Raw genomic sequence first — 142,753 nt, forward strand, 5'->3', positions numbered from 1 at the left:
GGAGGAAAGATCCCACCCAAAGAAGCGCTTGGTTAATACTGACAGTATATTCATGCAGGGGTAACAGGACACGCGTTGGTGGGTCAAGACCAAGAGGAAGCTCCTGCCAGTATGGAAGAAACACTTTGGCTTGTGTTGGCAGTGTAATGCTCCTGCTGGTGAAAAATAATACTTCGTGCAATTTGCTCTTAATGCAAGAGAAACTCCTCCCTGCTCTGCTCTATAGTGGCTTATGGCTCTAATTTTCACACCAGGCCCAAAATCATTTCAGCTCACCCGGTGTCAATGTTTATAAGAACTTACCCCTTGCATTTTTTTTTCTAATAGGAAGAAGAGAAATTGCTTTTTGCTACACATGAATAGAAAAAGGACAGATTTGATTCTCTGCCAGCAGCTAAAGAGAAGACATGTTTGTGTTAATGGAGCATGGAGTCCCACCTTTATGCTGACCAGAGACAGATTCTCAGCACTTCATGATCCACAGTAACGCAAACAACACTGTAACAGTTCTAACTTGCTAATGGATTTTACAGGCCTGGTATACTGTTCACTTTGGGTTAAGTGGTTTAAAACTAGGAGGGAAGGTGCAAAAAGACTGCCTTACACCATTTCCATTGGCAGTCTTATTCAAGGTGTCTGTGAGAACGAGGACAGCTTAAATCACCCCGCTCCAAGCAGGAAGTTCCTGCCCTAAGACCAACTTCAGAGCAGAGGCACAACCATCCTAGGCTGTCCAGTGTGAGCTCTTCTGGCAGCCTCACATCCACCATCTTGTCCTAAGACTGGAAGGAACTCTAACAGCAAAACCCATTAGAACCAACTTAAGGAAGTACTGGAAAGCTGTTTCAGCCTTCTTTGCTTTGCTCATCCACTTCAGTAAGAACCCATTGGCACAAATCAGCATTCAAAGAAAAAAAAAAAAAAAAAAAAGAGACAGAGAAAGAGAGAGAGAGAGAGAGAGAAGAGACAGAAAAAACACCCCAAGTCCTCAGCAAGACATACCTTCAGGTACTAAAATGTACTGGCCCTATAAATCAGCAGTACCTGTGGCTAACTCAAATGGCAGCCCTTATTCATTCAGTAGTGAATCAGGGACAGACACTCATCTGTCCCACATCTTTGAAACACTTCTGGGTTTGCATTTTTTTTTTCTTTTTGATCCAGAGAAGAGTTACAAAAGTGCTGCAGGTCCAAGTATTTTTATCACTTTACAAAGAAGACAATGATCAAAGCCAACAAAGTCAAGAAAAAAAAATTAAATCCATCTTTCTGGTCTCCCAATCCAATTCTGCATGTCAACAAAGCAGACGCTAAATGGGAGAGAGGGAAAAAAAAAAAAGCATTTGCCAATCTCAAGTGCCTGGCTATTTAGTGCATGGAAAAATCCTCGTTACACATGTGATGACATAAGCAGTTCACATGCAACTGTAGAATACAGATAGTTCCAGCCACAAGTCATCTTAACACCTTCATAAGTAGCTCTTCACATGGCAGTTCGATTGCCCACAGGGAGTGCAGAGTCCAGTCCAGTGAAGCCAAGATACACGTGCACACAGAAACACCCTCTCCCTCTGAACTGACCTGTTCAGGAACAGTTGGAGCCAGAGTGCGCCATATGCAGAGGGCTAGAACTGCCACTACCCAATTAAAAACAAAACAAGAAAGGAAAATTAAAAAATTAAAATGTGCTTTTGATACACGGAATGAAGTCAAATAAATACATTGATTTTTTTTTAAATGTCTAAATACATTTTTATATCCTACACCCAAAGCTCTGTACATTTGGTTTGGTTTTTCTGTTCTGAATCAAAAATGAATTTCTGGTCACGAGCAGAGGAGTAGAGTAGAAGAGACTCCCTCACTGACAAGACAGTGCAGATGCCCCACAGGAAAAGCACCCAGTGCCCACTCTGTTAAGAGTATGGTTCACACAGACAAAAGTCCTCATGTCTCAGAGTCCATATAGAAGACAGGGGGTGCTGCGCACTGACACTCTTCATCCAACCTTCAGCCACTTCCGAAGGAAAACGTGACTAACTTTTATCTAAAGGAGATAAAAAAAAAAAAACCAGAAAGAGAGGAAGAAGGTACATTGAGAGAAATAGTTAACATTTCTTAACACACAGTATTAACAGTATTAACAGAGAAAGTATGGTGCGTGGGGCAGCACACATTTAACCTGAACATCTCTGTTAATACTTCTAGAAATTACAACTCAAGGATACTCGAGGGCAATTTAAAGGCACCTGTGGCAACCACTTCATACAGCGTCAGAAACATTGCAGAGAAGACGACAGACTGGAATCATTTTACATATTCAACAATCAGCCTTGGGACTCAAAGTCAAATTGGTCTTCTTTGCAAGAGAAGTGGCACATCCCAAAATGTAGGGCTTTAGCAGGGAGGGGTGCATTAGCTTACAAACTGCTTTTTCACAGGAAGGACGAGCTCCTCCGCACATGCGTCTCCCTGGGTTTCACTGACTTTTCTCGGCAACAGGGTGGCTTCAACCCTGTGGGAGCTGCTGAAGTAGCTAAAACCTTTTTTCTGTGAAACATTAATAACTCTGTGCTTTTTGGTTAATGCCTGGAGCCAGTGTGGTATATGGTATTCATTTATAGAAATCCAACAAGCAAAGGTTTGTTGCATACCTGAGTGCTCTCCTGTGGAGGCTGATCCAGCCAGCCCTTGGCGACGGAGAATGGTGTAGTCTTCCTCAACCTCCTAAAATAAATAAATAAAGAGGGCTATGACGGATAGGAAATCCCCAACACAAGTGAAAAATCATTTTGAAGCAATACATTTGTAAATCTCATTACTACTGCAAATTCATACTTTCATTTGACATTAACAGCAACATGCAATTGTTAATAAGCTTTTTTATATCAGTTATTTAATTTCCTTAGGTCAGTGGTCCCTTCAAAACTCCACTGTGACAGATTTCCCTCAGGAAAAGCCTGAATCTCCAAACTAATATCAAAGTAATACCTCCTACTTCTAATCGCTTGCTTCCTGGAACCCAGAACTTAATGCAGGTGAAATGGCAGCAAATTGCTGCTTCAAATGCTTCCACAGATAACAGCCAAAGACAAAAGACGACAGTACTCCCTTTGTTAACAACAGGGAAGGAGTCCTTCTGTAGTTTGTTTATTTTTCAAGCTCTTTTCTAAAAGAGAGCCTAGTGAGTACAGAAATCCTGAAAACCGTAAACACATATACCTTTAATTTTTCAAGGTCATTCTCTATCTTCTGAATATACTGCATCATCTGCATCCGTGACTCTATAGAGAAGTGCGGGCTTGCTACAACTGAGCAGGGCTCTTCAACTGCCCCCCAGTGTGAGGCCATCATCTCCTCCGCAAACGGGGAGCTTCCTCCGTCCGACTGCGTGTCCCGTGGGGAAACCGTCTGTCTCCGTGCAGAGTCCAAAGAGGTGTGGGCACCTGCAGTGCACTGGAGAACCAGGGACGATACCTCCTCATCTGTGGAGCTCTCCTGCACTGTTCCATATCCATCAAGGATCAAATAATTTCCTGTTAAGAGAACAGCTTTTAGTAGCATCTCCAGTTCAATAATCACCAAGAACCACTGAACTGTAGACAGTTTAAGCAGACTTTAAGAAAGGTAAGTGGTGAAAGGCCCATCTCTTGAGACATTTTAAAATGGATATGAAAAAGCATTTGTGAATATTACATGGAATAGTGATTGCTTTAATAGTGATTATCTGAGACCATACTAGCTTGGTTCTGAACAGGACTTCAGAGATCATACATGGTTTCTGGATTGCAGTTTGAGAATTACCTAATCAGACGGACTAATCCTCTTTACTCTTTTCTTTTTCCCCCACCTCTAAACTCTGTTTTCACTTTATAACATCTGAAAACATCCTGCTTATATTAACAGTACCCAGCAAATCAAACTGCTAAATTTCTGAACTCCATTTACCAGTCATGGTCCTCAGGATGGTTTTTGATGGCAAGTCTTGCCTAATGATAAGTTTTAAAGCAATTATTAACGAAAAGCTTTTCACATCCTGCACCTAGCAACAGAATTGTTCCAAATGATTCCCCTACAGTATTAAAATAAAGCTAGTCTGTAGAAACAGAATTGACTAGAAACAGATCAATCTCATTTTAATGTCCCTGCACACTTCGGAAAGTTAACAGTGCAAGAGGTGACAAACAAATTATATGCTTCAAGATTTTGGCTCAATTTTAGTAATCTAAATGTCTTAGTAATTCAGAGAAAAACTATTTTCAATATAGAGTTGAATTGGCTAATTCACGCTGACAGAAACTATTTTTTAAATAAGTCTTATTTATGAACAAGTGATTCCAAGACTAATAGTTACACAAAATCTACCTACTAGTAGCTACTGCCACTGTAACACCTATGTGAACAACCTGTGTGTTTTATTTAGTGCAATGTCATCACTTCGGCTTATTAGAATCAAAGGACTCTGGAAACACAAAGCGTGCAAAGTTCCATGAAAGTGCTTACAGTTGCTGTCTCAGAGCCAGCTTTCTGCTGAGTTAACAGCTCTAAAACCTTCTTGATAGCTGGAAGAGATATGCTTTGAGAGATTGCCCAGGTAACCATCAAACATAGTGCATACAATAGCAATAGTAAAAATAAGTTTGTAAGAACTTCAGACTGTGAGGTCACAGGGCACAATTACAATGCAAAGCTAAACTGTGAGTTTATTTTTTAAAAAACAACCCCAAAAAATCAAAATAATAGCTACAAAATAGCCATCGTCACAGGGGTCTGCATGCACAGACTAAGGCAGCGCTTTGCCTTCATGGAAAATGCTTTCCTCAGAGGCCCCAAAACCGAGCTTAGAGATAATATGGTCCAGCAACCAAGAGCTTGCATTGCATTCATACCTTTGTAATTATGCTTTGTAACAGTGTATTAATCCCACAGTATTTCAGCTTCTTGTTTCATAGAATAGAGAATTCATTAGGTATGTATTTGTACAGCCCTATTCAGAGCTAAAATAACTTTCAAGGACTAGAGAGCTTCTAGTCCTTTTAAATGTCCTGTACCATACTAGCAAAAGAGGCTTCATCAGGAAAACATACTGTTATTATCTTTTAAGCATCTTCTATTTAATTCTGAGTTCAATCTCCAAAGTTAAATCAGGACAGACTGTCATTCAATGAATGAAAGAAATACACTCACCTGAGATCCGTAGCTGAACATCTTCGTCCTCCTTCCTTTCCATTAGTTCACTTTCAGATGGATTTTCGTCACTGTGAGCTTCTCGAGCGTCAAAAAAATGTTCCCCACTTTCATCAGCACCCACCCCTTCCAGCTCCGTGGTGGACGTCTCCAGATTCATACTTGTGTGTTCTATTGCCAAGTTGCCACTTGACATGGGGTCTCCTGCTACGAGCTGCATGGTATCCCCCGAAGCTGGTGATTCAGCTGAAGTCCGGAGGCCATAACTAGCCGTAGATTCATTAGTGCTGGTTCTTGGAAGCATCTGCTCTGCTGCAGGCGGGGGATATTTGTCACTGTCAGAGTGCCGTAGTCCAGGCTCACTTCCACTCTCAGCTTGGGCTTCTTGGGAAACAGTTCTAAACCTGGGGAAGCGCTGCCGGTCTTCAAGGGTCCCCTTTTCAGGAAAGCCAAACTGCTGGACCAACAGCTGCTTCAGCAAGTCCACTGCAAGTAGAGATAATATTCACAAAGGTTCATAGACCATATCTTCTCTAACATTGACTAAACTAACACATGGCCACTCTTTCAAAGAGAGAGACCTCATAGCTGCCAGCCTTGTCATTGCTCTTAGTAGGAAGGACAGGGGTATCAAGATATAGATGAATTCTGAAGGCCTGTACCAATGCTTTACTCCCTGTTTCATTTTCCAAGTGAGGACAACCCAGGGCAGTACATGTTGCATCTCACTAAGGGCATAAGAACATAAGGGCATAAGTGCATAATAACACCATTCATTCTCACCATATAATGTCTATGTAACACCTTAGAAAAGCTATGAGTTCTCTTCTCAAAATGTGTGTAACCCACTTGCATTTTGCTGCTGTTAGGTGGCTGCTTTTTTCGGTCTGAATAGTCATGAGATGTTAGGTCACATTATATTAACTTTATATATGCCACAGACTAAGATTCTCTTATTACTGGTCTCAGAGAACAAATGCTAAGAACACTTGTATAGCATTCAAAATTGGAAAAGAACTTTGAATGCTATCAGAAAGAAACTCAGAATGGATTAGAAGAATCAAGATAAACTATCAGATTGTTGAAAACTGTCACTTCTTGCAGAGAGAGATGGAAGAGGGAAGTTAGGCCAAGGATACCAATGCTCTGCATTCTGGCAAAAGCAGAGGACCTACAGAGAAGCAATAAGGACTATTCACTTCAAGTACAATTCAGAGACTTCTCCTCCATTTCAGAACTGCCAGGGAGAGATATCAGCATTAATGAATCTATTCAAATTTTAAAAGGTTATATTTAGGAACAAAAGGAATTGCAAGGCTGGATCTCATCAAATAGGTTACGTACTCCTGGCATCCTCCCTCTGAAAAAAGGGCTGCTACCAGAGAATAGGAAGCAAACAGATTTTTTCTAAAAACATTTTCATAGAATAATCTGCCCACCAGAGGAAATTATTTTCTACTTACTCAAGTGTTGATCTGTTTAGCTTAAAAAATCTGAACCTAAATGTTTGTCAAGTTTGCAATTATCCTATCTCTTTTGCATGATTTTGCGAAAAAAGTGTAAATTCATATTCACCAACTCATGCAGTCTCTCCCGTATTACTTGCCCAGAGTTGTGAAAAGAAGTCCGCAGGCTGTTTTTTAAAATCACTGCTGACTAGCAATGACCCTTCACAGCACTGCACAAAGCTCTGCTATGTCAATTTGTCACCAGTTTTTCAAAGACAGTTCAGTATTACCTTCACTTCACACATGGGAAAACCATAATAAAACAACGAGATGACTCCCTAAAGCCAAAGAAAGCACCAGTATATACATTTATATCTTAGAATTTCTTTATGTCAGATCCACTCTATTTTTCTGTGATTTGCAGCACAGAGACATATGGATTTTAATCAAAACGGACATGAGATATTATTTTAGCTCATTGACTCAGATAGTTGAGCTAATAATTCCCATATTCAAATTACATTCCACTAGATATTGCCCACAGATACTTACAATTCCTCAATGCATCCAGTGCCCATTGCCCTTCGGATACCGAAGGTGAATTGGTGGTTGTGTGTTCAAAGCACGCAGAAGAATCTTTAAGTGACACGTCTGCCTGATGCACTTTATCAAACTGTCTTTCTGTCACACGATGATTTCCTGCTTGGGACTTTTCAGACATGATGGGTGAAGAAGACTCAGCATTCGGTATCAAGGGAGGTTCGAGGCCCACATCTTTATCTTGTAAACAGAAAACACACACTCATGTTAAACAACTATTTAAAGTATGAGGTGAAGCTGCAGAAAATTCTGCTTCACATGGACACCTCTGAAAACACTGAAAAGCATATTTTTGTGCATGTTGTCTGGTTAAAGGATGACTTTTTTTTTCAGGGAGAAAATGTTTTCCAACAACTTATAAGTCAGATGGAAAAACTAAGAGGTATATATTATCCAACAGGTTGATTTTGATGTCCTTACAGGACTTGCAAAGAAGTCTTTCCAAAAAAACATCAATGCTGCCAGGCGACGTTGAAGACAAAAGGAGTAAGACTTGGCACATTTGCGCTCCTTGTAGCAAATTTAATGCTTCTGTTACCTGAGCTTTGAGGACTGCTGGCAGAAATGTCGTGCTGCTCTTGGAGCTTCTGCTGCTCCTCTTCTTCACGCTCTTCTCTGTGGGGAGAAAAGAACCAACACATTCATGTAGTCATACATATCTGAATCGCTGCATGCAAATCAGTACCTTGGCTGACAATTTTGAGCAGAAAAGTGGCTAGTGGAAAAAGACCAATCCTTCCTCCTTCAGCTACTTTCACTTACTCGCCAGGTCCTGAGCCAGGTCTTCTGGTTGACTCCACTTTTACAGTCCCTGCCATCTGAGCGATAAGGTCTTGCCATCTGCAGTAGAGACATCAAATAAATACATGTAAGATGTGAAGCATAACACCACTGCTGTATTGAACACTTTAAATCCAGATTATATAATTACTGCTTTTCTTAACTGTTTTTCTTATCAACAAAAATGTCTAATTCTTTTTTTAATCTATTACAGTCAATGACTCAGTAATATCTTGCAGTCACAAGTGAAGTGCCACAGTTTTAATGCTCACCTCATCTCATACTCTTTAGCACAAGAAAATGAATGATGGGATGATGGGACCTTAGCAGGAGCTCTTAGGTGACTCAGTTACTTTATGTACAAATATATATGAAGGCATTAACTAACACTTCACAGAATCACAGAATGGCTGAGGTTGGCAGGGACCTCTAGAGATCATCTAGTCCAACCCCCCTGCTCCAGCAGGGACACCCAGAGCACATGGCACAGGCTGGCATCCAGGCAGGTTTGAAGATCGCTGGAGAAGGAGACTCCACGGCCTCTCTGGGCAGCCTGTTCCAGTGCTCTGTCACCCGCACAGGAAAGAAGTTCTTCCTCTCACTTCCTGTGTATTACTGAATAGTTTCCCACATGATGCTCTTAAACAGTTGATATACATCACACAAACAAGTCTATGCCCTTCTTATGCTTTAGAAGACAAACATTTACACCAAAAAGGGCAGAAGAGCGTTATCTCCAGAACTGGAAATTCATGCACCAGGATGTTTATGATACCTGTGTAAAAGTCCTCAAATTAACTATTTCTGCATGAAGATGTGGGATGATTTCAATGATTTATCAGGTATCACTGAATCACAAAGTTGAAAAGAGCACCTTTGAGGTAAAAGTAAATAATAAAATATATATATACACACACCCATATGCACCCACACACTACAAAAATAACGTACACATACTTTATATAGTGTATATTCACTATAGTGTACAGTTTATATTCACTAATACACAAGTATGCAATGTTTTAAAAGCAGCAAGAGAACACACCTCCAGTACATCCCACCTTCCCAACATAGCTATGTTCTCACCTGAGCTTAGAGAAGGAACTCGGGTAATTCATCGACAGCTGCACATTACTACAGGCAAGCAGATGTAAAAGTTCTCTCAAGTACAACAAATCAAACAGCAGATGGAGCTGAACCAATTACTTACACATTCTTTTCTGAAACAGTCTGTGCCACCAGTTCATAAATATGAGCGCCATTTTCTGACATGGAGATGACGAAAAAAGCTTTGTTATCTGAAACGAAACAGGGAGGGAAGAATTGAATTAGATGCCTTGTCCTGCAGAGTTTTCTGAAAATTCCTAGAAACCAGGCATGATGCCGATCAGAAGCGATGAAACAAGAGTTTGTGAAATAACTCTCCAATGATACACAAAGGTAATTCTTTCTCTATCCAGGAAATTTGTTTATGAATCCTAAAAGAGAAGAGCTGTTACTCTGTGAATGACTTTGAAACAGATTTATTTCTCCTCTTTCTCCTCCTAACAGTTTCCATTCCTATGGTACCTTTCACCCAATAGGGTCAGAGTATTTTAACTTATACTTATTTAAAAAATCAAAACATAAGTAAAAGGATGGTACTATCTCTTTTTATTAGTAGTTAAGTGACACACATGTTAAACAACTCCTTCAGATTCACAAAGCAAGATATTGGACAGCCAAGAACTAAGGCTACACACATTTTGGTGTGTCCTGTTCTGGAATTCCAGACAAAAGCATCTTTCCTAAAGTTACTTAGTCATCATTTTCGGCTCCTTCTTTAGTCTTCCCTGTTTTTCACACTGACCTGTTGCCACCTGACGAACCAGAACAGTGTTCAGTTTGATGATAGGACTGAAGGTGTGCTTGCTGTCAGCTGTGGATGCCAAGATTTTACTGTGACACTTCAGAACCAGTTTATCATCTTGTTTCTGCAATAGCACCAGAATGTCCTCCAGAAGCAGGGTGTAGAGATCTGTAGAGCGCAAATGAACCCAGAATGAGTTAAAGATTCATAGTTTTCTATCACACCCCTGCAGAAAGAAAAGACTGCATTTTCGATTACTCATGCAGAGGCAGTAATCAGTGCTATGCCATTCTCGGCAAAGCTTGCAAATCTTCCTCATCAAAACTACATCAGAAAGCTGCAGATGGGATTGGATCATCTCATGACTGACTGCTGTGTCCCTGCATGTCCTTAATGATACTCCAGCCCATTTGAGAATTGACAAGAATAATTTAATCAGCTCCGAGAAACACATAAGCATTATTACAGACGGCAGTACGAATCGTAATTGGAAACTGCAGATATGTCTTCTTTCTCCCTCCTTCTCAGCACACACACACAAACCCAACTCTAGACAGAACGGGACTCACCAATAGTTTTGTCACGATTAACCTTCCAAGTTAGAGGTCCTTCGTGAAGCATTTTTCTCTTAGTCAGATCCAAGTTCTGTCAGCAGAGGAAGGAAAAAAAACCAATAAAACTTATATGGAAGCAAAATAGGATAGCACCGAATTTCGGAGGGAGGGATATGGATAGGCGTTCCACTTTGGAGACTAGCAGCTAAATGCAGTCTGGAAAAAAACGTGGAACAGGAGTGGAGTACGCTAGTAAAACTAAACTTATGAGCGATGTTTGTTATCACTCTTGCTCATTCATCTGATCTTATACTGCTGGGGATGAAGGAGTAAAAAATTTTCCTATTATGTCAAGTTCATAAGGCCATTTAATTCCATCTAGTTTCTAGGAGTTTTTTCAATACCCCTTCATATGAAGTTTCCAGTTCTAGTATTACAACCGGTTAATGCTTTGGGACCTGGTTTGCCTACAGATGACATATTGTAATCATATACATATCATTCCAATGATCTGATGGACTTTATAATGTCAATGGATTCTTCAATCATTTTACTGCTTGCGACATTTAGATCTGCAGGCAAATAGATGTGACAGTTTTCACAAGTCATTCCTTCCAAACCTCAAAGTCTAAAATCAGTGACAGTAAGATTTCATAACTGTAGTAAGAAAAGCTAAAAAAACTTAGCTGCAACATTGCAAATATGATTCACATAGCAATTGCTTCAAGGATGTCACTCACCCTGAACTCATCCATCATGGGATCCTCAGACTGCTTCAAGTAGGACAGGTCAAGACGACGCTGATAATCTTCCAAATGCTGGAAAAAAATGTAATGAAGTTGGTCACTGATTAGCAAAACGCATTAGAGCCAAAGGTCAAACAATCATGAGCACTTCCACGTGTTCAAATGCCTTGGATTCCTGCTCTCACAGGAACAAAGATGCCACAAAGCATCTCTAATCACAACAAGCATATACACAAGTACAGAGATTGCAGGTGTCTTCGACATATTGTTTCCTTTCATCACATTTTTCCCAGCCCCTGATGCTCACTTCACTCCCCTCCTACCTGCTTGTTCTCAGATTCTTTAACAGCCTGATTCACGTGATTAAGGACTTGACGACAATGATCTGCTGCTTTCTTCACTTTCTCCTTCTCTTCAGGCAGTTCTGCAAAAGACCAAGAAACTGTAAAAACACTCTGTAACGAAAGGTGAAAGAGCCAGCAAACTAGTGCAGTTTGCTGACCTTAAATCTGAGAAAGGGACGCACTGTTGAGTTCCAATGAAAACAGACAGTGACCCACAAAGTTGTAGTGTCCTCAACATATGCTGTGAAATCACATTTGCTCAGAAAACCTCCCGAGACACATGCAGTGGCTACCTAGGGAAAATACTTTACCTGTGTACTTGGCAATATTATCAAGCAGAAGGGGGTACTTAGTCAACCTTTGCATCTCAGTGGGAATGATATCCTTCAACTGCAACCGTCGACACAGTGGATTACTCTCAGCATCCTAAAATTAAACAGAACAATAACTACATTTGTCATTTTTATTAAGACTATAATTACCTGAACGTGTAGCATCTATTCATCACACAAAAGTCTATTACTTCACTTTCCGGTAATTAAATACAAGACAAGAAATGCCAAGATTTATCATTCAGACAACACATCCCCTTTCCACTTGCAATTAACGTATAGGAGATGCTCATCACAAAAGCAGCGTCTTCCTTCTCTCATTACTTCACGGAGGCCTCGTACCATCTCCAATCAATCTCAGTCACTGCCATACAGGCAAGACATCAGTTTAGTCTCTCACACGATAGCAAAACTATGGTACATTTTTCAAAATAACCTCAACTCTTGTAATACCAGCGTTCTCCCCAGCCTATGCTAACGAAGATAATGTTCTCCTATCCACGTGTCATATATACTCAGCCTCTATCCTGGTCGGGAGAATAGGTGTACCACATCTGTCTTTTGCCTACGGCATGCATTAAAACTGCAGTATTGCAAACAGTTTTCTCCACAGAAACACTCATTTCCCTTGGGAAACGACCACCTCTAGAGACGTGATCTCCTGCCTGGGACAGCATCTGTTTTCCCGCATTCTATCAGGACATCCTGCACTTCTCAGAATTAAAGGCTCCTCAACCAGAAGTGATTGGCAGAGATAAACACAGCACTGGAAATGATCCCAATCTGAAGGCAACATTAGACATAACCCCATTAATTATGACAGTTATCTATAGCCCTTCGTTATCCTACACTGGTCACAAGGTACACCCTCAGGCAGCTCATACCCCTGCATAAAAATCACCTGCACAAAAGTCTGGAAGCGAGAGTCTTTCTTCTGACGTGATTTGATGACCTCTAAAGCAAAGGGCTGGTTACTGCAGAAAGTGGCAGTTGCATTTTTCAACTTCTCCTCTGCTGATCCACTAAACTGTGTCAGAAAATCAAGAAAGTCACATTTAGACACAGTTAAGTTCAGCATGCGCCCGTGTCAACAAAAGTACAGCCATAGAGCAGCATTAGTCTCAAAAGGGAAGAAATAAGCGGGTTTGGCAACATATTAAAACTAATTTACATGAAAGGGAGCATTTTAAACAACTAACTTCCCTCTCCCCATTCTACTGAGGAACTCCTCACCTCAAACTCTCCAGATGTCTCTCTGCCCACAACAATTCCAACCATTTCGACTTCAAAATTTTGAAAAGAAGCCGGGCACTGTGTGTGTGTGTGTGTGTATATATATATATTTATACACACCCACACATTTACATATATATATATATGCATATAAATTATATATAAAGTGCTATGAATTTTAAGACTTTCAGCTATGTAAATTCTAACACACACAAGGAACGGAAACCAGTATTTTAAAGGACTTTTAGCAGCACAAGCAACACGACTAAAATTTTAGTGCTATTGAAATAAAATGCCCTACTCTTATTCTCAAAATCCTTCTCTCATCTTCATATCTTCACAATCACCTTTCTGCTTCACTTGCACATTATAAGGAAATCATTTTTTTTCTTTAAAATGATTCCTTTATGAAATGCAAATCCTATATTGGGTTCTTCCTGCTTTCTCTCAATGCACTGGCTCTAGCTCAAAGCCATCATAGAAACGATATTCCTCAGATATTCAATTCCTATTATCCCGAATTATATCTTGGTTAATCTCTGGCCCTATTTATCACTTTGGCAAATGTTTTTTAAAGAAATAGAAAGTAAAAAAAAAAAAAATGTAATTTACCCAGGAAAGCAAGTCCTCCCCAATCTGGTCAATAACAGAAGACTCGTTCCTTTTTCGGACAGCTTTCATTTGATCATTCAATGCAACTTAAAAAGAAAAATAAGAAGAAATATTATGATATAATTAATTAAATACTATATTTAAATTGTTTGCTTTAAGTTCAGCACTTATTTTAAAATAAAAACTTTTCTAGGAGAGATATTTGCAGTAACTTGTAATATATGTAACAGAATATTTAAGAAAATGTCAGACACAGCCTTTGCACTTCTTGTCTGCCTTCAGGTCACCCCAGGAACCATTCTGGCTTTATTTTTTCCAGAGGCTCAATAGCACAACCTTTTAAAAACCCAGAGATAGCATAACATACTTCAAGCCACTTTCCTAAAATTATACAGTTGATTACTCAGCGGCAGAGCTGAAATTCTGTTCCTGAACAATCCTTTCTCTAAACATTATGAAGGGCGATCCTTCAAAACCACCTCCAAGACATCAACCTTTCAGGGCTTTTTCTCTTCAACACAGTTGTAACTTCTTGAATGCTGCCCTGTGAAGATCATTCATCAAAGCATGCTTTTTATCAAAGCATGAATCAGCACAAAGAGTCTGGGTACACAGATAAGTCAAAGCAAGTATCCAAAACACTGACACAGTCATTTTTAAATGAAGTATCTTTGTAAATCAGTGTAGGCAAAAAGAAGACCTTCTGTAATGCACTATATGAGGTTGCCTCTCTTCTTTCAGGGTCACCTACACATTTTTTTTCCAGGTAACTGCAGACCCTGTTGAGAGTGCAAAACCGAAAGGCATCCCATATGTTCTTACCATGAAGCCCAAGGATATCCTCCAGATTTGAAAAGATTTTCCGTTTGTCACTGGAGTTCAGGATCCCTTCCCGGGTGACACGCTGGTAGAAGACATTATGCAGAACCTTCAGTGTGCGGACATGAGCTCTCTCTGTATAAAACAATTCTGAAGAGAAAGGAAGACACGATTATAACTACTGCCTTAAATAGGTGTGCGAATAGTTTTAAATTTCAAGAACTTCAGAGCCCCAAAGGACAAAGCTTGAACTTTGTGCTTAAAAAGCTTAAAAAGCTAGGAAAAATATCAGTCTCACCATTAATCACTTCTTGGCGCTTGATTTCATAGGGTTTCAGCCCCATCAACACATCCCGGCTCACAAGTTGCTGCCAGTTGGGAGGGTCCATGTCCATATCAAAATCATACAGCTCATCTTCACTCTGTACATCTGCAAAACCCACACTATCCACCCTAAGATAAAAAAACATATGTCAAATACCTCCCTTTTTGGCATGGACATAAGGAAAAGAGAACCTCGAAGCATTCATATTAGTTGTAAAGCATTATGAATATGCTCCCGCAGAAGGCTGATAGATGTTGGAAGCTATGCATATTTTATAATTTTGCCCTTTGCAGAACAACTAAGAATTAATACCTCTTCGCACAGCATTTTCATAACCCTACTTTTAATGGTACTGTAAAGTAATTAGCTTAAGGTCAAATATCAAGTCAGTGAAAGGGCAGGCTACAATTTCTTCCCTTTGCCTCTCTGCAGATGCAGAGCTATTAGCAACATACAGACTTGGAAAGAAAACAGAGAATCTCAGTTCCCCAAGCCATCCACTCCAATCAGTGCATACAACAAGCAGTGTATTTCACTCATTGATCAAAAGGCTTATCTACATATAATAAGCTCCACCTGCCCTATATCCAAATCCAGTGTCTCACTTCATATACAAATTATTTAAGGATAGGAAAGATCACCTAGGTGATTGCAGCCATTCAGAACCATGAACATCACTGCATTCTGCTTTAAACATGATTAAAATCTCCACGAATTCATTGAAGTTCAAGCAATTATAAGCATACTCACTTGCGAAAAGCCTTTGGTGTTCCCATGTCAACCATTCTACAAAGAAAGGAGTTGTTATAAGAATACTTACGCAAGCATTTTACCCCATTGAGCCATTCAGCAAAACTCCAGATTGAAATCCTACCTTTTAACTGAAATGTTCTGCCTATCTGTCAAACCCAGGCTCCCTGATCTACAGACAGCTTTCTAGTACTATCACAGCATAAACCAGCCTAGACTTATCATAGACATAAACCAGCATTTCCTACTTGTGCTAATGATGTTTAATACAAATCACGCCACTAGTAGTTATACAGACTTGGCTGCAGTGGCCTTTGTCACATCTACCCTCTTCTGATGCTCAAGCAACCAGGGGACCCACAATTACCTCTCCAATTCTCCCTCCTCCTCCTGCAAGTTTTCCAAAGGAGATGGGAATTCAAAAGTATTATTAGGTGTGCGGGGTGTGCCATCCACACAATCGCTAGAAGGTAGAGCTTCTACAGTCTGCTTCGAGCCTAAAAGAGGAGTAACAACTGTCAAGAACTGCACAAAAATCAAAGTACATGACAGAATTTCTGATTCACAGCCTCGTTTCAACGTAGAATGGGAGGAACTGAACTCATGTCTTGCTAAGAAAAATTTCCATGAGAAGCTTTCCCAGGTGACAGACTTGCGCTTACAACAGTAGACACCCAAGCCCTCAAACCAACAACCAAGTTTCTTGGGCTCGTCCCTCTTTAGTAATATCTTCCTACCTGCTTCACTGTCCTTGCTTCCCTCTGGAGAGGAAAAGGGACCTGCTGCCAAAGGAGACATTGGGTTGGCAGGCAGGTACACTGCCTCTTGCCCATCACTGGAAGACCCACTCTGGCGCATCTTGCTAGAATCTGGTGGCTCTGGGCTAACAGAAGAGGCTGAAGATAAGTGCTTTGGATGACGCTGCTTCTGCATTTCCATGGCTCTGCCAACTGAACAAAGACAGGGCTATTAGACTAGCAAAAGCACTTTTACCTGTTTTCACCAATCAAGAAAGGAATAATCTTATGGACGACTAATAAATTAGGCTTGTCTGTCTTTAAAAACATGTTTCAAACCCCTAAATCTTACCGAATATTCATAACAAGGATTTTTAAAGGACAGCAGAGACTTTAGCTGGCTTTCAGACTAGCAGTAAAGGAACATATATTTCATCGTCTGACATACTTGCACTACTATCATGTCGACTTGGTCTCCTTGGTGGTCCCAAAATATTTGGGAAGCCTCTTCTCTTCCCTTTTTCCTCTCCTTCCTTCTCTTTCTTGATACTCTGCTGCAGTTAATATACAACAACAAGAACACAAATAAGCAAACAGATATTTCATCAGATTAACTTATTTATTGAGGTATTGACCAACTCTTCTGAAATTCAGTACTTTGATATGAAAGAAGATTTTTGTATCAAGTCATCTAATTCAGGAGTCAACGTACTGCAACGAAAGAGACAAAGGCACCAAACAGACAGACTCAAAGTGGTGTACAACAGGGTTAGCAAGAGGGAGCCAGAGCATCTTAAGGGATGCATCTGTTAAAAGGAAAAAACGCACAGTCTGATTTTCAGCTCATGTGGAGCTAGAAAACACTTTCCTTCCTAGTGCGAGACACCAATTTCATGTGACCAGTAGCACTTTGTTTCTATAAGGGTCAATATCTTGTAACTCCAAAACTCCACAAGCATTAAGTTATGAGTTTCTGGGCACGTTACTCGGGAAGAAAACTAGCGAGGCCATAAGCCTAATTAGCCTAAACAAGACCCACAGGTGATTCAAGATTGTGTTATATGAATCACCTGTCAGTGACAGTCCATTTTTATAAGGCTTGAACTATGAAAAACAGTTAGAATTTAGGTAGATGAATCAAGAAAGTAAAAGGGCTACTATTCATTTTTAATGTAGACTTCTGCCTAAACATGCAGAAACTAATTTCAAATGTTAGGTTTTCTGTGCAGCTCTAAGATTGCAAAATCATACCAACTTCCAATGTATTAAAAGTGGATTTTGAAATCTAATCAAACACACATACTGGACACCTTAAAACAAAACAAAAACCACACACACACTGGACAACACACTTCTACCTTTATCTTTGGCAAGAAACCAATACGGCCACGCTTCTGCTCTAGATTCCGAGGCTCTTTAACTTTGACTCCCAGATGTTTCATGTAAGTAAGAATCACATACTGCATTGTGGAACTGCAGAACACATACAAAATGAATAATAATTAAAAAAAAAAGATGGATGATAAGAAAAAATAATTTCTCAAGTTAATGAAAAAAGTCAAATGCAAAGGTTACACTGAAGAGCTAAACGTAACCATTTTTAGACTCAAAGAAACTACAATCAAGTATTCTTTTTATGAAACAGACTCAGCCAATAACAGAATTTGTTCTCTTGTAAACAAAAATGAAGTATATAAAAAGTGTACCTGCCTGAAAGGTAAGATTAAAATTTGGAAAATTACACAGAAGATACAAAACTGATAAATTAAATATTTGAAAGTTGCATAATAGCTTAGAGTTACAGTAAAAAAAAAATCATTAACAGTAAAAGGTTGGTTACTGTATAGTGTAGCAAAAAATATCCATACAATACATGGTGCCAAACAAACTGAACAAGGCAAGGTGTTTGTATGGAGAATAAATTTCAGACCAAGCTGAAACAGCTGGAAAAATAACACTAAGAAGCCACATGAACTCTCCAAGCAGTAACTCTGTTTCAGATCTGAAACAAAAGCAACAAACTTTGGACTAAGCAGCAGCTCAGAAAAACCACTCTGAATTTAAGCTAATTATGGAAGATTTAGAAAATGAGAGTTTGTAAATACAGCCAGAAGAGGGCTGTCTTGTTCCACCCAGCAGAAAAGAGCCTACAAAACCGCGTCAGCAATGGAGTTCTTACTTAACAGCCTAAGCCTGCAAAGCTTAAATTACCTCTTGTCTTCTTCCAGGGGCTGAGATGTCATCCTAAAAAAAAAAAAACAAAAAATAAAAATAAAGTGTCAGAAGCTGTGTGCAAAATGTCCTTTGGAATTAAAAATCCTAAAGGCTTCAGCTAGGAAAATTTGGCTTTGCTCGCCTTAAAAGAAAAATGCTTCTGTAGCTATAGATTAACATATTTCAAGACATAAAATGAGATTTGGATCTAGTAACGCATCTAGCAACAAGAAAAGCTCTGCTCCTGGTAGTTCAACAGTCACCTCCTTGAAAAGATACATGGACTTTACTATTACTACTATTTATTTAACATACTATTAGCTTGCTTTTGACTATTACTAAAACACATGTTGGTAGCAAATTGGGGAACCGAAAGAAAGGTAGTGATGTCACACACTTTCTAGCTTCCAATTCCTTTGTTCAGCTCTTAGGCTCAGAATGGAATCTCTCTTACTCTCACAATTATACTCGCTGTTACTCACAAGACTTCCTCAATTTTGGCAATGATCTGTTCTGCGCATGCTCTTTCCTTCTCCACTGCATTCCGGTCACGAACTCTTTCTGCATCCAGTTTGGTGAGTTCACCTTCTGCCAGAGTCAATCCCATGCTACGCTTCTGCCTGAAATTCAGGGAGAGGGAATTATCATTTGAAATTGGATGCTGACCTATAATAAAGAAAATAAGGTGTTTGCAGAGTGCCGAACCCAGCATCAAAAATATTCAAGGATTGGTCACAGGGTGACCACAGAGGCCCGCTCCAGTGTTGTTTTCTTTTATTCATTCCAAGATGAATTTCTGTATTCCCTGAGTTTTGATTTTTCCTGGTATTGGAATATGCCCATTGACTGAGGGCACATATAAACTTCAACAAAAAGAAAACTGTTACCTGAAATCTTCCAGATGCTTTTGAACTTCTGGACAGACTTTGTCTTGCATAGTTTGTATGTAGTGACGATGAAGCTCTTCGGGAATGAGTTCTGGCCTTCTTTTGTCTGCAATTCAAGAGAAAAAGCAGACAGATTATCCTTTAGAGAAAAGGAGCCCACTCTACCTTAGGATAACATCACTCACAGACACACTTTAGCCCACTCAAAGTAGCCTTTTGCCTTAGACTTGCCGATAATATGCACTTAAGCACATTACACATAAGTGGCTTTGGTTTTTAGTATCATACTAAAAACACACATGCTGATGTAACCCAGTGCATCCCCCCATATATGCATGATAAGAACATGTATTAAGCCCTTCCCAAAATAACAGACTGAGCATCTACTCATTTTTCCCTGTGACGCACGACACTGTACATCACAAGCACTTCAGAAACTTGCTTGAACAGCCTCAGCCAGTAGAAGCTGATGAAGTAAAATATCCTAGGAAAGAGGCCTTACCTAGATCTACAGAAATTTCATCTGGAACTGGAACTTTCAGATTCTGCAAAAGAAATGGAAGACTGAGGGAACATACACAACAAACCATCCTATTAAGCATAAGCCATACAGCACAGTCCCTACAAAAGCTGAGATCATATAACCTAAACACTTGAAGGTATCACAGAGAAGATTCCTATTCTCAATACATATTAAACTACACAAGGATTCTTTCAAAGCATATGCTATTAGCCTCTGCTGCACTACCTCATAGTCTAATTTACGGTGGCAAGGAAGTTTTTCAGACTTTCTAACAGACATGCACAATTTTGCAACCCCTGCAACAGTCCCATCAACATATACAGTAGTTATTAATGAGAATATAACGTATAATAAGTAGTTAGCCTTACACATGACAAGATCATTTCTTGTGTCAAATAATGCTTTGCCAACAATTCATGGAGTTAACCAAACACCTGAAGCACTATACTATTCATTTTCTCATATTCACTGGAAATATTTTTAACAAAAGCTTTCGATTCTGGGGCACTCAAATCATTCCTTTTTTTTCCCCAGTCTGAGGGAGAAGAGGAACTTGCTCTCTCATGTCAACTTGCTAGATATGCTTGAACACAAGGAAACGATTGAAACCTACTGCAGCTCGGTCCAAGAAGAACTGGTAAAACTCAAGGAAGACACGTCGGGTCTCTTTGGAGTTGGTCTGCTTATACAAGTCTGTGTAAAGGTAGCATAACTGTGGGAAACAGGAAGGGAAAAAATGAATACCGTGATTACTCTACTAGCAACCCCTCTGAGTTTTCTTTCACTCTGCTCAAGGAACTCGGCATTGCCGAGCTGAAAGACTTCCTTCAGCCACCCAGACTGCATAGGAAACCTTGATTAGTCAGCTAGGCTATCCCTGTAGCCAGTAAAGCAAAAGCAGACTTTCCCTGCAGACAACTAATCCTATTTCTCTAACATGGAATAAAACATTTCAGGAGCTAAACACCAGATTTTCACATATCTGAATTCAAGAAAAACAGTTCTACCTGTGCTTCCCTTCATTTATCTTATACACCCTCATGCCTGCCCAAGATCTGCATTTCTCTCCTTGCTTATCCACCCATGAAACTGGTAATGTCACGCAAGAACAAGGAGACACTTGAAGAACACCATTAATATGAGAGATTTGGCTTGGCAGAAACAATTCCAGAATATCTTACTAATGCTGCAGGGTCAAACTGGGACACCACGTGATGCAGAAGAACAGCCAGGTGAGCTGGGCGAGATTTCAGGAGCTCAATGTTTTGAAAACAGCTGCATTGTCCATTAATCTGTAGAGACACATGGAAACTACTTCAATTAATCAAGAAAGCAACTGTGAAGAAGAAAAAAGAAAGTTCTGATGGCATAGCTACTCAGTTATTTAAAATAAAAACAGATCAACTCGAGAACCTGTGAGATTCTGTTGAAGTATCCCAAGAAGAAATCTACATAGTGAAACTTATTTTTAATACTCTCCGGCACACTGAGTATAATATAACGAAATTTCAAAACAAATATACTAAAAGCTACAACAGCTGTACTGTTGTAACATTAAGGGAGGTCTGTGAATAAAACAGAAATAAGCAACAAGAAATTACATAAGGCAAATAAATTTCTAGAAGCTTAAGGTTGTAAGAAAAAAAGAGAGGAACAGAACATCAAAGATTACGTATTAACAAAAACTGCTCAAGTATTATGATTTGGCAGCATTAACAGTAACAAGGAATCACATTCCGTAATTCTTAATTCACCATATGAAAACTATTCAATAAAAATACATCATGCAACACTTGAATCTTAGGCACAGAGGAAAACAATTTTTGTAAAAGAAGAAAAAGGGCAGCTGAAGTGAAAAAGGTGGGTTTTAAGTGTAAAAAATGTGATTCTCACCTGTTCCTGTTCAGTGTCAAAGTCGTCATCTTCTGCTCCAATGATCTGAGGTCCTATACGAGAAGAAGGACTTCCAACACTGGACTGAGAATCCTGGTGCAAGTTGGGATGGGAGGAAGGAAGGGAAGGGAAGGGAAGAAAAGTACAGTGCTATTACTCTTATGGGACAGTAAACCTTCTCTAACCAACTCGAATATATTAATTCTCCTCCAAAAACTTAAATGACACTCAAGTGCCTTTATTCAATCTTGTCCAAATTTTCAGTTGTGAGATCCTGTTTAGGATGCTTCTCCCAAGTTGCAAACGTTCAGAGAAGTCAAACCAGCAGATTCAAACCCTACTCCATGATTTGCAGACACTGCTCAGCAAGTCACATGCTTGCTGCTGTATTCTACGTTCATCCCATCTCAAGGCCATCCTTGATAATGCTAGTCTCATAATGACTGAATATCCTCAAGTAAAGACTGTTTTCCTTTTCAAGTTGGATTCAAGGAATAAACTTTGTACAACAGCCCTAGCTATTTTAGCTCCAGCTGCTTTACGGCTGATTATATATTTCTCATCTTTTAAATGGGCCTGTTCTTAAGTGCTATAAACATTTATTCAGCTAATTAACGTACCCTGCACAAATTTAATTGCATTTTATTATCTAAAGCAACAGTTATGCATGCTTCATCTAAAAAGTAGAGGAAAAAGAGCAAGATTTTAATAGGCCCATTACAGGAGAAGCTGTTATCATGCTCTATGTTTTGGACTTACGGTATCTTGAATCTCAGTCTTCTCTGGGCTCTCATCCAGATAAATCCGATCCTTCAGGCCACTCCGAGGACTCTGGGAAAGAAGTTCAGTTCTGCTGAGTACCAGTAAATCCAGGAAAGTAAGAACTGTATGCTTCAGCCACAACAGACAAAACTTCTCTTTTCTCACACAGTGGACTGTTGAACAGCTGAGGCACGAACAGCTGAACTCTACTGTATTACTCACACACAGTTTCAAAAAGGGAAGCCCAAATACTATAGCTCTAGAATGCACAGAAGCATTTTCAAAAATAAAGTTTCTAAGATTAAATAGCAGTGTGGCAAAATCTGCTCTTGCACCTCATCTTGGCCTTTTCCTTCTTTCCATGTATTCCCATAGTTTATGTACTATCCTTGTTGTTAGAGAGTCTCAATGCCTTCATGTTAATCAGCTACGATCTTAATCAAGGATTAGGTGTGAAGGTGCTCCAATAAGAAGTCTACCTGAGGACACTGATAACTGATGAGCAAACAGACTAAGCACTTACACTGTTGGCAATAATCGAAGTTCATTTGATGGAAGTAACGCTCTTCCTCACTTTTATGGCAAATTGCCCAGTGCCTAGCTCTGAGTCACAGTTACCACAAATGGAATATTAATGTGCTCTTAAAAGATGCTTTAATTTGCATCTCTCAGCTCTGAGAAAGATTTTGGCATCCATCCTTCTTTGCCTGATAACAGGGAGTATGCCAGGGAAAAAACATCTTGGAAAAAAAGCCCAAATGCACAGTATTTTTTTCCTAGTACCTAATAATCGAAGACCAATATAGCATGCTTCCTCAGTGTTGGTGTGTACTTGGAAGCTTTTTCTAGCAACACACAACACTACTGAGACACAGCATATATCAAAAATATTCAGGACAGCACAAACACAAAAAACTGCACAAGCAGAGAAAAAGTATAGAAGCAAGATGTGGAGATGTTCAATACTCACATCAGCAATGTCACTATTTGGTCGGGAGCTATCAGCACTGTAATCCAGTTTGCTCAGGACATCCCCACTTTCTGCCTCTACTTCACTGATCTGCAGAGATTCTGTTACAGATCTAGAGGACAAGACTCCGTCCTGAAAAGATAAAGCAAGTTGGGAGACAGCACAGAGCAAGTTGAATATTTCTATAGACATTAGCTCTTTCAAAAACTGCTCTTTGTGAAACTCATGTATTCAAAAGAGGCCGAAATGTTTTTCAAAGCAAAGGCAAGAGAAAGTTTCAGGGCTCAACCTCAAACACAGATGAAAAAGGGGGAAAATAATTTCATTTATATATTAAAAAATCTGTTTCAAGCCTCTAATTATACATTCTTCACAGTAAGAATGACTTCACAGGTTTCTTTTAAGCTGTATTGACTAACAGGCTAATAAACACATCAACATTTCCATGTACTGCTTTAAAATCAGTTTCTCAAGGAACATTCAGAAAACCCACTGTAACATCTACTTCAAATACTGACATTGCATTCTATTGTGTAACAGTTTCCACAAGCAGCCTAATGACAAGTCACAACTCTAGAGGGTGCAATCTGCCTGTGGAAACAGAGAAGAGCTTGGTAGGGAATTCCTGCTTGCCCAAAATACCATCATCCCCTAAGAATTTTCACCTGGAACATGCTGCAGAGAAGCCTGACACATTCTGTTACCTGAGTAGAGCCTGTGGCTTTGGACAACCGCTCTTGCAGCTGAGGAATGTGCTTCTTGGTTTCCTGTATCTCTTTGAGAAGTCGTGAGGTGGGTGAGCGGCTACACTCTTCTTGCAGAGACTGAAAAATAATTTTATGAATTTATATTCATTTAAATAGTTCCTCACTATCAAAACTTAGATCTACAACCTATTACTAATATTCATGAACACATCCAGTAAAGCTCACATTTGCACACCTCCTGCGGTATCAAGCAGGCACTGTTTATACAGCCCTTCTCCCTTTCCTGTACATTCTCCAGGTTTAATCAGGTTAAATCACAACCATGTTGAGCGTATGCTTGAAGGCACAAAAATGGAGTATCACCAAGAACTACCATGTAGATTGTAGCTCCTAGTGAAAATTGACTCTCAGTGAGACAGAAAGATGCTTATGTGACCTAGTATTAGACCAGAATGAGACACGTATACATTTAGGAAATCTTCCACGTGTCTTTCCTACCCTGTCAGGGACTAAAATACTCAGGAGATGATCAGTAAGATGATCGGACACCTCTGATGTTAGTCCAGCGCATAGCAAAGCTCAGCTGGAACATAAGCTATGCAAGGAAATGAGCATGCTAGTAACTAATGATTCAACAGCCCACATTTACATTAACAACATCTTTTTCTCTTTCCTCCACACCTCCTGAACATAAGCAACTCCAGTACCTGCAGCCGTTCCTGCTCTTTCTGTAGCATCTTTCTCAGAATCTCCACTTTCTGGTTGTGGACAACATTGTTCTCCTCCTAGGAGATAGGGAGAAATTAAAGAGCCACTGATTTTTTTGGTGGATCCGGAAATAGGGAAGGAAGATAGGGGAAAAACAGATATGCCCACTTCTCAGCTACTTCCTCAACATGGTCACTGAAAAGCCCTACAAGAAGTGATTCAAGTTTCTCATGCCCTATCTCATACAGGATATAACCACTCATTCCCACTTTTAAATATAGCTATCATAGCTATGACCTAAAAACCTCCTCTTTCTCCCCCCAAACTGATGAAAAGTGTTTGCTTATTTTACTTTCTTCTGTCTTCTTTGCCACATGTTTGTGTGCTTTACAGTCCAATTGCTAGCAGTTAGCAATGACTGGCCCAGACCAGACATGGTGAAAGACCACCTGATGCAAATTGCAGCAGTGTATGTCAAAGACAACCTGTGAACAAGCTTCAGCTGCCTTTGCCTTATATCAGATGGGGCAGGATATTTACTTGCAAGATGTTTTTTTCTCCAAGTGGCTAAATGCCCACTGGGTGGCAGGACAAAAATTCCAATTCCAATTTGTGATTTGTGCAAGAAGAACAAAACAATTCCTTTGAGGGAAAATACATGACTACATTTTTTCCACTGCTAAACTGGTTCTTTGGAAAGAACACTTACCCCCACGAGTACAGGGCTAGTAATCCTTTCTGCATTTCCTGATGTGCCAGGCGAATGAGGAGATGTCATGATTGGAGACATATGCCCAAATGCTGCCACATCCACTTCAGAATCGGCTAATGGAATCTGGGGGGACCCTGGTGGGCGCCCCTGAACAGTGAGAGCTACATAGGAACCCGCTGCAAGGGGAACAAGAACAATCCACCTTAAAACACTTGCAAATTTCTATGGTTAACATTTACTCCCTCCCAAAAGACAAGACTCGCAGACAGCTCTTCACCTCTATTTTTCACACCAGAGAACCTGGGAGCGCTGTCAACTCCACTCCAGATACCTCCATTTAAATTTCAAGTAAGTCAATGTCTTTCATCATGATCAGCCTTAATGAAAGCACCCAGTGCAATTTGTAACCCACCAAGTTAAACCATTAACCATATACATATATGAATTACCTCAAATTTAATTTTACTGCCTCTGTCTCATACACACCCAGCATCTCTCAGACTATGGCAGTCAACAACTTAAGGTACTTAGCCCTTGCCATTTGATAGCTGAATCAGTCATTGGTCTTGCAAAAAATAACCTTTTTCAGGCTTTAAAGGAGCACAGTGACAAAAAGAAATAGTAATCTGCCTTTACTTACACTTGATCAGCTTTACCACTTCCAAATGGTTTGAGTGCGTTACTAGAGTGCCATTCACCTGTGAGGGGTGGAAAACAATAGCAGGTTTTTGGTGGGATGTTTGAACCTCACTGCGTACTACACTCACCATTAGAGTTCTAAAACAGCCAGGTTCTCCACAACGAAACTAACACTCAGCAATGAGCTTCCAGTGGTTACTGCACATCCCCAAAACAGGAAAAATTAGACCACCTGCTATCCCGTGGAATAATGTAACCACCACTGCAGACATATCAGTTACATTCTTTCAATGAAAGAATTAACTTAATACAAAGAGTCAATTTTCTGAATGTTTTGAATGCCCTTACCTTGATAATTCTATCACCTGTCTGCACTCCAGCCCGCATGGCTGCTCCATCTAGAGGGCAAGAAACAGTTAAGTTCCAATTTTAATAGAGTCACTCAACACAAAAATGGTTTGAGCGCTTCTGTAGTTCTGTGCAAAATTACTTCCCATATTCACCCAAGCTTCCCCTTCCTCAGTCAGTGGGTATCTAGGCTGCGGCTATTCTGTTCTCATTTCGCAGCAGATACATCCAGCCACAATCCCACACGGTTACATGTGCTCATTTTACTTCCCCTTAAGTGCAGGCTCTTAAGTGCAAGGCAGGAGAGGGGATTCACTATGTTCCAGCAGTGCAAGGATGTCCTGGCAAACCTACTCCTATGTTTGTGATAGCTACAGCCATCCCACTCTTAAGGAAGGAATTTGCAGTCATCTTCTCCAGCTCACGCATGCGTTTCTTAGATTCACATGAAAACGCTGCTCTCTGACCAGCACGTTTAGCATGTCTGCTTACCTTCTTTGACTGACTGCACAAAGACTGGATTGTCTCCACTGACTGTCAGCCCAAATCCATTTTCATCCCGTTGGATAACGACACACCGTTGAACAAGACCTGCATAAAAAGGTGGGAAAAGGGCAGAAGAAAGAGGAGGAGAGAAATACAAAGAGACACAAGCTAGGCATCAGTCCAAAACCTTATCCTCTGAGATCATCACAGAGCACCGAAAGAAACTGGTACAAGACAACAGAAGGGGAAAATATATGAAAGACAGAAACAGGGCATCAGTCCAGAAACAGATAGGAATGTCAGGACAGGTCAAGCTTATTGCTTCAGTTACACAAAACAGAGATATACAACGGCAGAGATGCAGACAGCTCTGGCACATCAGACACAACTTGAGGTAAATGCAACTTTTTAAGAAGAACAGCTATGTACATGAACCAATTTCCCTCTGTCTATATCAATAACTCTTCCAAGCATGACATAGGGCTGTTAGAATATAACACGCTGTCAAAAACACCAAATACATTTTTGCAGACTACTTTTTAAAATTCAGTAGCATCTGAAACTAGCATTAAATGATATGATTAAAACAGATTTATCAAATCAGTTTTCCTGATTCTCAGCAAAAGCTTCCTTTCGGGACACCTTCCATTCCAAATGACAATATCCCATCAAAATAGAAGAGTAGCAGTGAAGAAGCATAAGCCACTTTCATTACACTTAACGAGCTTTCAGAAATCAGTATCATGCTTCCCAGCAAGCTCCAGGTGCTCCAAGTCCTGTTCTGTTCCTCCTTTAGCTTGCTGGGACATCAAAAACCAAATCATTTTGTTTCCTGGCGTTTGGAGTACTCAGAATACTGGGAATAGAAATACTGTTGCAGCAAAACGTATTTACTAGATGCAGCATTTTGAAAGGGTGGCTTGCTGTATTGGTATAATGTTCACCTGAAAATGAACTAAGAAAAACCAAAACCAACCAAACAAACAAACAAAAAACTAGAAGCCCCAGCATATTCTACCTATAGCCTACCACAATGGAGCCCTTATCTTGAAAAGTAACTCTATAAAATACTTCTAGGATATTTTCTTATTTGCATAACCAGAACCCACTAGCTGCTAAAGAGCTCCCCTATTTTTAACACCTTGCTTTGCTTCTTCATTTCCAAAGCCACATCAGGCAAAATTCCTACACTGGGATCTTGAGAACGAACATTTTTCTTTCAAAATCAGATACCGATTGTAGCAGTGTCACTTAATATGGAGGGGGCAAAGGGAATTGTGAAGATGTTGCCCCAGCAAGACTGTCCTTTCTGGAAGCATTTTTAAGGGACGAGAGCGGAGCCATATCCATGTGTTACACCCCTCCTGCAGCAATACTGCTCCCTTCACTTCTCTCAGGCAAGTCCTCATGGAAATGAGGAGCCTCCAGTGAAAGCGCTGCCTACCCAGCCAGCCCTGTTCTCCTCCAGCGCGACATGGGCGCAGATGCGGCACGGCGTGGGAGGGCTGCAAACGGCCCAATTCCAGCTCTGGAGCAGCACTCCGAGCACAGCGTCTTCTCCCAGCAACGCCCCTTCCCCTGGCTAAGGGCAAGCAATTCTGCTATAGTGATTGGCAATAAATTGGTAGAAGGTGAATGCAGATGGGGGGGTAAGACACCAACTTGAAAACCCTCTTCACATGTTTAAGTGAAGAAACATCCCTCTCCCTCTCGTGCCTCCCATTTTTCTATATGACCAAGCTTCTTTAAGGCTCACTTCATAAGAATGATGCCTCAGGGTGGGGTGTGGGAAAGAGAACATATGCTATTTCATAAAAACAGCTCGTTTTAAACTCCACTGCCAGACGTACAGGTTTTATGAGTAAGACGCTAACTAATCTTGCGACTCACAAAAACTTTCCTTGTTTAAAGGCACAGCGTAGTCCAGTGAATCTCTCCCTTTTCCATAACCAATAACCCTTGAGTCTAGTGCACTGGTAAGCGTTCCCCTCGAACGAACATGATGCCACAGCAGAGGCAAAGTATGAGGAGATGCAATATAAGCCATGCTTGGGGAGTATCATTTAAGTTGCAGGAATAATAACACTAAGTGTTTTCCCACCACCAGTCTAAATTTGACTCAAGGCCACCTTTTAATTTTATAGGACAAACAACCTCACCAGCAGAGAGAGAACTGATGTTAGGACTACGTGAACCCAAATTAGTCAGTCCTTGCCTTTTGCCTGTACTTGATCATTCCACAAAAGAAGCTGGCCCTTAACCCTTTCCCTAACACAATGCAGAAGGCTGGAATGAGGCCCAGGTAGCCAGCTGACACATAGGTGGAGATGCACAGCCACTTTGCAGCGATTTTAATGGAGTTATTGGAACATTTCTTCAGATAACACTATTCTCTGTGGAACCAGATCAGCTTCCATATCACTTCCCGTTGGCAGCAGACAGACTAAAAGGAATAAATCTTCCTGCCTACTGTTTCACTCTGCCGTGAGAAAAAAACCGCACAGGACTCCCCTAGGCTTGTCATTTGCTCACTTCTGTTCTTTAGGCAAGGTACGTTCAATTTGAAATCTGTCCAGCGTTTGAATTTTAAAACAAAAGCAGCAGCATTTTCATAACCTCTGTCTTGTACCTTGAAGAGCTCATTAGGCTCTGCAATGGCCTGAAAGGAAAGCAGCAAGCAGTGAGCGCCCAGCACTGACACGCAGCCTCAGTTTCCAAGAGCCCTTGCTGTCATGCCTTGAAATTGCAAGCACACACAGGAAAGCTAGCATTAGACTACAGAGCAAAACGTAGCAACTTCACCCGCTGCAGTTAAGTCTATGAATTTTGTGCAAGCCTAAAGACCACAAGTGACATCAGACTCGAGTCAGTAAGCAGCAATCAGCTTTTCATTCAGGTTTTTTTTTTGCTTTTGCATTCCAATCCTTAGACTTCCTTACAGGGAAACCATAAGCCAGTCACTTCAAAAGATCTTACCATAATATTCCATTTTTGCAGCTGAAGCTTAGTAAAAATTACAAGGTCTATTGAACTCATTATTGACAATACTGAGTATCGTATCAATACTGATCTTATTTCACATTTATTTCCATGTTAAAACATCCCAGTGGCAGGAAATCAGCAGACAGCACTGCAGTTACATTTTAGGTATGCCAAATCACGCTACATATTCATATTTCAAGTGGATATTTAAGATTCAGGGGGCAGGAGAGAAAAACTCAAAAATCCCCTTTCATCTTCATGCATATGAGAATTCCCCAAACTCATGGGTATTGCCTCAAGCCAAGAGCACAGGCAGACAAACAGCTGCGCGCCCTGGTTGAGCGAGTTTGAAACTGGAAAGGAAAGCAGGAAGAAACATAAGCAGTTAGGAAAGGAAAGAAAAAAAGGTATTACAAGAAAAGCTAAGACGACCAGCTTTTCAATAGGTGGCACTATTCCCTCTGGGACATGGTGGCCCCGTCCTCCACCCTGCTGCAAGTGTCTTTCAGACAGGAGGAAAGGGCAAAGTCCTAACTCCTCAAGGTCACAGAGATTGCAAGGCAAAAGCGATGATCTCGACCAGTTTTGACAGGCACATTTTGATTACCCAGAAGTTTCTCTAGTTACAGTATTTTCTCTGCTCTTCTACAGATCGTAAATATTTTGCAGCTCTCCAGTAAATACAAAGTTTTATTTCCGTAGCAGTGCACAGCAAGCAGTGCAAGAGTCCATCCTGAAAACCTGACTCACAAGAGGGGCTGTAAACATGAACTGCATCTTCCATAGCCTAACGCAGCTTTCACTCCGATCAGACTCCGTGGGACCCTGCATGGGAGGAGACTTCTGCACTATAACCTCCCTGAAGGCGTTAGGCCACAATGGGAAAATGCAATTTAATATAGAAGTGATCTGAAGTGAATCATTCAATAAACAAAAACATACTCTTTGGGGGTTTGAGAATGTCCACATAGTTCACGTCAGTCGGGAAGATTTAAAGTTTCTATAAAATATTTCAGAATACTTCCTCCATAAAATAAATAAAATGAAGCTACCAGCTTTCATAATGAAAGCTTCTCATAGGATGAAATTCTGAATTTCACTTAATTCTAGTTATTAACACCGTCTTCATACCAAATGCCATATTAGCAGCATTCTTCAGATTCCTCCACTAACCTGGTAACTGAAGTCATTTAAACTCAGAGGCGAACAGACACTATCTGAAATTAGTGCAGTACACAATGTTTTGATAAAATTGTTAATAACAATGGCACTGAAAACCATTCATAATGCAAAGCCTGGTAACCTTTCTGGAAACAAAGAACGATGTATTTTAACCATTACAAACAGGACTATCTGCTCCCATGGAAACGACACATTCAGTCCCTGTGGTCGAGTGCCCCTTGCACTCCAAGCTGTTTCTGGCTATTATAAGGGTAGTGATGAGGGGGTCCCAAGAGCCCTTTTAAAAGACTGCAAAGATGGTGGCCACGACACAAAGACACAAGGCTGGGAAGAACTGCAAGAAACAAAACAGGAAGAGTGAAGAAAGATCCTCCAGGATTCAAATGCAAAGCCAGCGAACAGGGACCAAATCCAGACTTTCAGCACAGAAAAGTTTGTCCCAAAAGCAGACAGAGCATGTACCAAGCCCAACCTAACTTGTGGGCCTGAAACAGGTCACAGTGCTAAACAGAGAAAGGTCTTTGGAGAGCAACTAAGTCATGGGGAATGGAGAAGGGAAACTGATAACCCACCTATCAACCCAAAAGCTAATTTCAGATTCAAATTTGTTTCACTGACATGAATTCTACTTTAAGAAAAAAAAAAAAAAAAAGCAGTATTTTGGAAGGTTGCGGCACTGATTAGTAAAACTACAGCAGTTTAAAATTACATTCAACTTCTCTCCTGAACATCTAGACTTTGCTGAATGCACATAAATGACCTGGTTAGGTTTATGAAAGAAAACTGATATTACTTTTGGTATCTCAACAAAACAAATCATAATGATTTTTCTACCTAACGACCCTCTTTTAAGCCACTCATGTACTTCAAGATATTCTGGCCTTAATGAAGAATTTCCAGTGGTAACAACACACACGCACATAAACGGCACACCTCATTTTCCTGATGCCATTCAAGAATTTTCTATTATCCACTATTATCTACTGGCAAGCCAAAGAAAGAGCCAGTTAACATCCAGTCACCAGCAAGAAAAGTATCTGTATGGTAGTGGTACATTTTTAAGTAGTTAGGCTCCATCCAGAGCAAACAGTTGATTTCCGTACGCATGTCACAGAACTTGGGAAAAATAGAGGGAAGAGACAGAAGGCAGAGCAAGGTCCAAGGTAGAAAAAGCCACTGAAAGAAACGAATAGTGGAAACTTTCCCATAGAACCTGGACATGGGCAGAGCATCTGCATGAAACTTCGAAGGAAGTAAAAGCTTAAAGTTAGGAAGTCATGTTGCTTTCCTCCACACCTGAAAATCCAGGACAGTGCACAGACTGAGGGAGACATATAAACATAGATACACTCCAGTAAGCATACCAAACGTTTCCCATAATTAACCTGCAACAGCTTGACAGCACCTCCAGCACACTATGGCTAAGTAGCATTAGGCAAAAATTACTGGAGGTTCAAAACACAGCGATCTAGTCCATCTGGCTGCGCTGTCACAAACCACCATTCACCCAGCGCGGGGAAGAACCGCTCACAACAGAAGCGTGGCTGAAGCTCCACCCCAAAACAGAGGCTTTTCAAGCAGGTCTTTTCCTTGCTCAGACTTTCTGAGCACGGGAGAAAGACACACAGGCTACAGCAGCACAGGTGACTTGAGCTGGAGCAAATCAACACACACTCAAAACCTGCTGACAGTCTCTGAGGAAGACTGTCTCGCACCTTAGGAACATGACTGTCATGCTATTACTTGATGTTCTTTAATTTTTTTTTTAATAAAAGAAATATTTGTGAATTGGAATTCCACTTCCATAGGAAAAACAGACTCTGTCTCTGCAAATTGCATCAACTAAAAATCTTTTGCTAACTTACACATCAGTGCAAGGGTTTGGAGGGTTTTGCTTTTTAATGTTCTTTATGAGAAGAGCTATGACAGAGTGCTTTTATACTATATGGATGTTTAAGTAGTTGGACCACAGCAATAAACACCTACTTGTTTCATTCTTGGGGAATACTGAAGTCGATACTGGAAGAGACATTGATTTTTATCACTCTGTCCAAAAGTCAGTAGGAAAATATGCAGCCAGAAAATTCTCAGCAGAGAATATCAGAGAGTATCACAGACTATTTTACATGTCAGGAAAGAAAGGCAAAGGAAGCCATCCCACTGACTGCAGCCTAAACACAGCTGGGCATGTATGTTTAGAAATGTGAAATATAGCAGTACTGCCCAGATTTAGACTACATCCAAGGGTCTTAAAAGCTGGTAGGAGTCTGAGGACCTCTTATCAACTTCTGAACAATTTGTGATCGCTGAAGAGATTGGCACACATATATTAGTCAACAGGTTACTAATATATGTGTGCCAATCTCTCCAGTGCTCACAAATTAAGCACGCTTGTGACATAACGGTGGGATGGCGGGAGTGTCACAGCCAAAGATGCACGTGACATGAGCTAGAGCAGGGCGGGTGAGCTAGCAGGCTACCTTGGGTAGACGTCCTTTCCTGCAGCACAGGTCCAGTGCACTGTGATAAGCAGCGGATATGCAGGTTGCTCCCATCCCAAACTGTAACATGCCAATTTGTTCCAGTCTGCAAGCTCAAAACACACTAATACCCAGCAAGGCAGGAACGCCAGGGAATCTACTCCCTTTTATGAAAAAACGGCAGTGAAGTACATACGCTTCCAGTTTTTTTGAAGTTATCTAGACATAGGGCTTTTCAGTTCCATGAAACATTCAAGGAAACTGAAGTAAGATTCTCTACAATAACACAGAGAGATGAATTTCTAGCTCCTCCAGATTAACCTCCACAGTTCAAGACAGATAGACACACAAGAACTCTTCTCGAGTCCAGTGTGAGTCGTGTCTTTGTACACGGCCAAGAATATTTGGTGGCAAAAGATGAGTAAGAGCAGTAGTCCCAGCAAGTTCCCTCCAACTAGAGGACAGCCTGTGCTTGTCACATGGGAGTTAGTTTCCAGGCACTACAAGCCAAGAACTACAAGCCGATACAAGTGAAGCAACATTTTGAGCCCAGTTCCCGCTCCCTGCTGCAGAGCCAACCATGCGGATCAGGTAAAGGGTAAAAGCCTTGGGCGCACAGACAGAAAGCATCGAGCAGACTGCAAAGGTGCAAGGCTGCAGCAGCTGCTTTAGCTTACCATACGTCTCGGATCTACTCTCCTCCGAACTAGACTTTGTCTTCTTGGAGGAGCTATCTGCACGAGAGCAGGAGAAAAGGAGAGAGAGATATAGAAAATATGGAGACCAAACATGAGAAAAAAAAATCATGAAACACAGACCGATTTATTAGGTTAAATCGTGCAAAACACAAATAAGATGTGAACAAAACATAGGTGAAACACTTGGAATAAGGTGTGAATAATTCAAGCATGAAGACACAGGCAACACCACAAAGTATCTACTACAGAATCTAAAAAAAAGTAAACCAAGTTTTCTGCTATGCCAAAAGTGAACTACAGAGAACACTCTGGAATAAAACATAAGTTCTGTGACATTTATCTCCAGAGTACATAGTAGACATATGCACAGTAGTTCAGCATTCTGAATTCACCCCTTGAAAAGAAAAGAAATTTATGAAGGGCTACCATGTAGAGGTCATCTCTCAGACCTGACAGCAAGCATCATAGCAGTTAACCATTCTCAGAACACAGTTACTTTCACCAAATGAAGATTAGAGAATTCCTAAATTTGCTTCTCAAAAAATAAAGCCAAATTCTCTCTGCGAGGCAGGGCCTTCTCCCACCTAAACCTATCTGAAATAATTCTACATTGCCTTTTGGCAAGGATAAGGGAAAAAACAACTAATTTACATTCTCCCCCCATAGGACTACTTTTTGTTGTTTTCATAAACAGATTTTAAAAGTCCATTTTAATTATTTTGTGCACAGTAGGAAGGAGTCATGCAGCTAGTGGCAGGAAACACTAACGAACAGGATGGTTTATAAACACAAGCTTGAACCACTTTGTGCACAAACACATTCTACAAGTTCTACAACCTTTAGATTCAACTCCCATCTCTTCCACAAGCCCCAGGGGAATGACTGGACTAAACAGCAGAATGCACAGACATGAAAAACACACATCGCATGGGGCCAGGAGGCTCAGACAAGAGCCTGTCATGCATTTCAGGAACATACACAGTAGTCACTGAGTTAGTGTTTCAGAGAGAGAAGGAAAAATCCCTGCATGCATGCTCATTTCCAAGACAACAGTGCACAGGCTGACCAAGTTGATCCAGACTTCACATAAGTTAAAAAAAAAAAAAAATCATATCCTTTAAAATAAACTAAATTGATTTTAAAATATACCGTGTTGGAAAGTACAGATCACCTTTAGAGATGACAAAGAGGATTCAAAATCTACTGAAGCTTAGCTCCTCCATCCCCAAAAGAATACGAGTCCCAGCTGACAGAGAACTCTGTCTCACACCTTTTCCCTACTAAATCATGCAAAAGAGCCAACTAACTGCAATATTTGCCAACTGAAATTTCAGAGCATCTTTTTTGAAATAGGAAGTAGCTACAACTGTTCACTGATAGCATTAATACAGATTTATTCTTGCACAGTTAACAGCCACTTTGTAGATAAGCTTGTTTAAAAGCAAGCCCTTACTCATTTCAATGCCTGGATGATTCAAAAAGGCTTTGCAATCACAGAGCACAACACAACTCTTGAAAACCACACTCATTAACACATCAGAACCCTTTTTATTCCAGGCACACTGAAGTCTAGATTCTCATCTGTGAAGTTTTAAGACTTTACCTGTAGGATCAAAGTCGTGTGTACTACTGCAGCGCTCAACCTTCTGCTTCTTGTCAGCTGGAGACTCTCTGCTCAGAATGCTGCCATGTCTGTGTCAAAGCAGAGAAGATGATCCTCACTACTGCACTGCAAATGCTCCTCTTAGCTAGCCGTTTCCTCGTAAATAAGCTTAAGTAGTTCCATTTGCTAACAAGGAACTTGGATTACAAAAATATATACATTAAAGCTTCAGCTAAAAATTTATTCCAGCTCAGACTTAATTTCAAGAGGAAAGATTATCTGCCTCACTACATTCAAAAGTATATCTCACTTCTAGGAACAGCTTCTTTAGTTTTTCAGAATTGTGGGAGCACAAATATTCCATTATTCAAAAGTTAGTGATATTTTACTTTAAAAGCAAAATAAATTTAAGTGACATAAGGCTGAAAAAAAGTGCTCAAATGTTCCTTAATTTCACCTCCTCTCTCGGCAGCTCTTAAATCTTTGTATGCAAAAATTGAAGTTTTAGATCAAAATCCCCCTTAAAGAAAGGGGCTGTACATCACGCACCAACCTAGGGTCACTTTCTCTGACCATCTCAAATTCCAGATTAAACCAGCTGGTGCAGATAGCTAATGCAAATGGTAACATTACACCATGCATTCAAGTCAGTCAACCAAGCATACTTTGGGCACCCACTCCTGACCAGATACTCAATTTCCACATGTCTGTAAGGGATCCTTTGAAGCTGTATTTTCCTTTTAAAGGTAGTCATTCCTCAAAGACACTGTATCATCATTTGCAATACAGATAAACTTTAAACTTCAGCAACTTACCTGGTAGGTTTTTTGAGAGGAAACCTGGAAAGAAGAAATAACATAAGTTTAATGAACTCTTCCTTTTGTTTTTCAACATTATACTTAATATTAGCATTTATGCTTACACACAAATAAACATTTTATACTTCTGTAATGCCCTAAAACAAGAACAAACGACTTTTTTGTTCTTATGCTCCTTTACAACTGATTCAAAGCAAAGAGTTACTGTGAATACGGTTAAGGCCTTCAACAGAAGTAAAAGCAAAAGCAGAACTGGAGCTCTCAAACCCTGCATCTAATAGGTCTGTCTTTTCCATTAGTTTAACAGCTCATGGATCATCTTCCTCTCATACCAAATAGTTCCACTTGCTAGGAATTAATAGAGTTTGATTGCTGTGTCCTGTTGATGGGTTAATAAGCTGGTAGGTGAACGCAAAGCGACAGTTCTCCCATAGCTGAGGCACCGCGATTCTCTCCCCCGACGCGGAGTCTCCGCTATCTACTAGCATCAGAGCTCGTGCTCCCGTCTCCTCCTCACAAGGCCTCTCCTTGGATGCGGGTGTAAAAACCCGCCACCCTGTAGAGCAGCACAAAGTGCTCAGCAGGCACACCTCCTCCTGGGCCGCCTGCTCCAAAGGGCAGCACCCAGCCCAGCGCTCTCTTTTCTACAACAACACACACGGGAGCCCCGGCAGGGGTGTCCAGCAGCCTTGCGATTACTTGAAAAGCACCAAGTGATTACAGAGGTGGTGCTCAGCTTAGTCCCTCCCTTGGAACACCAGCTATCTCCTGAAACACACATGCACAGATGATGTTGGCATATGCTGAGCCTCTGTGCAAGCACACGCTAGGGTCTGCAACCCCTGTCTGCCTCTGAAGGGAGCATCTCATGAGGTATTAAGCAAACAAAATGAAATTAAAATGACACTGGCAATATCACCTGTCTATTATCTGAAAATAACATTTGCCATCTTCGAGCTAACAGTATCAAATTAAGCTGAAATGCAGCAGTGCTTTCAAAATCAAGGGGATAGAGAGGTTCTCTGGTAGCCTAAGTCTCAGGAACCTATGGGTAAAGAACCACAGAAGTTAATTAATCACCAATAAAAGCAACAAAGTTGCACACAGACAAAAAAGAAATAAAATTACAGACAAAAAGAAACAAAATTACAGACAAAAATAAAAGAAACAAAGTTGCACAGGCTCAACAAGAAGTGATAGTCCTTTTCCTTTTCCCAAAAGCCTAAATATTATTTTCATCACAGAAGCCTGAGAAATCCACTCTGATTGCAAATGAAAAACGCCTCCCTAGTTCTGTCTCTCCTCACTGGGCTCTACCTGCAAAGCCAGATGTCTCTAACATTCGCTTGTAAATTCTGGTGAGTAAAGCACTATTTTGTGCAATGCAGACAGCCTGAATCCCAAAGCAAAGAAAACACAGAAGTCACCTCAGGCCAACCTCATGCGTCATTCAGAAAGCCAAAAGAGACTCCGAGGAATCAGGAAAAGAAGGCCCATCCTTCTAAAGCAGGGAAGTGTCTTTAGAAGACGAATTATACTTTTTTTTTTCTTTTTTCAGTCTAATGCACTTCAACTTTTAGATGCATGAAAAAGTACTAACTTTAGCAACAGAAACACCTTCAGGGAGCACTTCAGTGCCTCACTTGACCTCATAGTGTTCCTTCCCTAACAAGCCCCCCTGACTCCAGCTGCACTCCCCTGTAGCCAAAATAGAATTTACAAACAAAAATGAATTGAGTTGTCTGTTGTACTGTTCTGGGTAGTCTGGAATTCAAACGGGGGCAAACTTTAAATTTTAGTGCTTTAGAGGTTATGTAAAATCTTTTTTTTTTTTTTTTTTTTTTTTAGATATGTAAGCTGTTGACGTCATTTCGGAAGAAAAACCCAAAGCTTTTCATGCAGCAGCAGCATGGAGAGACATTAAAGCAAGGAGGAACTCTCTGCTCAGCAGTTCAGTGTGCGTGGAGGAGTGTCGCTGAGCGGGAGCCAAAGCCTCCCCGCTTCCTCCTGCGGGGTCCTAGCTCCGGAAGGCCGCTCCGCGCGGCCGCGACGCTCGGGAACGCGGCGGCGGGAGCCGCGAGGAGCCGGCGGCCTGCACGGAACGAGCAGCACCCGGGGGAGCCCGGGGAGAGGGCCCGGCGCGGCCGAACAATGCGGCCTGCGTCACAGGGCGCCGCAGCCGGGAATGCCGGGAGAGCAGCCGGAAGCGCCGCAGCCCCTTGGCCGCGGGCCAGCTTCCTGAGCGGCCTTCTCCTCCGGAGCGGAGCGGAGCGCAGGGAAGGGAAGGGAAGGGAAGCGCGGCCGGCGGCCACGCTGCCCAGGAGCCGGGAGGGCCGCACGGGGCAGCCCGGCTCCGCTGGACGGGAGGGGGAAGCGCTTCTCCCCCGCTCCTCCCACAGCCCTCCGAGCCCTGAACCGCTTCCAGACCACTGAATTATCAAATCCCAGAAACGAGAGAGGGAACGAGCTGCTGAGTTAAGGCCAGAACTATGTCCTTAACGTCCTCGCTAGCCAGACTGCGGGGAGCGCTCAGTACAAGCCGTTTCTCTTCTTTCCCCAAATTCCGAACCGAATCCTTCCAGGCGTTTCTGGGGGTGCTGAAGTGTCCCTCTGCTCCCCAGTACTATGTCACCACATGGGACTACAGCAAAAGGCAAGTGGATGAACGAGGCACAAAGAAAGAAAACAGAAGAGTTTCTGAGTTTATTCAACTACCACCTTTTTTTAGGGCAGTTTACCTTACTTCCAAATATTATTATGTTCAAAACATATGCAGCACACAAAATGTATTTCACCTACCACTGTAAACACCAGGCAAGCTGGAGGGTGCGGTTAACAGCTGGAGATTTAACTCCAAATCTGGCTGGCAAGTTTAGGCTACATGATAAAACCCTGTAGACATTTTGTCTGATAACTGATGAACATCAGCACATTTTCAAACAAGTTGTTCCACTCTCTCAACTCCCAAATACCAGGAACAATTAAAAGCCAAGTCTCATTTTGTTTTTCAAATACTGGCTCAAATTATTTAAGTAATTTAAATGCATCCAATTACTAAAAGTATGTCTTCTTAGTCATGCTGTGTTAGGAAAACCTATTTACCAAAAAGCAAAGCAAGAAAAACACACCTACAACCAGTAACACCGTGGATTAAAAATTGCAGCTCTCCAAGTCATCTCACCCATGCATACACCATTCAGTACTGGATCAGTGCCTAAAAAGTACCTAGAAGCCAAGACCAAAAAAACAAAAAAATACAGTTTTCAGATTTGATGTGCCCAAACCCAGCAGAGCGAGGAAGGATTCCCAGCTCGCAGCAGTACAAAGCATTCCATTCCAGCCCTGGAGGTTGAAAATATATCTGACCATAAATAGCACCGCATTCAGATAACCATGTTGGGTTTTTTTTCCTCCCTTACTAAAATATTGCTAGAATTCAAGTAACTGCTATCTTAAAAACTGATCAAAGAGGAAAAATATTTGGATTCTGAGAAGGGCCGCAACCTTGGAAATACTTATTCATGTGCCTAACTTTAGTCCCATTTACTTCAGCGGGACTACTCACATGCCTGAAATTAAGCTTGTGTGTTTGCATGATGGAAGTATAAATTACTACAACTTGTGCTGAGATGAGTAAGAATTATTGTGAAACCCATACAAAAGAGAACAGCCAAAAACTGCTTGCTTGACAGAACTAATCTTTAATTAGGAGATGAACAGTTGCACTAGAAGCTTCTTCATTGCTTTATTAGTTTCATTTAAATAAGAGGCTGCTTGTCGCACACAAACCCTCCTCTAGAAATCTGAATGTGACCCAAAACCCAAGAGGTATGAGAAACATTAGGTTCATTCCCTTTATTATTTTAATTCTTCTCCACATTTAGAAAGCGGAGGAATACCAAACATAACGAAGTTCTTCCTTACCCCTCACCATGGCCATTTGCAATGGCATTATCCCATTTCCGAAGGATCTCACCGGGAGACCAGTCAATGAGGGGCCTTTTGCCAGCACCACCTCGGTGCATTTTAGTGACAGAACGTGTTGCTGAAGCGGCAGCTACGCGTGCGGAGCTCGAGCTGGACCCGGCTCTCCTGCTCACACGCACCTGCTAACACGTAAACCCCCCAGGAGCCTGCACTACCCGATTCCTTGCGCCATCGGTACCTACTAGGATTTGGGTTTAAAACTCGGGCTGAACCCGCGCTCACACAAGGCAGAAAAGGTTGTATTTGCTCTGCCCATTCACCAGGCTGGATGAGTATCTCCATAGCACAGCAAACATGGATGCTACTTTGCAGTTATTTCCCAGAATTTTATCTTGAAAGCAACTGGGAGAAAGAGAAAAAGAAAGCCTGTTTATTTCCTCAGTTTGCAGCCACACATATCCACCCTGACACTCAGTTGCTGGGCTTAAAAGCCTCCAGAAAGGTATTATGGGCGAGTGCTGACATGATCTGATCCGAAGCGGTGCCAGTGTGGCCCTAGCGCGGAGCTGGGGGCAGTCTCCTGTCACAACAACAACCGTCCAGGACAGCGGGCAAGAGGGGCTGATGGAACAGCAAGTGACAGGTGGAGAGAGACAAACACACATGCAGCAAGTGGGCAACTACCCGCAACCAAAAAAAAGGGCAGAAGAATCTGCCATTTTACTACCCTGCCAAACAACAGCTGTGACCACATCAGCTATGCTTCTGATTCAACACATGGATCTCTCCACCTTCACGTTTCCCCACTTGAAGAGCAGCTTTATGCGTTGTCATCTTTTCCCACTATCAGAGGACACAGTTTTCTTCCTCAAACATATCTAACCGCAGAATGAGAACAGCAGGTTACAGTGCAGGACACAGTGAAAGAGCCAAGCTCAAGGCAGCAACCAAATGGCTTGGATGCCTGGGACCATTCGGAGTTGTACACATCCAATGCCCTTGTAACAAGGAAGAGGTAAAACTGAGCTGAGAAAAAAAAAAAAAAAAAAATCCTTGTTATTTTTGTAGGAGTCCAAGCAAGGCAGCACATAGCTGACACAATGACTCATGGAAGAATCGTTCGTGGCGTTATTAGCTTTAGATTACCGACTGCCTTGTGAACAGGCCTACGTTCTGCCTCCTGAGAAGGAACACAGGCAACTGAGTGAGGGAAGGGACTATACAGCCACTCTCTTGCTGTGCTGACTCCACCAAGTTCTCCATCTCCTCAAGCCTCACAGTAGCTGCAGTGTTGGATGAAGCCTGTTGAAGGACTAATGAGCACCCTCAGCTTGGGCAGTTTTAATAAAGGGAGACATAAGACTTTTTCATAAAATAGGTATTAAAAAACTCCTTGAGATTGTGCTTCCATACAAAGAGACACATGGAATTTCCTGATGATACAGGTGTTATGTCCATCCAAATGAATTTTGCTCCCTTTGGGAAACATCCTTTTGCAAACAGATGCGTTAAGCTTGGGAAGGAGCTTGCAATTGTATCTGTTAAACAGATACATAATGGAAAGAGGCAAGCACTGTACTTGGAAACGACTGTAGTCGACTATACTTCTGTCCTTAGCATCATTTCCATGTAAAGTTTTCAGACTGGGGGGTTTATATTTCTCTAAGAACAGTAACGTTTGGAAAGGGTGGAATAAAAGCATCTCCAGAGAAGTTTCATCCACAGTTCAGTCATTCAGTCCCAACCCAAGCAAGTGCCTCAGCTATTTTCCATGACACAAGCACTCGGATTTTTCCAAGAGCTGATGTCAGGGCTTTTCATGGAGAAAGAACTGCATTTACAGGGCAGGCGAGGAAGGAGGGCTTCCCCAGCAGCTCCTCTCAATGTGGCCTTTGTGCTGCTCTGCTGCTGAAGCCAGGACCCTGCGAGAACTCTTAGTCCCCACAGAAATGCTACAAAGAGGAGGGGACATTTTGCAGAGACATTTTCAGCAGCAAGGACTATTCTTCCACTCCTGACTGACTTCCAAGGCTCAGAACCATCAGCTTCCCATCTCCAGGGCCGAAGTTGCAGTGCCTTAGGACAAGGACACCTATTGTTCAGTAGCTCTACAACCGCCTAGGAGCGCGCAAACAAACTCCAACTGGCAAAGGGGGCAGTGGAAGAGGGCAGAAATAAAACAAATTGCTCGGGTTTCCCTGGCGCTGCCTTTAGGTACAGTCTACAGGCACGCTTCAAGCAGTAGGGATCTGGTTTGCCCACAAAATACCTATCAGAGCAGGAAGAAGCTCTGTCCTGTAACTGTTCAAGAGCTTCCCAAACCAGAACCAATTTCACACGAGTCTCCCAATCGCATTGGTTACAAGTTACTAAGTCACCCTGTTTCCATCTCCGCAAAAATAAAATTACCATCTTTGAAATGAAAAATGCACCAGTCAAACACCAACTGTATTGAAAAGGACCAAGTACTCTTTAGAAAAGGCTTCAGAAATTGTTATCATAACAACATCAAAGAACAATCTGGTGTGCCGTGAAACAGCGGAATTGTCCATGGTGTGTTTGGTTGCTGCACGTTTTTACTGAGTTACTCGCTTAAGAGAACTGAGCAAGCAGTATGAAAAGGTCAGGTCTTGTGATGTCAGAAGTTATGGCCAGGATTTTAAGTTTATTTATTTATTAAGTAGACTATGGACAAACATTTCCAGGCACAGAGACCTCAAGCCTCTCCTGAAACAAGGAAAGGTGTCTGAAATAAGGTGGGCTTGGCCAAAGCACAGGCACTCCAAAAGGGCCTCTTGCTCCCCATTTTTCGTATCATCTTGACAACCTGAGCTTCAGCTCTTTGCGAGAGGGGAAAAAAAAAAAGTGCATAGTAGGTGTGTTTTGATTCCTGAAAACCATTTCAGTTCCCTTACCCACCGACAGCTTTGCTATGAAAGAATCAAATAAAGCAATAAGGTTTCTTGAGCAGACAGGGCGCGGCAATCAAAATTAACCTGCCTCCCTAAACTGAAGCTAATTACGGGGAAATGAAATGTGTGCTTTGCTTGCCAACAATTGCAATACAGAGCTGGCTGGATGGAAGCAGCCCTACTCCCCGCCTCCCCACCAGCACCACTCCCACACCGAGCCTGGAAAAGCTTTCTAGCTAGATGCACACCAAAATCAAAGCGAGCGACAAAGGAACAAGAATGCTGTGCCAGACAATTTTATTTTGCTAAACCAACCATGGAAACATAAAGCTTTCAACTGCCATGGGATTTGCTTTCACCCAATGCACACACAGAAGGGCCTGGAGATCATTCATGTTGCCCCAGCCTGTCATGCAGTTTTTGCATTTCATTAGGCACACAGCCTAGTTCCTTATTAAGGCCATACCTAACCGGCGGCCGCTATGATCCAGCAACAACCTAGTGTGGAAACAGGCCTTAAAAACAGCAAAAGACAGCAATTAGAAAGGGAGGAGAAAGACACACTGCAACACAACTGGAAATGTAGCTTTCAAAATACCCTAACCCTAACTCCAATTACCCAGCTGTAAGTTTTGCAAATACATGTACAAGGTTCAGAGGCACATTTGACTATGTGGCCCACAGTTCACATTTCTGGTGGGTGAATACAGACAGTTACCACAGGAACGCCATGCACCCAAGTAATAAACGCGCGCGGGTTCTGGGTATCAAGCAAAGCAGAGCTTCTGTTAGAGAGAAAACATAATTAGAAGAACTAGTTTCTGATTGCAGCTGTAAAATAAAGAATTAGTTCCCCAACTGCTAATCTCAGCAAGCCCTAAAGCAAACCTCTTTACCTATATCTTAACTCTTCCTGGAGCGTGCCTTTCAAAAATTGTTTTAGAAAAGAATCAACATGCTATGAGGACATATTTGAGCTAACGCTATTTCACTGCACATTCACTTCAATACAGGTTTTGCTATAATTGGAAAATATAAAAAGAAACCTCATAATACCTTCACTGGTGGATTTATATTTGAAGTGTACTGTATAACACAAAGTTTCATTAAGTTATTTCCATAATAAGGTCAGTATGTCTGACACCTTTGCTCCAAAAAGACATCTTGTCTTAATCTATATTTTCCTTAAATTTCCTTGTTAGTTTGTATTAAAGGCTAATGTGCATTGCTTAACTAGAAATATAATGTCAACATTTCAAGCACCAGGCTGGTCTTTCATCAGGACCAGGAATTTATCAGCTCACAGCTAAGCAAAAAGCAGTTCCAGCCCTGCCTTTGCTGTCACACTCAGCCGTGAACCTTTAGTCCAACTACACCCAGGCCACATGGGATCTGCGGACAACTTCCACCCTTATGACCTTTGCAAAGCTTCTAAATATTTGCCAGCTGCAATAAACTAATTTACAGCTAGTATGTCTTAAACTACCCAACGGCAAAATGCTCTCAGTGGCCTAATTTACACTCAGGAAAGATTGGATATACCCACTATTTTACAAACAGAAGCTGCAGCACAGAGTGAACTAAGAAATCGCTACCACACTGTTGCTTAACCTGTATCGTACATTATAATACCTCACAGCTTCCAATGTGGACAGATTCTCCTGGGGAAAATTTGCTAACGTAGGTGCAAACACTAAGGGAATCAGCATTAGTGGGACACCAAGGGTATAAGTTATTTGGGACTAAACTAAATTAAAAACATGTTACTAACTTAACATTTCACCTCTCTTGCTTCAACACCTCCCAGGAGAGCTTCTATCATAGCATAAATGCTAAGTAACCATGGGAAATTTCTCAATTGTATATTTCTTCACTTGGCCAGAATTTAAAAAGTGTGCGATGGAAATTTATCTATAAAGACATTAGCAATACTATATACTAATGTTAAAGCCACCTTACATCATTCACATTGCTAAAGAAAAAGAGACCTCAGTGATATGCAAACATACTACTGTTCCTGCAACGAAATGCAGATCTTCCCTATAAAACATGAGCAAAAACTGCACACAGCCTGCACTGCATGATAGGTGAAAAATGCACCCAGGCGTTCGTGGCGGCTTTCTTCTCAATATTCACCAGCCCCTTGCGGGAAGCTGCAGGATGAATCCAGCAAGACCAACTGCAAAGAACTGGAGCAGAACACAGGATTAAGATTTCACAGTGACATCAAGCCCTGTTTCTTCTACTACAAAATGGAAGGGAAAAAACAGTAGTGAAGCTGTGGTACTTGTAAAATGGCTCAAGATCCTGAGAACAGCGCATGAGCCAAACACATTGCTAATAATAGAGTTCTGAATATGTTTGTATTACTATTTTCCTCTTGGTTCTCATAAAACAAATAAATCAAAATACAAGAAGAAAAAGAAAAAGAAGAAATGTTTACTCAGGAAACCTACCAGCTGCTAAGAGGTGATGGCAGCGAAATTCCTCAAGACATGTGGCAGCAGCACAGAGATAACCAAGCTATCTGAAACCTCAATATCAATTTTAAGCGCTTCCCCCAGCCCGCGTGCCCTTGCGCCAGCTCTCAGTACCGCCCCTTCACAACAGGCACAAAGCTGAGAACTGTCAGCTCTCATTGACCTGGGCGAGAACAGAGCTTGCTAAAACTTGCAGATTGTCACCCAGGATTTCAGAGAGTTGCCTCTTCATGTCCAAGCCACCTACAGCAGTGCCTTCCTGAGAAATGACTGTCTGCGCGCAGGGGAAAGCACCCACTTCATACAATATTTCCTCCAGAGGAAAAATAAAATAGAACTAAATACCAGAACAAAATACCCAGTAGAGATTAGCATTTAACAGCCCTTTCACATCAAATCCCAAGACCCAAAAAGGGGCAGAATCTACTGCAAATGGAGGGAAGTCTCTCAGCGAGCTCATTGCTGTCAGTGTACTACTGCTGCCTCCCTTGTGCACCACCTGCACTGCTCACAGCATTCACCTAAGTATCCTCCGCACATGCAATTTGAGCATCTTACAACAAGAAAAAAAGAAAGAAAAAAAAAAAAGAGAGAGGAAAACTACATTGGGGGGGATCTCAAAGACGGTTTCTTGAATATCAGCAGCTAATCTAAAAATCAATGCCCATGAACACTAGCTAATCCAAATCACATTAATTTAGACTGCAAACACTAACTGCTAGCAGGCAGAAGGGCTAGTATGGAATCCAGCCTGGGGAATTGTGAAGAGGGTAGTGCTGCCAGGAGCTCCTTGCAAGGCACCTCTCCTGGCTTTCAAAACCTTCATTGTTGAGCTGAGAAATGGCAGCACAGATTTTAAAAATAAGCATATGTAACCAGCTATTTTCACAATGGAAATAGCAAAAAAGAAACTACAGTTCTTTCACACAGCAGCTATTTAAGTAAAAAAGGCAAAACAAAACCCGATAAGGAAAAAAAAAAAGCCTCTCCCCATCCCCTTTGATTCCCCCATAGATACTACAAGAAAAATTCCTCCTCTCTCCTCCGCATTCAGGGAAGCTATTTATTCATCTCCAGCGTACTCGCACATCACCGAAGAGGGACAAAGCCCCAGATATTACCTGGTTCACACGAGCACGTCAGCTGAGCAGGGAGATGCCAAGGGCCCATTTCTGGGGGGGTACAGCGAGAGCACGTCCTCTCCGAGGAGCGCAGGCTGCCCCTCCGCAGCCGCTCCGCTTTCCTCGCGCTCGCGCGATCTCCTTGGAAAGGCATCTGTCGGCTTGTTTCGCTGACCACTTGAGGGATGGGAAGAAACTCCACCTCTTCTCTCCCACCTCCTCCCCGCCGGCATCGGCATCGGCTGCGGCCCAGCGCGGAGAACAGCGGCCGCACGCGCCCCGTGGACGCCGCGCGCCGGCACCGCGGCGCTGCCGTCTCCGCAGCCAGCTTTCCAAGGACCTCGAGGGACACAGCGTGGCATATGCACACACACACGGATGCTTTTTAAGCCGGATCGTGCTGGCCAAACAAGCTGCAGCACGAGGCACGCGAGTAAAGGATTGGCATGGACATTTTACCTTCAACCCATTTCTGGCCTTTGTCACAGGGTCACATTGTGCCTTGTAATTTTGTTTTTCCCTTCAGGCTTTTTTTCTTTTATCCCTCTATCGTGACGGCTGAAAAAGCACACAGCCCCTCTCCAAAAAGCAGAGCTCCCGCATTGCTTTAGAAGAGGGCAGGCAAGAGGATGAGAACACGAGTGTGCCCCTCTGCCATGCCACGAAGCAGAGGGGCACGAGCCTACTGCTCTTGTGGCCATATGACTGGCCAGGCCCTGGGGAGGAAGGATTGGAGGGAGCAGGGGCTGTTTTCGTTTTCTGCCCCAATAACCTAATTAGGTTTGTGAGCAGTGCTAGCGGGATAGAAATTTCTTCACGCTACACTGTCTGTTTGTGTTTGATTAATGTAAATCTTCGCAGGGCTCTAACCATGCCCCAGGCAGTGTGATGCCTGGCACTCCATTAACAAGCATCCAAGCCACCGCGTACAGCAGAACAAGCAGCAGAGAGTCCTGTTTTGGCCTTTTCCGTAAAACCATCCAATTCAACATTCAACTGAAGCAATTTCCTGTGATTTGATTTGAACTACCAATCCTAATTAAATTCCATATCTTCCGTGAATCATGGCAGCTATTAAAAATACAAGACTGCAGCAAACCACTTAATATATTAATAGTCATCTCTTTTGCATTCCACCAGTTCTCAAGTTTCTGCAGAGCAAACTCATCATAACTTCTGTGCTGCCCAGTCCAATGTGTGCTGGTACCAAATATAATCTGAAAGCCACGACTGCATCAAGGCTACAATTATGCAGCAGAGTGGAAGCCAAAGAAATCAACTCCTACCCCTATGTCTATCTGCTCCATGACTCGAAATATGCAACAGCTCCCCAGCCAGCGCATGTATTTTCCATGCCTCTCTCTTTTGCTGTGGTATGCATTATCATTTTCTAAATAGTAGTAAGCTGTATTTAGCTGGTTCTCATTTTGAAACATTTGCTCAGCTTCTCATTTTCTAGGAACTTCACAAATCAGAAAAGAACATTGCAGCTCTTAAAAAGAAAACATTAACAGAAGGCAGGCAGGAACAGCAGCACTAAATAGCTAGCAGTCCTGATAGGCACTGGCTTGCACCTCTTCTTCGAGCAGTCCTAGTACACAATCCAATGTAGTGAAAAATATATATACAGTAGTTCATCTTTTTTTTTTTTTTTTTTTAAAGAGAACACACATGAAGTCACAAAGAGTTAAGGAAGTGAGGGGAAAAACATCGTTGCAAATCCCAGTGCAGAGCTTCATATCCACTTTAATCATGCCTGAGCGAGAATCACGTGAACCAAGCAGCCACTGCTAAGACATAAAGACGGTGTCAAAACAGGGCTATTTTTAAACCTGGTTTACATTTTAAAAATCAAGAATTTCCTAATTCTTCTCCTGCATACTCCTCAACACATCAGTAAAATGCACACCAAACAACAAGAGCAGGCCAGCCTCACCAAAATATATTTTGCTTCAAACATCCTTGTTTCCTGTTTCTTTCACTTCCCTGTGTAGTTAACTCATTTGGCTGACTGCAGCAGTCAAAACAATGTACTCCACGAGCAGAGCCTGGAACGGCAAGTCAGAACCACACGCCTATTCCCACACTCCCCTCTGGAGAAACTCCTGTTTCATAGATGCATGCCTCAGTTTACCCTTCAATAAAACTGGGTATTACTGACCGCAGGGAAATACCTTAACATCTACAAGTCACTTTACAACTCTAAGCACAAAAATGCGTAGCAGAGCAGAGCATTATTTATTACATCCGTGCAAAACTCAAATTCCTCTGAGCAAAGAGTGCTCGCTTCTTTAAATCCGCATGTGAAATACCTAATTGGGTCAGTGAGCAAACAGAGTAATGCAACAGGAATATACTGCAACCCCATAGTGTGCCTTTACCTCAGAGGGGACATTTTCAGTCCCTCACAATAACAAATTCCCTTATTTGTCATCAACACGTTGGGGAATGTTATTTGTACCATGAATTTGTATCAGGAAGCTTAAAAGCTTCAGAAATAGATATTACAGCCTTTTCCCTCCATTTCTACATTCTTGGACAACAAAAAAACAAGACACAGCAAGAGATGCTACTTTGCATATCCCTGAAAAAGAAACATTCCAAAAACAGGGGAAGGATGCTGAAACGTTCCCCTCATTTTGGCAGATTCATCCTTTTTTTAAAAAAAAAATAAAGTGTAATAAGACAATTAAGTTACAATTGCAACGTCACAACTGCAAGCTACAAACCCTGGTATGCCAAGATAAACTTCCCAAAATCTCCATGTCTCTCTGTTCCATCATTCTGTGTCAGGTAACAACAGCTTTGGTGTCTATTCCTTCCCTTAGGGTCTCTATTAAGGAATGCATCCCTTCTTCGCCATACACAAACCACACACCCTGCAAGCAAAATAAGCACCATTTTTCTGGTTGTTAAATCACAGTATTAGCAGCTCTCAGCTGGTTAGGATAGAATACGGTAAATATTTATGCAGACTTCACAGACCTTTACCCCAATAAGGAGGCAGGCATGGGAAAAGAACAGCTTCCCAGCGCTCCACAGAGCGGAAGCGAAGCGGTCCCTGAGGGAAGGAGCCCCCAGCCCTGCAAGCAGAGCGCTGCGAGGCTGCAGGAAGGGCTCGGCTCGACGGCACTGCCGGCTTTCGGAGCAGAACGGCACCACGAGGCCCGCGCGCGCGGAGCACTCGGCGTCCCGCCTGCAGCTCAGCCGAACAGGCTCAGCCTCTCCCGCCATTTGTGGGAAGTTCAAAGAGACCAGGATGAAGGAGCCTGCACTCGAAAAGAATTTAGTGCAAATACTACCAGGAGATGCCATGATTAGATACATACATTTCCAAGCCCCAAGATTATAATGCACGACATCAATGCACAAAAAGCTTGCCTTTGCACTTCCACAGCCCCTAAGATCATTATACAACTTCACAGCCATACGTTGTAAACACTGACTCTTCACTTGATGGGCTTAGGACACAAACTTCGCCTACCTTTTATATACGGCAACAAATACAACCCCTCAGCTCAAATCAACAGGAACTTGCAAAAGACTGTATTTCTTTCTTTTTTTTTTTTTTTTGGGAGTAAATATAAGAATATAGCTAAGAGGATACATAAAAACTCTCACATACTTCGGCAAGACACAGCAAGAACACCAGAACAGCAAGTCCACTAGATCGATTGCAAGTTTTGGACACCTCTGAGAAACATCTGTGTGTTTCCAAGTATAAAAATAGCGAACCATTACTTTGCACGCAGATACCTACTGAAAAGTCTCTAACACATTAGAGACACTGAAATCACCTTAGCAGTGGTGAATATGAGAATTCTTCATATTCAGCACATGTGCACTGCATTAAAAGAAAGCCCCCCCCGCCCGCTTTTTTTCGTTTATTTCTTAGAGAAAAGGGTCCGAGCTCTCACAGCGCATTTACAGTAACACGTAGTTCTTGCAGCTGACGGGAAATGCAAACCACAGCTCGCTCTCCTGCCTGTGTGCCCTGCCTGCGGCTCGTGCACCTTTCATTTTTCCCTGGGCTGGACGCTGGGCTCGAGGCCCCGTCTCCCCGGGGCCGACACCGCTTGCGCACCCGCTGCAGCTGCTCCCCGCACGCTGCGCCGCCGCCTCGAGACGCCTCCTCCGCGCCACGTGCAGGGCTCTGCGCGCCGGACACCCGCCGCGCCAAGCCTGGCCCTTTCTGCCTTCGCAGCACAGGTCACGTTCCCTCAGAAACCTTTCCTGGCCTGCAGGATCAACAACTCGCAAGCAGCTTGTGACTAGGAAATCTTATGGCTAGCCGCTGTTGGCACGCTTCATGGAAATCAGAAGGTGCCTTGATGAACAAGCGAGTTCATATTTTATTTCAATATTGGAAACTTGTTTCATTATATGTCAGCAGAAGTCAAAGACACAGATGCTTCCTCTTCAGAATTTCTGCATGTCACAGCAGACTATTTAAGGAATATTATGTCAGATAAAATAATGACTTTACAATACCACTGCTTGACATAAAGAAACCTTTTATTATCCCACCTCCTTAGAAACACGCCTTAAAATTTCTATTCCTTATTTTACTGTTTTTTGAAGATGAGTTGCAATACAAGAAATTATCCTTTACTAAGGCAGCAGATCAACCACAAAATGGGGAACAATACCCAGATTATTCAACCTCACCTTCAGTACTTACCCATTCAATCCTATATTGGAACCCTAACCTTTCTCAGATTCTGAGAAATGCAGTACTGAGCAGAACAAGTCGCAGATATTTGCCATATACAACCTAACTGGGAAGGGAACCAACTCGGTACTATTAGGCCACATACAAGTGAGCAGAAAAACAAGTAAGCAGGATAAGCACCTCCCATAAATGTCCTTCAATTCTCTACGTATACTAGCAGACACAGTTCCAAGACTGTAGATGGAATCACATGGGGACAGATCTGAAGAACGACACGCAAAATTTAAAAGCAGAACCATGCAAGAGGAGATCAAACCAAACATAGGAGAATGCTACTTAGTGAGCAATAAGCAAGAACATTTCAGAAGTGAGAGATGTTGATAAGCTGAACAGGCTGGAAAACATAAAATCAAGGCTAGAGGAGAAGAAAATACAACAACTGTCCATTTATTACTTTAGGCGGGACCCTATTTCTTGTGCACCTCACTGAGTGATTCACCATAAAAATGCTCTAGCTTTGCTCTAAGCAAAACCCACCTTCTGGGCTCCAGCTAGCAGGCTAAAAAGCACATATCAGCACTGGGTAGGATTAAACTGGCAACCTACTTAAGAGAGTCAATCAGCAAAAAAAGACAGGACCACATCTGACTTTTTAATGCACAGCTGCTTTAACCCTGAGCAAAATGCAGTGCTCCAAAGTTATCTTCAAATATGAGAAACGGGAAGCCATTAAAACTGAAGCACCATTGTTGATTGCAAACTTGTATTAATAATAGATATTACTGAAGAAAAGAAGTAGCAACCTTTACCGCTATGGCTTAATGAGCTTCCAGACCTAATAGCACCAGACCTTTGTCACTTTATTTTTTGTCTGCAGAAACTTATCAAATATTATGCTTTCTGTTTCTCTACAGCTGTTGCTTCTGTGTTTTTGGTTTTTTTTTCTTTAATTAAAGGTTGCTAAATCTGTGACATAAACAGAAAAAAAAATCCTCTCTGTAAAATCTGTAAAAGCAAAAAGGTTTTTTTTTGTTTGTTTGTTTGTTTTTTTACATTTAAGAACCCTAATTCTTTCAAGTCTTTCATGATCTGGGCTGACTTCTGGCATCGGAAAATGGATATATGGAGCTTCATTCAAAAGGTCAGACTGTTTCCTTCCTTGATCTTTTACCGTGAATAATTTTAGAAGGCATTAAACATTTTAGAACAGTCTATATAAACAAATTTCTGCTTATCCTGTTCATTGAAGTAAGTTCAAGTGATTCCAGTAAGCCTGCTATGAAAAAAAAAAACTCCAAAATTTGAAATCCACGTTGCCAGTCACTAAATTCTAACTTGAATCAGCGCCAAAGAAGCCTACTAAACTGAAGAGGAGAAGAGCAGTTATTGTAGGGGTAACAGTTTCAAAGGAGAGGAATATCAAAACAGAAGTGTTGCATTTTCCAAGACAGAATCTTCTCCATCTATAACCAGCTGCTAAACACAGTTACTAAAACTGTAGCAATTCAGAGAGATCAAAAACCAAGATGACTAATATGGTTTTAGCATTCAATACCTTGTTATGGTACACTGCAAAGCTGGAAACTTTCAACAACAAATATTTTCTGACCTAATGAACTCTACCAACTGTTTGTTACATACCAAGAATGAGGAAAAAAAATAATTTGACAGTTCTGACTCTGTTATCACTGTATTCCACACTGGAAGCCCTACACTCCCAACCTTATAAAAGTAGGAAAAAGACCAAACAAACCTGTATTCACAGCCCCAGCCTCTGAAAACGCAGAGATCCATTCCCTTAAGGCACTAGCACCTACTTTCATTCTCCCATCCCTTCTGTGTGAGAAGACTAATACCGGCACTGATATTCCGAGTGTTGCCAGCTATTGTGTGATACGTGCCAAAGAGCAGCTTGTGTTATCTCCTCTAGAACTAATTTCATTTCGGAGACTGTCCTATTGACAATTGCTCTTTTGCCCTCCAGCCAATACATAATCAACAGTCTTTTCCAGGGCTCTCTGCTCCCCAAGCCCAGCAGATGAGCAGCATGAAGCCAGGCACACCACTGAAGGCAGACAAGGGCCCGGGACATGGGGAGGAAGAGAAAGAAGGTTTTAGCTTCGGCCTTCTACCTACAGCAGCGCATCTGCCTCTTACTTGGAAATTCCAGCACATAGCCAGTTTTACCAGCAAACATTATGATGCTACATTTCCTTGAATAGGCAGGGCTTCTATTTAATGATGGTTGGTAACTGATTCATCTGAATTTTTTAATCTTTGCTCACAGGCTGAGAACGTATGTCACCCTTCAAGAGAGACTTCCTGCTTTCAGCTCTGAACAAGAAAACTTGAACACAATAATTGCAACCACCTTTCACCTAACATGTGATCAGCACATTTATGAACTAATACAGGTATTTTTAAAGATTTCTCTTTTAATTGTAAATTTGATCTCATTTCCATTTACTCAGAGAATGCAATACTCTCTTACCTAGAGAAGCCCTTCTTACCACCCAAATCCAAGCGGCATCCATGCTTGCAAGAAACCACAACTCCCTCAATGTTTTATCAATGCATGCTCCGAATGCCAATATGCAAACATCTCTCTCCTGTTTCCACCAAACACATTCACTACCCATGAGCAGTTGTCCACAGACAAATATCCTCAAAGGATTAAAAAAATGCATATCACCATATCTAACAGCTGAGTTTAAGTAACTGAGATGGTTCAAGTTACCACATAGGCAAGAAAGTTGCGAACATAAAAAAAAAAGTACAAGCCACCGGCAAAACATATCAGCAGTTAATGCACTAAGTCAGCAACAAAAATAGTATTGGCTTTAAATGTACGAACAGCCTGCAGCAAGGCAATTTTGCCACTGCAGAAGCCTGGGCAAAAAAATGACAGGTATACAAGTATTGTGACCAACTGCAGCATGGAAACCATTGCATATCAACAGAAATGCTTTAATCTAAAGTAAACAACTCCACAGGATGGAGAAGGGAGAGATGAGAGCTAAAGTAGAGGCGGGGGAAACCTTACAAGACAGAAGTCATTTGCCACGGGGCACTTCTTCCTGCAACATTATCATTCTACTGAATTGAGTCGACTGCCATTGAGAAGCAGATCCCGGGGCAGCCAAAGTATTTGTTGCTGACACAGGACTGCCCCACGGATTCATTATTCCTGTGCCAGACTCACGCGGCCTGACATGTATATCCACTGCGTGCCCAGCTGGAGAGGTGAGACGCACACAAAGGAGGACGCCGTGCGCAGGGGCTTGCGGAGAGCACAGCCACCTCCGGGAATGCCAACAGCTTCGGCCTGACTGACAAACAACTGCTTAAAACGCCGCAGGAAACAAACTTGCCATCTTGGGGACACAGATATTTGAGCAGGCTTCTCAGTTCCATAATCGCTACATTTTAAATTTACTACAAATGCAAACCAATCCAGATAGGATTTTGACATGGAGATGAAGAGATTTCACACAATGATTTAAATAAACAAAGCAGTCACAGGACTGTGAGGATCAAAAATATTTTAAAAAAAGGTGTTGGGGGTGGAAGGAGTGGGACCTTTCTATCACGCTGAATTTCAGACAAGAGCGTTTAGATTTGCAGACTGGCTGAAACTCAAACCTGTTGCAAGGTTATTTCCTCTCCCTGCTTCCATCGCAGCTTAGTTACCCGCTCATGCCCCACGAGGGACCCAGGGACACTGCTGAGAGCAAGAGCTTCCTCCAGTGAGCCTGTCCCCTGCCAGACGCTCCTAGCGCAGCTCCACTGCACGGCACGTCTCACACCGCAAGCAAAGAAGGGGTTTTCTGGACCAAAGCAGGGTCTGCGAGTCCAGGCTGCTAAACCAAAACAGGGGCAGATTCTCTGTCTCCCAACTGAGATGGAAATGCACGGGTGGACAGGTGCAGATGCCAAAAACCAGAGCTTCTGTCTCAATGCTGAGCGCAAAACCTGGTAAGTCTACTAAAAGGAAGAGGGAGAGGTCAAGGTTTGCTGTGCAATACATCGGGCTGAAGTTGCACTGGTTAACATCCAAAGTAAACAAAGCGCTAGCATTTAAAGCTATCACCACATTCCTACAGCTCTCCATATCGGAAGGACGGAAAGGCATGCTTGCCTTGTTCTTTCTTAAGTACTCTGAGCTTTTATTCTCACAAAAAATTCCATAATGTGAATGGGTTAAATATTTTACATAACATCACAGACACGACATATTTGAGCATAAAACCTGAATTCCATTCAAACGGCTGCAGTGCTCAGCAACATTATACCTACCAACTGTTAAGCAAGAATTATTGAACTCGTACATGAAGGCACCTGCCACCGAAGGAACTACAGGGCTCCAAGATCCTACACCCACTTCTGGACTGCTGCTTGATAACGTCTTCTGCTGCTGAACATTCCGCAACTCAAGAGAGGTATGAATTTAACCAGTGCCCGACAGACCTTGACACATCCTACAGCATGCATCGATAAAAACAAAGAAAAGCCCACAACAATTGCAAACGGCTCGCTCTGCCGTATCCCCATACCACCTTCATCAGCCAAAATGATTGAACTTGCTGCTTAGCCAAGATCTGATCTGCGCCCACACGAACCACTTCCGCTGCTGAAACCACAGGGAATAACCTGTGGTTATTCCACCACAGCCTATCATTTTGTCTCTCAGACTGCAGGAACAAATTGCCAACTTGAGAGCTAGAGCTCATCCTTATGAGATCTCTAAGCTGTCCTAAAATTTCTGCTCTTGCCACAGAAGTATTTCAGATCCCATCTGCTCTCAAAATGGGGGAACCATCTCCCTTCCCCAACAATCACACATTTAGGGAGTTTATATAATATAGATTAACTCTCTCATCTCTTTCAGGGTTTCCTGTGACTATGCTTTACAAAATTATTAAGAAGCAGTCCATATAATTCAGGTTCAATGACAATACAATCTGCTGCAGAGGGAAAAAAAAATCCTTCTAAAACCTGAAAAATATCTGATAAGCACAGCTTACTTTTGGATGAAATTATGGCCTAATTTGGGATATTGCATAGCACAATAGTTTTTCAAGAGATAGTGGAAAAGGCTATGCTATCTATACAGATCAGAAACACACATTATTTTGCTACTTGAAAGCACCAACTTTGAAAGCAATTAGTAAAAGAACAGGGATTATCATCACTATGGACCAAATGCCTTTACATGTGAATGCTTCTATCTGTCACTCAGACAGAAGACAAGTTTTAGAAGGCAATATAACTGCGGAAAGATTTTTCTTGTCCTGAACAGTACCCACAGATCCTCCTCAAGGAAAAGACAGCTGCTGCTAAAAGACATGCATCTTTGGTCCTCTGTGGGACAACTCAACAGCATTGTGTCCTGGTACGGTCCATCAGGGTCCCTTGCCTTTATTAGAGAGTCCTTTTATAGCTGGTGTATGCCTCTAAAATGTACTGGCAGACAGGAAACCTCCCTCATATCTGGTAATTTCCACCACCTCTCTTATTTCTCTCCTGCTCACGCATTTCCTATTGATTTTATTCTATCTTGCTCTGCAGCTGTTTTTCCCCCTCTCCCCATCCTCCCTGCCCTGCCTTGTTCATTAGAGCTTCCCTCCCTCATTTCTCCTCTTCAGCTTTTTTCTTCTTTCTGATCTAATTCCCTACTCATCAGGACGTTGTTTTGCAGCCAGGCACAGCAGAAGCATCCAGTGGTGCCTCTGTGCCACAGGAGTACTGAGAGGAGACGCCTTGTCTGATGTGCTGCCAATAAGCTACACTAACAGCCACTATCGTAACAGGGCAAAAAGACTTTCAAGCAGCCATCAGATGCTTCAGGTAGACCTGCAAGTTGAAACTTGTATGTTTATGGGAGTGGTGGACTCAAAATCCTATGCCTGCCTTGGATCAGCCAAGTGCTTTATTTAATAAAGATGCACCTTTTCCTCCAGACTAGGAAATGCTGTCTCAGGTCAATTCAGGTCCCACCTAAGCTTTCCAAACCCCTTCCAGCAGGACAGGTCATAGAGGGCTCCAGAAATGCATATCTAACTCCTCAGAGGTTACTGCCTCACACTGGAAAGGCACTAAAGGAGATGACTGCCTGCAGTATCACAAACCAGGACTTGCAGTCTTCAAATAAATTCAAAAACAGCTTCTCACAAAGGCCAGAATTAGCTGCACTACTAATCAATTTCTAGCAACTGCAATACTTAGATTTTTAAAATAATCAGATTTCCAGCAAGATTTATGCAGGCCTCTAATATACATTTCAAGAGCCCAAGAGTAGATGAAAACAACTCGAGTCCTGCCCTTGTGTAAACTGCATCTGTCGTGCCAATAGAGCAACCAGGCACTCCCATAACCCTGCAGTCCTTTGGTTCCTAGCAGCAACACTGCGACGCCTCTATAAGCACCAGGAGACACCCTTTCGGTACAGTACAGACCATCTTCTGCATCTGCCTGTTCCCTCATTATGAAAGTTTTAATTTTTATGAGCTCCTTCAGCTGAAACCTAAGTGCCTCTTCCAAGGCGGCAGGCACTATTAGCTGCAGGGGACACTGCATACCTCAGCGGGACATCTGACAGCAGCCAAGCAACTAATATGATAATGATCCAAACAGATTAGAACCAAATTATTGGAAGTACAGGAGGTCCCTTACTACACTTAAGGCCTTTTTCATCTCACGTATTCCACCATTCATTTGCTTTTGCATGCCAGCCTGAATTAGTGCAGTATGTTACCAACTGACATCACAGAGCCCAGAAGTCCCAGCATTGTCAAAACAAAGCTTAAAATAGCTCTGTAGATAACTTTTAAGAGTTTGCCAACTAATGTAAACAGACGTTACTTACTTACCACCAGGCTTGGCTAAACGATGGAGCTATTCAAGAAAGGGTTCCTGCCCAAGTTGGTCTTGTAAGTCACACAGACATAACACAGAAAACAGTCAAGAAAAGGATGCAGAGTAATAACAAAGCATAAGAGATATTCAGCATATGTTTTGTGAACACCAGAGTCTGAGCACTGTTTGTTTTGTTTTTACTATTTATAAATATGCTTACATTTAAACATAAAATGAAGACAGTGCTTTTTCCTGTCATTTAAAAATGTATTTATTTTAAAATGTTTTCACATTTTATTTTAAAATATGAGTAAATTCTGTTGCTTCCTGCCTTTTCTAAACAAGTTTTTCCTATTTTGTACTTTGGTATCCTGCCTCATACTTTACTCTGTGTGCATTTTTCATCATAAGCTGTATGTTTTATATTCATTTTACAGATAACTTCACTACACCTTCCCCCATCTCCCTCCCAAGCCCCCTCTTCCTATGTTGAGACATTATCCAAACCTAAGCCCATTATCCTGACCCTTAGAGTTTAGTCAAGCTGAGACTTGAACTAACATTTATATTCTTTAAACCTAGTAATTATCCAGAACAGGGCCACAAAATGCAATGCAACATGGAATCGCTCAGCAGAAAGCAAGCATCCAAGTCTATTTTCTTTTAGCACTACTGACATTTCTTGCACGCACACAGAAAAGAGACAGTTCTCCCAAAGCAGATACAATATCAGGACTAGGGTGAAAGGAGGGAGAGTGCTCAGGCACAGACATAACTGCAGAGTCTTAAGGATGCTCAGTAGCTCCTCTACAAGAAGCATTTTCAGTAGCAATGTGGAAGGCCCACTCTAGAAGCTCAAAGGTAATACAAATGGGATGCATTAATAAATCTCTTGCTGATAATCTTCAGAGGGGAAGAAAAGGTATTAAATTAGTAACCCTACAGGATAAAGCTCTGAAAGGAAGAGCCCAAGCCTATCTTTCAGGCAGCACTGCCAACATACTTACCCTGTGTCCCAGTGTACCATCCAGAGGGGTAAGTGGAGAAGCTAGGTCTCCAGAATGTTCCTCTTTGGGAACACTTTTCACAGCACAGACCAACTAATGCTCTAATGCTAGCAGATGCTCTGCGGAATAGGCTATTGCAGGCTGGAAAAGTCAGTTCCCTGCATCTCGCAGCAGGATTTGCGCTATCACAATCACCCTGGCCCCTACTGATATCTTTCTGAGCAGAACGGTATCTGAGGAGCTCAGATTATCACCAGACGATTTCCCTAGGCTGTGTGTGCAAACCATTGCACCTTCTGAGTTCTTCATAATTATCTCTGGAGAGTTCTTGACTGGTAAACATATCACACCCTAATTCCTGTGGATCTGGGCAAGTTTTTAAAAACACCGAAAGTGAAAAGTCTACTCAACCCCGTGCCATTCCTGAATTAGCCATTCTACCATCAGAAACACTAATAAATGCCATAATAGGAGTTGTGTGCACAGACAGGATTATACAATTGGGCTACCAGATGAAATATCATTCCTGCCTCCACCCAAATAACCGTGACGCCCACAGCTCTATTCAAAACTAGAAAATCAAGCTCACCTCAACTTCTGTCTCTAGTAAAAAATCTTAATAAACTATGCAGCCTGAACTAGTGGCATTTGCTTCTTTTCCTAGCCAAGAGTAAACGCTGCAGATGGTGCTCTCCTTTGACAGCTTCAATAAAGGTAAATTACAGAATGAGTTTATACACATCCTATGTCAACATCTAATTTGTTGACCCAGCAATGGCACAACAATGCAAAGCAAAAGAAAACTTGCCGTGATGCCTGTACTCATTTGATCACTAGCAAGAAACTTGCCAGTGCAGCCTATGTCCAGTAAATACTTTAACTTACAAATTTCACGAACCAAATACACGCGGTATTCGCAAGGTAATCACATTTAACTCTTCAGCAAGATTAAGGAATTACTTCCTTTGAACCTTTTTACTCTTACCCTGCAGAAAAATGTAGCAGCTTTTTCCCTATGACCCTGTTAAAGGAGAAGTCTCAGTTATCATGGGGACTTATAAACAGCAAAAGACAGTGAAAGTGGATCTAAGCAGATTAGAAACAATTAGGTTCTATTTTTGAACCAAGTGAGGGGCAAATCAGCAATTAAAAGCCTCTCAAAGGTAATTATGTGTAAATTCTACCTCTCCTATTTTCCAATCATAGCAACAGAAACTACAGCACTGTTATAAATAAATTGCATTTGACAGCAACTGCATAGGAAGAGTAATCTGTGTCTCAATGAGATACTCCAAAGGAAGCGAGAGCATCCATACTTTTATGGTGCTTTAATAGTCAGAAAGAAACACAGAGCAGATTCCTTAACTGTGCAAGTGCTTAACTCTACAGTGTGTTTGGAAGGGTTGCAGGAAGAAAAATATAGTTAACTACAAGAAAAAAAAATGCATTCAAATATTTCTTTAGTGTCATAACAGGATACAGCAGTGTTCTGATGATCTTTCAGTGGCCAACCCCAGCCTACAAACGGCCAAATTTCAGCGCAGCCCCAGCACGTCTCTGCAAAGAATAAAACCCTTATCTTGCTCAGCCATGTGTCGCCTGCCACAAACTGCAAAACAGAGCAACGCCCAAAGCCAGACAGCCGGCCTGCTGCGTCTGGGACAGACCTCTGAAGCGAGCGAATGGGGACACACTCACATGTGATCCTATAGGAATAACAGGAAAACCCCTCCTCCGGCACACATGCCCTACCCGGACGTGCACTGCGCAGAATAAGGTCCTAAAGTTAGTCTTAAATGACCCCTGGAGCCCAAGCTCCCCCCAAAACCCCAGCACCTGACACACGGCCCAAAACAGCATCCAGCAACAAAAAAACCCAGTGCACCATTAATAATTAGAAGGGAATTTAGGGAAGAACAAAAAGAGAAATTCTCAAACAAAAACAGTACAGTAGGTCTCACTTACACCTCGAGCTGGGTACACAGAAGCAGGCACTTTGTCATTCACCTGACAATTTTAACTTGTCCCCTTCATAGGCCTATTTTTTTCCACTGGGCTATGAAGGCATTTGAGACAAACCCCTCTGGGATGGACATCTGCAAGTTATGCAAGGCAAACACCACCTCAGGAGGCCTACGTAAATGCAGGATAGTTGCAAGAGGATTAAATTAAGAGGGTGTAAATATTTACAAATATAAAGTGGCATAGCAATAAAGGTGAAAATGAGTTGTTTGATATGGTCCAGTGGGCAACAGGATTATAAAAAGCAGAAGCTGACACAGTAGAAGGACATCCTGAGAGAAAGAGAGGGGAGTAAACATCACTGAATTGCTGGTGCCATCAGAAGTCACATGGGACATCACAGCTATCCCGAACTACCTGTTGTTTGTGCATGTACTTCTAAATCTCAAGTATTATAAAACAGCACTAAAAACGGCAATTCATGCATCCCTGATCTACAAATACTTAAACATCATAATGACAATCACGAAGCTTGGAGAAGACAAAACATGGAAGAGATGGCACAAATGCAACCTGGACAAGCAGAATGTCAAACAGCTATCAAAATACATGGCATCATTGCCATTTTAAGCTAAAGGGATATCAAAGAAAGCGTATGCTGTCCGTGACAGGGATTTAAGCAGCTATACACGTGCAAAATGCAAGTATATAAAAGTAACATGGAGAAAAATGGAGGCTCATGTTGCCCTATTTATAATATCATTTGGCACAGATACAACCTGTTTTTTGCATTTGTTTATAAGGCAGTTCCCAACTCAATCAACTCCATCAGGCAGTTCCCAACTCAGTGAAGGTCATTGATAAATAATGAGAAAATTCAACACATAATCTGCAGCGTGCAAGTCTAATGACACTACAAGCAGAGTTATATTGCATCTACTTTCTATTCCAAGCCTGAAAGCTTGGAATAGGAGAACACACACACTGTCGCATTTGGCACTTTGTGGAAAGTCTCAGACAAGGAATGAATGGGCCACAAGGAGTGACTTACCCTGGCTCAGGTCAGGGGTGAAGCACAGAGACAAGAACTGACTTCTCTCCACCTCCCCAGCCAGCACACAACCCTGACATTAGAAAGCTCTGATTGCTAAGGCTGGGGAGACAGCCACTCTCCGTGACATTTAAAGTCTTCTGAATCAAAACCTTAATGAAACTCCAAAAAGAAACATACACATGATATGACTGAAAGCAACAGGAAATGGAGACATGTTTTGTCTCCACTACGTTTTCAATTTGGCTGCTCCAACTCCATAATGGAAAGTATTTTGTTTTCACTAACAAACAAATTCCTGGTCCTCATGCTCTTCTTTCCCATGCATCTACCTAACTACTTCTTGGTGTAAAACCCTTCTTTTTGATGTCTTGCAAGCTGCCTTAAGACCCACACTTCTAAATTTTCACAAGGCCACTGAAACACCAGCTTCTTTTACCATCACTGTCTTACAGAGTACACAAGTAAAATGTGCTGGAACTCAAGAACATCTGCTAGTGTTCACACACGTGCATGCAAAAGAGAAACAAGCTGGCATTTTCTTCTGTCACGTACACAGAGTACTTCACAATTCATTTTGAAGCCCTAGTACTCTAAAGACAGCACCATCATGCACGCAGAAGAGACATGATACCTGCACTAGAGCCATTTTACACTGCTCAGGTACCCTCCTGTCTACAGAGACCTAATGTTATGACAAAGAAACAAAACTCAGCGCTAACGAGAATTAAGCTCGGTCTCTTTCTTTGCTCGTACAGGGAACCTAATAGGCTCTTGTGCACCAAAGCACCATCCTGCTGTCTCAGCACAGACACCTCCTGCACCAGACATTTAAGGCCTAAGCAGGCCTTTGTCTCATGCACCTTCACACCATTGCCACCAAACGTGTACCTTAAAGCAAAGTCCCTTGTGCTTAAAAGCATCAAAAAGGTATCTTTTTGGCTAGCCAGAATGATTAGAATCAGACACACACCTCATCCTTCTGTCTCAAAAGCACATTTCTGACAGAGAAAGGAAAAACCCTACATTTTTCCCCTTTCTCTGAAGCACCCCAACGCTAGTGAGGGAATCCCTGCCAGAGAAACGCACAAGGCAGCGCCTGCAGAGAAGCCCAGAGGCCTGAGCAGGTCTCCAAAGCAAGTAGTAGGTCACTGCTAACTTACTGCAGACACCGGTAAACATTCCTGCTCATCAAGTATCCTTCCTGCCCTCACCTGAAGTGACCTCTTCAAAGGGCTACAACAGACACACGGACCTGCAGAAACGCAAGGAAATCTTCCACCAAGATTTTGAGTTCCACACTCAAACTGTGCTCTCAACCCTATCACTATTCCCGCTTCCATTTCACACAGAAATAGCTCCTGGTGGTTTTCCCACCAGCATTAATCTGCCCCGAACACTGAATTAGAGAATCTCAGATTCCTTCAAGGAACTGCAAGGCCCAAAAACAGCCTGACTTGAAATACATCAGGTTCAAACTCATCCCCAGCACCTTGACAGCCACCTCGGTGGGTATCCAGACTCCAAACTCCATTTAACCCCACTTTCCCCATCTCCTCTGACCAGTAATCTTTGAAACCGTCCCTGAAATCACAAGGCAAAGCGCACGAGCCCCGAGCGGCGCCCAGGCTTCATAAAACCATTTCGTACTGACCTGTCCGTGATTGTGGACTGTGTGCCACTCATTGGAGCCTTTGGCAAGAAGTCGTATTATCCAATCTGCATTTTACTCTTACTGCCGGAATATCAGCAGGGCTTTGCAGCCTGCACGCGCTGAGCTTCGGGATCCAGCCTTGCTCCAGAAGAGACAAATTCAGTTCAAGGGTAAGGGTGGGGAAAAAGAAAAACACAACTCCAAAACTCTTCTTGAACACCCAAGGAAGGGAAGGGAGAAGGGAAGCGTTGCAAAAAACTCCAGCGAAAAAACAAGGCCTCCGTCACCCCGAAGGAAAGGGGGGGCAAGGGCGCGCAGCGGGGAGCAAAGTCTTCGGGAGCAGAAAGTCCTCGGCGGAGCGGCGCGGAGCTGCCAGGAGGGCGCGCGGCGGGATCCCCGCGGGCGGCGGGATCCCCGCGGGCGGCAGGCCGGGAGCGCCGGGAAGGCGCCCGAACGGGCTCGGCGGGAGCGGGGCGCCCCGGTGCCCGCCGCCGCTCAGCGCCCCTGGCCCGCGGCGGGCGGGCGGCGCGGCCCGCCGGGGCCCATGTCCCGCAGCCGGCCCCGCCGCGGCGGGGGCGCGCAGGGCCGGGCCGCCGCCGCCGCCTCTAGGCCCGCGGGCGCATATGCCCGGCCGCGCCGGTGCCTCCCGCTCGGACCCGGCAGCCGGGGGGTTTCCGGCCCGCGGAACGGAAAAATAGAGACCCGAGAGCGCGGCGGGGCAAAGTCCTGCTGCGAGGCCGCCGGGCGCCCGCTGCTCGGCGGCCGGTTCCGGCCCAGCTGCGCCGCGGCGAGGCGCGAGCGGCGCGTCCCGGCGGAGCCTGCGCGGGTCGCGCCGGGCCGGGCCGGGCCGCGTCCGCCCTCCCCGCGCTCGCCCCGCCCCGGCGCAGGGGGCGCCCGCCCCGGCGCTTCCGCCGCCGCCTCCCCGCGCGCGCGGGGCCTTCGGGCCGCTCTGGAGACGCCCCGGGGCTTCCCCCGTCCCCGGTCGTGGCCTCGAGCGTGTCTCCCCTCCCACGCGGCCCGCGGAGGCGGCGCGTTTCCCCTCGCGGCGGGCGGCCTCGCGCGCGCACGGCGGCGCTTGTCCCCTTCCTGGCCCGCCGGGACGGGCGCCACGGGCTGCCCAGAGCCGGCCCTGAGCATCGCCCGGCACAGGGCAGACTGGCTGCCCAGGGCGCAGTTTCTCGCGGCTCTCCCTGCTTTGGCCTCTCTCCTCATCTCTCTTGGTTGAGATCCACCTCGGCGACATCGCTGCCCCGCGCTCCCCACCACTGCTTCCTTGCTTGCTGTCCGCGCAGATCCCATGCTCTGAGGAGCAGGGAGCGTTTTGGGGCTCCGTACGCGCACAGAAAGCACCGCGCTGGGGAGGCTCCTCGCACTAAGTATATTCGCAGCAAATTAAACCACCGGTATGAAAAGGCAAGCAGCAGGCTGCATATCACCTGCTAAATAGAGGCTGTTTCGCATCAGAAATGCACCGTAAATGGATTTCCCTCTCTTCATCAGCCAGTCTCCGTTCAACAGAAACACGTCCTTGCTGATGTCTCACTAGGAGCCCCACCACCTTTCCCATGTACAACAGCGTTTAGAGGGAGGCATCTGCCTCAGTCCTCCATGTATTTGAACACCCACCAGCTCACATCAGGCTTTCTTACCAAATACCAACAGACCAACTGAGGAATCCTTTTAGCTAGCCCTTGGTCATCTTGCACATGATTCCTCTTTACTGTGAGCAAATCTTACCTTGATCAGCTTCTCCAAACTCAGGGCACTGGGTTTGGAAACAGACTGAAAAACAAGCCCCTGGAAAGTCAGGCCCAGCTACAACATGGTTAAGCATACAGGACATACCTTGCTGTAGGTTATAGCCAGGAGCTCGTCACTCCACAATGTAGAGCTTTTCCCTCCTGGGAACGGAGCGAATGTGAATCAGGAAGTCAGGAGACTGACAGTCTGATGAGTTTGTTTCGAGCAAGTACAATGGGAGCAGGGGAAGTGTGAGATGAAATCATTTTCTGGATGATACTTCGCACAGACATAAAGCACACACTTCCTCTTTTGGTTTCCTTTTGGGGAAGGCTTAAAAGAGAAAGAGAGGGGGTTGCCAGACACGCAACCAGGCCGCAGTACACTACACGCTGGTTAGTGTTAAGGGGGTGAATAAACAACCTCCTAGCATCTTCCTTCAATACATCCCCTTTTTAGTTACTGATTTTCAAATACAGTGCCTTGAAAGAGGAAGGTCCCTGGGAGGCTTTCTGTTTCATGATGTGCCCAGCATTTGCATATTAGGCCTTGATGCTTTTCTATTATATCAAGTATATTTTATTGTGCCTAAATAATGACAATTAGCCACAAGAAAACCTTGAAACCATCCCCCACATATTTATTTATATATATATATAGTCCAAGAAAGTAACTGACCTCTCCTGCAGTAAATTGACAGCAAAGTCAGTGGAACAAGACTGTTCACCATTTGCCCAAGAATTTGCTCGGTATTGGCAAAAGAAGCATCACAATAAACTACATCAGTGATAACGTGACAACATAAAACACATATACCATACTGCTCAGTAGATTAACTCTTGCTCATAATGAGCTGCATTCACATTTCACTGTTTAGTGCAACAATTAAAAAGAAAAAGCACTAATAAAACAATTGAGAAGTAGACTCTGGTACCATAAGCACCATAAGTCTCTTCTTTGCAAATGCTGGTTTTAATCAGGAGCCGATTGCATACTTACGTTAATAGGTATGAGTATTTATGAGACCTCTGCAGCCTGGGCAGTTTCACAATGTGAAATCCAGTGTGTGTAGGGGTGGCAGCGGGAGGAGAGCTGTAGTAATAAGCAATCACACTGTGCAATATCAATTAAAATAGATATTTCCCTTTGGTAGCTATGAAGCCCTAAACCTTGATTTATAGTTATTACTATCAAACAAATGTAGCATGTTTGGAGCGGAAAATGCACATTAAACTGCTCGGCCTACATCTCCAGGGCAAGGCAGCACTGTTCCCACAGCATGTACCCCACTGCCCAGAACAAAGTGGCTCAAATAAGATGGACCCTTAATTGAAAAATGTTCAGTCCTATAACAACAACCTCTTTCTTTGCTCTTAAGAAAATGATGGCACACAAAAGCCGAGATCATTAGAGGTGCTTTCTATGGATCTTCTGAAAGAGCATGCTTACAGAAAAGATTTTCCTGAGATTGTTTTGGGAAGATGTAAGTTTTCCAGCTTCCCACCAGCAGCTCATCCGAGGACCTGTTGCCATCTGCTGGAACATCCTTGCATGACAACTCTTCTACAGCTTGTCCTGGGGACATTTTGACGAAGACCTGCCCTATCCTCACACATCCCCTTTTTGAAAGAAGCGTTTCAAACCAGGGTCAGACTCTGCAGCTTTGGGATGCTCTGGTTGGTTCAGTCTGACCGGGATTTGCCCCACTACTGGCTCAGAGCAATTAGGAGGAGGGATAAGCAAAGGCTCATCATGCCCTGATGCCAGCTGCCTGTCATGCTGCCTTGCCTCAGAACTAGGATACTTCAAATTTCAGCCTAAGCATGAACTAACAGGGAATGTAACCAAACATACTTTTGTATTATGAAAAAGTCACATCAGAACATTTTTAACAGAATACTCAGCCAACAGAACTTACCTGCAAGTGCAATGAATCCTCTGCAGACCTTGCCAAGACTAGACAGCTTCATAAAACTGTGTGCTGTAGCTCAGATATGATTTAGCTGAGTGTCGCTTTGACCTCCATGATATAAATTAAATGGATTAAGAGTTTTCTAACCTTATCTGTACTACTAGTTATGTGATTTGTGATTTGAAAAGTTATAGACTTGGAATTGAAAATCTCCAGTGTTTTGCCCCTTACAGGTGATCCATTAGCTGGTGACAGACTGTACCAGTATCCTGTTCCGTTCTTTAGACATACCATAAATCGCCATGCAAAAACCACACAGCTACTTTTGGAAGGCAATAGCCACCACCACGAGCCTTGCACAACTGAAGAGGAAATGCAGGAAAGGTGATTCCGAAGGGTAGCTAAGAGACAGCTGATTTCCCAAATGCACATGCAAATTTGCACCTCTGGAGGACAGACAGGACATTGGCTGACATCAGCCTGGTTTTCAATGAAAGAAATCCCAGCCCATGTTACCATGCATGAATGCATGCACTGGTTTGCAAGTTCAGAGTCTCCAGCAGGATGCACTCATTATACCATGCTGTGAGCATTTGTCTGCACATCTCCAGATCAGCGAGTAGAGCATACACTGCAAACCCGAGTGCATCCTTGGTGCCCACAACTTTTGCTGCTACTAAGTTGAGAACAGTGCAGATAGGCCGAGAAATGAGAAGAGATGGGGTAGGGCTGTTGTCATGGGAAGCCAAATAAATCCAGTAAGATGCTTAGACCAACTCCCCATCCATCTGGCCCCCAGCCAGGCACTCCAGAAACCAAAGAGCTGGGATGCTCTGAAGTTGAGCAGCTGGAAAATGAAGTGAATCCATTTGTTTCAACCAGCAGCTTGTCAGCTGTTTTTACTTTGTAATGGAGGAATTCATCATAGTTAAACCACAGGCTGTCAAGCCAAAAGCCTACCTCCCCTTCCCCCAAAATTACAGCACCAAGTCTTACTAACCCATACATTTCTCACGTTTAATGACATGGACAGCAGTCCCTCACCAAAAAAAGGGGCTCTTGCTACCATTTGGCTTTGCAGGATAAAGCAGCAGCTGCTGACGTCCCTCCATGCGCTTTCTCAGCCCCTGAAGTGCAGTTGCCCACATTTATTTCCCATGTAGATTTTCGCCCGGCTTAGGTCTCAAGCTTAGCACAACTTAAACTTGCCTGCTTTATTGATTTTTGTAATGACCTGCAAGTCAATCACATCAAACTCACCTGAAATCTAAAGGCCGATGTTTATTTTGGCACCACTGGGAACTGCTGTGGAGTGAGATTCTTTGAGCCAGCTGATAATGCGTGTGATGTTTTGCTACTTGTTGAGATTCTACCTTTGATACAATTTTGGAAGACAGTAATATACCCTGGACCAAACCCAGCTCTATCTGCCTCCCCTGCCATCCACAGAATAGGGAGATTTTTCTGGCCAGATGTTGGTCTGACACTAACCAGTCTCGCTGCAATCTGGAAGGAACCTGCTTCAGAAACCAATACAATGATGCATCAAAAGGCCACTTTCTCTTGATGCAATTCTAACCTGAAAAGGCATGAATTTGTGCAGAAGTTCACAATACTACGCAACTTTAGAGGCCTTTTAGCATTTCATACCTTCAAACAGGCACATGATTTGCTGTCTGCAGAGACAAGCAGCTTACATGGCATCCAGTTAATTGTAAATGCTGGAAGCCCAACACAGTGCTGGTCTATGCTTTTACATTATTTGTATAGGAATGCAATACTTCGCTGACTGTTACACTGGTAAAAACACTAGTAGAGACACAGAGAGCCTAATCTAAAACATGGTTCTGCTATGACAGCTTCTTACAGTTCCTAAACCTGGATAAGCCACATCACTGTAAGCATTTTATAGCACTAAGCTTTCTTTCCATATGAGCATACTTAAAGCAGCAACATTTGTAAGGGCAGACAAAGCTACCATACATTCTGTCACGGAGGCTTGCTTCTTGCTTTCTGCTAGAATCACTGTCCCCCCTTACTGGAAAGAAAAAAAAGTGTTTTTTATTACTATAAAATCCAAAGAGATGGAAAAATGACTTTTTTTTCCTCATCACATTTGAAGATTGTCAGTTATGCTGAACAGATCTAAACCTATTGACATGATGTACCATTTGCATAACATTATACAACCTTTCCTGAAAACCTGTACCTCGTTACATTTAAAAAGCTATAAAAACTGTCACTTTCTCATTTTATACATAAAATTAATGACCAGTAAATGACTCTTACTTTACAAAAGCTTTTGCATGCACCTTCTACATCTTCATGGTTGCTTCTTTAAGTGATTTTCTAAAGATTCCTTCTGTTGTCAAACAGATGCAAAACTCTCCTGGGAATTTCAGAGAAGCAAGACCAAACTGACGAAAACTAAACACGTTCTTTTATGCTGATTTACCAGAGCAAATGCTTAACATGACTGAAAGCACTGGTACAGTCGGATAACCAAAAAAGAATTGCTCCTTGCCCAGAAATTGCTCATGCAACACAAGGCTAATGCTGACCAATTCTCTCCCCACCTCTGAAACTTGATTTCTTTGGAAATAGCAGCAGACTTGCTATTTTACTTCTAGCCAAGTTACACAAAGTCTGCAAGTATCAGAAACATACCACAACTTCCATGAAGCTTAAAACATTCTCTCATCTTTTATATCCAAGAAACAGACCTGCTGACAGCAGTGGTATTAGTCTAGACTACAGAGACTTAAAATGCTGTGCTTTTTCATCAGTGCTTGGGCCACTGTAGCAAGGGATAAAGCCCTGAATATCATAAAATAGCTGTCTTTTCAAACACAGATAAGGAGTTCAGTTAGAAAAAGAGGGCAGAGGATTAAAAAGGAAAGGTTAGTTTTACAGAGCTTCACTAAAGCAATAGGAGGGAAAGGTAGGCAGCAGGAAAGGAATGGATTTTAAAGAAATAATGGGAAGATGTAAAATGTAATATATTGGTGTGCTTGCAGGGCAAGATTTCACTTTTCACAGTGAAGCACATTTGCTCATCAACTGAAGACTGGATTCTGGTGTGGTGTTCTTAAAGACATGACGTACCCTGAAGGTTTGCAGCTCCAAGGCAAACCTTTTGAATGCTGCTTTACTCTTTTCTCTGCTTATGGACTACCTTAGAGGTTAAACAACACACTGGGATAAAGCTAGTGCAGTCCCCAAGACAGGGACTTCCCCGGGCACGTAAAATAAGCCAGCATCTCTGGAGGGCTCAGTGCTACACAGCTCCCCAGTGCTCGAGGAGCCGGAGGCAGATTTAAGGGTTACATCCAAACAACCAAATTGGCTTAACTATTTATGGAAACAGACTTTTGGCAGGCTAGCCGTCTGGCAAAATGCTGCGACCACGAGCAAGGCAGCTTAGCTCTTCTTTACCAACACAGCACAGAACACTACCAATCTTTCCTGAGTGAGACTTGGCTACATGTATTTTCAGAACTGCTGATTTGGTCTTGGGCCTTTCTTTGCTTCTGGGTTTGCACAGTAATTGGTCCACAGAAATTCTTGTCAGTGTCTGGATCTCTTATTTTGCCCACTGAAAAGAAGCATTGCTCTGGAAGAAATGCTTCCTTTTTTATTATTATTATTTTTAGTATACCCTTTCAAAGAAGTGCTTTTAAAAGGAGTGCAAGAACTTTCTAAATCACTTCTTACTCGTAAGTGTCCTGTGTGTATTGGTAGCTATCCCAGTGCTAAGTCATTCCACATATGACTTATACAAGAACACCATCAAAAGAAGAAAATCCAGTTTTTCATTACCATTGAAGAAATTTTATTTTATAAAACATAATACAAAGCATCTACACCATTCACTGGTGGAACATTAGTTTCTATTACACAGTAATTCAAACACAAGTTAGCATTTCACACTAGCTCTGCAGTTTACTTCCACAACTGGCTCTAATCAGTAGCCTGAAGACAGGGCCCCTACACTGCTCCACTCAGCTTGCAAGTTTTTTTTGCTACCCCCAGGTTTCTGTACTCGATCCCACTTCTCAAACTACCAAGCCTTGCTCTGAGGCGCTGTTGCTTCCTCCCCCTCAGAGCCCTTCTTTTCTGCCCTTTTGCTTTCTGGTATCCTTGTTTAGAATCTGAAGCCTGAGCATTGATCAGAGCGCTCTGCTTCTTCCAACCAAGTTCCCTCCAGTTTGAAGAAAGGAACCACTCCACTGTTAAGTGTAATATCTTCTAATACGCTCTCACACAAGGTGTGTGTTTCACACACACCTGAAGTCACCTTAACTGTTGTAAGTTACTGTCCCTGCATAGAAGAGCAGTAACTACACACTCAGCTGCACATTGACTGCACCAGAGGTCAGAGTCCAAATTTTCCAAGAAGTCCTGCAGTGCTTAGTTGAGAAAACCCACCGGACCCCCTGTCTTTAACTTGGAAGTCCACCTGAACACCAGGCAGCAGGGCTGACCCTCAGACACACATCTAGCTTGCTCTTTTGACTCCTGCCTGTTAAGCACCATTGCAAAGCCTCTCGGACTCATGCTCTTGTGAGGCAAATCAGGTGCTGGCAAGCGCCAAGTTCAGGTTGGAAAGTAATGATCACAGGTTATAATGAGAAGTCCTTTGCTCAAAGCAAAGCACAGCCTGACAGAGACAACCAAGCATATATCAAAAATGGCTTAGTGTTAACAAATGAAAACACCCCACGAGGTAGGCAAATACTGCACCCATTAAGGTGGGTAAGCTGAGGCAGAAAGGTTCCTTGACACAGCCCACAGCGGAGCTGGGGAAGAACCAGCAAGTCTCAGCTAGCCCTTCTCGTCTCCCCTCAAGGCTCAACAGTTCCATCACAGCACTGTGCAAAATGAGTCAAGTTCCCTTTTAAGGATCAGCTCACCTGTCGGTTGGCTCTGAGTCTGCAGCCCTTTGGGCTCGTCAGGTCTTTGGTTGCAACAGGCCAGGCCCACAGCAGAACTGCAATCTGAGCTGCACTGGAACCCGTGTGCTGAAGCTCAGAGTTATCATTAAATAACAACAGCAAAGTAAAAGTGCTTAAGAACATACAGTGAAATAAATAACAGTAGCTGCAAATTGGGGGGCAGTTTTTCTCTGCTAAGGTGACCAGATAAGTAATACTCATCTGTTTCCCTAGTTAGGTTCACTTCTTTACTCACCAGGCTGAAAAATAATTCTCTCTTACCCCATATGTCTTCACTTTTTTGAAATGACTCAGATCCAGTTTGGGAGAGGGGGATGTCAAGTCATCATTTCCGATGCAGGAAAGTCAAGATGAGGTCTCTGGCTTTAACAGGGCAGAGGAAGGACCTTGAAGGAGGGTAGCCCTTCCACCTTAACACCATGTTTTGAAGATGTACACTTGCTGCTTTTCGACCAGAAATCCCAACTTGGATTTGAAGAAACTTTCTTGTTGAAAGTGGTATCTACAGTTCTGGGAAAAACAACAATGCTATATTCAAACAAGCCTTTTTTTTTTTCCCCCCCCCATCTCTCCAATCCTTTTCCCACACAGATCCCAGGTTTCACGGACAGTTACCACTATTCCCAGCAAACAGCAAGTACAGGTTGTTTCCAGATTGCTGCAGTAAAGCACTCGCTGCAGTAATATCCTTCACTATTCTCATTTTAAAAAGCAACTTGCAGCTTGAAGAAAGTATTTCCCTGCAATCTCCCTTCGGTCACAAGTTTGCTCCACACTCTGCCTGCATTTGGGTCGATAAACACAGCAGAGGGGAAATTCAGCATTCTGCAAGAGAATCAGTGCTTGGCCCATGTTTGAGGCCTACAAGCCAGAGAACCATTTACTGGCAAATGCTGACGGGACTTCTCCTAAGGGAGAGTGCTGGTCCCTCAAGGGGCTCAGGGCAGTATGTCGAAGGGCTAGATAAGATTTTAATAGTTCTTAATGAAGCAAGGGGAAAGTCACAAAAGCATTTCACGTCAGCAGCTGTCTCTTTGGGTGTATTCATAAAGCACCTAGTCCTGCAAGGTGCCAATGTTGATTAGAGCGTCTGGGCGCTACCAAAAAAAAATTGTAAGTTATTTAATAAGTTATTAAAAGCAATTATAAAAGGTTGCAAATAAAGGCCTACCTAAAACACTGTCCCTGCTAAAGTCACCTGCTAGCTCAACCACCAAAATTATTTCTCCCAGAGGAAACGTAGGGATAATGAACAAAGTGCAGGTAACCACCATCACTTTGCATTAATACAGCACCTCTCAAGTAAAGGTCTGAAAGTGCATAGCACAGATGGGTCAGGTCCATCACCCCAAATTCAAATATGGGGAAATTAGGCACAGAGTTAGAGTGACTTGCCCAAGGTCACAGAACAAATTGGTGGAAGAGCCAGGAACCCCAATTGCTACTTCTGCCCAAATCGCACGAAACACTAGAACATGTTTCTTCCTAAGAGCATAAACACAGTCACCCTAGACTGTACCAAACACTGAACATCAAGACTTAGTGTTATTTCCTCATATCCTTCAAAACTGTACCAGTGCTGAAGGAGTTAGCTACTAACACTGCTATTTACACCTGCACTGCTGACCTAGTAATGTTTAGTCTGTAAAATTAGCCCTTATTTCACTAATATCATTTAGTTTATACTTATATACACATGGAGCCAGCCCCTGCCAGGCCAAACAGTGCAGATCCCATGAATCCATGGCATAGCTCCATAGATTTCAATGGAGTTATGCCAGAGAGAAATTTGGCTCCAGAACTGCTAACGTGCATTGGCTCCTTTCCCGACAGTGGCATTTCAGGCATGATTCCCTCCTTGCCAGATTATGAACTCGAGGAAGGTTGTGCTCGGCATCCACTCAGTGATTTTTCAAATGTCCATTTGTTCTGAAGTACAACTCTTCACTCCTGCGACTCCTCCAAGCGTGGTACTTCTTCATGCTCTTCCTCCTCGCGAAGCGACAGATGCTGACCATGAAAACCCAGGAGACAGCATACATGATCACGCCACCCAACTTAATGTACCACCTGGGTTTGGGAGAGGCAAGTTCACAGTACATCAGCCAGGCCCCCACTCCAATCCGCACCCCCGTGAAGAGAACCACGAAGAAGAAATCCACGAGGTCGCCTGTGAGGCTGTGGTAACAGCCCATCTCCCTCAGGAACCAGCGGGCCTGCAACAGCGGGTTAGTGATCTCGCTGCCAAAGATGACGGCGTTGACCTCAGCGGCCGATTCACCGAGTGCCAAGGACGCTGTGATGCCCAAGATGCTCACCAGATGGTGGGCCAGCATCAGGGCACCCTCCGTCTGGAAGTACACACACCAAAAGAGGTCGAAGAGGAAGTAGCCCAAGCTAAGGCACAGCCCATGCACTTGAAGAATTGTGTTTGGCGAACCTGAAACAGAAAGACATCAGCCAGAGCTTTAAAGCACAGAGGTAACAAGCAGGCAGGATGTGGGGCAGAAAAAGGGCACTCACTTCCAGCATTGACAGGCAGAAATTATCCTGCACTGACCACTGCTCAGCTGCACAAGTCAGAGAAGTCATAATACTGTATCTGTAAGCCTAACAGCTGCACACACGTAGTGCCCACACAGCGTGATGACACCCTTGGCTGGACTGTGGGTGAGGAGGGCCATCATGCAAGCAAAACGCGAAACCAGCTTCTTCATTGCTCTATTGCTTTCCATCACAAAGAATCCCACAGACTATTACAGTCAATGTTTCTCAAGGATGTGGGCTACAGGGTGATAGGAAAAATCCCAGTTTGTGCCATCAGTGGACTTGGGACCACGACTTTTATTACATACCTGCATGAGTTAAAGGCCAGGGACCATCGATAAAGCCAATATAAGCAGAGAGACAGGTAGCGAGGATGCCATGGGTCAGGGTGACCAGCCTGCAGCTCCATTCATAATCCCGGTGCTTGTAGCGATGGCAGAACCAAGCGTAGAGACACAGCCAAGCAAGCAGGCTGCAGGCTACCCGCAGAGGCAGAGGAAACAGCATCCTGACCCAGGAATGAAAGGAAGAAATGGATCAGAAAGTCTGGGTGCCTGGCATTGTTAGTGCAACCCAGTAGAGCATTTCACCAGGAATGATCCCAGGACAGTGGTCAGCACTATTTCTTGTGTTCCTTGCTCCTGACAATTTTATTCAAAGGCACTCACTATTGTAACACAGGAATAGGTGAAAAACTGTTTCCAGAGGCCCCCAACCTCTCCTCCAAACTCCTAGATACTACACCAATCCAAACGAAGACTTTACAATACAAATTTTAACTCCTAAGCAGCCCTTGGGATTCTCAAAGGAGAACCAACATCAGCAGTTTCTCATGGGGACACTGTGGCACAAGACAACAACATGACTGTTTTGGGTCACGTAATGACTCAGTGGAAAAGCTTATGGTAGCTTCTGGGAGTCTCCATTTTGTCACCTATGCCAGGATAAATGGTGTTGGAAAAATACAATTCCTCTGAGAATTAGGGCAGGTTCAATAGCAGCCACCAACATGCAGACCGGTGCCGCCTGTACTATGGGAAGACGTATTGAAAGCAATGATCTTTTAAGACAATGAGTTCTTCTTGAACAGAAAACAAACCAGGACTTGGGAAAGCACCTCTGAGGACTTCTCCAACCACTCTATAATGCAAAGACTGGTCAGGATCTGTTAGTGTTCATCTGCCCTGCCTAAGTGACAGGATGATACCCTTCACAGCTGCCAACAAGCCTTTGATCCACAGTTACTCCTGCCCCTTGATCTTTCTTCCCTGTCCACACACCCTGCATTGCAATGGTCTGCTTGCGCCACCCACCTGACCTGCTCCTCCTGCCGTGCTGCTTGCTGGCTTGGCTCTTCCTCTGCCCCCAAAACTGCCACAGTTTTCTTTCTACGTTCACTGGTAACACACACTCCCAGTGTTGCAACACCACTTGCAAAAGAGTGACAAGAAACAAAAGCATGGCTACCTCCCCCAAATATATAACCACGTTATACCTACCACTCGCTTGTATTTATAGCACCTCTCTGTAAGATGTGTCTCCTAAGCATGCGGGGACCTCGGTGTTCTGGGAGAAGCTGCATCATGCTGCAGGGTGACAGCTTCCCGCTGGGCACCGCTGACCACCCCCGGACTCCTGCCCGGGCTGGGGAACGCGGCAGGGCCACGCGCCATGAGGCGCCAGCCTCCAATTCCCACCCTTCCCGTTTGTCCTGTTTCCCGCAGCACGCGGCACGGCAGAGGCGGCTGGAAAAACAAGACCATTACGCTTTAATGGGCCCAGGGAACACGGGAAGATGACACACGGATGTGATTAACTGTTCCAACGCACTGTGCCCATTGGCACAGGCAGCACTCAGGGCCCTGCCTCATGCGGAAGGGCAGTGGGTAAGGCAGCAGGATTCAGATGAGACAAGAGGGACTGGAGATGCTGGGCAGAGGGATGCCTGACCGCTAATGGAGCCGGGAAGATCCTCTCCGCATTGCAAGGCGCGTTCCCAACCTATCCGCACAGGCCGTTTCTCCCTGTCCCTTGGAATACATCAGTTGCACAACGCAGCCCGCCGCTTGCTATTAACACACCCGTAGACACTGCATCCCCGCATCGCGCCGCCCCGGGCAATACCCTCCGAAGCAGCAGCAGCTGCTGCAGCAGCATCACCCGCGCAGGCCCGGGAACAGCCGCTCGCCTCCACGGGCCAGACCCAGCCCGGCCAGCAGAGCTGGGAGAAAGGATGCGCGGCCGCAGCACGGGCTGCGGCTGCTCCCTGCGCGCAGGGAAAAGGGAGGCTGGAAAGAGCCTAGAGGGGCCAGGAATCCCGCGGGCGCCGGCTCGACCCCCGCGTCCGCGCACCCACCTGCGGGCGGAGCGGAGCCGCGCGGAGCCGAGCGCGGCCCTGCGCGCGCCGCCGGCCTGGGGGCACCTACCGGCCGGGAGGAGGGAAGGCAACGGCGGCAACGGCGGCAACGGCGGCAACGGCGGCAACGGCGGCAACGGCGGCAACGGCGGCAACGGCGGCAACGGCGGCAACGGCGGCAACGGCGGCAACGGCGGCAACGGCGGCAACGGCGGCAGCCATAAAAAGGCACTCGCTTCTCTGCGGGATCTTGGGGCTTCCCTGCATTGTTTTTCCAGATCATACAACGTGCACAATTCGCACGCAGTGAAGCACAGGCTCAAGCTAAATCACCTGCCGGTGGATTGTGCCAGAAGTTAGGTGCAGCTTATACACTAATTTTCGTGTTTGCTCTGTGCCAAGTCAGCCCTTTCAGTAGGCAGGCTGAGCTGCGCCGGCTCGTTTTGCCGGCAGAGGAATAGTGTTCAGCACAACAGCTAGGGACAGGAGCCTCTCCAAACAGTTATTTGCTCACTTCCAGCCTGCATAGTACAGCCATGCCCTTGCACATCAGTCAATTAGTTGTTCTTGTCTTATTTCCATGCTAGAGTTCACAACACAGATGATACAGAGTTTATCATCATTTGGAAATGCCTTGTCCAAAAATAAACTGGAAAGGTGGAGTCTCTCAGTTATGAGTCAATACTCCTGTTCACTTTTTTTTTGCAGAAGAGCCCTCATTAGGCCTGGCAAAAATCAGACAGCTATAGCAAGCATTAAAAAAATTGCTTCCTCTCAAGCATTAGCAAAAGAGGAAAAAAAAATCCCATGGGATGCTTTTCTGCTATCAAATATACACTAAATAAATCACGTGTAACCTGAGCCTCCAAAACAGTCACCTCTATAATAAGATGCTACTACAAAGAAGGAAAAAAAGGCTGGGATGTAGGCCATAACCAGAACAGATTTTACAGCTCCCATGCAACCTTGTGTCCATCAAGAGCCAACACAACCTCAGTTCCCTGCCACTTTCCCAGGATCCTACAGCACTGGCAGTGACTCATTGGCAAAGCAGGTTAAAGGGAACTTCAGTCCTAAGCGAGCTCCAGTTGACGCTCATCCATCCTTTCTCCCTCAAGCCTGCGTGCAGGGCACGTGGCTCCGCGTTTGCTTTACGGTCACCCCGCTCCTTCCCAGCGGTGTGTAGGCCTTGGCCAGAGCTTTGCTCAAGGCTGCTAGCCTTGGCGTGCTTGCCCGACCTGCCAGCCCTTCCTTTCTGCAGTGCTGGCTTCACACTCCTCCTGAAGATCCAGGACAAAAGAACACTACAGCAAGTGTTTCTTTTAAAAAGAGAACATAACTTTATTAGAAATCTCAGATAGGAGTTCTCAGAAGGACAAGTGACTTTGGCATGACTTCACACCTCACCAATAATCCCCATAGTCCCCAGAGCTACGGTGGCAGTGCAAGGCTCCTGTTTTCTCCCTTTTTAATCTCTCCAGCCACCTTACTCTAACCCCAGCCAAGGCAGGCATCAGCACTGAGCAGTCGGGTGATAAGGGGCCTGGAGTTGCTCCCAAGGCCCCGTCACCACAGTAGGTTTATTCCCATCACTCCTCTCTTATACATCAGAGAGGAGACAGTATGCTTGGGCAAGAGACACACAGACAATTTCAGGGAGTCTTTAATTCCTCCTTGTATTATGAGCAGCATGTCAACTTCCTCAAGATATTTAATCCTTCATTAAGGATATTTAAACAAGGTCTTTGGAAAACAGAAAGGAGGGAAAGGCAACCAGCCCTGCTAAGCCAGAGGGAAACACAGGGATATTTGTTTCTTGGGTGTGAGGCCTTTAGAGAAATGACATCTCGACTTCAGCCTCAAGTGCAGAGAAATTCACATTAAAACCGCTGGGGGAAAGTCAGAATACAACTCCTGCAACAAGTTAAGCACCCTGAGAACTGGTCTATACTCTGAGACCTGCTGGTGTGGAACAGATGGCACACTGAGATCCATATCACCATCACTCCTAAAAATATCATCATTTATTTGGCTCTTGTTAACCTTGAATTAAGCTTAAGTGATCTGTAAGTGAGGCAGTCCCAGTAGCAATACAGCATCCAGGCAGGCCTATCCTCTATTGTCTCTCAACCACAAGATACCTTCATTTTTGAAAGCTCTCCAAAGCTAGATGAAAATCTGCTTATGGAGTTTATTGGCACAAGCCTCATTCTTGATGGTGTTCACAACAGCACCAGAATTAATTCCAGAGAAGCATTAAAAACAGCATCTGCTTGAATGCAAGCATTTAAAAAAGGGAAATGTCATTAAAAACATTGAGGTAAAACACTGTCTTAGCTGGAATACCATCACTAGAAACTGAGTACTCAGAGGACAGCTTACACAGTAAGGTACTACTGCCTCCAAGGAAATGACTAAAGAACATAGACACTATGCACTTACAGTTTGCAGACCAAAAGGCTCTGGCACTACCTCCCTGTTACAAACTCTACTATTGCTGGACAAGTCTAGGAATCAATACAGGTCTGTTACCTTGCCAAGTCCCTCAGTTTTTTGCTTAAAACTCTCTTCAGTTCGTTTTACTGCATTCCTAAAGCCAATTCATGTCCTCCAGGGGTAGCAGAGCAGTGCCAGAAAGTGCATTTCACATCATCTCTAGGTATTCTTTTCACAGCAATGAGCTTCAATAGGCAGGACCCTCTCCCAAAGGATGGTCTTCCACAAACACAGTTAATGAGTTGCCAAGTGCCCATTAGTTCTCTCGGGTGCATCCATACTCCTCCTGCTTTTCCAGGAATTGCATTTTTTCAGTATTTTCCTCCTAACAAAGCTGCAGATTTCAAACATGAATCCCAAAGACACGATGTACATAGCCAGGCCTCCAGCCTTGAGGAGCCAGATGGGATGAGGAGAAGTCACCATCGCGTACATGATCACAGCTCCTCCCACGATTCGCAGTACCAGGAAGAGGAAGACAAAGACAAAATCCACCACCTCTCCCAGAATACTGTGGTAACGTCCCATTTCCCGCAGAAACCACCGGGTCTGCAGCAGCGGGTTGGTGATCTCGCTAACAAATACAACAGCATTGACTTCTGTAGCAGACTTGCCAAGCCCCAGCACCATGATCATGCCACAGATGCTCAGCGTGTGATGGAGCAGCATCAGGTCCCCCTCTGTCTGGAAATACAGGCACCAGCCCAGGTCAAAGATAAAGTAACCCAAAGTCAGGGACAGCACATGAGTCTGAAGAGATGTGTTTGGTGAACCTGAAATGAAAGATGTACATAAGGCTGAGGTCTTTAAAAAAAATAATAAATTTTTTTTAAAAAAAAAAGGAAAGGAAATGCGTATATGCCTCTCTCCTCGTCTTGTCCTATAGGCCAAGTGTGGTGCCTGGTTCTGTTCGGTTTTCAGACTTGTCTCTGCTTATCAGACCCCAAAGTCCTTCCCTGCTCTGTCCCTCCTCTTCTCTCCATCCTTTTAGAAAGCAGGAATGAGTAGCCTGGCCCCATCAGCAGAACAATTTGAGATTGAATGATGGAAACAGCAAACACAAACACCAACGCTAGGAGTTATTACAGCCTCAGAAGAGCTAAAAGCATTTAGTCTAGTCCACACTGCCACACCTAACTCTGATACTGTGATAAACTCAAACTGCCAACCTAAAAGCTCTCAAAGAGTATTTGGATAAAAAACAAAATACAAGTGAGACGATGAATAATAAATAGTAAGGGTGGAAGAGAAGCAGGAGAGTTCAGCCTCACATACGTACATGGAAAAACGTAGACAGCAAGAAAGATCAGACCCTCACTCTGCTTCCAATAGAAACAGAGACAGCATTACTACTCCCACTGGGTGACACGCTGTTCTGAGCTAGGACTCCAAACATACCTGCATGGGTTAGAGGCCAGGGGCCATCAAAGAGAGCGCTGTAACCCGAGAGGCAGGTGACGATCACGCCATGCAACAGGGTGACCAAACGGCAGCTCCACTCGTAGGAACGCTGCTTGTTCCAGGAGCGGAGGGCAGCATACAGGGAGAGCCAGGCAAGGAGGCTGCAGCTCACCTCAAGAATGGTGGAAACCATCCTGCTGGATAAGAAGCATGGGGAAGTTGTGAGCAGAGCCCTATCAAGGGTGTTCATGCAGTCCACAGGCCTCCTTATCAGCCCCTGCTCATAAACAGGAGCCCCAGGGGAGGAAAACAACCCAACAAAAATCAAAACAAGCTCTGTATCTGTCCCATAAACCGGAGGATGTCCCCTCCTCCCCTTGCACCTGCCTCCAGCTTCCCTGCAAGCCCTTCCCTCCACCGCAGACCTGCAGGCAAACCCCAGAGCCAGCAGCACCCTTGCCCTGGGGTTTCCCTCGCCGGGGCCGGGACAGCCGGGCAGGGACCCCGCGCAGCCGCCCCCGCGGGGACACGGAGCATCCCGGCCCCGGGGCCGCCCCCGCCGCCCCTTACCCGCTCCGGCCGCTCCTCTGCTGGCCCGGCCCGGCCCGGCCCGGCCCGGCCCGGCCCGGCTCCGCTCGCCGGCACCGCCCGCGCGGGCTGCGGGACCGCCCGGCCAAGGAGGCGGCGCCGCCGGCCCGGGCGCTTTTATCCGAGCCGGCCCGGCCGGGCCCCTGCCCGCCCCTCAGCCCCGCGCGGAGCGGCCGCGGCTGCGCCGCGTGTTTTCCCCGTGCTGATGGGGAATGAAGCGGAGAATGAAGCTGAGTCAGGCGGGAGGGGAGGTGCTTTTGTCCTCGTTAAGAAAAAAAAAAAAAAAAAGAGAGAGAGAGCGAGAGAAACAATTAAACAAAACCCCTTTTGGAGTCCTCTTCTCTCACGTTTTTGCTCAGTTTTGAACAAAATAGCAGCCCTCCCGGTGACCCCTTGTGCACTGCCCTGTGCTGACTGCAAAGAGGGAAGGAGGTTGAGATAAGAGTGTGTGAGTTTGGGACTGTCTGGGCACTGGGAGTGGTGAGGGATGTGCTGGGGAACACGCCGAACAGGAAGGGCTGTGCTGAAGCGGAGAGCCAGGCCCGCAGAGGCAGCCATGAGTAACCAGGAAAGGGCTCCGCTCCCTCCGAGCGCGGGGTGACCGGCTGCACGGCGTGTGGGAGCCCTTCGCGTGCTGCTCGTGGGCTCTGTAGATGAACACAAGAGCAGGCCTAAAGCTTGGGGTCCACGCAGTGAACTCGCTGTCAGTACCATGTAAGCTGTGTTTATTCAGCTTGCTCAAAAAAGTAAAATAAAAAGACCTAAAGGAAATTCTGTGTTCCAAACAAGCTCAGATCTCCCTTGCAGTCAAAGAACTCTACACAGAGAGTAAAACCAATCACTCAGCACCTAAGAAAGTCCTGATCTAAGGCCAGTTTGGTCTGCTCTGCACTTCATAGTGTATTTTGTGCGCTATGAAAGCTCTGCTGACTGATTAAAATGTGCTTCTTGTGAGACTACAGATCATTTGTTGGACTCCAGTGAAAGCTGCCTGATTTCCCAGCACCAGCATTTGGCCCCCACTTTGGAATAAGCCCCCAGGTTGGGCAGGCAAAGAGACACGGGCACAGAGAAAGAGAGTCCCTGCTCAGCTCTAGCAGGAGTCTTTACTGGCTTAAGACATCGGGATCAACAAAAGCGAGTCTAAATCTAAGCTCTGCTACCAAAGACGTCGTGTAGGAGCATTAGGATCTGTGCCAGCTCTGCCAGGAAGACAAGCCCCAGGGCTGTGCACTTCAGGAATGGGGAGGGCGCTTGATAAGAGCGTTTAAACACTAGGAAATGCTGGCAGACTTCCTTCAGGTCACCGAGAAGGCTGAGATCGGTGAGGAGCGGAACCTCAGGCTCCTGAACCCCAGTTGGTTTCCCACAGATAGAAAAAAATGAGGAAAAAGAGGAATAAACAATAAATGAAATAAAATACAGCAAATTGTTCTGAGTTTCTCAGGCGCCGTTAAACATCCTGGAATTATCAGGGCACTACCTTCTTGTTCCTGGTAATCCCCCTTCTGCCTCTATCACAAGCTCGCTCAGAGCTTTGGGACTGCTACAGCAGTTATGTGGAAAAGTTGCCTTGGTTTTAGTCATTCAGATCTGGTTTTAGCATTTCCTACACATGTTCTAACACCTGCAAACAGGGACAAACGCTCCTGGCTGTCCTCTCTCTTACAGTCTGAGGAAATCAGCTTAGTTGCCTCTGGCTGAGATGAACAGGAATAATGTGAATTTTACTGATAGCTCATTACTTTCAAAAGCATATTGTGTCCTTAACTTCACTTTGGAGCTAAATGGCCATTAGGTCAGCAGAGAGCTTGCAAAAGAGCAGAGCATAGATGAAAACAGGAGGTGACAGCAGCTGCACCCTTATACTCACAGGCAACAGGGATGGTACCCAAAGAGATATTTTGTACAGGGAGACCTGCGTCTTCACCCACTCCTGGGGCTCACGTCAGTGATGCTCAAGTCGCAGAAGGTAGAGGTCTTCTTGAAGGAAACAGTTGGGACAGAGAGCAGGAGGCTGGTTTTGGGCACATGGGCTTCTTCAGTAGCAGATGAGGCAGCTCAGGAGATTGTGTTCATAAAGCCACCGTGACCACATCTGTCTGTGAGCAATAGCTCCCTGCATTGCTTCTCTGTGCTGTGGGAGATGACGCTAAGTCTTGGAAAGCTGGAATTTCCTGCCCGGGATTTTTTTTGATCCCTTGCCACTGCTGCTGTGAGACAGGACTCATTCCTAGAAACAGGGCAACGTGGACCTTTTCCCTGCAACCGCGGCTTTGTTTTGTTTGCGAAACAGGTGCATGGCCAGTTGCTTACGTAGCTTTTCCTGTTTAGGATCATTTATCACTAAACTTAAGAGCTACTTTACTGTGTTTGTAAACTTTTCAGTGGGTATCTATCCTCATGGCGTGTTTGCATAGCACCTGGCATAGCTTGGCTTTGATCTCAGCTGCTGCACTAACACGCAGACGCTGCTGCCCAGCGTCTAATACGTCTGTAATTCCCCTCCCTGGCTTTGAGAAATCATCTGCCCAAATGTACTCAGGGCTGCTTTGGTGAGCAAATTAATGAGAGGAAGTTCTGGAAATGGCGTGAGATGCTACGCAGTAGTTTGGAGGCAAACTATGATCTTGCTATTTTTTTTCCATATTATAAAAATATGTATATTTACAGCACTCAGAAATTGTTACTGTAACCAGTACCTGGCCTTTCACAATTTTAATTTTCACAGGCTTTTTTACTAACAGACTCACAAACCTTTGTGATCATGTACCAAGAGTTTTAGCAAACTGTCTCTGAAATCAGTAGCTGAGTTACAGATCAGATAATTTCTGTATGAATCCTATATCTGTTATCAGGTAAATTTTGCATGCTGGGAATATAAAGGGAATCAACACAGCTTTTAAAACAATAGTTTTAGTCTATGAAATAGTTTGCGATTTTTCCTTAACATACGTGACTTGGAAACTAAGGCTTTGCCTACAAGTAAGTGTTACAGTAGCATCAATCACTGTCATCACGTGAACTATACTGCTGTGCATGAGCTGAGGACTGGGAGACGGGAAGGATTATCATTGCTATTGTGGGATGGGGATTAAACTACCTGCCCAAGGTCACGCAGGAAGTGGGGGAATAAACTATAAAATAAAGCCAGGTGTCCCAAGGTGCAAATTTATGGTTTAAGTTCATTCTTCCTATCTATTAGCTTTTAAATACTCATAATAGTGATAATAACATGTATTTTAAATGTCTTAGCTGTATGCCGTCATGTGATGTGTTCATTTCTATTATGTAGCAGAACACTAATTTTAAGAAAGAGGGAAGAGGCTGGTGCAAGTCTTCATATTAAGCTGTTTTTGAATGAAGATTGCGTACAAGCACCACAAAATTATGGCTGACTCATGGAGCTCATTGCAGAGGTAGCAAGGGAGGTGCTTTCCAGTTACAGAGGCAGAGGCTTCTCCTTTTGGGATGGGTTGTGAATTTGCCATTTACAACCAATGCCCCTCATTTATGACCCACTGGATGTAGCCTGAGCCAGCATGATCATCAATCCTTGTTGGCTTGTCTTGGGAGCCTGGGTGGTTCACCCCATCACAAACAAGGGATCGGAGTAGAAACCTCTCCTTTCTGGTACCAGGACAGCTCAGTGCTTTGGTTTCCTGATGTTTGTTTTTTCTTAACTGAGAATTTAAGTTTTCATGCAGAAAATCTGCTTTCAGACCAAGTAAGAGAGAAACACACCTCTGTGAAGGTTTGCTTGTTCCAACAAAGCCCCAGTGCATTAGTATGTTTTCGTTGAAAGGAAACCTTTCTGAAGAGTTGTTGCTTGCTGTTGCTCCTCCTTGCCTGCACCCTGTCAGCGCAGGGCCCGCCGGAGCTCCTGTGGAACCCACCACTGTAACAAATGCCATGGGGCAAGTCCCCACATCTCCTCCGCGCCAGCCCTGCCAAAGCCCAGCTTGAGCACAACCATGTGCAGGGCTTGTGGCACCTTGTGAACCTAAGCAGAAAGCAATGGCAAACACGGCCATCAAGGACTCTGCCTTTAAGGACCTAAGAAAAATTAATTAACAGCTGAGAGAATGGTCATGGCAATCAGAAAACTTACTTGAACGCTTATCTACATTTCTTACTCTGCAAACTGATTTTTTTTTTAATCACAACAGATTTTGTTGGGGAAAAAAGGGTTCATATAGCTTTAGTGTTTCTGCTAAAAAAAATTACGGTGCAAGTATTTTAGTTAAATGGTGGTACTATCTGGGAAATCTCAAGAAACAAAACTGTTTGTCCCTTTTTTGCACTATACATTCTAAATGATTTAATATTAAAAAAAGAAAATATTTTTCTTGATTTCCATTTGTAAAGAAATGTTACCTTAACTTTCTCAGTCTCCCTCATTATTAGTGTCTGATTTTATAAAGAAACTTCACTTGAAGCAATACATTTGTCTCTATATACTATGTGTTCCCAGTTGTAAAGGTAGCTGCAAAACTTCTGATGTGCACAGAATCACTATGACAATAATTTCACAACTGGTTAAGTAGATAAGAAACAATGGAACCGAATACATTTCTACCCTAGAAAAGTGACAAAGAATAATTTTTACTTTAAGAAAAAAGGTTAAAAAAAAAGCTCACATTTACCTAAAAAAAGCCCCATCACAAAATAAGAATACTACTTAAAAAATGTCTGTTTACATTCTATGAACCAGGCAGTCATTTACTCTAGTTCCGCAGAATTAATTACTTGTACCCACTGATAACCTGACCAGGCATTACCCAAGTCTATTTTAACAAAATTAAATATCTACCTCTTTCTTGGAGGAGAACTGCAAAATAACCACAACTTCCCTGGTGATATACTATGAAAGTTGGAGTTTCATATACTTTGGTGTCTCATGAAATTAAGATGCACTTGCATACGCTTTCACCAAGACTCACACGCAAGCAATACAAAGCATCCTCCTAGGACCAGAAGAGTATGCTGCAGAGCATAGGCAAGCTACATTACTGACATATCATTAAAATAAAAAGTCAGAAAAAGTATCAGAAAAAGCCCATGGATAAGTAAAAGGGGGAGAGTCAAGACTATTCTGAGGCCCATCAAATCAACAGAGACTACTTCTGTGTTCAGTGGAGTTAGAAGTTCATCCAGGGGTTTCTAACAGTGGCATCCTCCAGTGGAACAGCGAGGTTAGCTGCGAACAATAACAAGACCTGGACACCGATTTTGCAAAAAGAGGCAATCTTTTTTTTTTTTTAAAGGGAAAAATTAGAAGGCTCTAAAATACTTTAAAAAAGAAATAAAAAGAAAACAAAACCTTTAGAAACAGGGCAGAAGGACACAAAGCAAAGCAAGGTTGGTGGTGGATAAAGCACAGTGCCATTAACCTTGGCAATCTATTGGATACCAAGGCTCACATCTAGACGCAGGTCTCTGGTGAAATGAATTGGGTAACCTCGGCTCAGTTTGGGGGTTTATAGTATGTGTGCGTGATAGTAACATCATGATAGACCCTTCTTATGGGAAGCTCTGAAATGAGTGAGGGGAAAAGATGGTCATGACAGAGAAATCCTTCCAGATTGGAGATTGCCAAGCAATCCAGTGTGAATGCAGAGATTTGAAAGCAGAGGGCAGTGTTTCATGCTAATAGTGCTAAGCAGGGGATCATTCTTGAAGAGGATGCTTGGAAGATTATTAAAATGTCACTGTTGGCATTGAGAATCCTTGGGGAAGGTCAGTTGCAATTTGAGTCCCTGGAGAGGTCTGCTGCTCTGGGTTCCCCTAAACAAGACCTTCATTTGGCTGCGTTTTGAAGGCACTGGGATGCCAGACGTTGCCCCAAGCATTGTTCCTAGAGAAGCTGGTCCATAGCTAGAAGTCACAGCTCCTTTTACACATGATGGAGAAGTCATCTCAGTGGAGGTAGGTAGGTTGATTCCATCGGTACCAGGATCTGTTTGCGACACAGGGAATAAAAACTACAGTTGCCATATTGTTAACCTTTTCCCTCGAAAAAATCATCCCTGCTATTATGTTCAGAGCCTTGGGCTGGGCACTCAGCAAACCCACTGCTCCCATAAGGAGCGTGCAGCAAGCGTGTCTTTCCAAGTGACACCTTCCAGCGTGCTCATGACTGCATACATTACGTGCCTGCTGGACTTCCTCTGCGTAAGAGGAGGTCTGATTCATGGTGCAGGATCACCCTCGACTCTGAGTCATCTGTGACTCAGAAAGCCCAGCAGCTACAGAGCTACAACCTCTACTTTTGGTTGGTTTTCCACTAACATAGCACCCCTAACATTTAAAAAAGATGCTTCTTCTCCTCTAAAGAAAATCATTATCCACATTTGATCTGCCACTGTGAAATCATTATTCTGTGACAGCTCTGTGGATGGCACTGCAGGAGTGAAAGCTTGCTGCAGAGAAGGTTGTCTAAAAAGAAACAGCAAAATAAAGCTTCCTCTGCATCTTCCACACAAATAATTAGTTTAGACCAGTCCTTATAAGTTTCTATCCTTTTTGTTTTTGGAACAAGATCAATATTGCAAGCACAACTGGATTTTCTATTTATCTTGAAGAAGAAAAATAGTCATTTCTCAAGAAGCTTCAGGTTAGAGGAGAAGCTTCATGTAATAGCACGGCATCATGTAGCTCCCTAGATGTCCTTCTCTGAGGGCCCCTTGCTTTTCTCCCCAGCCCTCCAATGCCCTTGGCAAGGAGTAGACTAGAGACCTTACCCTGAAGAGTTGAAGCCGGATGAGTTCATTGCAGCTTTGGAGTTGCTCTGTGCTGCGCTGGGGCTGCTGGCATGGAGCGCACTGCCAGGGGACGAGGGCCTGCTGGAGTTCCCAGGGGAACACGAGGACGTTACTGTGTAGTAGGAGAAAGGAGAATGAGGCTGGGCTCTCCTTTCCTGCCAAAGGCCAAGCACTGCCACCATCCTTCATTCATCCCATTGCTCTCCTGATTCACTGCCTGCCCTGCAGCAGCAAGGATGCTGAATCTGCGAGGAGTGCCCTCTCCATCCCAAATAATTTCTGTGAGAATGAATTGTTCCTCGAGGAGATTCTGCCAGTGCTCAGCTCAAAAAATGCAGTAGCTTACTCTGTAGCACTCCTTTTATTTGGAGTCTGGGTTTCCCTGGCTCCCAAATATGAATACCGCAGTAAAATTCACCTAGCATTATCCTGGGGACAAAATTGTCTCCAGAAGCTTTCCACATCTTCTTTCTAGAAAAGAGAAAGCCTTGCTGGCTCATACCCCTTGCATAGCAGTTATGTGGGACTATTTTCTCTGGCTAAACCCAAGGGACGATTAAGAGTAGCCTGTAATCACGGCTTAGAAACTGACCAGTCACAGAGCAAGAACAAAGAAAGGAGGGAAGAAAATGGGACATGACACTGGCTTGGCATGGCTTACCAGTCCCGGGCATGGTGCTATGCACTGGATTGACGGAGAGGGGCCCCAAGGACCCTGAGGTAGAGACCTGGAGAGGAACAGAAACAGCAGTGAGTGGTTGGTAGGAGGCACTGCGTTTTGGGCGTTTCAGAGTGGATACCCTTAGCCAGGTTGTGGCCACCGGTTGTTGCTTCTCATTTGTTCCTTTGAGGAGTCCTTGCTGGGTGAGAAATCTCAGCTGACAATTAGTAACTGAGTGCCTGTAATCAAAGCAAGCCTGGGGCATCTGCTGATCAACTGTGGTACTCTACATACGATGCGTTGTTTGGAATGACTGATGAGCAAGCACATACTTCATATGGCACAGTCACAGAAAAACTATTCATTTAAGCTACTGCTTTAAGAATTCATGGCTTGCCAGCAGCATTTTAGTTTTGCAACTCTAAACCAAATGTGTTATGCAATGTGACCCAACTTCTTGTGATATTTGCCTGCCTTCTGATGGACCACTTGTCACTTGTTGCACAGAAGATTTCAAGACAAAATATTGCTTGCAAATATGTCCTCTCCCTACCATTCACACGTGCTTCAGCACCATTAATACTGCAGGGAGGTTTCTGTCACTTTTATACGTAGAAAAAACCTACTAACTAGCAGAAACACAATAGTATCTTGATTATGGCACGCCCAGCTGCATCTCTACCCACTACTGCAGATGTATTTGCCCACTGGGCTGTGGGATGGGCCTGCATGAACTCAGGGTCCTGTGCCCACAAGGAAATATCTTGTCCTGTTCCTTCTGAAACAAGCCCTGATATCTCTCCCTCTACCTTTTCCCCTCCTTGCCTGTAATAGCCTGTAGATCCCCTTAATCCAATGTCTCTCACCAGCCTGGAATTGTAGATGGGTGATTTAATGGGAGATGGCATTGGACAGCTGATCCGTTTTTCTTTCTGGCGCCGATTGCAGAACCAGACCCGAACCACCTCCTTTTCCATGGAGAGCTGCTCTGCTATTAAGGAGATCTCCTCTGAGCTGGGTTTGGGGTTCTGCTAAGAAAATGCAGGAGGTTAAAGAAAGGTCTGAGGAGTTCTACCAGATGCTTCTGCTGCTTGAAAGGCAGGAGAACAAGATCAGGGCTGGCTGCAAACTGGTGAAGGAAGAAAATTTGCTTTTAAGGCAAAGAGTAAATATTTGGATGGGAGATTATGTTTTGTGAACCAGAAAGTACCTCTTATTCAGCATAAAGTTTCACGAAATCAGTGGTGATGAATCACTACACTTGGGCCTGTTATTGCATAAAGCACCAAGCTCTTTGATCTTAACAGCACCCTCAATCATTGCTTGAGGGAAAACTAATGACTGGTAGTCTTGTTATGACTATATAGGACACGTGAACTCTGGGCACTGTTTGTACACTTACCTGAATCATCTCAGAAGAGATATTTCTGTTTTTTTTTTTTTTTTTTTTTTTTTTTTTTTTTTTTTAAACCACCTATTTTGTGGTGTGTTTAATAGTATTTAGCTCTATGGATTTTGATCTGTGTTGGAGACTTGAAAGGAGAAAAACATTTATTGCTGAGGTGCCAAGACATTTTCCCATACACAGAACATCTCATAGTAGCTAAAAATGAAATATCTATAATAATCTGAGAAAGATTGTCTTTAGCTCTCATTAAAAGCTTTCAGAGGAAAGCTTGACCTGAACAGATCTGATGGAGAAATCAAGGGCTGTTCAAAATTAATTATGATGAAATTTTTTCCATGGGTGACTTAGTTCTGCTGAGAGTTCAGGCTCAGTTCCCTCTTTGTTTTCTGTTGCAAATCCCACTCAAAAACTGAATGCTTGAAAAGTAAGAAGCTCCCCTTCTTGAGTGATTCAGTAACACCACCCAGAGTAATAGCTCTGGCCCTTCCTGCTTTCACCCTTTCTGCTGGCACAAGACCTGCTTAATGGAGCCTCCACTCCCTGTGATGCACCAAGTTCCATGACCCTCAACCTTAACTCGTGAAGAAAAGAGGCTGGTGCATGCTAGAAGATCAGCTTGGATCTGGGGCAGTGATTAGTGGAAGAGAACAAGAAAGTGTGGCAATGAAACTGCAATTTCTTCAAAGAAACGTTCACCAAGAAATAACTCTGTCCGATTTCTTGGCTTTGACTTTTCCCGTTAATGCTTTCAAGCATTTTCTAACAAGCTATCACAATGAGCAAAAAAGAAATCTATGATTGAGACTTGGTAAATGCCAGACTCTGAGGGAAAGCACATTGAAAGATTTTCCTCTCACATCTTGAAATCTTTTTTCCAGCGTGGAACGAATGTTGGTCTCAATGCTGGTTCGCTTCTTTCTTTTCCGTCCAAACATCTCATTAACGGAGGGGTAGGAATTGGGAGTGCTCATGGAAGAATCCAGAGGAGCAGATTCTGGAGAGAGAAAGATGAGAAAAGAGATTTTGAAGACCATCACTTGTTTTCATTCCTAGATTCTTTCCGGAGACTGTGGCTATTCCTAAAATAAGCAACAAGTTCTCAGATTGTAGACTCCTTCTCCAAGGGAGAATATTATTAAAATTGCTTCAAAAGTCTCAGATCTCTCAGTGACCTTGTCCACATATGGAAAGAAAGCTAGTGATAAAACTTTCATCTAGCCATCTCTGTAGAGTGCTGTATATTTTCAAATGATATAGTTTCACGTCGTTAAAGGTTTTGACTTACATCACTGGGATAAAGCCTCATGTGGCTGAGACTCCTCCTGAGATGATAAATTGGTTGAACATGTAATTCCTAAAGGAAGGGTAAGGGCTGGGTCAAGCATACCAGACAACTGGCACTCCTACACGGATTTGCAGCCCATGGGATACCAAGCCAATGCTCTTGCTACTGGGGATTCCCCTTGCAGTAATATCTTCCTTTTCTAATTACTGCTCATGAGCTGATCTAAGTGCTTTGAAAGGAGTCCCTTCCTACTCTTTCCAGTTTACACAGGGAGGGACTGAATGAACTAGCCCAGTGATTTGCCCGAGGCCATCTAACAGAGCAACAGCCAGTGCAGGAAAGGACTGCCCTGGACAAATTGCAATGTGAGGCTTAGATTACTAGAGTGAAAGGACACATGTGGTTTGATATCTAGATTCTTATGCAACCCACTGTGTGATACACAGAGGAGAGTAGTCTGTTACCAGCTCAGCCAGAGAACTAGAAGGCCATAACTCCATACCCCTGTTTTTTTATGAGATTCTTGGATGGGTCCTCTTAGGTACTTGCCAAAACCAACACCATTTCTGTACATAGCAATGTCACCTACCTGCATCACTCAGCCACTTCTCCAGCAGTGGTTTGAGCTTGCACATGTTCTTAAAGCTCAGGTTGAGGGCCTCAAAGCGGGAAATGGTGGTCTGGCTGAAATCATTGCCATAGAGCTTCCCCATGGCAAGCCCAACATCGCCCTGCGGAGGGGATCCGAATCATGACATGAGCCAAGAACCCCTCGCCCCAACAGCCTTCCCCTGTCAGACCACATTTCAGATCACTTCCCAAATAGATGCACTCTACTCTCCATGACCTGCCTTTGCGAAAGAGTGATTTTTCTTCCTTGTGGAGTCTGCCCTACAGTCCCCAGCATCCATATATTACAAGTTGTTGCAGATAATGATGTAATGGCAATGAAATATCAGAGAAGGCTGGTCTCTTCTTGTGTTTACATGAGGATGCTCCAAGGAAAACAAATCTGTATCTAATCCATCCCCTTCCTCTATCCACTCCTTCGCCACAAACTCCTCCATGCTACATGTCCATGTCATGTAATATCAACATTCCCATTCCCAAAGCTGCTCACCTGTGTAAACCCTAATTTGATTCGCCTCTGTTTGAATGTCTTAGCAAATTTTTCCAGCTCCTCTAGGTCACTGGGTTCTTCTGATGCTCCTGAGGGAGTTAGGTGCTTTGCCACTTGCAAATGCTGGGGTACATCCAAGTGGGGTTCGACTGATGAGCCAGGGAGTCCTGAACGGCCCACAGCCTGATAAAAACAAACCAAAGAGCATAGAAAGTCATAAGAGCAGCAGCAGAAAAAAAAAAAAAAAAAAAAAAAAAGCCAATGTGATGAACAGCTTTTTAATTTTAATGAGGAATAAGCATACCATAGATAAAAGAATGGAAATGGAGAGGAGTACTGTGATGGAAAAGGAGAGATAGAACAGCCTATCTACCATTCAGTTATCAACGTTCAAGTAGTCTGACTGTTCGGCCTTTCTAGAGCAGCCTCAGGAGAGGCAGGAAAGAGCCATGTAAAGGGACAACCTCTTTCACTACCAGGATGTGAACAAGGCATATTAAACCCATGAACTTGGACTGTATTGGTAGGTGGGGACAAGGAAGAGAGGGAAAAAGAATGCCAATTACCACAGAATTAGAAGAATTTTGCTTTGCATGTATTTGCCATTGACCTGGGGCCCGTTTCATGAACAGTTAACATGCTGCCCAGGTCTCCTTCAGTCCACCTGTGCCCCAGAAAGGCTGTGTGCAAGTTACCTGTGATGCTAAGCTGGGTCCCGGCTGGGAGAGGAGAAGGCTGCCCTGTTGCTGAGGGAATGAAAGGAGATTTGGCTGCAAAGCTGAGGAGGGAAAAAGAGACATTCGATCAGACCAGCTGCTTGGTCAGCATGAGAACAGCTGTACGTACTGTGCTCTGCACAGGAAAGGCTCAGGGAGTTCTGAAGGCAAAATCTCAATCAGCTCTCACTCAAAATAACAGACTTGCAACAAGTACAAATGCAGATGGGTCTGATTTGGGTTATGAGAAAGGAAAGGACCTGTTCATGGCTTTTTAGCCTGAAAGTTATTATTATAATAATGATACAGGTAAAACATTTCACACACGCATGCACCTAGCTTATTAACCTGGGGTTGAATTAGGACACAGGTATTTTACATAGATGTGTAACTTAGCTTTTAGAAAAATGCCAGATAGCAGAGAATTTACTGTAGCCTTGATGATGATTTTTTCTCAGTACTTAAATCACTGCAGCTATTAAAAATGTGCATCTTTCAGCTCCTTGATTTTATTAAAAATATCCTGATCTTACTGTTAATCTCATGAGCCTATCCACTCTACTTTGTATTACAGAATTCACTTTGAAGTGACATTTTGAAGCCATCTGACCCTTTCTTTTCTACCTTACTATATTTCAAATAAATTGGATTTCTTTTGGAATATATAAACTGACACAAAATGATGAAAGGAAAAAAGAGAAGAAATCTATAAAACTAACAAAAAATATTTATGGAGACTGTGTAAATGTTTAGCTGACAAATTGCCATGTACAAGCCTATATGTCTTCCAGGGAAATACTTACTTAGAGACTGAAGCACTATAGCTCCACAGAAATCTAGTTAGGTTTTGCAAGTCTATTGAAGTTGAAGCCCAGAGAATTTAGTGAGGATTTATAATCATTCTTCAAACCGTCAATATTTTCTACTGATTCTAGTTGGCAATAATAGGAGAATTTGTAGAAATGTATGGACTTCTAAAAAAAGGGCAGAGAGGAAAAAGATGATCTCCAGAATTTCTCCCATCCTCTCTCCCCTCAATTCTTTTTTAGCTTAGATATGAATGTGCAGAATCCCATTTATTTATTTAGATCAGTGTCTCAGTGAGCCTTCTCTAATGCTGGCACAACTTTGAATTTCAAATGCAGGCTGGTAATGAGGTGCACATTTTTAACAGTGAAGGTAATTAATCACTGGAATGGCTTGCCTAGGGACACGGTGGATGCTCTGTCATTTGCAGTTTTTAAAATCATGATTGAACACCTTTACAAAAGCGAAGCTCTAGCTCGACTTAAAACTATGGATGGGATTCAGGAATCACTGGTTAGACAGCTGATGAGATCGAGGCTGTGTTTTTGAAATGAAATCTTCAGCAGCGATAGTATGGTTGAAAGGATTCCCAGCATCAACCTGGTTGCCTGTTTCAACCTTTACACCACAGCTTCTCAGTTTAGTCTCGTTCTAAAGTACTTAGATCAACTCAACCACTCCTTAGGTTTCTGCAGTAACTGAACATAGTGTTAAGCCAATGAGGCTGAACACCTGGGCAGGCATCACCAAGAAAGCTCCATGCTGGTTTGCTGAAACCCAACTGGATCTTGTCTTGAATTCCAGAGATGGGAGCACCAGCAGGCCTGCAAAGGCTGGCCCCAAGGTGGCACTCTCGATGCGCACAAGCTGTAGGTGCTAGGAGCATCTCTGGAGCCCAATCTGTTCCACAGCACCTATACGTGCAAGAGCTCGTCCCAGGTGTGGGAACCAACACCAGGAGAAAACTGGGGAGGAACGGGGAAAATGTATCTGGTAACATAACAGGAGAACAGACAGTCATGCTGGGAAAGTTGTAGCAGAAGAGATTCAAAGCACAGCCATGAGAAGGGAGGTTCTTGCTAGATATGTATCTGCTTATAATGATACCCTCTTTCAGCTTTTACTGCTCTTACCTTGTTGTCCTGCCTGGGACTGAGAGAGAAGAAACTGGGGGACTGACTGCATGTGACCAGGAAGCAATACAAGCTGCTGCAGGGTATGAAGAGAGCTCATATCCTATATGGAAAAGCACGAGGGAAAAAAGATCAAAAAACATCTGTTCTTTGTACAGCAATACCACTCCAATTAAGCTCCGCAACTCCCTGCTCCTTTATACAACACCACCATTTGGACTCTCTTTATTCCAGATAGACTTCTTTTAGAGGACAGTCTCTCTGAAATGACACAGAAAAGATGTGCCTGACCCATCTCAGAAGCACTGAATGAATACTTTCTGCAAAATACTGATTTTCCAGCCAGGATGTGCTGAGATGGCTATAAAGCAAGGCCCATCAGCACCTGACTCTGCACCACCAACAACTTCTCAAGCTGATTCGGATCAAGAGTCGATTTAGCCAAGGACTCTATCTTTGGCATTAATCACACATCCTGGAAATAGGAAGACCATGGCGAACATATCCAACATCTCCATTTTGTGTTCTCAGCCTCCACAGTTATTTTTGGCACAAGGGATTTCCTGATGATTGGTGTGGTTTGCCACTTAGTAACCCTCAAATGAAATCTCTTACAAGATTGTGTCCAGTCTGTTTTTGAACCCATGTAAAGCTTTCTTCATCCTTTGGCAGAGCATTACGCAACAGCTACTGGCTGCTGTGAAAGAGGCTAAGAATTCTGATTTTGTCAATAGAGATTCACCGTTTCCAAATTCGGGAAAAAATGATATCCATCATATCCTCAAGTCTCCTTTGCTACTGTCAAAAAGTGTATCTAATTTGGCAAGTCTCTCTCAACAAATGCCTTTTCTCTGGAGATTCCTTGACCAGTCCCATTTAGGGCTTCTGTATTCCTGGATCTGCACAATCACTTACCCCTGCTATTTGGCTTCCAGGCATCATTGATGATCCCTGTACAAGGTGACCTGACCTGGGGGGGATTGCAGGTTGCAAGGTGTCGCTGAGGTCTTCAGTTTTAATCTGGAAAAGAGCACAGTAATTGTAGTGTTAGGGAACTGTCAGAGAGGTAGGGGAAGTCTGGACAGTTAGGGGTCTGAGATCAGTAACTCCTTTTAGAGAAAAGCAAGAGAGAGAGGCTGATTCCATCTCTGGCTTTGCAGAAAGGCATGGGTCATTTTGCATTTTTGTTTCCCAGTCTGCAACCTGGGCATAATTTTTCTGTGCTCCCAAACCAAGAGAGGGTCTGCAGTTTGCTCAATTCAAACACATTAATTAAAGAATTTTAGAGAATACCCAACTTAAGAACTTTTAAAGCACATGTGTGAGTGCTTTCCTCAGACAAGGCACTGATATTTCCACATTTTGTAAAATTATTAAAGTCAGAAGGCAATTCTCCTTTATAGATCACTATTTACTATCCTGTTGTGGCATTAGCTATAGATGACTTCTCATTTTGTCATATAGGTTTTTGCCCAAGGGCCCTCCAAGCCTTTGTCCAAGGGCCACTTTGGTCAACTTAAATGTTCAAGAAAGACTTTCGTCTACAAAAATCAGGATTGATTAGTCTACATTCTAAAGAGCAACATTTGCCCAGAGACCAGAACTGAATCTTTGAATCTGGTTATTTCATGCTCTCAGTGTTCATTTTTAACATTGCTGCTGTATAAGAAACTTGTCACATCACTTTTTCTGAGCTAGTCTCCTGTTCAAACCAACTGGGCCAGGAGAGAGGGGTCAGGAAACCTCTCTAGGAGATTTTAAAACTTTTTTTTTCCAAGAGTTTTGAGAAAGCTCTCTGAAGAGTTTCTGCTCTCAGATGACACTCAAGAGGAAAAAAAAGCTCTTATAGATCTATTCTAAGATGTCTTTCCTGAGAACGGTTTAAAAAAAAAATAAAATCCAGTCTTAGACTCAAGGTGTTCTCAAGCCTGAGAATGCTTGGAACAAGGTTCAAATCAGTGGTCCCATTCCTAATGCAAGCCTTTCCAGCATGAGAAGATGCTTCAGCTTCCACAATCTGGAATACCCGCAAAGCACCGGGATGGACAGGTTTGGAAACTGCAGTCCATGGGTTCAGCACCACACGCGCACATTCTTGCTACCTGGACTAAACCTCAGCAGCTCCCATGAAATAACTCCCGAGTCCAGCATCCCCGAAGAGACCAGTGGCTCCATTTGCCCGCGTTTTGCAGCACTGATTTGGACTTTAGTTTATACAGCCTCCTACCAGCAGAGGGGGACAAGAAATGCACCTTTTGGAAGTAATCGACCAACTAAACATTTTGTCCAAGGGAGCGTTTATTCCAGTTTGCGTAAAGCAAACAAATACAGAAGGCTCCACAAGAGAGAGAGCGAAGGATAAAACGTGAGCACGAGAGGCTCACAGCTGACATGCAAGGAACTGGCCCTCTAAACATGAATCTCTGCGTTGCAGCAGGAGCTGTGCAGAGGGAAGAGAATTACAACATCTCCTTTCATTACAGCTATAGTTCTGGACACTGCCAAAACTAGTTTTGCAATAATACTAGTTCCTTGCAACAAGACTTATACATGGTATGAATTCCAGTTCTTTCCTACCTTTCATGTTGGCATGGTCGTGCTCCTAGCTTGACGAAAAAAATCAGATGGAGAGAACTTCTTGATCGCTATCAAAGCGGATAGCATTTAAGTTACTAAATGTTAGATGAAAGGCTTGGGAAAATACACCGTTACCCCTGAGCCATCCACTCACCCCAGGCAAATGGTATGATGTGCGCTTTTCTTTCCCAGGGTGCATCGAAGAAAAAAAATAGAAAAAGAAAGAAAGAAAGAAGGAAAGAAAGAAAGAGGCATCCAAACCAAAAGTAAAAATAAATAAATAAATATGTATATATTACCCCTGCTTGCAATTCATGTGTGTCGGCCTCATATAATGCAGTCATCCAAGTCTGAACAGTCCCCAAAAGAAAAGATATTAGCGTCTTAGACAACCAGGCACTTGATCCCGTCTAAGTTAAGATTCCAATAGCAGTGGAGTGCTGAAGAAGAACGAGCCATTTCCAAACTGAAATCAATTTTTACAGCTGCCAAACGGAAAGATTTGGAGGCATTCCAGGCTGAAAGGGGTGTGTAGCTGCATCCCGGCATCGCACAACATGAGAACGGGAGGTGGGTTTGGCAAAGGACTGGTTCCCAATTTAAAAACAACAACATCTCCCACTGCTCCTTCCCCCGTCCCTGGAATTCTCTGGCTTTCACTTCTGCAGTAGGCGGGAACCTGGGTGTTCCCAACAAATCCTTCTCCTCTGCACCTTTTTTCATTGGTTTTATACTCAAATTTACTTCTCCCTCCTCTTCCTCTCCCCAACAGGCCTGCAGCTGGCTAATTGTTCATTAGTGCGAGTTCGGAATATATCCCAAACCCAACGTTTGGGATGGTTTATGCAAATCCTACACTTTCATTTTTTTCCCTGGCTAGACCAGCCTTATTACCAACTGTATGTTAAAAAAACAAAACCCCAAACCCCAAAAAACCACACACATTGTGGGCGAGGCCGCTCACTATCATGAGACTCCCTTAAAATAATGTAAATTCATATTAATAAAACAAGAGGAGAAGTTGCCTTCTTCTTTCTCAGTGCATCTGAATCATGTTTGCAGGCAATTTTTACAAATGTGAAAGAAAATTTTCATGATACTAACCAAGAAAGTTGAAATTGTCACAAAATCACCTGACTTAGCTATATCATGAGACTCATGATAAAAAGTGAGCAGTAATGATTTCATTAATTAAATTTGACCAAATCTTACTGCCCAGGACCTTGGTTTTACCAGGCAGTCAAGGCAGATGTAGGAACAGGGAACAAGTCACTGAAAACAAACATAGGTTTCTTGCCGCTGCATTTGATTTGGGGAAATTATGCAATCTAAGGGAAAACGCGCTTGTAAAACAGTGGGTGAAATGATGCACGGCAAAGATATCATGCTCCCAGCTGAAGAGAGGGGCAGAGCCTGTATTATCTGCTGCAGATCTGCAAGCTGGTGCCCCTTGGCGTGCGGGGACTCTGCGGCCAGCGCTCCTCGTGAGGAGGCAACGGCAGGCGGCGGCACCCGTGCGCAGAGCTAGCAGGGCTTCTCCGGGACACGAAGGGAATCGCGCTTGCCAATCTCAAGGGGATGTTTTCACGGCCTTAAAATAGGGTCAGCTGCCCCCGAGCAAAGCAAGAGGAAAACACACGGAGAGTGACTGGATGGAAATAGCGTCCTTTCCTCGGTTGGCGAGAGCGTCTGCTGGGCCTGGCCAACGATGGATTGTTTCTTACCTATCTCTGTCCTAAACACAAAAACAAAAAGCAAAACAAACTAAGAAGCATATTGAGGGCGATGGAAAATGATCAAAGCTCTTCAGCTTCTTGCGTAACCGATTTGTGGAAGGTGTTTCATAAACATTTCATAAGAAGCAGAATTATGAAGAAAACATCTCCCAACCTGCCTGCAATTACTGCACAGACTCTTCCTTACCAGTAGGAAGAAGGGGAGAGAAAAAAAAAATACATCTGTTTTGTAACAGATCTGTGAACTTCTGGCAAACATTAGGCTCGTGAAAACATCCTGAAGATACACTGCAAAGCTGTAAAAAAAAAAACAGCCTTGCATGAGGAAGTTGCAAAGATTCATATTAGCAGCTCCGATCTCACCACGTGGAAGGCCATACCCTTGTGAGACAGACAGGCCGACCGACTGACCCACATTTCATCCAATGAACTGGCACCTGGATGCCATTGGTTGGACAAGACGTCGGCTGCAGCCCTCTCTGTATCAACCCAGCTCTGCTACCCTGGTTGGCTTCAGGTACTTTACAAGCTGCCCGTGTTTGACAGCAATTCAACAAGTAAACCAACAGCAATGGCTGAATGGGTCACTGCTCGCTGGCAATCTGAATCACTCTTCATCGCCTATCAGGCCCCAAAAGTGTCAGCCTGGATACAGCCCCAAGCCAAGCCGCCTCTTTTTGATGAACGCTTCTGATGTCATGGTTGCTCCAAACTGTCAACCTCATGGCAAAGGTGGGATGACCAAGTGGTTCAGCATGCAGCTTGGGAGCTTTCCCCAAAGCCAGATAACAGTTCCCCCTACCCTGACAGATTGAGGCCATTTAAGTCACCACTGCCTTCTCCATTACCACTTATTAGGCAGGAGCTGTGACTACGACTCTAAGGATGAACTCTGGGCACAAAGACAATCATGCTTGTTGTGTAGTTTCTATTTAGATGGTAACCTCTTTGAAACAGATATTTATCTACCTTCACATTTGGCTTATCTCACAGTCAGCAACTCACAATTGTTTAAGAATCCAACTTACTCATTTCTCTCCCTGCCCCCATCCCGAATCTGTATGACTCTCTCACTGGATAGAAGGGAAGCCAGTGCGCAGAAAATTAAGAGGGTCTGAATTAATTTCCCTCTCCTGGAAACACCAGCGGGGTTCTCACTTGGCTGAAAATTTTCCCGAAGTGCTTTTTAACAGAACAAGGTTGTCTGAAATTGCCCCGAAGTGATCTGCCTGAAGTCAAGGGATGAAGTTTTACAATAGAAACAAGCATCCAAATCAGATCCATGGCTACTGCAGTTACCTAAGCCTTCCCACCTCCAATGGCGTAAGTGCACTTCTCTGAATTACCTGCACACGTGGGCACCATAAAATAAAAAACACACTAATAATAAATTATAGCAATAATAATAATGGGCTTGCAATTACTATTTCCACATGTACTATCCTGCACGTACAGCAAGGCTTAATAGCCACCCAGGAAAAAGGTAGAAAACCTTTATGTCAATGCAACAATGTTCACCTATATATTCTGATACCCTTTCACACTGAGGGGTGTGTGTATCCTTTCACACCGAGGGTTTTTTTTTTTTTTTTCAGAAACCGCCAGGATGACAGAAGCAGGAGCAATCCCACACTGAATGCCAAACAGACTACATCCTAAAGCTCAGCAATGACAGCACACCAAAAAATTAAAATGTAATCCCTAACCTCAACACACCTGCATTGCGGCTTTACAAGCCCTTTGAGTTTATTAATTGAGGCCTGATCTGATATGCCTTATCCTCCGAGCTCCAGCCGGGATGTTAACAGTTGTGCCTTAGCTGCAGTAAGAGTGGGAGTGGAAAATCAAAACTTTAAATGCAACTGAGCCACATACTTCACAAAGGAAAACAAACAGCACCACGCTTGGCTTTGCGATCGCAAGCATTCTGATATGGCATTCCCCTAGTGTTTTTCCTTGGAAAAATAGAACAGGAAAAGAAAGATGACACCCCTCTCTCCATTGTGCTGAAGAACAAACCTCAAAATAATCATGTGCAGCCCCACATATTTCAGAAGAAGGAGCTGGTCAAGAGAGAGGAGAACCGAAAATGGAGATGGGGAGAAGATGTGCTCGGCATGGCTGTGCTCCTGGGAGCGCTTGCTCGCACGGACACATTCTGACCACGTGCAGCTCTGCATCGAAGGCTGCCATCTCTGCCAGGTCCTCAGAAGCACAGAAGCTAGAGAGTGCAATCCCTGTTCAGAGAGCACAGGACTGCTGAACAGATATTGAAAAACAACAGTTTTCAACATCTTCAGTATTAGTACTCAAGCGTGTGGTGCCTTGGCTGCCAAGGCCTGTGGACATGCCAAGTTGGAAGGAGGAGAGGATGCCATTTTCTTGGTCAGAATGGTGAGAGCCTCCAAAAAAAAAGCACAGAAAACAATTTCACCACTGCGAAGCCTCTGATTTCTCCCACAGGTCTATTCCAGGACTCTCCCTTCCCTGGCCATCCCAAGCGTTCTCCTACATTGCAGCACTGCTCCCTGCATCTCTCAATTTCACTTGCCCAACTTCCAAAGCTCTCCAGAACTCCACCTCTGCCTACACCTTTGCGCTTATCTCCTCTGCTCCCACCCTGGGCTGCATCCCTGCCCCTTTCCTTATCAATCCGATTTCACACACAGTAGGCCTCATGGCTTCTCCCAGGCCCTCTTGCATGCTCACACAGGTTCCTTGGAGCCTAATCATGTTCCCGTTGGAATCAGCAGCAAAGTTGCTGCACTGGGCTTCTCTGGGGCCAGGATCAGTCCCTTAAATGTTCTCAAATTCCCTGCATGAAGATTTCCCTCTCCGTGGATCCCCAGGTAGCGGGAGCAGGCCGGGCCTGCCCTATGCTCTCTGTGCTGTTGGCCAGCAAGAAACCGTCTAAATACCTGGCACTGCCTCCTTGCTGCACAGCACCGCTGTCCCTGGGTCACTCATCCGCGAGGAGGGCAGAGGCACACGCTCACGGCGCAGGTACCCTTCGAGAGCAAGGCGCTTTCCGCCACATCCCGCATTCGAAAGGAATTAACTCGGAGTCAGCCAGCTCCCGTGACTGGGGCTGGCTTTCTCCCAGCTCCGCAGGTTTCTCTGATTGGTTCAGGGTAGTTTTGGCACCCACTGCTGTGCCCCAGGGGACTGGGACACAAGAGAAGCAGCTAGAGGGATTGCATTAAGCACACACAAGTAACATAATTAAAAAAGAGAGAGTGAGAAAGATCAACTTTGTTGGAGAATATCACATAGACTCTCTTTTCAAGTGGAGGGAATAAAGTGTAGTGATTGAGGGGGAGAGGGAGCTCAGAACAACCAGTTCTCAGCTCCATTTCTGGCTCTGGGCAACTTGCATGTGCAGGAGAGGCAGGCGAGAGAGTTTCTCGCTAAGGAAAGCCCAATGTCTTCTTCCTAAGGGACTGGGCAGCGCTGGTTCAGCCCACTGATTTCACATGGAGCGCTAGTAGATTAGCACCTCTGGGAAGAGAGAAAGTGCACGCTGATGTCAGGCTTCCAAAATTAGAGGCCTTGCTTGAAATCCCATCGTCTTCACCTTTTTATGCTATGACTTGTCCTTCTACAAAATGGGTGCAGGGCCCCACCCTTGCTGGGTGGTGCAGGCTTTTGATTGAATTCTTGGAGCTCACCAGATGAAAGGCCTTCAAGAAGTCAGAGTCCTCTCCTTATTACCGATGAGCCATTCTCCACTAGGCAGAGGAGTCATATCCATGCACTGCAGTTCATGAAACTCAACACACAAAAAAGTGCCGCGCAACCTAAATAGTGGCTTGACAGTGACAACCATGCCTTAAGCTTAGTTTCTATCAGGAAATAATTGTTATGTCCCCAGAGACAGCTCCACAAAGCCAAGGCTTGTCCCCTGCAAGCTCAGAAAACATTTACCAGAACAAATTACCTTGAAGAGGAGGTTCTTCTACATATCTGTCTTAGGCAAAACAGTGCCATATATAGCAACAGAGGACTCTCCCTCAAGCCAGGTAAATGATGATAGGAGCCTAATGGAGCAAGGAATTTGCATGAAGTCCACAAATTCATCCTGTCTGTCTCTCCCTCAACAATAAGACAGCTGACTCCTGCACAGGATATATTGCCACTGGACCAAGGCAGCAAGGGTAGGAAGTAACTTACAAAAACAGTTTGCTCTTTAGAAGCCTGGAGGAGGAGAACAGGATTTTTATTTATTTATTTATTTGGATCTCAGGGAGTAGGGGGATTCCAGCCACCTCAGAAGCGATGCTGGCTGTTCGTTGACTGTTACTGGCTAATACAAAAATAGTTTAGTCCACCACTTAGAGAAAAAAAACCCTCAAATCCTTCTGCCTCCTTTCCCCCCACCTCCCCCATTAACTTCCCGAGAGACTCCCTAGCATGTTTTGGAATTTGTTCCCAGCAGTCTCATGTGAGGCCCTCTGTAAGGCACCAGAACAAAACTAGCTTGAAGAAGAGGTTTCTCCACATATCTGTCCTAAGCAAAACAGTGCCATATATAGAAACACAGGACTTTCCCTCAAGCGAGGGCTTTCTCTGATGCTTTCCCAAAGGGCTGCATTTCAATGAAGAACCAACACACAAATACAAATTTATGCAATCAGTCTATCCCTGGGATGGAGCAAGGAAACTTCAAAAGGGACAGGCCAGGGAGGTATTCTGCTTAGATCCAGAGTCAGTCAAGGCAGATATGGACAGCTGGGCTGATTTTCACTCAGTGAAGGCTCAAGAGATGAAAAGCAGATGCAAGACTTAGGCTGATACCCTGGGGCAATGCAGAGAAGAAGGGAGAGTGAGATCCGAATTGATCCCCAGAGGGAAGAAGGAAGCAGGATGTGAACCTTTCCTTGAAAGGAGGGCAAAACAGGACTGGGATGGAAATCGAGGGGCAGACTGAAACCTGAACTACCCACAGGGCAAAGCCAAGCAGGAACAGAAATGACATATGTGGAACACATGAGATTAGGGGGAGGTGGGAACACAAAGTGGAATGAAAAGCAGTGAGAAGAGAACCCTGCGGGGAGGGAAGCCCTGATGGAGCAAAATTAAATCTGCAGGGAGTTTTGCATCCCAGATATTAATAATAAACTACTGAGCAAGTTAGGCCCTTCTTTTCACCTTCAAAAGGATGGAGGGGAGGAAGAACTTGTCTGTGGTTGAGCACAAGACTATGAATCAGAGAATCTGAGTCCATATCCCAGCTCTACCAGGGAGCAAGGCCCTGGATTACAATAAGCCTTGATGTCCACAGGCAACTGTCCTATAAAGCATCCACTGATTTCAACTGCAATCACAGTACTCAGCAGCTTTGGAAAAAGCCAGGCAGTCCGTCTCTACCTGCTGGGTCTGTAAGACAGGGTTAAACACCTCCCTACCTTCCGGAGGCACTGGGATGCTAAATTCATTAGCAAAGTACCTTCAGACGTGTGGGCGGAAAGTACCAAACAAGGTTGAAGTGCTATTAATGACACTGAAAAAGGGCCACGAGTGATTTTAGATCTCAAATGCAGTTTGCCCACTTTCCTTTCTCACATCCTTTATCTACAGAGTTGAGCTGTGAAGGCCTGAGCCAATTTTCATTGAAAAGCACCATTACAAACCCTAAGTAAGACAAGAAAAAAGTAAGCTTCCTTGGACAATGAGTCTGCCAGACATGAACAGGGCTGGAAAGTGACCTGGGCGCTAACGGGCTCCAATGGGGGTTCCCCTTGGGCACCACGTGCAGGAGGCAGGTGATGCTAACAGGACCCTTCACTCGCTTTTGGAACGGAGGAATTTTTCAGAGGCCATTGCCCTAACTGCTCTTTTGGTAAGCACTAACTAGCAGACACAAATTTAAGTGCTGAGTTCATGTACCAGGCCACTTCGAACACAAGCTGTGTTTCTGTTTTACTCTGTATGCTTTCCTGCATTTTCTGAGCATCTCCTGCACCAGCTATACACCTCCAAGCCACCTCCTTTTCCCAGGTAAAGCCTTCCCAAAACCCAATTTCTAGAAGTCTTGTAGGAAAAAGATGTATCCTTATTACATCCCCACATGTGTGTAAAACAAAGAAATCAAAGTGAGAGGAGTAAAGCGCCAACAAGAGAATTCAAGCTGTGCTAAGTCTGGGCTGCTCAAGCACACCACTGCCTGCTTGTCTGTCTTAAATAATGCAAGGTCTCATGGCAGGATCACGTTTATATTGGTACAAATACCTAACCTGTCATTATCATTAAACAAATGACAACCTGTCTGCAGGGATTTACCTTCTGCTGGAGCAAAACTGGATGTCATACTTGGATACAGAGCACACGCAGATACTTTCAAGCTTTTCCTGCGCTGCTCGTGCATCACCCTTCAGCCTTATATCCAAGGGGGCTTATTCTCTCCTAGCAATAAAGTGCTAATAAAGTTCTCAAGAGCACGAAGTGCTGGGAAGATCTCCCATTCCCTTCTCTGGAAAGACAACCTTCCTTCTGCCGTAGCACCCAGAGATTGCCTTGCTCTAAGGAAACAGATGATAATCCTATCCCTCATTTTCCTCGTGAAAAATAAATCAGTAGTTCACAAATTGAGTCTTTCCTACTTTGACTGTGGATGAAATGAATCACTGTATGCTGGACTGTGCTCACACCATGCACATGACCACTGTCATCTCCCCAAGCCTTCAGCCCTAACTCTGTGTGCGTTTTTCAGAAAGCAGCACTATCTCAAGGATTGACTCCAAAGGGCAAATTACCTGGCTCTCAAGAACTGCTTTCTTCAGGGCGATCTCTGAAAGCAAACAATGCAATATCTTCTGAAAGGCTGCACACAACATATACCCATGGGGAAATAAAACAAACAAGACCTCATAAGACCGCAGCAGCCTCACCTGGTGAGCATCACTGCATGATACCAAGGAAAAGTCCTGATTCAACACTTTCAGTGAGACCTTTTTTCAGGTCTCACTTGATGCCCTTCTGTTGCAAAGTTCTGAAGCTACATTTGCTGAGTTACTCACTTCTCTACCTGACACTGTCTGGACAGGATCCCAAACCATCTAGAAGCAGATGTCCCTATCCAGGTTGCCAGCGGTGAAGGTGAAAGTTTATTGCTGTCTCTTTGCATTTCCCTTGATATAAACAGGAAACAACTGGCATTAGACTCACTAAATAAAAAGCCAAACCAGATAGGCAAGGCAGAAGATGCTTCTTTTTCTATACACACCCTTTCCCCTCTCATTCACATACAAATTATTGTTGCATCCAGGTGGGAGGAGAGTTTGAAGAGGGGAGGGGGTAAGAAGTGTTTGCCAAATAGGCTGAGGGATCAGAAGGCAGCTTTCTCATAAAGAGCAGGGCTGACCCAATAACGGCGAGAAAACCTCAAACTCCACAAGAGTTTCCCTCCTCCCCGTTTGCAGGGTGAGAGCAGCCGCAGCAGGGAATGGGTAAGCAAGGGGTCTAACCAGGTCACTCCACCCTTCTCTTCCCGCCTGGAGCGCAACATGGGAGGGAAGCAGACCTGAAATGTAGGCCATCTACAAAGACTGGGGGAGAGGCTTAAATGATGTGAGATTTATGATCTTCAAAGTGATTAGCACCCAGCACTCCAAATAAAGTCAAAGAGAGCTCAGCAGCTCTTACACTCAGTCCCTAGTTCGGTTTCAAACCATGCTTCTCTGGCTTTGGTTTGAAAACTTGAACGGCAAGGTAACAAAAAACCCCAAACCCCAAACCAAAATTAAAAACCCCATCAACCTCCACCCTGAATGATTTTACATGAAAACACTTTGATATTTCCATATCCCTGCTCTCTCTTCTTCTCATTATTTCAAACGTATTTGCCGAACCAAAGATAAATTCACCAATGGCTCAGGTCAGCTTGAAACCCAAGTGTATCGCCTGCATGCATTTGGGCTCATTCTCATTTAAAATAATAATAATAGCAATAATAATAATGGCTCAAGTAAACACAAGGACTATCCAAGAGAGGGAGACAAAGAGCCACGCTGCCTTCAGGCCTGTTTACACATACCTATGTCCACTCACCTGCAGTTGCTACAACCCCATCACAGACATCACCCCAAGGCCCCTTCTGTGGGCACTACTGATGTCCTGGGGAATCAACACAACTCGCCAGGAAAGCTATTAGGATGTGCTTGTTCCCAAACTTTTGCTTTTTAAATCCTGATCAGCCCCCAGACAGGTTTGTTATTCAGGTACGTGCACAGATGTGTGGACATGAACAAAAGGGACCCTGGGGTATCACAGTGGAAGCTGAAAAGGAAAAGGAGGGAAAGAATGTGGCAAAAGATTGCCGTAAAACCTCAGCCTCTGTGGGAAGAGGACATCTCTGTCCAGTAAACTGATCCAAATCCTATAGAATCCGAGGCTATCTGATCCCAAGAGTTTATCAGCATCCTCTCATTTAGCGGCACGCAGAGGACTAGGACCTTAGAGATAATGGGTCACATCATCAGGCAGTGTAAAGCAGCACTGCTTCACCAGTCAATAATGTTTCCTTGATTGACCCCAGATGAGGATCTAGTTCTAACATCTTTGTGGTGTTGCCATAGGAAAAGTTTGCAACATGTAACGATCTTGTACTTTCATAGCTTATTTCTATCTGGAGGGAATTTTCTTTTATCGCTAGTTATGAGCAGATTGGATTCTTCTCCTGGCGTGTAGAAAGCCTGTGCTTTGGGCTCTGCAATCCACAGAGCTGGAGACATAAGACTTTTTGTTTTCGGCTGGGTTTTCCAAAAACCTGGAAGATGGCTGAACGTGTTAGGACATCTTTGATAGGAAGTTACGACCCACCCAAAAGCGGAGCAGCCAAACCAAATAAACAAACAGCAGCCTGCTGACATCTGTCAGACAAAGAGCCACCAAGGCAAACTCGGAGGGCAGAGAAGTGATGGGGAAAGGTTCCAGCTGCCCACCTGCTGTCACCAGGAAGCCTTTGCAAAGGATCACAACCCTTGAACCGGAGAAACGTGAAGTTGGAGGCAGGAGGGCTGCTCAGCTGTTAAAGTGCCAACATCTGCTTTAAACACTCATGCTTGCCCGTGGAGGTGCAGCGCCGTCTGCTTTCCTCACTCCAGCTCCCTGGCTACCCCCAGAGCCCCGTGGCGGGTGACTAGTGCTCTGGACACCCCCCTTCTGCTCACTAGATCTCAGTCCAACACCACTGATGGCCACAACAGTCCCTGCTTTTGGACTCAGAACATTTCTGCAGGCCTCTGCACACACTAAAGATCAATACTCTCCAGAGGGCAGACACCTGCCTCCTCCTGCAATTCTGCTTTAAAGCTCAGGGATTTCCTTAGAGCCACCTCTGCAAACCTCCAGGCAGTCTGTGAGACAGGAGCTGCTTTTAGCTGCGAGCAGCAGAGAACAGAGACCAGTGAACACAGCAAAGACAGCAGTTCTGTTGATTCTCGCGTTCGTTTGTAACCAGCACCCTGCTCCTGTGGTTTTTAGAAACACTTGCATTTATCTGCTGTCCCTTTCCCCACTGTCTTGCAAAGAGGAATCTGCCGTTGCAGGCAGGCCTGGTCTTGACCTAGGCACTCCAAGACCTCAAACCACCTCATCTTCAGTCCTTGCTGATACTCCTGTGAGTCAGATCCATGCTCTCAATCTTGCATACCACAGTGCTTTCAGCGTCGGTGTCACATGCAGTACAAATGCATGGAGCTTTGGGGTGGGATTTGCATGTTCCCCAGTGCAACTGAGGTCCCTTTTGTTTCTAAATGACAGCGGAAAAAAATAAGAAGCCAGAAAAAGCCTCCAGCAAATGATGATTTAAAGAAGCTCTGTAATCAGCCAACTTCAAGGAAATAGGAAAGCTTGGAAACCCGAAGTACCATGTGTGATTTTGTCCCACAGGGGGAATTGGGAAGGACTTTTGTGGTCTGTTTAACGGTAGCTTATTACCTAATAGTATATCTCTTAGCATTAGCTCCTTGGGACCCAGCAAGACAAGCAATTAAAACACTGTAACTCAAGAAAGTAGGAGAATACCTGGTAACCCAGGGAGAATCTTACCTGCCTGTTAAATTCCAGCCCATTCTGCTCACTTCCTACAATGAAACAAACAGAAAAAGGTCTCAGTATTAATAACAGTCAGCATCGATCTGGGCTTCGCAGACCTCAGGACAAACAGCTGAAGATGTGCTGCTTGCCCAGCTAAGGGGGAGGAGCAGGAAAGCGAAGGCAGCAAGGGATACACGAAGGCAGCTTTTGCAATGTTTGGAGATACCAGCTTTCTGCAGAAATAAACAGAGCTTCTGCTTCCAGATACCCGGCCAGGCAGAAGGGTGGGGGAGAGCTTACTGATTAAAAGGGAGATTCCAGCCGAGGTGAGCTGGAGGACATTACAAATCTCCAAGGAAATCCAGGAGCAAGGTGTTATGCATAAAGCAAAAGCTAACAGCGCGAGAGGCTGGCAAGCAGGTGGCCGCGGCTGCTAACCAGAGAGCTTCAGGAACCCATGTGGCATCAAGTAATTACGGGATATCTGAAGGAACAGAGGGTGCCGTGGGGTTGTGCTAAAGAGGCGTCTCCCTGATTCCAAAAGAGATTGGCAGGCACAGGGGGAAAAAATCAGACAGGTTTCAGCCTGAAGGTACCGCACAGGCCCTCACTCATTCCCCTTTGATGATAAACATTCTTCCCCCCCCCATCACACCTGCCAAATTCATCAAGAACATCACAGAGGAAAGGCTATGTCGTACAGATATGAATGCTTTAAGGGATTCCACGAAGCCTCTTTAGTTGCAAAGGCAACCCCAAGAAACACCTTCCCTTCCCTTTGCAATCCATTCCCCAATCATTCTCTTCCACTCCAACCAAGTTTGTGATAAATAGTCTCAAATCGTTTCTATCTCTCTGGCACAAGCCCTCAAGGCCTCCTGCTTCTGTTTCTTCCAGCATAACGTTCCCCCTAAAGCAGAGCCCATGCCTTGTGATCTGATCAAGCTTCAACGCATCATGTTTCTTTGGAGTTCACGTCTGCCTCTTGCAAAAAGTTGGGAAGGGGGGGAGGCTGTGCAGGGAGAAGTACAGATCCAGCTCTTCTACTGACTTGCTTCTAACTGAACAAGCTTCTGCCCCAATCCAGTGCACAGTTTCTCTGCTCTTACCATACACATAATATTCCCAAGTGAATCATCATCTTTCTTTGAGATGTTCAGCAGGAGTGTGCTTGGTACAATTATTCATAGATAGCAAAATAGCTTTAGAATCAGTATAAAAACCCCATAACAATTTCATGGCTCCCTCTGCTATCTAGAAACGGTTCTGGAGATTTTATCTGCCGCACATGAAGAGCATTGACAATGAAAATTAAGGTGTCTTTGTTGCTCTCCTTCTGCAGAGGTCTTTGTTATGGGACAGTATCAGGGTGCTACTTCTTGCTGCTGATGGCTTCATCAGGCTTCCTCTCTATGCCTTGCAATATCCCCCTTTTTCCTCTGTCTCTTGCAACTCAGCCCATTTCCAACCTTGGATCTTCTCCCCCGGCTTGCCTGCATTTCTGCTGTGCTAGAACCTGCCCTCTCTTCCTGTCTTCCTCCTGACCTGCTTTTCAAAGCTTTTTTCTCTTCCCAATCTCAGGTCTTTATCTTCTCCCGTGTAATTCCCTGCTCCTGCTACAGACTCCAACTTGCCACGTGCTCCCGTGCTCCCCATTCGTCTTGCTGTAACCGTCCCTGACCACCTCTCTCCAGCTGCTCCTGCCTGAGGAGCCTGTTCATTCATTGCGTTCCAGCTCTAAGCCCCAAGAGCCAACGACTGCACGTATAAATGATGGGAATGCTGATAGTGTTAATAGATGATCGCAATCTGTATCCACACACCTGAGCAGGGCTTTGTGATGATCTTCAAGGCCTGCAGTTTCTGCCTTTGAAACTCACAGGGAGAGGGGGGATGATGTGATCTAAGGCAGTAGCTAAAGGGAAGAAAGGCAAAGAGGAGAAAAGAAGGAAATAAATTTCCTGGTTGCTAAAATAGAACAGGAAGTAAAAGGTAATCTGCTTTCTTGGAGGAGTTTTGCTCACATTCGAAAGCAACATGTTGGTGAGGCAGGATGCAAAGACCTTGAGGGAAATCCCTAGGTTCCAGTGATGATGGGTCTGAGTCACCCATCATACACCCCAACACTTGGAACTCAATCCACAGCTGGAGCAGCGTTTTGCTCCATGTCTCTACTACAGCTGGAGCCAAACTCTCCAAACAGAACTGCCAAAAACGCAGTGGTTCAAAACACCCAGGTCTGAATCCTTCAGCACGTTTTTTCTTCTGGTTCTCAGCTCCCCGTCTTTTAATTTTCCCTTCCTGCATAATCCAATGCCACTGATATACTCCTAGCCTTCTTTTTCATTACTGCTTCCCATACAAGGCTAGAAAAAGCCTCCAAGTCCTAAACACTGTTCTCTTGCATCAACCACCTCAAATCAGGGGGTGAGAGCATCTCAGTAGGATATTTTGTGCCAATGGAACATGCTGGAAATACACGAGAGATTGACATTAAATCAGCCGTATCTGGGGCGTCTAGGTCTGAGCGAACAGCCCCAGGTCATCTTGGTAGACAACGAAGGCAATAGGCACTTCCAGAGGCCATTCACCTGACCTATCTCAGACGCCTATCTTAGGCTGAGATGAATGGCCCTCTGGAGATGACTATTTCTCTTTATTGCCTGCAAAGGGACCCAGGGGCAACTAGTTAAAGCTTAGATGTCCAATAGTGAGATATTTAAAAGTTGGGTGAGGTGATTTCTTCTTCCAGTGGTTATGTAAATGGAGACTGGATACACAAATCTCTTCAACTTTTCAGCAGGACTGGTGAGATTGATTTGCAAACAATTCGCATCCTTTTCTATTTCAGTAAAAGCTTGTAAGTCAAGTAGAATTAAGATAATTTCAGCTGCAAGGCACGGTTTGGGTGCAATAAGGACAACAACTCTCTTCTCTCAGTTAAATCACTAACTTTCCTACTTACGTTTTAAAAATAGACCCAATTTCCTCCCTGTTTCAGGGGACCTGCATTAGACCCACAATGAAGTATTCACTTTTCTCCTTAAATACAATGGTTGCTCAAACAGCAAGGATCTGCACTTTAGATTTAATCTTTTTTAGCTCCGGGAGATAAAAAGAAAGGAAAGTGTAAGTGGCAGCAGATTCTCAGCCAGAACTGCCAGAACTCCACTAATTTTGGTGGAGCCTCATGCCAGCCAATGACTTGCCTCTTGCTACACTAGTCAGACACAATGGGATCCAGCATCTCCAGAGTCTGCTAAACACCGTCCTCCCCTCCTTAAATTGCATCAAATGGGGGAAGCCCTGGGATTTAAAGGAAGAAAGACTGCTTTGAGCCCCTTGCTCTGCACTTCCAGGGAGCTTCCCCGTAGCACAGGATTTAATTGCCCACATTATGGCAGTCCTGGACAGAGGGAATAAAGCAGCGATAAGCTCAGCTGGCTCCCGGCAGCGCAGCAGACGGGGACTACGCTCCTCTCCTTGGTTCACCTGGCAGCTGCTTTGCATAGCACTGGCATCAGATCTGGTGCGAGTTTGCCTGGGGAGGTTTCTCTGGGGATGGGAGCAGCAGAGCAGTTCCGGATGGATTTCCCCCCACCCGCTCTTATTCCCCCCGCCTGGAATGCTTTGTTTACTATTAAAACCAAATACGAACGCTCTATCAGAGCTGACACGATTCCCACTGAAAGCCGCTGAGCCAGTCCGGCACATGAGGATAAAAGCACCATAATGGGAGAAAATAAAATCAAGATTGTGGCGCACCTTCATCTTAGCAAGGCAAACACATGCACTGACATGCAGTTGTCACCTATGGGGAGTGACAGCCGCCCATGGCTTCCCACCTGATGACAAAACCAGAGCCGCAGCCAGAATGCCCCTTTTATTCCCCTTTCCACCCAACTACGCACTTAATTCGACTCACAGTTTGATCTCGGCTGTGCAGAAAGGACAGGGAATTAGAAAATGATTTCAATCTTGAACAGGTGCTGGGGAATTCCCACAGGGAATCAGTTTTTACAGTATGCATTTGGGAGGGAAATTCAGAACAGCTAAATGATGGTGGAGGAAGAGTGCCAGGTAGACACCAGACAAGGGATTCAGCTGCTTGGGCTTAGATGTCTAACTTTTAGGTGTCTAATTCTGAGCCAATTGCTTTAGGCTCCCTTTACAGCCAAGGAAAGGAAGCAGGCGCTTCCAGAGGGCAATGCAACTCACCCCAAGATAGGCAGAGGAGACATGAATCACCTTCGGAGATACCAATTTTCATCATTGCATTTACACATTTACAAGGTGCCCGGGGTGAGCAGGTCAGACTTGGGCATCAAAGTATTCTGTGTCTAAAATTAAGATTAATCTCACCTATCCCAAAGTATGTTAGCACTTCAGCTGATAAAGTACAATGTCATTAGAGACTGACAAAGCAGGCTAGCTGCAGGATACCTCCCAGCGTACATTTTCTACAAGCTGAGAAATTAACTTGTTAGCACTATCTAATACAGGAACCAACTCTCTCATCTCAAATGACACAGAAAGTTGAAAAATCATCCGAGTAAAGAAAAAAGGCAACAATTAATCATAACTACAAATATTTGATCCACAGCTGTAAATGACACAAAATGTTAACCTGCACTGAAATGGATGTGGTCCTAATAAGTTGAAGACATATTAAAACTCCTCAGTATTTCAGGAGACCCAAGTGAATATCAACTCGTGGATATCACTTAGAGCAGCAACTTTGGCAGAACTTGCAGTCAAAGCTGCAGAGCAGAGCAGGCACCAGTACAGCACCCAGGTGCCATGCTGTGATGCTCACTGGTGTCCAGGCTTACTATAAAAATGTTTTTTGAAGGAAGCAATGGAAAAAGTGAAGCAGACGGGGAGTTTTCAAGGCAGCCAGGTAGGGCTGCAGTTTTGCATCAACTGTTTGCGCTGAAAGCACAGCCAAAGTGCGGGCATCCGAGCATCACCATGGGAAAGCTGTGGCAGGTTAGCAAAGAAAGTGAATGTGTGCTGACTCAGATGGCTGCAAAGACTCCAGGGGAAGCTCTCGCCCAAGGCTCAAAGTGTTTCATTTGGGTGGCAACCCCTGGGTTAAAAAAACGCCTCTCCTTTGTCAGCAAGGCCTCAAAGAAATCCCATCTTCTTGTCCCACCACCGCTCCGAGCGCGATATACCCTTCACGTGGGGCGGGGGGAGAACCAGGACTGCGAGTGTGGGAGACTCGGGCAGTTTCCAGAAGGAAACCTGAGGGCACCAGTTGTTCCCACGGAAAACATTTCACCTGCAGGTGTTGGGAGAGGGCAAGTCTCTTCTCTTAGACCAGAGGCAAGAGGCAGATCAGACCAGCTCTTCCTTTGCCCCTCTAATTCAAGTCAAACCAGCCTTTTGTTCCCCTTTCCCCTCCCCATCCTTTTTTATCCTCTTCCATAATGGGATGTTTAAGAAAAAAAATAAAATAACCCAACCTCAAACCCTAATCACCTTCATTTGAATTTCAAATATCCCCCTCTTGGCCTCCCCCACGCCCCAACTGACTTGGAGCTGGGAATATGGAAATTTCTCCCGCTTGCCTTAAATGTGGCTGTGCTATGAAAATCATCAGCCTTATGCAAATCCTGAGCAGGCCCCATTGCCATGGCAACCAGCTGTTTCCAGCCCGGCTGCTGCTGCTTGCATCTATTTGGGACTTGTCCTGGGGCTGAGCCTGGCCGGAGGGGAAAAAGACAGGAGAAATCATGGGAGCTTGGAGGGAGATTTCACGAGGGAGAGAGAGCAAGCCTCGGAGAGCCGCAGCACAGAGCTGCACCCTGCCAGCTTCCCTCAAAGCACTCGGGCCTGGCGATCTGCTCCCCAGCAGCTCCAAAGCTGCAGCAGCAAAAGGCAGGAGAGAAAAGCTCACAGCTTGCATCCTTGCAATCTGCTGAGCAGGGTCCCTCCATGCAGGGCAGCACAACCCCAGATCACCTGCTCATTTCACACAAGCCATCGCAGCACATAGGGTAACTTCACTTTGGCCTGAATTGCACACAGAGGTGAAATATCCTCTTCAAGCCTGAGCCAAACAGTTAAAGGAAACCCTCAACAGGAAGCTTAGGAACATAGAATAGGAACACGCTGAAAAATGGTGCTCCCAGGCCCTTACTCGTCTGTGCTCTGCACCCACCTGCAGGGATAGCATCACCCACCACTTGTGCTCACACCCTGACCCAGAGGCGGGGACAGGACCTTATGGACGAGGAACACGGGCTCACTAAGCTCACCTGGGTACTGTGTGGCAGGGAGACGGACAGAGGTGCCAGGTCGCTGCTTTTCCCTAGCTCAGGATTGATGCAACCTGCACTGGCACCGCACTCAGGAGCGGCAGTGCCAGGGGGTACAGCTTGGGTGGGAGATTTTGGCGTCCAGCTACAGAGCTGCCCTTGCTTTCTTGTCCCCACTGCCAGGGGACCTGAGGCTCCTTCCACAGCTGCGGAGGAAGATGTCCCTCACTGAGCCCCCGCCATGGGAATGGCTGGAGTGACAGCCCAGGAGGGACACCCTGCAAGGCCCTCACAGCAGATGCATCCGAGCTCCTCGCCACCCCGGGGAGCAAGCCCAAAGCCCAGCAACCCGGGTCCACAACAGAGTGCCGCTACAACCGCCTGCCTTCCCGCGGACCCATGCAGAGCAGCCGGAGGGACACGTGCCCACGTCCCACGGGGCTGTCCTGCACTGTGGCTGCCCGGGGCACTCCAGGTCCCCAGCGGTGCCCGGTGCCCCAGCCAGAGGCTGTCCAGTTCCCGCTCTGCAGGCAGGGAGGGAAGATGCTCCGAGCACCCGTGGCTGTTCGGTTACCCTGGGTTCTGTTTGAAGCGCTTCCCTATCGCCCTTTTGTTAAAGCTTTGGCTTCCCCCCCATAGCCTCAACCGATGAAATCAAAGGGAAGTAGCTTTGCTTGGTGTAACCTGTTTTGATGAAGCAGATAAACGGGGAACAAGTGTCTGACACAAACAAACAGACAGACAGAGGCACGTCCCACCTCAGCATTTTGTTGCATCAGATACCGAGGGCTGAGAGAAACCACAAGAAGGGGGAGATCTCTGCCCCTCGGCTGCAAGACCAGGGGCGACACTCTGCGCTGCCAAGCCCCCACAGTTCCCATAAAAAAACAACCCAGAACTTGCTGGCATGGCTTTCATCAGTTTAAAAAGATGAAAAGAGCTCAGCGCCAAGCGCTGAACTTGTGCTGGTTGCTGGTCGTTACCCCCCATGGAGGCAGGGGCCCCGGCCGGCCCCGTGTGCCCCATGTCCTCAAGGGCACCTCCCTTGGTGCCCTGGCAAGAGGGGCAGAGCCCAGGAGGGCGCTGAGGAGGGTGTTCTCCTCAGAAAGGACCTTTTTTAGTTGTTTAAACAACAGCTTTCTTCAAAATGGCATAATTTCACTGCAGTTGGGAAAAAGAAAAAGAAAAAGAAACAAAGCACAATTGCTGAAGAACATGTTACCGAAGTTTTCAAGTATTTTCTAGGAAATGGACATGGAGGAGGAGTAGCAAGCCTAGCTTTCCTAATCTCCCATGAAAGATGAAAAAAATAGATAAATTTGAAAGAAAAGAAAAAAAAAGAAAAGAAAAAAAAGAAAGCAGTGAAAAGGCCGGAAAAAGAAAAAAAAAGGTAAAAAAAAAAAAGGGGGGGGGGGAATAAAAAAAAGAGAAAAAAGAAGGGAAAGCGTGGAGCAGACGAAAAGAGAAAAACGATTATTTCAAACACTTACAAAGTAAAACACTGCCCCACATTACGCTTTTTGCCTGTAAGCCTAGAACTGGCAGGGAAATGAAAGGCTGAGATTATGGTTCTGCTAATGACACTTCCCATCAGATCTTTAGGCATCAGTTTTAGATCAAGGGCTTGGTTTATAAAAGCATCTTGGCACCTAACTTTCTCAAGATTTTTTTTTTTTTTTAATTCTCTTCTTGGAGCCAGCCTGCACCTTTTGGTGATCAAAGGCCTTTGTAAATCTGCACCTAATTTTTTTCCTTTCTTCATAAGCTATCGCATCAGTAGCACACTTTGGTAACTGTCCTGTCCTCTTGAAGGGACCTGAGTCCTGGGGAGCTGTTTTATCCGAGTAGTTCATTAGGGAATGGGTCCTCAGTTAATGAGTCATTGGAAAACAAATTTTCCCACATTAAGCTGGTATACAAAACACCTAGCTATTAGGCGCTGCAGTAAATATTCCTCTAACAATGTGTATCAGGGAAAATAAAAACTTTCAAGGAAGTTCAGTACAAAGTACTTTGTTGTTTATAAACAGAACGGTCGGAAAGAGAGAAAATAAAAAGCCAGCGATTTGCGGAGGTTTTAGGTAAAGCATTGAGACGGATGCTCAGCGGGCTTCCTTGCTCGTGGTAGTCAGTAGGGCTTATCTTGAAAAGTGTGCCCAGGTATTTACCCCACCTGGGACACCACGCAAGAGCTGGGCATAGGAAGCTGCTCCAAGCAGCCTCTGCTTTCTGAAGACTCTGAAGAGATCAGCCTGTTACGGGACCTACAGTAGAAACACAGCACTTGAAACAGGTTCCTTGTATCAGGCTGCAGGAAAGCGTCACTTGTTTGTAACTAAAGGAGATTTACTTGTTCTGATTTCCCTGCTTGATTTAAAAGATGGTAGAGCAGAGTTAATCCTGTTGCAAATATTTTTCTCGTCTTAAAACAAACTGACTTCACTTCTCTGTGTCTTTTTCTCATCACTTCCACTAGAAAGAGTGCTAAAACTAACATCAGCTGCTAGGTAGGAAGCTTGTATAGAAAAGCATGTCTTATCCAAGAGACTGTGACGCCACAGTTTCACACTATTGACTGCAATATTAGCAGTGAGAGCCTCCCAATAATTTAGCAAAGTCCAGCATCAAAACCGAACCAATTGAAAAAAAAAAAAAAAAAAAAAAAAGCCAACTGAACTAACAGGCCAGTCTTTCCTAATCTTGAATCAACTATGCTAACCATCAGCTCTGTGTGCCAAAACACAACATGTTTCAGGAGAATTTGACTCCTATTTAAGGCTCTGTAGCCATTATCCTGGTTTGTAAAAGAGCTCAGGAAGTTGGGGACACATTTGCTGCCAGGCTTTGAGTCACTTATCTCAAAAACTACCTCGGGATGACTGTGCAGGAGCAGAAGCCTGACCTTACCAAAGTCAGTGGGAGTTCATAGCCATGAATAGAGCCAGATTTTATCTCCGTTTTAGATAATGTCAGATAACCCAACTTAATAACCAACAGCACAGAAGATTTGTCGTCCTCAGTGTAGTCTGTAAAAAGAGGTGTAGTTGGAGTCCCACTAAACCATACCTACAGTTCCCTAGTTAGGGTCTCTTTTTTTTTTTTTTTTTCCTCCTAATTCCTTTCAAATGACACTAGCGGAAGAGGAACAGCAGAACCATCCTATTTAAAGCTTATATCTCCTTTTGCACACTCCTCCCTGCCAGCCAAGTTAAAAGTTCTGCATTACTCTGAGAGCAATGTGGGTTTTTTTTTTTTTGCCAGTTTCTCTAGGAGCCTGGAGATGAGTCTCACCTCTTCAGGCAATGTGCATTTGTTACAGCCTAACGGGTGCTAAAACAGCTTGTTTTCCTAACTGCTGTTTATTTGCCTGGAAATGACCCTGACCCTGACTTTTTGTGCCATTATATCCTAGAGGTCCTGCATTGCAGGCCCACTGCAAGCAGTGGCAGTCAAGCGACAAGAACAACGGCTGATCATGGTGCAAATGACACTATGGCACTGCTGGTCTTGGTAGCTAACCTGGCAGAGATCAACGCTAGTGCCAGTGCCATCCCTTTAGAGCAACACCCTGTTCTTCAGCTTTCCACATTGGAAGAAAACTGGACCTCTAACCTCAGGACAGCCAAAGAACTGAATCCTTCATTGCTGGTACAGACCGACCTTGCACGCTGATCAAGATACGAATGCAATGCTAGCCCAGAGCACATTCTTGCAGGAGCGCAGGGTGATAGCAGCGAGAGCCAAGCAGAGCACGGACAGCAACTTCCCACACCCGTGCTCCCCTTTTCCATCCCCTCCCTCGTCACGACTTCCCCATCTGGCCCCTTGTCCTGGCTCTCCTTACCTGGCTCCACCTGGTCGGGTTCATGCCGAGTGTCTGTGGAGTCTGCCGCATCACCGCTCATCTTGATCTCTGGAAAAGGAGGCACAACTGATTTTAATAACAGGTCACAGTCCCAGGCAACAGGCACATGTGGCTTCCACTAAACAGCACAAATGAATGTGTAATTATAATGAACCATCAGACTTTCAAATTCCTGATTCCTCAACACAGTCACTAGAATATTCATCAGCTCCGAGAATGCACTTTCCCTCCTGTTGCTCTTTGCATCCCCCTCACTCCTTTCCCCCCACCTCAGTTTACTGTTTTTCTTCCTCACCCTTTGCACCATCCACTTCCCATGCAGAGCACGAGAGGGATGAGCACTGGGAGCCCTCCCACATTCCCTGGCCTCTCCCCAGGACTTTCGGCAGGGTCCCCAACCAGCTAGCTGGTGTGGCTCCTTTCTCGAGGCTTCGTCAGGACACCGTCCCCCACTACCACCCCTTTAGTGGCTGGAGCCCTCCCAGCTTTCCCATCTCCCCCTTTGCCATAGGGATGGCTCAGGCAGGACCGCGTGCTAGCTGCACTCCGCCATCAAGCACAGGGGTATCTCCTTCCCTCCTTATCAATGCCAAAAAATAGGTCATTTACCCTTGAAGTGATGACTGCCACCACACCCTGGGCCACGCTCGCCTTCGGGGACAGCTGCAAGAAAAGGGTGGGAATAGTCAACTTTACACAGATCGTGCCACTCCGTAGAGGAGGCAAAGTCAGGGAAAGGAGGAAGAATATTCAAATTCAGATGGACACCCCTTCACCTTCTTCTTCCCTTTGCATGGGAGTTTTAACTCTTTCCAGTCTAGTTGTGGGGGGAAGAAAAAAAAAAAAACACTTTTTTTTTTTTTTTTTATAAAGGACCAAGTAATTTGCATACACTTCCTGCAGCCAATCCCTGCCACAAAAGTCATCCGATTTGCATCGGGTAATAACAACTGTGTGGAAACTGGGCGAGTGTTTGCTGTGGTTTTACTGGGGCAGAAAAGGCAGGTGGAAGCCTTTTTAAAGGCATCATGCAACCCTTTTCCTCTTTCCAGCACGCACCTTGTATTATTTCCATGCAGCCAAAAGAAAGAGAAGAAATCTATAAGTTATTATAGCTATTTCCTTCTGTTCCTAGCACTGAAGAGGACAAGTGATATTTTTTCCTGTTGAAATTTGCAGCTACCAAATGGAAATTCCCTATTCTTTGGTCCAAACTGAAGAACTTCGAATTTGGAAGAGTGAAACTTTCCTCAGCAGATGGATAAAAAAGAAAATAAGAAGACAAGATTTTTATACTAAAGGAGGAATGCAGAAACATTCACATACTTTAGGAACTTTTCTTTTTTACATTGTATTAAGGAGGAAGGAAAAAAGGAGAAAGAAAACAGTTTCTTTTGAAGTAATCCTCCCCAATTAAGACTTGAACATTTAATGGGGCTTCTAAGCACTTCTACTGTAGTAAAGAGTAATTATCATCAGCTATAAACATCTAGTTATCTTGTAATATTGCCAAAGGACCCTAACCTAGGCAGCCTACAAAGCACAAAGCTTTGCTTGTTGCCAAAAAGAATCTTTAAAAAAAAAAAAAAAAGCCAAGTCCTCATAAAATAAAAAAATTTAGGCGTTACAGAAGTTTGGTGTTTGCTTTAAATAGAAAACCTGCAAGTTTAAAAGAATTTAACATAGCTTTCAGTGCAGGCACACAAATCAATGAATGAACGCATATGTTATTAAAATGAAATGTTGCACGTAGTTTTTAATCAAATTCCCCACACCAGTGAGCATCTTACAGGCACGAAGCAAGCGAAAGTGGTCCGACCAGTGACTGCTGGAAAAGAGAGGAGAACAAGAGCAAGCAGGAAGGCTCTTTCTCCCTCTGGAAGGGCTGGATTCATGGCCCCCTCAGCACTCCTTTGGAGCCCTTCAGCCTTAACAAACCTGCTCCTCTGCAGCAGGGGCAAGAAATCAGCCCCTGTGCTCATTCTAATCTGTGTGGGGGAGTGGAGCGGCTGCAGCTGCAGCCCGATTGCGCATCATGCAATATGCTGCCTGGGGGCTCTTGAACCTCTTGCTCTGGGAGCCGGGCACTAAAAAGCACCCTGGTGATTCGCTCACACATGTGAAGTGCAATAACCTACCACAGGGAATAAAACAGGAGGAAAAATAAAATCCTTCTGATAAAACCCTGCAGACCTTAATGTCTGCAATCTCACCAGCTTTTGTACATTCGTGGGGAACAAACTGCAGCAGCGGTCCTTGAGCACAGGGAACAGATTTAGGAGGGAAGCACCATCTGATATGATATAAATGCAGCCAAGATAAGGGTAATACCAAAGGGTCCTGCACTATAATTAGAGCAGAAAGTGCTAAAACCCAGCTGGATATGAACCCCTGCATCCAACAACTTTTCAGACAAAACTGGCTGCAAGAGTGCAACCAAACACAGGCTCTACTATACAGCTTTGCAAGGCAGCCACCACACAGGGAATAAGCAGGCTAATAAAAAAAAACTCTGGGAAAAATAATGCAACTTAGGCCTGCCTAACTCCTAACCACAGACCCATTAGGAGCCGCCACTGTGGCCTAGTCCATATTAAAAATGTGCTGCTGTTCCTCAGCTAGCAAGCGCACCAGGAATAGGGGAGGCTGGTTTCCTCACCCAGACCAAAGAAACTCTGCCAGCGCAGACACTTCTCCAGGGATATATCTGCATCTCTATTTTTGCTGAAACAAATGGTGTCAGCAAATAAAGCTTTCCCAAGCCCTTATTCCTAGCAGTTGCTCTGACCTGAGCACCGAGGCAAGCCCGCCTCAAAAAACGGGGCTGCTCAAGGTCTGGGTGTCGCTGGTGCGCGGTGCGGAGGGTGGCTGGGGGAGGCAGTTCACAGGGCAGCCCCTGGCCAAATCCACAGTGGAGCGCTGCCCTGGCTCCGGCACAGGACACGGATCGATCCAGGAGCTGCTGGGAGGAAAGCGGCGTCCACGAGGCGCACAGGTGGGCGGATAGGAGCCCGGGGGATGCAGCCCGCAGAGGCGCCACGCACGCACGCCCGGGGCAGATGCTCGGACAAGACGGGCTCCCACGCCGAGCCGGTCCCACCAGCCCCACGACACCCCGGCCGAGGCTGCGAGGTGGCCACAAAGCCCAGGGTTTGGCCACTTTGGCAGGCCTGGGGCTGCCTGCCACTGCCTTTGGACTCATGGATGTGCACGGCCTAGGGAGAGCACACGTCTGCTCCATGCGCAGGTCCCCAGTGCCCCGGGTGGCAGGGGAGGATCTGTCTGTCCCTGCAGCCGTGGTAGCACAGCCCACCCGTGGCACGGTCCCTCCCCTCCAGCGCGGGGTGAGCAGAGAGCAGGAGCTCAATCCCCACAATCCTGGCCAGCCCGAGCTCCACATGCCAGGGGGATGGCAGTGACAGTCCCAGTTGTCTGGCTATCCGCAGCAGGAACATCTGCAGGAAGGAAATGCGGGACCACCTCAGCGTCCCAACGCCTGTAAAGCATCTCTCTCCTTGCAAGTATCCTCCATCCATTCATTCACTGCTCAGCTGGTCCTCCTGCAGCCCTGAGCTCCCTTCCTTTCCCTCCACCGATACTTTCTCATGCTCGCATACACCTTCCACCCTGCCTGCATCCCTCCATGCACTCATGCCCTCTCCCGGCTCCAGCCTTGAGCCCAACCTCACAGCTCAGGCTTTCCAGGAGAACCAGATTCCCGGCTCCTCAGCCCACATCAGGCCCGGCAACACCAGCGAGCCTCTGCCATCCCAGGGCCGCATCCATTCCCAGGTGGGAACGCAAGCTCCAAAGATGTTGCTGTCCATGGCAGCTCCGTGGGGAGAGCGGGAAGGCAGTGGGGTTACGTGCGCGGGAAGCGGAGCCGTCGCGGGTTAGGTGCGCGGGAAGCGGAGCCGTCGCGTCGCCTGCCCGTGTACCCGCGCGCCCCGTACCTGCGTGCACGGACTCCAGGTTCACCATCCTGCCGGCGGGGGGGAACCCGCGGTGCGCCCAGCCTCCTGCCGCGAGCCCCAGGTTGCCAGGGGCTGCCAGTTTGCCCTCCCTCCTCGGCCACCCGCTGCCGCTGGAACCGGGCGTGGGTCCGCTCCCCACGGGACCTAGATCCCCATTGCCCGTTGCCATGCGGGGCCGGGCGAGCACGCGGCGCGGCGCCACGCCTCGCCCCACCTCCGCCTCCCGCGGGTGCCCCGGCACCCAGCAGCCTGGCGCCGGGCCCATGCAAAAGCGCCATTTGCATATTAGTAACTGGGGAGCGGATGAGTCCCTGCAGCGCTACCAGGGCGTGGGGCGCGCTGGGGAGGCGGCGGGCGCGCACGGAGGCCGCAGCGAGCAGAGCCGATGCGGGGGGCTGCAGCCCAGCGCCGGCCGCATGGGGCCTGCAGTGAGGAAGGCCCGGGCGAGCAGTGGGCGGCCAGGGGCACAGGGCCGCCAGCCTGGCCTTCGCCTCGACTGTGCCCACTCAGTTCTCCAGAGCCCATCGGTCTGTGGGTGCCACACGCCAAAGCCAAACAGCAACCGACCCCATAGGAGCCCATTGGCATGAGAGGGGAGGTGTGAGCAGGAGGGCCCTGTGGCCTTGCTGAACATCGGGGCAGAGCTAGGGCTAGGGCATGGGGGTGGTGGTCCCTGGCTTGGGCTCTGCGCTGTGAGCCCCCCACAAAGGGTTCCACATTGCTTAAAGCTGCAGCATTTAACTCACTTCCAGGGGAGGCATAGGGAAAGAAAACCCCAAACCTAGGGCAGGCTCCTGCTACACGTAGCTGCCAGGGGCCACCTGCCAGCCCCATGTTGTGGCAGGGACCGAGCCAAGCCCCTGGACCCAGACACCGGTGGCTCTCGACCCTCCTGGGCACTACTCAAGGTAGCAGGACGCCCGCACGAAGCTCTGGCACTGCTCAAACCTATCCTGAAAGCGTTAACAGGCTCCATCGGCAGCTGCCAGGTACAAGCTATCGCACATTCATCTCCTTCTGGCTAATTCACGTTCCAGGGCTCTCGGCTTTCCCACATGCTGCTCTCCCTCCCTGGAAAGACAGGTTTCTCTGAAGAGATGGGTGGGCGGGCGGGCAGGCTCTCCGGGCCTAACCTCCAACCCAGTCTGGTGTTATGGCCTTGAAGTGCTTGCTCTTGGCTTCCACGGTCAGAAAGGAAATCCTCCAGAGAGGGAGATGTGCTGCAAAGAAAGGGTGGATGTGTGAAGAGAAGGTCTACCCAGGAACAGGAGGAGGAAAGTGGAGGGGGAAAGCAGAGAGGAGGGGAAGTTCCCAAGAATGCTTGGGGTCACACGGACGTCTGTGGGATGGGGAAGGAAAGGGAGATTTCAGAGGCACTCCAGGAAGCAGAGGACACGGGGAGGTTTGCACAGATATCCTGTTTCGAGCTGCTCCGGGAGCTGGCCTCCTGCCACTGATGCCTGGCAGAGCCCAGGCTGAATGTGGGCACACCGGGGCAGCTGCTGTGCTCTCCCCTAGCAGCTTCAGCATGCCTGGGTTTTCCCCACATCGAAGGATGACGTGGTCAGGCGTCCTCCCTGCGTCAGGCATGGGGATTCAGTGCTGGCTTCTGCCCGGCCCAAAGGGCCTCTGGGGCACAACCGGGCGCCAAAGGCCTTGGCAAGGCTGAGGGGCAACGGGAGCCTCCCGTGCTCCGAATCAGCTCATGCTGTTCATCAGTTCGTGGTGGCTGGTTATTTCACTTAATACCACCCCTTCAGCTCCCTGGTGTTCTTCCCTTGCTGCAGAAATATATGGCCTGTACCTGACTTCCAGGGTCTGGACCCGTGCTGGACAGGGATCCCCTGGACATCCTGCATCCTCCATCCAGGAGGCTGTCCTGGCACATAGACAGGGATGCACTGCCCTCTCCTGGCCCTGCAAGTGCCTCCGAAAGGCAATTGGGGATCCTCAGGTGAGCCCAGGCCTGTACCAGAGCTGGTGAGATCTGCTTTTTTGGACTAGCATTTTGTGATCAATGCAACAGGAGAAAAAAAATGGAATGGAAAGAAAAATAACAAGAAGGATTCAGCAGTTTGCTGTGAGAGAAAAGCCTTTCATCAGGGTGCCCTGGGCTTTAGCACCGTTCATACAAACAGGAGAGACTGCACCTCCTAACCTACCTGAAACACCGCTGCCACTGGCTGGAAGAAAATACAGGCGAAGTATCGAAGGAGCAGCAGTCCTTTCTGCTGTAGAAATAAGACCATCTTTTCCAGGCAAAGGCAGATTGCTTTAACCCTGCCAAGAGGCGATCTGTCCTGGATGCCAGCAGGTATGCTGCTGCCAAAGGTCAGCTAATTGTTTTTCTTTTTTCCCCCAAGGGCATCAATTAATGACCCATCTACTCTCATCCTCATTATATGTGACTATTACTCTGCTATTGCTACCAGTTTATTCCCCTCTTGGAGGAAGACAATCTCTGCAGATAGAGCTTAATTTATGGAGCATGGCCTTTCAGAAGGGCCCTGCAAGCACAGACTGCGGAAAGACGTTACAAAATCCCCTACTGCTTTTGCTAACAGCAGGGATTTACATGAGCTCTCCTGGCTTGCTGCAGCATCCTCCTCTGCCAAGAAGTCCCCCTTGTCTCCACCTGCAACAGCTGCTTTACAAGGGTATTGTTTAAGTGCATCAAAAAGGATTTTTCCCTTGGAAAGGCAAATGTACTGCAGTGCAGTTCCTTTCTGGCAAGGACGGGGAGATAATGAGATCTTTCAGGGATTAAGATACCTAGCTGTAAATTAGTGTGTGAAACACACACACCCCTCAATCCTGGAGCCGTGCATCACCTTCACTGTCTTTTCCAGCCTGCAGAAAGCTCTACCACAAGTGCTTTCCCCTGGGGACCTTACCAGCATTTCTCTCTTGGAGCACGGACACGATCCAGCAGCACCCACTTGTGGAGGATGGGAAATCTGCACTGCAGCAGCTCCGGAAATGCAACGTGCTGCTAGGGACCTTGCCATGGCCCAGGCGAGCCTCAGGCCAGGTTTGGGAAAGCTTTGGGAAAGCAGGGGCACCAGCTCCCTCTCAGTGCAGGTAGCTCAGTGGGGCTACAACTGAGCACACCGTGGGGACATGCCCTGGCCCCTCCAAAGCCAGCACTGCTGGAGTGCACCCTGCAAACCCAGAAACCACTACTGAGTGGAACTCAGCATATACTGCCCATCATTACTTCGCTTGCTTGGCACATACTCTTATACTCTTATGCCTTAATACTCTAGTCAAGGAGGTACTCTGTCCCCTTGTAAGGGGTGCAGGAGCCCAGAGCCTCACTGTCACACAGTAAGTGCACCCAGCCATCTGGAACAATATCCAAATGCTCCCAGCAGCTCTCATGACCCTCCTAGCAGCCCAGGCAGGAAACAACTAGCAAAAAAAAAAAAGGCTACTCAGGGGGTCCTGAGAGAAGGTCTCACAGGCCCCCTGCAGCTCCCCTCCTTCATTGCTCACAGCTGAACTTAACTGGGGCTAACAGGAGGCAGGAGACAAGCCAGCAGAGACCATTGTACTCAAAGTGTGGACTATGTACTGAAAAACCCCTTCAAAAATCACTCTGAGAAGAGGGAGTTGCTCTGGAAGCTCAAACACAGGAGGACAGAGGTTGCAGGAGTCCTCATCTCTGCATTCACCTCACTAGGGGGAATCAGCACTCCACATATCTTCCTGCAGAGCTTTGAATTGCCCAAAAGGGCTGAAGATGTCATCCCTCCTCAGTTAGAGCAGCAGAGGGATACAGAGGGGACATTTCACTGAGGCTGCTGCTCAGACAAGCCTTCAGACACCAACTGCAGCTGCACAAGTGAACAGTGTAGCCTCACAGGAGCCTGGGGGAGAGAAGGAGGCGCCCCGCTGCCCGTTCCCTGGAGCACTCTCCATTCCCCTTGCCAGCCTCTCTTCTCCCTGGGCCTGGGGCTCAGAGCTTCCACACTTGCTTCGGACCAGCTGAAATTGCCCTCTATCAAGGGGCCAGGTATTCTTGAGATCAAGGAATACATGGATGAGAGCTGGGGTCATTCTGAACAGCAGGATGCTTCCCTCCCCTCATCTTCTCCCTATACCTGTCTCTGGTGTCCTGGGGACAAGCTCAAGATCTACCCATAAGAAAACAACTCTTAACCAAGAGCCCAATCAATTGGATGGCACTGAGATTATGACAAAGAGTCTTTGAGGTAAGGGATGCTTTTAAAAAAATCAGTTTATTTACCTTACAAATGATAAATAATTTGCTTTAGAAAAAAACTATTCAAGTGTGTTTTACTTCATGTCACAATATTAAAATACCTTTCCCTTTTCCCCCCACCCTCCCCCCATGAGATCAGTACAAAAATAGTTGTGACCAAATGTAAGATTTGGGTTTTTTTTTTTTTGTCAAAAAATATCCTGAATTTTAGGCAAAAAGGCACACAGTGAGGGCTTTTCACCACAAGGTACCAGGGTTCAAAATGACCCCAGCAGCCTTTCTGTCACCTTGCGGGCTGTTCTGACCCGAATGAAAGAGGACACAGGAACTGGACAGTAAGCCAGGAGCACTCTTGGGCTGGTGCCCTCCAGGTGTTTAACAGAGCCAAGGTCAGCATCAGGGTCATCGCTGTTTTATATGTAAGGGAAACCAAGGCACAGCAAAGCAGTACAATACCTAAGAGCTTACTGTGAGTAGCTGGCAGAGTAGCACATAAACCTGAGGAGCCCTGGCCCTTGGTCCTCTGCTCTAAGCCAGGCAGACCAACATCTTGATCCTCCAAAGAACGGTGCAAACCTCACCTGGGATTGTCCTCCCCCTGCTCACAACCATAACATTATGATGGCACCCATCAATTTCTGCACATTTCTTTCTTAGTGGGAGAGTCATTGAACCAACACAAAAAGTTGGGCCTTAACTAGTCTACACAGGGTTTTAGATGGAGCCTTATTCAACAGCCCTTTAGGTGTATAAGTAATTGCTGGGATATATCCCTCTATTCTAACTTCTAGCCACAGGAAGGATATAACATCCAGATATTAGAAAAAGCTATGGGCAGGCTCTTGCTTTGGGTAAGTTTCGTACCTTTGTTATTTGAGTATATGGTCCCATAAATTAGCTATTTTCCCATTGGGAATTGCTGTTACATCACCAGGAGGTGGCAAAAATCAGTGAAGGGGCTTCTTCGGCGTTAGGAATGTTTGACAACTCAGGTTGTCAAGACCACTTCTTTCTCTACCCTGACCACCCCTAGGGTGCTTCAAGGCTGATGCCTGTTATCAGAGCTGCCCCCCTTCACATGTGCTAAGTCTAGAGCAGGGCAAAACACAGCCCCTTCCAGTCCTTTCTCCCAGAAACGTCTCACTCCTTCCAGGAGGCAGCCTCTCCTGGCAGCTGTCAGGAGAGCATTAACACGCAGTGAGCTAAAGCTGCTTATCACAGTATGAGGCAGTGTTAGGTGGGGAGAGGGTTTGCAGGGGGCCAGAAGGAAAGGCACACACAAAGCTCTCCTCGTACAAGGCACCTCTGCAGAACATATTCCTTCTTTGGAGCGGCCAACTCCAGGATGCCCCTTAGAATCATAAAAGGGGGGGCAGAAGGCAAATAAACTGCCCCTTGAAAAGGCCTGACCCGGCACTGCTAGGTCTCCTCGTCCCACAGGCACAGCTGCTTCTGCGGCACATAGTAATCAAAGGTGTAGCCCTTCTGACAGCTGCGGATGCCGCACTTATAAGAAGAAACCTTGCCCCCAGCATCCCGAGTCTTGCAGTACTTGAGCATGCACGGGTACCACTCGATGCTGAGCGAGTAGCTGCAGATGCAGGGTTTCCAGCGGTCTGTGCACAGCTTGCAGCGCTGCAGGTCAGGGAGGTCTGAAGTCTGAGGCAGGACCTCGAACATGGAGCCATCCACCCCTGGGGGAAGAAGCACAGAGATGTTGTTCAGGGTGCTGCTGCTGAAAGACAACACCAAGGGATCTGTGCAGATCACCTGTAGCCCAACAGGAGAGATCCCACCAAGCATAAAGGAACTAGTACCTTTTTCCAGCCAAAATTTCACATCTTCCTCTCGAGTGTAAATGGCTTCTTTGGCCTCTGCACAGACATTGTGAATGTGAGAGCTCAGTTGGGCACCTTTGCTGAAGTTGACAGCTACGTCCATGCGGAGATGTTCCAGGCCCCGAACCTCCTCGGCCTGCCGCACTGTCCTGGGGTTTTTCTAGAAAGGATAAAAAACACAAAAATCTGAATCCTCATTGCAACAAATTATCCCACACAGGATACCATGACTTCATGCCAATGTAAGAAGGTGTGCAAATTCCCGAGAAAATGCACCTGCATCCTATTTGTACAGAAGGCACTTACACAACTTCTTGGCAATTCTGAACTGATAACTGATTTGCCCGTGCTCATTTATCAAGGCTTTGTCCTGATGGCTGGTGCCAGATTAGTACTTGCCTCATTAAGTAATCTTTAGGGGGGTTTTTTATGGTGATTGCCCCAGGCATCCACTTCCCACTTAACACTGCCTAGTCTGAACTAAATCCTACTTCCATCTAGCTTATTAGTGGATCCTGATCATTATTATTAATGAAATTAACTTAATACTAAATCCCTTAAGCAGCAGGGGTGATCAAAAGCTGGCCCAGCTTTTGGGCTGAGCAATTGAGCAGCTGCCTGGGAAGGGTATACAGGGAGGACAGCATTCCAGTCCATGGATAGACTGGAAGATGGAGCTTGCACTGAGGCCAGCTGCCAGGCTGCATCTTACCTGCCGCAGCTTGGCCATAGACTCGCTGGGGATGATCTCGTTGCGGTGAAGCCGCGTGACGAAGCAGAGCGCTTGGAATTGACTCTGGCCCCTCTCCAGCTCCCCTAAGATTAAGGCACGAAATATCTTCACCTCCTGGGGAAAAAAAAAAAAATCACTGCATTTAAGTCCTAGATTTCTGGCATCGGTGAACAGGCTTCAGGTCACAGAGAACAGCTCCATCTAAAAGAACAAATTCAAAGGTTTCATACTTCTGCTATTTGAACCAAGAAGTGTAGTCCCAGGTTCAATCCCACCCAACCTCACAGCCTAATTACTGCTGTCTGTAAAGGAGTAAAGGTTTTTGCAATCCCACTGTGTCAGGGACAGAAAGCTGTCCTGTGCCAATACACATCCCATATCCATGGCTCCCAAAAATAGCTGGCAGTTGTCTGTCCTCTACAAGAGAGGATGCAAGTCTCAGGAGTCTTGTCCTCTTCCAAGAGGAGATGCTCTTCATCAAATCAACCACTTGGGGTTCTCCTCTCAACACAGGGAAAGCTGCCACATGTGTAGACTCTGCTCAAAGGCTGCTTCTTTTTTGCTGCCCTTCATTCAGTAAACATCCTGCTGTGGCCACACACCCCTCCAGGAGAAAGGCCTGGAGCCCCTAGTTGAGCAGGGCTCGGTGCAACGTTTCACTCAGTCAGGCTGCAGTGACCTGCAAGGGAAGGGGAAATCTAAAACCCAATTCCACTTCCCCAGGGAAACTGTCTTTTAGTGTTTCACTTTCAAATGCCTAAAGGAGTAAAACATGTCAATGCAGCAGCCAAAGTACGCATGTTCCCCCCGTATCAGAGAGAATGTTGTTATCAGGGTTAATAACAGGGTTATTGCTCTTCCTGTTACTGCAACATGGCTCATCCTGCTAGGGGCCAATGTGGGACCAAAAGGCAAAGGGGAGAGGGCTGGAAAAGTGATAAGCACAGGCTAAAGGATGAGGGCAGAACGGAAGAAAGGGAAGCACAGACACAGTCCAGAAACCCCACTGTGGCACAGTACCAGGACGACTGGGAATGGAGGCTGTCCCTCCTAGGAAGAGCTAGGCAGAGGGACCAAAGCGGCTGAAACCATATCCGAATCCACGTTACATACCACATGAGGCCCATTTTACTCCTGCAGGTTTCTATCTTTGAGTTGTAATTGAAGCCCTCTCAGGGCAGCTGGTCACAGCTTCCATCCACCATCAACTAAAAATATCACACGTCTTTATTACAGCAAAAGTCCTCAGCTCACCAGTGAGCTTTTAGCAAGACGGGATTGTGCACAGGCAAAACCTGCACCTATCTCCATTAACAAATCTCATGTAACCATTATCTCTATGCATTACTTAGGGCCAGCAGTCCCAATTTCCCTCTGCTGCTTTCCCTCACTTGCTTCCAAACAACTGCTATTCTGGCAAACAAATTGCTAATTTCTGGACTCAACAGCATGTGGAACAGAAATGAAAATCATAAATTGCTAAGGCCAGAAGGAAGCCATTATGATCAGCTGCAGCTGACCGTCTTTTCTGCTGTGGTCAATAATTCTGGCATCTTCATATAGAGCTTCTGACAGGCATTCTAACACATCTCCAAATCCAGCTCAGATGCCACAGTTACCAAAAAGTGCTAGTGAAATTACTGCTGGTTTATTGATTTTTGACAACTCTCACGAGGAGAACTCCCACCCAGACATGGGCACTGCTGGGAAAAGCCTCATTCGCAACTACGTATCCCTGCCACTTTCTATTGAAGGCGGTCTGCTCTGAGCTCCCCCAAAAAGCAAGACCCAAGGGGGAGTAGATCAAAACCAATGGCCAACTTTGCCATATTTTTCAACTTATTGGATTTAATTGTGTTTTGCTTTACACAGTCAAGAGTTGAGTCTAACAAAGAGGAAAGCAAATATGGACTGTCATGTTTTGCACCAGGAAAAAAAAAAAAAAAAAGGCACAACCACACTCAGCTACATGCAGCAGATTGCAAGCAGTGCCGTACTTGTCATTTCCCTCGGAGCACCTTACTGTATTACCTGGTCCCATTTCACCAGTGAGTGACCTAGTGCTACTGCTCGGCTAATCTAAATATTTATCCACCTACCTCTGTGTGCTTGCTGATTTATAGGCTTAGCCCGTGCACCCCTCACAGATGCCTGCAAACATCTTCACTGGGACAGCTCTTTGGAAGGGGATGGAGGGAGTGAGAGAAAGATGGGGAAAGGGAGGTATGAATGGAGAAAGAGCAAGCAGAGGGGAATCTGGCAGAGAATCTCCCTGCCACAGGCCCCTGAGCTGAACCAGAAAGCCTCCATGCCTGACTGCCTCCACCAGTACGTTAAACTACAGATCTTTATCTGAGGTCACCGCTCCACCAGTCAGCTCCACCAGCCCTGCTGACGTCTCTGCACACAAGGCCACCTGGGCGGAGCTGCTGTCATCAGAGTCTGCAAACCTAGAGAGATTCTGTGCTTGGGATTCACCAGGAACCTTGGTGAAGCTTCCATGATGGAGCAAAGCCTTGCTCCAGCCCTTACTGTACATGCTGGCTAGCCTGTAACTGTGCCACACACTGTCCCACTCTTCCCAAAGACAAGAACCTGCAGCAAATACTCTCCGCTAAGATAGAAATGTCTCATCTTTTTCACAGCCTGTTTTCACCCATCTTCCTCCAAGTCTTGCCCAGCCCTTCCCGCTTTTCCCTGCTCTGGCTGTGCAACCACAAGTGGAACAGGAAGCTAAGCTTGTCCCATCGGCAATCTGTCATGTTTCTTGCATGGGAAGAGCCATCCAATTTTCTCCGGCTTTCCACCTCTAGCCACCTCGCCTCTTTCCCACCAGGAGGGGCAGAATGAATCAGCACCAAGGTGTGTATCCAGCCAAGGCAGCGGAAGGCACCTTTAATTCTGGGTTTCTGCAAAATTTCCCAGCAGAGAACAAGTCCCAACAGCACATTGCCTTTGCAACGCGGGGACTCTCAGGTGAACTCATCACGGGGGCGTTGAGAAGCCTTGGCCCTGACCTGTGCTTATGCGGCAGATACAGTTACAGCTATTGTTTAGGTTTGGACAACATGATTCTTGGCGTAATAGACAACAACCAGTTCTACAGCCACACTCTAGTCACGACACTGCAGGTAACCACAGCCTTAGCTTTCGGAGCATGGAGACAGCAGCCCTTCTTTCCTGATGGGAAAAAGAAACTCAATGCCCAGAGCTCCGATGAGCCCAGTCTGCCCTTACCTACCCAAGGGGCTTTCAGCAAAGCGCTTGCCTGCACCAAGGAGCAGAGAAGTCACCCAGCGTTCTCAATCCTCATGTTGTCCTCAGCCAGCTACTCCAGGGACTGCTCTCTGGGGTGCAAGAACAGTACAGCTTCCATTCCTAGGCTTTACTCAGTGGAGACTTCTACATCTGTGTGGTCTAGATCTGAGCCCAGTCTCTCAACTTCGTACTGTGTGAAGTGGAGCAGTTCCCAAGGAAATAAATTGTTTCAGTGCCTTCCTACCCTCAACTCACAGAGCTTTCCTGCCAAGTTTCTCTCCCAAGAACATCCATGCTGCTGTGGGACCCACTTTCATCTTATCTGCTGCTTGCGTGCTCAGAGTAAGGGGGTATGTGCAAAGTGAAGCAGCTGTTTGGAGCACTCTTGCTCTGGCACTCATGGGCCCACTTCCTCATGCTGTCACCAGCTTTGGCTGCCACGCTGGTCTGCCTGTATCCCCTCTGGGGGAATGGCTACAGTCAACCAGGAAGCTGTTCTGCTTGTACAATACTCACAGAGCATGTATTACTGCATCCACACTGGGGGTCCAGCTGGCTGAGTTGTACTGTGGAGAGAATTCTTTTCTAGTGTCTCTCCTAATAGATATAGCTCGACCAAAACCATTTCAGCACACAGCCTCTTAGCCTCCTCTTTTGCCCAGTCATAGCAAGAGGCTGGGAGAACCCCCAGCCCTCCACAGGGCTCTGAGATACTTGGCACATCATCCTCTCGTTAAGCATCTTCAAGCTCAGCACCTACAAACCGAGGCATGCCAAAAAGCAACTGTCAGAAGCTGCATTTGAAACTGGATCCTACCTAAGTGAACTGCCCAGGGCTGTGGAGCAAGCATAGGGTTGCTGTGGCTGGCAAGGCCATTCTGCCCTTGAGGCCTACGCACAGCTCTGCAGGCCGTGGCACTACCTTTGCATATGGTACAACTGCCACTTACCAACACTTGAGGGATTAGCTTAGTTAAAAAACAGCATTTTTAGCTGGCTCACTCCACCACAGGGTAACAAAGTCCGTGATATTCTAATGAATACACCCCATCCCTTCTGTCCTCCCAAACAAAGCCAGATCCCTAGCAAATGCATGCCTGAATAATACAGCATTAAATTTTCTAATATTTAACGCCACTGAGGAGACCTGTGGAGAGCTTCACTCTCCATTCACAGCATGCTTGCTTCTCTCTCCCGAATTGTGTAATCTCTCCTAGGGAGAGAGTTAAAAAGATTCCTATTATCTCACAGTAACTCCCGGGGAACTGGTGTCATCTGTTCCAGGAGAGAGTCTTTTAGCACTGCTGGCAAGGTTTGAGAAGCCCTGAAACACCATTTGCCTGGATATCTACTTTCCAAGGAGGCTGCTTGCACAGGTATACCCGCTGTCTTTAGTTCACAGCATGGAGAAAGGGTCACCCCAAGCCACCTCACTGTGGCAGAGCATGGGCTGCTTGCAGAACAGCACTGCTGGGAAGTGACAGACTTGGAGAACCTCTTCAGATCATAGCTTATCACCTTGATTAGGAAGGCCCATTCCTGAAGAAGGGTGCCAAATAACCTTCCTTTTCTATTTCTGGCATCTCTACAGTGGAAATAAAGGCTGCTTTCAGAATTTCACAGGTAATATCCTTGGGCAAATGTTTTCCTATGTTCTTTGATCATTTAGCACCTAACATGGGGGACCTCATAAGGCCTCAAAATACTAACCCGGACTATCAAATAACTTCAGCCTTATTAGCAAGGTAAGCTGAACAGAGTGGCAATGCAAGTGTTAAAAGACCAGCAGCCATATCTTCTCCCCTGCATTTCCAACACAACTTTTCCAGTAATCAAAAGGAGAAAAACTTTCCAATATCTTTGTACTGACCTTGGACTAAAACCACCCACTTGTTTTTCAGGCCACTGTTTAACAACTGAGGAGACTGTGCTACTTAAATGAGACATAACATTTATGGTTCTTCTCCCCCCTCACCCCTTCCTGCGATGCATTTTGTGCCTGACAGTATTGCACAGCGACAGACGTGTCATCACATTCTTTCAGTCTGCAACAAAAGCAATGGACTTCACTACTGCACAGCCCAGAAAGAATTACATCCCAGTTTGGGCTCTATTTTAGTTACACTGTGGTCCCTACGTATATTGCAGCCCAGACGCTGCTCCAGAAAGCAGCTATGACAGCTTTTACCTTGGGAAGAGGCATTCCCTGGACCCAGCACACCTATCTCACATAGCCTCTGGAGTCTGATATGCATATGTACAGTGAGCAGAGAGCAAACAATATAGGGTACACCGAGTGGGCTTGTAACACACCTTCAGGTTCAGCTCGCTGGTGATAGTCAGGTAAGGGTGTAAGAGAAAGGAAAATTCCTCCTGTGTGTAAAGTCCTAAGCTTTATTCAAGCCCAGTTCAACTTCTGTCAGTGCCAGAGCAGAGAACTTAACCATCATCTCACTACTGCTGGATCTCCTTTCCTCTCCAACCCATGGTCTAGCAGTAGCTCCTTGTCAGCAAAGAAAATGGAGAGAGAGGACAGAAAGGAGGAAAAAAAAAAAAGCCTTTGGACTAAACCCCTGCATTTTAAGCCAGAGAAATAGAATAATCATTTGCACAGAAACCCAGCATCCTGGCCACTGCATGACCATACGATCCAGCTTTGGAAACCCAGATCAGCAACCCCAGCTGCTTTTCCAAATGCTCAGAGCCTCGAGACCTTTCTCTGGAGAGAAGAAGTTGTGTAATGTTAGATGAGCACCGGAGCAGAGCAGGGAAATGCCTGTGCGCAGCCAGGAGAGCAGGTCAGAAGGGGAACCCTGGCCAGGCAGCCGCCTGCTCACATCATTACTCACAGCACCGCAAACTCATCTCCTCAGCTCTTTACGTTGCTGTATTTTTCTTGAGCTGTATTCCAGCACAGATGTGAAACAAAAAGAGCCAGCAGCCCAGCCGTATGTGAAATGAAGGCTAGGAATGGCTCCTTGTAAAGCCTTCCCAGGACTGTCTCCTCACGCATTCCCATCAGGATATGAGGGCATGCATGGAGCTAAGGGTTTAACGCAAAGCTTCCTTTTCTTTAAGGAAAGCCGTCCCCAAAAGCAGCGCAGTTATAAGACGACAGGAACACGTGAAGGGCTGCTCATACTATGCTGGGTTTGTAGACAAGAAGAGCTGGAGTGAAAAGTGCTGGAAGAATCAACAGGTCAGGACAAGAGAAGTCACCAACTGATGCCCAGGCTCCCAAGGGGTCTACCTAGCGGATCTGTGAAGTGCTTGGATTTCCAGTGGTCAGGATCATGCCATGGTATGCAATTTAGCAATACGCAGGCTTAGAAGCCCTCCCCCCACCTCAAACTTTCCCGTTATTTCCTGTCTTCTTGGAATTTGGTCTTTTTTTTTTAAAAAAAAAAAAAAAAAAAAAAAAAAAAAAACAGGAATTATGGGACCATTTTTCTGCATGTGTGCTGGAGTACACAGCACACACTAATCTCAAAAAATACAGCTTCTGCTAGCATCTCAGGAAGGGGTGGACTTGAACTGCAGCCTCCAGGAGAGCCGTCCTAGAGGCTGCAAGGACATGGGACCCAACGAGTATATCAGAAGGGGGAAGAGGCACCAAAACAGTCCCCAGAGGAAGGCTCCAAGGTTCACGACAGGCTGGGACACGATACCATCCTGTCTGTGGGTTTGAGTTTCCTGTTGTGGCAAACCAAAGTCCACCTGAGCAAACAGCCCCAGAGGAAAGCTGGAACAAGATAATGATTGCCCTGCCACCCACATGGCAGAGGAGCACTTCCCTGTGCAACTGAAAGTTCACTGTGTCCAGCTTGCTGTGGCACACACTGAAAAGCACCAAGCTGTCCCAGAAGCTCCTGTCTCCCGATGGAAAGTGTAGGACCTCTGGCTCAACTCAGATGCATGTCCCTGCGGACAGGCCACTTTTTGCCCACCAGGCCTGGAAGAGCTGCAAGGAAAGGCTGCCCTTGCAGGAGGGCTGCTGCCAGTCCCAGAGATGTCAGTAAAAACACCTCCTGCACTAGGAGCTCTGTGCAATGTGTCCCCAAAGGGAGCAGAAAGCCATCTGAGGAACTAACTGTATTCCATTTGCATCAGAAAAACAGATGTGCTCAGCACACAGAATGAACACTCTCATCCAGGAGTCAGGACCTTGAGTTCTCCCACCCTCGCTGGTTTGTCACGTCTGTGCTGCACCTAGCGGCTGTGGACCCTGCACTCAGAGCTAGGCTACTCCAGCCAAGTCCGCAAGGGTCGTCTGGGCCCGGGGCAGGCTGTGCAGGACTGCCACCACGTAGGTGCACTGCAGAGACAGCCCAGCTTACAGGTGTAGCAGTGTGCTCGGGCAGCGGGGAGCTGCGTGCGGACCGCAAACAAAGCCCCCAGCAGTGCTCCCCGCAGACTGTGCCTCCACGCACACAAAAGACGCCTCGATTCTTATAAATCTGCCTTCCGCACCCCCCACCGAGGCTCTCCTCAGGCTCCCAAATGGTGCCGCGGTGGCCAGCTGCAGAGGGACCGTCCTTTGCCCCACAAAGCGTTTGCCTCCGGAGTCCTGCCCGGAGCAGGAGTCCAGTCCCACCCGTCCAGCCCTGTGGGGCGCCGAGGGGGCCAAGATCCCCACGCGGGAGCCCGTAGAGAAGCGCAACAGCAGCAGCTCCGGGGCACACGGCGGGAGGGCAGCGCAGGGCGCCCGGGGATGCTCGCGGCGGGCCCTACCTGCCTGAAGTCGGCCGTGAGGGTGACGAGGGCGCCGTCGGGCTCGCGCAGCTCCAGGCTGATGCAGTCGGCGCCGCTGTCGGCGTGCAGGCTCTCCTCGGCCACCTGCCCGCCGGGCAGGCGCACCCGCACCCGCAGCTCGGCCCGCGCCGCCAGCGCCAGCCAGAGCAGCGCGGGCAGCGCCGGCAGCCGCCGCCGCGGGCCGCGCATCGCCGGCCCCGCAGCCGCCCCCGGCCCGCCGGGGCGCCGCTCGCCCGCCCGCCGCCGGGCATCCAGCGCCGGCCGCCCCTCCGACTCTCCCCGCCCGCCCGTCACTTCCTTCCCCAAATCCCGGGACCTGCCTTAAAGAGACCGCGCGCGCGCCCGCCTCCAGCTGCGCCCCAGCTGCGCCCGGCGGGCGGGGGGAGCGCGGCGGCACGGGCGGCCACGCGCGGCGGGGCGAGCGGAGCTGGGGCAGAGCTGGCCCGAGGCAGCGCGGCCCGCAGCGCCGGCCCTGCTCCCGCTCCACTGCCCCGGGGTGGGCGGCTGGCCGAGGGAGACCGCAGCTACAGCGCTTCGCCCAGGTTGCCCTTTCTTTTTGCTGTTACCTCCTTAAACAAATAACTATTTACAAGCTGCTAATGGAGAGAACAAAGGAGGTGGGCATCTCCAACCAACCCTGGCTCTCCTGCCTGCGCAAAGCAGATCCCTTCCCTAAACACGCTGTTGTCATGAACCCAACATCTGCATGAGCGCGCAGGCTATCACACTGCACAGCAGCCCTTCATTGGTCCGTGCTGGTGCTCACAGGGTGCTTATCTGTCCCCCAAGGATATCACTTGGGCCACTTCAGATTTTTCTCCTCCTTTTTTCCTCTGAACAGCAGTGCACACTTATGTCACTTCACAATCGGCAGCTTACAGTCCAAAGGCTCCAAATCCACCCTCCACCCCACCCAATTCTGCAATCACTTCCAGATGGACAGATACTCATGAAGGGCCCCTTTGATTTCAAAAGGTCTCTCTGCAAACACAAAGGTCATTGTGGCAGCAGGATCAGGGCCTCCGGGGAAGATCCTTGCAAGGAGAAGCACAGAAATAAACAGAAGGAACTGTTTAAACCACACTTCCAGAGGGCAAGATCACTCTTGTCTCTAAGTAGCCCTTTTACAGCCAGTGGGACCTCATTTGAGTAAAATTTGGCCCTACATTTTCACAACCTCTCTCAAACAAGTTTCATCCTTTAAAAGCTTTTCAGGACAATAGCAGTGCTAAAAATAAGAGCAGAGGAGGAGACAAAGTTAAGAGGTACAAGCAGGCAAATAGAGGGTTCACTTCAGTTGCAGAAAGAGAAGGGTTCACAAGGCAGAAGTACACTGGAAGCTTGTTCCCTAGGACAAAAGCAGCAAAGGAGAAGGCCTCACTCACACAGTCCCTTTATTTGGAGGAGATTATACAAAAAATGGGAGGACCCCAGCAGGGGAGGGAAGGGAAGAAAAGTTCCGTGAGGTCAGTGGCCACAAATAGCCCTTGGAAAAAAATCCCATCTTAAGGGCCAAGCTCACTTCTCAGCCCAAACCTGCAATTAGCACCCTCAGTGTCTTACCTGTGTGAAGAGTTTGCACATATTTGCCATTTCTTTTCTGACTTTCTGGAGAAGAGAGCCATTCCCTATAGTTGAACAATCCCATAGCAGGATCTCTTGCTACATTCCATATAACTTGACTGAATGCTAATAGCTCGGGCCAGAAGTTTGTTATAGGCAGTGTTCTTAGCAGAAGGAAATTTCCATTAAAATGTCTCAGCCATGTTTCAGAACAAGAGTAGTGGAAATCATGCTGTTAAAAGAAAACAGCCTGCACTGTTCTGGGAAGTTTCATCAGGCTTGTGCGTGGGAGCAGAGCATTGCAATTTGACATGGGTTGGCCTGGGTGTCTTAGATGTGCCCTTTGCCATCCCTGTGGAAAACCCACTAATATTTGGCCAAGCTGCAAATCTTACATGCCCTCTTCCTCACCTAAAAACTTTGCTTGCCTAAGTTGCCACAGCAGCGTGCAAAACCAGGATAGGATTAGTGCCCATTAAGAACCAGACTCAAAGGAGATGGTCCTTGCATATAAAAGCTCAGAGCCTTGACAGGAAAGAAAGAAATACAAGCAGAGAACATAAGAAGTCCTCTGGTGCCCCATACAAGGCTATGGATAAACAGCTTGCCATAGTCTATTGCTCCTTGCCTTCCCCACATGTAAATGTGCTGAGAAAACAAAAGCGTTTGCAACCACCCCATCCTCACAACTTTCCACCCACTTGCTGTTGTGTGCATGCTGTCAAGAAGAATGATGCATAGATACCTACACCTTCTTCTACCTTTATTCATTCCAAGAATACAACTGCCCTGTCCTTCTCCACACCAAAAAAAGAAAAACTCCCTCTCCTTCTAAAAAAAATTAATGCATGACATTCTTTTTTATACAGTTTAAGAGGCTTTTCCCTCCCCTCCCCCTAAATGAAAAGGTGAACATTTAAGACCAAAGCCAATGAAGGCCCTTTCTCCTTGCTCTTTCACCCCAAAGTGAGTCATCAGTCAGTACTCTAGGGGCCATTAGCATCTGAAGTTTACCCTCCCATGGCAGAGGGCGATAATTACGGCTACTTTCTCATCTACTTACAGTAAGGCTCTGTGGTCAGTTTCCTCATTATGAGCACGAAACCAAGGTACTTAAAACACCACAACAGCAGTACCACCAACACATCAAAGAGAAAGGATGCTCATAATGAATGAGCAGTTTTTTCTAAGAAACCATCTCAGTGGTAACTCAGCAGGGACCGAGGCCATGCCGGAGCTGGGCAGCAGGAAGGAGCAGCTTCTTGAGAACCACTCTGCTGCCTGCAATTCCCTGCACTCCTCACCTTTGCGGAGGTGAGAAGCAGACCTTTAAACTCACTCTGTTTGCCATAGCCAGGGCTGCCCACTGCTGGAAAGGAGGCTGCCTTGCCTCTGCTCGCTCCTGCCTTGTCTTCTGTAGCAGGCAGCCCTAATCCAGCTGCTCCTAGCAGTCTGCTCAGGAATGGAGCAGGGGGCCCA

At 45.3% G+C, this 142,753-nt stretch overlaps 5 protein-coding genes across 6 annotated transcripts; all 5 read right to left on the minus strand.

Annotated features, from left to right (window-relative positions):
• Positions 1-1,183: 1,183 nt before the first annotated feature.
• Positions 1,184-64,818, minus strand: ARHGEF12 (Rho guanine nucleotide exchange factor 12). Of its 2 annotated transcripts, XM_088520593.1 has the most exons (41): positions 64,567-64,818; positions 36,923-36,946; positions 36,108-36,196; positions 34,484-34,540; positions 27,169-27,267; positions 26,677-26,726; positions 26,330-26,387; positions 25,687-25,865; positions 24,977-25,054; positions 24,267-24,386; positions 23,563-23,694; positions 22,590-22,661; positions 21,831-21,923; positions 21,119-21,229; positions 20,551-20,649; positions 19,917-19,959; positions 19,415-19,520; positions 19,010-19,147; positions 18,525-18,557; positions 17,672-17,786; positions 16,762-16,867; positions 16,314-16,526; positions 15,944-16,073; positions 15,577-15,612; positions 14,800-14,954; positions 14,505-14,651; positions 13,683-13,768; positions 12,739-12,864; positions 11,817-11,931; positions 11,485-11,585; positions 11,156-11,233; positions 10,431-10,506; positions 9,862-10,029; positions 9,223-9,310; positions 7,995-8,072; positions 7,771-7,847; positions 7,185-7,412; positions 5,185-5,670; positions 3,220-3,533; positions 2,652-2,724; positions 1,184-2,044 (listed from the first exon to the last, which is right to left on the minus strand). In XM_088520593.1, the coding sequence occupies exons 1-41, from the start codon at positions 64,596-64,598 to the stop codon at positions 2,034-2,036; spliced, it is 4,620 nt and encodes a 1,539-aa protein (XP_088376719.1). In that variant the 5' UTR covers positions 64,599-64,818; the 3' UTR covers positions 1,184-2,033. The 2 variants fall into 2 exon arrangements, with proteins under 2 accessions (XP_088376719.1, XP_088376720.1); XM_088520594.1 differs by lacking the exon at positions 18,525-18,557.
• Positions 64,819-74,553: 9,735 nt separating this feature from the next.
• Positions 74,554-76,291, minus strand: TLCD5 (TLC domain containing 5). Its single transcript, XM_010215195.2, has 2 exons — positions 76,029-76,291; positions 74,554-75,613 (listed from the first exon to the last, which is right to left on the minus strand). Exons 1-2 carry the CDS (start codon positions 76,225-76,227, stop codon positions 75,075-75,077), a joined length of 738 nt encoding a protein of 245 aa, XP_010213497.1. The 5' UTR covers positions 76,228-76,291; the 3' UTR covers positions 74,554-75,074.
• A 4,369-nt stretch (positions 76,292-80,660) lies between these two features.
• On the minus strand, positions 80,661-82,199 carry LOC148595484 (TLC domain-containing protein 5-like). Its single transcript, XM_088520585.1, has 2 exons — positions 81,971-82,199; positions 80,661-81,345 (listed from the first exon to the last, which is right to left on the minus strand). The coding sequence occupies exons 1-2, from the start codon at positions 82,164-82,166 to the stop codon at positions 80,807-80,809; spliced, it is 735 nt and encodes a 244-aa protein (XP_088376711.1). The 5' UTR covers positions 82,167-82,199; the 3' UTR covers positions 80,661-80,806.
• A 5,685-nt stretch (positions 82,200-87,884) lies between these two features.
• Positions 87,885-125,170, minus strand: POU2F3 (POU class 2 homeobox 3). Its single transcript, XM_088520586.1, has 14 exons — positions 124,885-125,170; positions 121,541-121,594; positions 120,911-120,979; positions 110,816-110,850; positions 97,371-97,475; positions 96,456-96,558; positions 94,495-94,577; positions 93,800-93,982; positions 93,269-93,410; positions 92,252-92,388; positions 90,853-91,014; positions 89,987-90,053; positions 89,305-89,437; positions 87,885-88,520 (listed from the first exon to the last, which is right to left on the minus strand). Exons 1-14 carry the CDS (start codon positions 125,168-125,170, stop codon positions 88,481-88,483), a joined length of 1,599 nt encoding a protein of 532 aa, XP_088376712.1. The 3' UTR covers positions 87,885-88,480.
• Positions 125,171-129,127: 3,957 nt separating this feature from the next.
• OAF (out at first homolog) lies at positions 129,128-139,900 on the minus strand. The gene is made up of 4 exons (XM_088520595.1): positions 139,691-139,900; positions 131,681-131,815; positions 130,948-131,128; positions 129,128-130,824 (listed from the first exon to the last, which is right to left on the minus strand). The coding sequence occupies exons 1-4, from the start codon at positions 139,898-139,900 to the stop codon at positions 130,550-130,552; spliced, it is 801 nt and encodes a 266-aa protein (XP_088376721.1). The 3' UTR covers positions 129,128-130,549.
• Between the last annotated feature and the right edge of the window lie 2,853 nt (positions 139,901-142,753).

Source organism: Tinamus guttatus, unplaced genomic scaffold (assembly GCF_059628265.1).
Source record: "Tinamus guttatus ecotype Peru unplaced genomic scaffold, ASM5962826v1 Tinamus_guttatus_pri_ptg000093l, whole genome shotgun sequence".
Taxonomy (NCBI): Eukaryota; Metazoa; Chordata; class Aves; order Tinamiformes; family Tinamidae; genus Tinamus; species Tinamus guttatus.

Coding starts and splice junctions, on each gene's coding strand:
- POU2F3 (XM_088520586.1), bottom strand. CDS start 125,170: ATGGGCCCGGCGCCAGGCTGCTGGGTGCCGGGGCACCCGCGGGAGGCG. Junction 120,980..121,540: donor TGGCAGTCATCACTTCAAGG/GTAAATGACCTA, acceptor CTCCTTTTCCAG/AGATCAAGATGAGCGGTGAT. Junction 93,983..94,494: donor GACCCAGCTTAGCATCACAG/GTAACTTGCACA, acceptor TGTTTTTATCAG/GCTGTGGGCCGTTCAGGACT.
- LOC148595484 (XM_088520585.1), bottom strand. CDS start 82,166: ATGGTTTCCACCATTCTTGAGGTGAGCTGCAGCCTCCTTGCCTGGCTC. Junction 81,346..81,970: donor CTGGCCTCTAACCCATGCAG/GTATGTTTGGAG, acceptor CTTTCATTTCAG/GTTCACCAAACACATCTCTT.
- TLCD5 (XM_010215195.2), bottom strand. CDS start 76,227: ATGCTGTTTCCTCTGCCTCTGCGGGTAGCCTGCAGCCTGCTTGCTTGG. Junction 75,614..76,028: donor CTGGCCTTTAACTCATGCAG/GTATGTAATAAA, acceptor TTTCTGTTTCAG/GTTCGCCAAACACAATTCTT.
- OAF (XM_088520595.1), bottom strand. CDS start 139,900: ATGCGCGGCCCGCGGCGGCGGCTGCCGGCGCTGCCCGCGCTGCTCTGG. Junction 131,816..139,690: donor TCACGGCCGACTTCAGGCAG/GTAGGGCCCGCC, acceptor TTTTTTCCCCAG/GAGGTGAAGATATTTCGTGC. Junction 131,129..131,680: donor CTATGGCCAAGCTGCGGCAG/GTAAGATGCAGC, acceptor TATCCTTTCTAG/AAAAACCCCAGGACAGTGCG.
- ARHGEF12 (XM_088520593.1), bottom strand. CDS start 64,598: ATGAGTGGCACACAGTCCACAATCACGGACAG. Junction 21,230..21,830: donor TTGACACTGAACAGGAACAG/GTGAGAATCACA, acceptor GTGTCTCTACAG/ATTAATGGACAATGCAGCTG. Junction 12,865..13,682: donor GGGAGGACTTGCTTTCCTGG/GTAAATTACATT, acceptor TTTCTGACACAG/TTTAGTGGATCAGCAGAGGA.